The 144179-nt window shown below is 43.7% G+C and overlaps 1 protein-coding gene across 1 annotated transcript; it reads left to right on the forward strand.

Moving 5' to 3' along the window:
* The first annotated feature begins 28478 nt into the window (after window positions 1–28478).
* RSPO3 (R-spondin 3) lies at window positions 28479–113297 on the forward strand. Its single transcript, XM_074946935.1, has 5 exons — window positions 28479–29418; window positions 68348–68539; window positions 73988–74134; window positions 76522–76719; window positions 112105–113297. The coding sequence occupies exons 1-5, from the start codon at window positions 29322–29324 to the stop codon at window positions 112296–112298; spliced, it is 828 nt and encodes a 275-aa protein (XP_074803036.1). The 5' UTR covers window positions 28479–29321; the 3' UTR covers window positions 112299–113297.
* Window positions 113298–144179: the final 30882 nt, after the last annotated feature.

The raw sequence follows: 144179 nt of genomic DNA on the forward strand, positions 1-144179 counted from the left end.
GAACCTGTAGAGGGTCCACAGCCGACGGCAGCTCACACAGTACCGCAAAATCTCCGTCCTCCCTCACAAACATGCGCCCACGCATTTTACACTTACTCAGGTACTCAGTGGATGCCCTTAAGGTAGGCTCTATCGAGCCTTCATCGAACGCCTCCGGCACCCCAGTCACCAGGACACAGTTCCTAGGGTTAATATTCATCCCCCTGCACCAATCCTCTAGCAAATGTAGAGCCATTATACAAACTGTAATTTCTTTCCCAAATATAACAGATCAATACAACAACAACCAGATGCTGGGTTTTCCCAATTTAATGACTCACCTAAGATGTGCTTGCGAGGGGTACTGACCCAGTCTTATCCCGGACGAGCCCCCAAAAATGTAACCCTTCTGCCAGGCCAAGTTGATAGCAGCAAGGGCCGGGTTCAGTACACAGGGGTTCCCTCTCATCAAAGCAAATACAAAACTGGCTCGAGCCCCCACCCAGTGACCTGGGAAAATCTTACACACCCCCTGGGCGCCTCGAAGAGGCAATACTTCCCCTCTCGCAAGCACGGAGTCTCGGTGTAGTAGAGAATCTTTAATTACATGAGGTAAACGACATCAGCATTAAATTGGGAAAACACCACAACTAGTGTTCATTAACCAAACCATGAGCAAAGACCCACCCCAGAAAATTGGGCCACATCCTTTCCCTCGGGTTCTTGAGTCCCAGAACCCCAAATGTCTCTTGAGTCCAGCAATCCTCAAATCACCCAAACTCCAAAAAGTCCAGCCCCAGAGTTCAAAAGTTCATCTGCAGAGTGTTACTCCCCAGTCTGGCTAAAATGTGCCTGTGTGTGGGGGAAAGAGGTAAGGGGTACCTTACGTGTCCTGAAGCTGACTGCCCCACAGGGCTCTGCTCTGCTACGCTGTCTCACGAACGGCTCTGCTCCACCACGACCGGCTCCACTCTGCACAGCTCGCCGTCTCACGAACAGCTCTGCTCAGCTTGCCGTCTCGCGACCGGCTCCGCTCCACCACGACCGGCTCCGCTCCACCACGACCGGCTCCGCTCTGCACAGCTCGCCGTCTCACGAACAGCTCTGCTCAGCTCGCTGTCTCACGAACGGCTCCGCTCCACCACGACCGGCTCCGCTCGGCACAGCTCGCTGTCTCACGAACAGCTCGGCTCAGCTCGCCGTCTCACGAACGGCTCCGCTCCACCACGACCGGCTCCGCTCGGCACAGCTCGCCATCTCACGAACAGCTCTGCTCAGCTCGCCATCTCGCGAACACACCGCTGTCTCACGAACGGCTCCACTCTGCACAGCTCGCCGTCCCACGAACAGCTCTGCTCAGCTAGCCGTCTCGCGAACGGCTCCGCTCTGCACAGCTCGCCGTCTCACGAACAGCACCACTGCACTCTAGATCTTCCGGCTCCCCACTACTTGACACAGTGCTCAGTGATTTCAGCTCTTAGTGATTTCAGCTCTCAGTGATTTCAGCTCATAGTAGTGGGGGCCTTAGTGCTGGTGCACCATAAGGCCAAAGTGAATGCAGCACAGTACCTGTAGCAAGACTCTTAATAGACCCAAAATTAGCTCTGACATTCCACAGTGGAGAGAGACAGAGGTGCAATTGGTGCTTCAGGCCCTCACAGAGGGGCCCACACCACCAGGTACTAATACCTGTCTCAAGTCTCTCTCCCTTCACAGAGTTTTGGAACCCATGTCCCTTGCCTAGCGAGTGCTACTCAGTTGATGGTGAGTCCCTCCATCATAACAAAAGGCCAAGTACAGTTCCAAGCACAGTTCCCATAATCAGGGTAATAACAATTTACTCTTCCCGCCCCAATAACAGAGACACTGGGGATCCCACAACAGCCAAAGTGACCATTTGGGCAGTTATGGCCTCATTCTAGGCGGGGTGGGTGTGCCTATGCAAATTGAGATCAGCCCCTGAAGTTCTTTTCCACTACTTGCCACACCTCACCACCAGATGTCAGGGTGGAGCCCATCCTGACTCTGCTTACACATGTTACAGCTGCCTTGCCTTGACAGACCCCCATGGGGGAAAGGGAACAGGGCAAATGCTGTCTGCCTCCCTTGGGGGTGAATCTTCTGTTGAAATCAGCCCCTCACTGATTAAGGGGCTGCAATCTGCAGCACCTGCAGTGGGGAATTCAAGCCCTCTGCATTCTCAACAAAACATGTCATAAGCATTATTCTAATGAGACTAAACATATATACAATGTTTTAATGTAATGGTGCCTGCCATAGTCTGAGTAATATAGCTGCCATTACCAAAAATAAAAAAGGAAAAAGAAATTAATAAGAAAGCTGGAACAAGGCAATGTTAGCAACTTTTATATATAAAATAGTCTAGAAATATCAAATATCAGGTTTTCAGTGTAGAAAAAGAAGAGTGCTGTACCTGCCATATTAAATTACTCTCGGTCATGTTTTTATTCCTCCTCTCCCCCTGGGATTTTAAAAATCTTGAAGAAATATGTGTGCACTCTTCAAATATTTCCTGAAGTCAGTGGATTCCATATGTTCTTAGGAAACAAATTGTTCTTTCTGACGGTCATTCTTGATGACATTTAGTTTTTTTAACCAGTACACTTAGGCACTGTGCCGTTTGCTTTTTCTTGGACTCAATGATAGAGACGTTTCCTCCTCTAAAATATATTGGACAGCAGCACATTGTACATTTTAAGGGCAGGACAAAAGAAATACAGTATTTTTCTTAAACTACTTATTACTTGCACTAGTGATTACATACATGATTTCTAAATTTAAGAGTCAATCATTCTCAAGGTAAAAATGATACTTCTAAAAATCATTGCCTGACCTATGGTGGTATTTCTGCATTAGAATACTAAAACAGAAAACAATTTCAAAATCTAGTTTATGCTGTTAGTGGCTGTCCCCCTCCCCCACCCTCAAAAAAGCCCTCCTGCAGCCAGCTAAAAGAGCACTTCTTTAGCTGTCAGTAGCAGAGGACTGTGTTTGTGGCACTGAAGGACAAAAGTTGTAGTCCTAGCTCCCCAACACTGTGTGATTTATGCAGTGATTATGTCTGTTATAAATATATACATATGCCCAATCCTGTACTGAGAACCGTGAAGGCACACCCTTTTCCCCATATAGCACCCCATTTAAGTCAAGTCTCATGTAGGACCATTGCAGGGTTGCCAACTTTCTAATTGCACAAAACCGAACACCTTTGCCCTGCCCCGCCCCTTCCTTGAGGCCCCGCCACAGCCCCACCCTTCTCTGAGGCCCCGCCCCCACTCACTTCATTTCCCCTCCCTCCATTGCTTGCTCTCCCTCATCCTCACTCACTTTCACTGGGCTGGGGATGAAGGGTTTGGGGTGCAGGAGGGGGCTCCGGGCTGGGGCCAAGGGGTTTGGAGTGCGGTAGCGGGCTCAGGGCTGGGGCAAGGGGTTGGGATGCAGGAGTGGGGTGCGGGCTCCGGCTGGGAGTGCGGGCTCTGGGGTGGGGCCAGGGATGAGGGGTTTGGGTGCAGGAGGGGGGTGCGCACTCCGGGGAGTGCGGGCTCTAGGGTGGGGCCAGGGATGAGGGGTTTGGGTGCAGGAAGGGGGTGCGCACTCCGGGGAGTGCGGGCTCTGGGGTGGGGCCAGGGATGAGGGGTTTGGGTGCAGGAGGGGGCTCAGGACTGGGGTAAGGGGTTGGGGTGCGGGCTCTGGGAGTGGGCTCAGGACTGGGGCAGGGGGTTGGGGTGTGGGCTCTGGAAGGGAGTTAGGGTGCGGGAGGGGGCTCAGGGCTGGGTGTGCGCGGTACAGGCTCTGGGAGGGAGTTAGGGTGTGGGAGGGGATTCTAACTGGGGCTGGGGGTTGAGGTGCACGAGGGGGTTTAGGTGCAGGCTCCAGCCAGGTGGTGCTTACCTCAAGTGGCTCCCAGTTGGTGTTGCAGCGGGCCTATGGCAAGCTCCCTGCCTGCCCTCGGCCCCACCTAGAGCCCGCACCCCCAGCTGGAGCCCTCACCCCTCTCCCACACCCCAACCCCCTGCCCCAGCCCGGTGAGTTGAGGGAGTGTGGGTGAGGGAGAGCAAGCGACGGAGAGAGGGGGGATGGTGTGAGCAGGGGCAGGGCGTGGGGAAGGGGCGAGGCCTCGGGGAAGGAGCAGAGCAGGGGGCAAGGCAAGGGTGTTCAACTTTCTGCACACAGAAAGTTTGCAGCTCTAGCATTCTGGGATATCTTTTTCCAAACCAGGAAGTGTGAGAAGAGTTTTAGAAGGAAATTTGAATTTTTTTAAAAAGCAGCCTAAACTTATTTCAGTTCCAAGTTTCTCCCACAGTGTAGTTAGCAGGGTTTTCAAGATATATTTTGGTGCTTAATGTCATTTTCAACTTAACTTTGTAGTTCATCTTTACAGCTGTTGCCTTTGAAACAGCATAGAAAAGCCACCTGATTTTAAGCTTGATCTACTAAATAGCTCATTATCATCACTGCCTGCATCTACAGAAGATAGATTAATTTTTTAAATGAGTAGCACCTGTTCATATTGGCGAACTGGATGAAAATCTTCAAAACAATGGAGTTTGCTGAACAAATACTCCATATAACATTTGTAAGGAAAGCAGCTATTCAAAGGAACCTGTTAGGAATGAGACCAGAGCTGTAAAAACGAAAACCTGTTTTGCAACCTTGTCCATTTTGTTCAATATTCTAAAAGTCCCCCTGGTGAAAAGCATGCCTTGCCATGTATGAACCACAAGGGGGCTCGATTCACAAGGGCAACTGTATATAAATACTTAAATATTCTTTGGGCTGGCAAGTGAACGGTAATGACTATGTAACTTAGTGGTTAGAGCACCCATCAGGAAGAGCTGGGTTCAAAGCCCTACTCCCCATCATGCGGAGGAGGGATTGGGCCCTGGTCTCCCACATCCTAGGTAAATACTGTCCCAGCTGTGCTATTGGGTAAAAGGGGGATGGGATAGCCACCCTGTTTTATGTGAAGGGTTAGGCATTCTCTGAGTATGTCACCTGGCTCATGCCTTGCAGGTGAGATCGTGGTGGGGGAATGCCCAATTTGTGAACCCCACTGGGATTAGGAATGAATGAGGGGCACAGCTGCTCAGTGGTGTCATGACTCTGAGATAGCTGAGCATGTGCCCAGCCACTGAAATGGGGACACTATTGGTGGAAACTTTGGTGCCTATGGACTTTGGGCACCTCCAGGGCTAGGTAGCAGTTGAGTGGGAGTTTTGTAAATACCAGTGGTGCCTAATTGTTGGACTTTGTCCCTTAAGTAGCAGTCAGGCACCTACGTCACCTTTGTGAATCTAGCCAAATCTGGATTTGAAAATGTAGATTTGTTTTACTTATATCGTCATTTCTGAAGCTCTTGTTATTGTTATTTATCTGTATTGCAGTAGCCCATAGAGGTCCCCTCCCCACTGCCCTGGGCCCAACTAGCCACTGCCCTGGGAACTGTGCAAACACATAGCTAGAGCCAGTCCCTGCCACAAAGTGACCATAATCTAAATAGGCAAATCCAATGCAGGGTAGGAGGGGAAATGGAGGCACAGAGTGGGGAGGTGACTTACCCTAGTCACAGCAGGTCTGTGGCTGACCCAGATGTGGAACTGAGGTCTCCTGACTGCCAGTCCAGAGTTCTAACCTCTAGTCTAGACCACACTGCTCTCCATAAAAGCCCTGTTTGATAACTACCATCTTGTTGAAGAGCAATAATGTTGGCAGGAGGGGGGACAAATGCTAGTGAATGAAAACCAGTCTTCTATGTTTACACTGAATTTTCAATGTATAACAGGAATAAAGATAGGCCCAAATCACAAAGTTCACAGCTAGATTCATAGCTCTGGGTTCAAGCTCTCTCACAGTTCTGAGGTATTTTCATTTGAGATTTTTGTGCTGGCTGCTATCTAAACAAAGATTGGTATTAAGGAAAGTGACATAGAACAAGTTTTATTGCAATAAGTAAATGTATAAAAACTAGAATGATACTGAGGGCCTGTTTGCAGCATATGATTACAACCGAGTGATTGGGGCAGAGCAGAAGTGCCTGACCCCTGTAGAAACACAAGGAAGCACTGTGCCTAGAGTAGGCACAATATCTCCTAGCTCTTTGGACAACAAAGAGAGAGCTTTGGTGGGAGACTTATACGCACAACCAAGGACAGTATTTAGCTCCAAGTGTCTAAATAAAGTGTGTTTTGTCAAGAGATTATATTCAGAAAAAATGTGCACAGAGAGTTTCTACAAGTTGCTTAAAGTAATTGTCACATTGTCTACACAAATCATCGCCAGTTACTCCAGCTAATCTTTGCAAACTATTTAAGCTTTCGATTCAAACACATCACACATGTTTATGTTCAGATCAGCAGCATTATTCAGAATTTTCAACAGGATATGAAAAATGTCAATAAATCTGGAAGTTTGTGGTCTGACAATTCCTTCTACTCGAAGTGAAGACATGTCAGCTGAACACACTATAATAACACAAAGAGCTGTTAAGATGCCTTCAAAAACAATAAGAAATAACACTATCTTATAAAAGTTAAACTGGGCTATTACTCAAAGGTATAACTGGGCTAGGATCAAACTGGACTAACCCCAGGGCTGTCTCTCCTTATACAAAGCAGAGGTGTTTATTTTTAAACTACATTGTAGAACAAAATGACTTTGGCCCAAATTCTACAGTTGTTACTCAAGCAAAATGCCCATTGACATCAATGGGAGTTTTGCTCAAGTACAACAATCACAGAATTTGGTATCTTAATATTTTTATTGCCTTTTCTTTATCTTATTTCACATTTTTCATTCCATGCCCTTATGTATTTTTTTTTCCAAAAGAGGACCTTTCATACCAGGAGGCTCTCTCATAGTTACAGATGTTTCCAAGCCAAAACCAAGGATCTGAAGCTCCTTCAAATCTGATCAAGTTTGAATCTGGATCCAGATTCAAATCCATGCTGTTTTTTTCTACATCCTTGTTCTATTTGTTTTATTATCCTTGAAATTTTCCTTCTAAGTCTTTTAAAACTTCCTTTCCATTTTTCTAAAAACACCCAACCCTGTATTGAAAAATGTGATGCACAGCAAATGTTTCCCTTAACTCACTCTCAAATATAAAGGCTTTGGAATAGTCATCTTAAATATAAATTTCACACATAATGGTGTTCAAATGAAATAACTCGATTTCACCAGTTTCATTAATTACAATTTTTCTTCTTGTAAAATATCATCTTTTTATTTTAAAAACATCTGCAATAAATACAAGGTACCAGATTCTGCTCTGATTTACACTGCTGTAAATCCAGAGTAACTCAACTGATATGAATGAAGTTACACTGGTATAAATCCGCATTAAGTCAGATCAGACTCTGACCAGGCTCTCTGGATAGAGGTGCATAAGAATGTAATTTTTGTCATGAGGATGATGGGTTCTCCTTTTGTTTGCTTTATATTTTTTTGCTGAGCAGGGTTGAATTTGGTGCTTTATTCTGACAATGAAGGACTGATAATATTAAGGCCATTTCCAAACAGCTGTGTCAGTGCTCCTCATTTCTAGCTCCCAACACCCCACCCTGAACTTCTCCTGAACAGATTCTGCCAATCATCATAAATCGTGCAAAATTTGTGATGGATTTGTGATGCGGAAAAAAGTCCACTAGGGACTAATTTGACACCATCAAACTCAATTTCCCTTTATTACCCTAAGGCAACATTTAAACTAGTTTCCAGGGGTTAGAGGTCAGTACATTAACCCACGATGCTCACCTCAGCAGGATTCTACTTATACAGTCTTGAGCACTTTTAAAGTGTGCTTCACTACACAGTTCCTCTTGCTTTCTAAATCCCTTTTTTGAGTTTTATTGTAGGGTTACTGTTCTAGTCTTCTTTTTTTAATCTCCCCCCTCTTGTTATATTAGTACCTAACATTCTTAGGGCCCAATTCTGCAACCCCTCTCTCATACAAGGCGGCCCACTGAGTTTGGCTCATTTACTTCAATAGCACTGTTGTTGATGTAAATGGTACTCAACATGAGTCAGTGTGGCAGAATCAGGCCCACAGTAATTTAGAGCCTCCTCCCATTAAAGTCAACTGTAAAACTCTCAACAGCTTCAACTGGAGTAGCTCTGGTAAGATAACTCAGGTTGGACACACACTCATTCCTCTTTTGAGTTTCTTGGCAATAGGCTAGTTTAGTTCATTGTCTTTGTGTTTCTGTTTTGTTCATAAGGATTGACTATTTTTCAGCAACTGTACACATGATGTAGAGTTTGCTGCAATATAAGAATTGAAAGAGGAGATAACTAGAATATAAATCACCTAGTAATGACAGGTGAAGTGTTACTTGTATGACATTTTGTAGTGGAAGTCTAAGTATTTCCAGTGACTAGTAAGACCATGGCTCAATGCCATTCGGGGAGGTGATTTACTGTGTTGCCAGAATGGGGGCTTATCTCAGCGGGAGACAATTCTGAGAGTAGACACGAGCATAAATAGGTTGATGCATGTTGACTTATGTCAACCTAACTTTGGAGCGTAAATCAATCCTCAGAATTGGGAGTTAAGAGCTCATATGTTTTAAACACAAGTCTTCTACCAACTTGCTCTGTGGCTTTGGACAAGTCATTTAACTTCTTTTGCTGTGTTTATATTAGCATTGTTCCAAAGAAAATTTTCACTGGTGCAGCTCCACTGGTGCTAGTAATAATGGTAGCACTAATGTAGATTTACTAGGAGTATTTTAACCACTGTGTCATCTAACTGTGGCTCGGAGCAGATCATGATAGTTAAAGTCAATATTGGTGGCTGGTGGTGGCCCATCTACACTAACTCTACCACCAGTAGAGCTGCAGCAGTGGTAGTGGGAAATTTTTAAGAAAAATGCCAGTTTGGACAAAGCCTCTGCCTCAGCTTCCCCTTCTATAAACTAAGGCCTTCTCTACACTACAGAGTTTTGTTGACAAAACAATGAATGTGTACACACTGCGATGCAACTTTTGGTGTTAAAAATTCCCTGTTTTGGTGACAAAGCCACCCCGAGGAGACACATAAGGCTCTTTGTACAAAATTTTTGTCAACAAAGTGCCAGTGTAGACACCCCCAGCCCCACCCCTTCCGTGCCCCCCATCAGAGCCCAGAGCTCCCCCCATCACAGCTGCCAGTCCCTGCCCCAGGCTAGAGCCCCCAGCCCCGGAGCACTGGGAGGGTAGGTGGCGCGGCCCGAGCCGGGGCCACCCCACAGGAAGACTGGAGCCATGTGGAGCAGGAAGCAGGAGGGGGAATCTGGGGGCAGAGCGTGGGCAGGGCCATGCCTCTCCCAGCCTGTGATACCCACCACCCATGGACACCACGCTTGCTTTTATCACTTTAATTGGCCTCTAAGAGGTGTCCCACAATGTCCATCCTGACCACTCTGGTCACGACTTTGAACTCCACTGCTCTGCAGCCAGGTAAACAACCATCCGCTCCTCCCCCTTAGAAGCCCCGGAAAACTTTGAAATTCCATTTCCTGTTGGCTCGGCATGGAGAGGTCTCATCGCATCTTCCCAGGTGACCTTGGCGACTTACAGCAGCAAACGCTCTCCTGCTTGGACCACAGCAGAGCTGCTGGAGCTGCTTGGCATCTGGGGAGAGAAGGCTGTGCAGTCCCAGCTGTGCTTGAACCAAAGGAATTTTGATACCTACAGGCAGATTTCTTGAGGTTTGTTTGTGCGAAAAGAGCTGTGATCGGGACACGCTGCCGTGCAGAGCGAAGATAAAGGAGCTCCGGTGCTGCACCAAAGACCTGGTTCTATGAGGAGCTGGACGCTATCCTTGGTGGTGACCACACCTCCACCGCCAAGAGCCCCGTGGATACTTCGGTGGGCCTGGAGGTGGCGGAAAGAGGACCTAACCCAGAGGATGAAGTCATTGATGAAGAGGTGGAGTTAGACGACGATGTGGAGCTCCCGACGAGGTTGCCTGTTAGGGCAGGCAGCCAGGAACGGTTCACCACTCCAGAGGTGTCTACCCAGTCTCAACAGTTGCTCTCCAGTGAGCAAGAAGCAGGAGAGGAGACGCCTGGTAAGTGGCTGTGGTTTGTATTGTGCGGAGGTGGGTTCAGGGTATAGAAATGTAGAAGGCTGGCTGTGTTTCTGTGCTGGACATTCCCCTGTAGAGCTAATCAGTACGGCGGAACAGGGTGTTGATGCATGCTGAGATTTTACGGGAATCCTCCAGAGAGATCTCCAAGAAAGTTTCCTGGAGGTACTCAGCAATCCTCTTCCTTGGCAGAGCTGCTTTGTTCCTTCTCCCATTGTAGGAAACTTTCCCGCGCCATTCGGCAATCACTTGTGCAGGGACCAAAGCGGCACACAGGTGAGCCGCATAGGGACCAGGGCAGAAGCCACAAGCATGTAGCAGATGTGCCCTTGCTTCCCTGCTTACGCTCAGAAGTGAGATATCTGCTACAATGATCCCCGCCTGAGGAAGAGTGTGGGAGAATTTTAGAATATTTTCCCCAGTTGGCTGCAACGCAACCCTTGTGAGTGCTTTTTTCCCCATGTGGAGTGCCCCGCCAACACTCACCATGCTTTGGGTGTTCGCCGAGATGTGTGCTTGCCAAGGGTCAGTGAGAAAGTGATTGTTAAGTTACCAGAGGTGTATTTTATTGAAATGTTTCAGTGCTGTTCGTGAATTTAACAACCATGCTTCTGTGCCTTGTTCCTTGTGCTTCGGCAGATGTGGCCTTCAGGAACACCCCCGCACACACCAGCCGAGTGTCTCCATCAGATAAGAAAGCGCCCAAGATGGAGCAAAGAAGACATGTTCCGGGAGCTACTGCACTCCTCCAATGCAGAGAAAAGGGAACGCAAGGAGTGGAGGGAAGCCGAAAGACAGGACAGAAAAAAAAATCAGGAGTTTGTTAAAGATGCTACTGAGTGGATGGTTAAAGTAACGGAGGAGCAAACGCAGCTGCTGAAGTCTTTAATAACGCAGCAGACGGAGCAGATCCATGCCTGCCCTCCCCTGCAGCACATTCAGAACTCTTTTCCATGCCCCCCCAAACTCCACCCGTCCTTTCCGCTTTCTGGGACTTCTCGGTTTCCCCTTCACTCCACCCCCTCAGACAACTTTCATCATGATAGCTGGACCTACACACCGCTCTGAAAGCCTGCCCTTCCCTGGTACCTCCTTTCCCACAAAGCGTCTTTTTGTGTGTATGTGTGTGTGTGTGTGTGGTGTCTTGTGCAATAAAAGCAAAGTTTTTGAACAGTAACTCATCTTTATTTGTTTCCTACAAATTGAGACAGCAGGCACCACCAATACATACACAGGCCATTTAGTCATTTGCTTACTGGAATATAAGGCCCCAAATTTCACCATTGCTTTCTAGGAAAAGTACATGTAAAGTAACACTGCAGCACCAGTCACAGAGATATACATTACTGGTCCTCATTTTCAAAGTGTTGCCTCAAAGCTTCCCTGACACGAATTGCTCCCTCTGAGCCCCTCTGATAGCCCTGGTATCTGGCTGCTCAAAGTCAGCGGCCAAGCGGTTGCCTCAACACTCCACCCCTGAGCAAACCTTTCACCCTTAGCTTCACAAAGATTACGCAACGTACAACACGCAGCTATGACCATGGGAATATTATCCTTATTAAGGTCTAACCTGCCATAAAGGCATTGCCAGCGCGGCTTTAATTTGCCAGATGCACATTCCACTGCCATCCGGCACCTATTCTGCCTGTTGTTGAACTGCTCCTTACTGCTGTCCAGGTTTCCCATCAGGGCTGTCCTGAGGCGTACGTAGAATACGCAGCTGCGTAGGGCATCATGGTGCCTAGGCAGCTGCATGCTGCCTACGCGGCAGCACCAGCTCCAGTGGCCAGCCCTATCCCCCAGCCAACCACCGGGGCAGGGCTGTCCCAGTGGGGTGTGGGGCCCGGGACAACTCCCTCTGCCCCACCTCTTAGTGTTCCCTCCTGCTCCGGCCCCCGGCCCGCCCCCATTCCACCTCTTCCCACAGCGATGGACGCAGCCCGGAGAATTAGCAGGGGGCCTGCGCCGGCAGCAGGGATCAGGCCCCACCCCGCACTCACCCGCAGCAGTGGGAAACGAAGCAATCCGGCCCCAGCCTGCTACACTTGACCAGCTCCCAGTCACGTCATTCCGCTTCCCGCTGCAGGTGAGTGCTGAGGGTGGTCCTTCCCCCGCCCGGAAGTGACATGGCTGGGGCCGGGGCGGGGGAAGTGGAGCGGGCTGGGGGGCTCCTTTCCCCAACCCCCCCTACCCAAGCAACATGCCAGTCCCAAGCCCCCCACCAATCCCCTGGGCCCCACATGGGGGCCCCCAAAGCGGCCCCCCACAGCTCCTGCCTCTGTAGCCCCTTAGCAAGCAGCCCAGACCCTCTGTGGCGGGAGGTAGGGGGATGTGGAAAGCAGGTGTTCGGGCTGAGTAGGGCACCATAATTGGTTGGGACAGCCCTGTTTCCCATGCAAGGTTTCATGAGCCATGGCTGTAAGGGGTACACCGAGTCTCCCAGGATCACTATGGGGATTTCAACATCCCCCACCATAATCTTCTGGTCTGGTCTGCTTATAGCTTTCTATACAGGCCGGTGTTCCTGAAGGTGCATGCGTCATGCACTTTCCCAGTCCACCCCATGTTGATGTCAGTGAAATGCCCACGGTGATCCACAAGCACCCCTTCCTATTGATGTACTCCATCGCAAGGTGGTCTGGTGCCAAAATTGGAACATGTGTGCCATCTATTGCCCCTCCACAATTAGGGAAACCCATTTTTGCAAAGCCGTGCACTATTTCATGCACATTTCCCAGAGCCAAGGTCCTTCATAGCAGGATGCGATTAATTGCCCTGGACACTTGTATTAACGTAGCCCCAACGGTTGACTTCCCAACTCCAAATTGATTTGTGACCAACCGGTAGCAGTCTGGAGTCGCCAGCTTCCACACAATGATCGCCAAGCTCTTCTCCACTGATAGGGTAGCTCCCATTCTAGTGTCCTCATGCCACAGTGCTGGGGTGAGCTCAGCGCACAGGCTTTCTGCATCCAAAAGTTCTGTAGCCACTGTTTGTCATCCCAGACCTGCATGATGATACAATCCCACCATTCAGTGCTTGTTTCCGGAGCCCTTAAGCGATGGTCCACCATCTGCAGCTGTTCCATGAATGCCAGAAGCAATCTAAAGTTGCTTCTATCCATAGTACACAGCATGTCAGGTGACTGGGAGTCTTCTTCAGTTAGGAACTTGTGATTAACTGCACTGCCATCCGCAATGTCTTCATGACAGTTATCAGAGCATAGGAGAGCAGTGTAGGATCCATCCCTTCACACAGAGATGGCGGGGTGAACAACAAAAAAGGGCCATTGAAAAATGCCATGAAAGAAATTCAGACGCCCATGGAATGCTGGGACAGAAAACAATGCATCATGGGACATTGAGCCATGTCCCAAGATGCACCGCGATCTGCTCTGCCTTCCCACAAGACCTAGCAGCAGAAGGTGTCCAGCTGGATTGTGGGATAGGTACCCACAGTGCATTGCCCACACTGTTGATGATAGTGCCCCAACTGTGGATGCGCTCTGCGGCCAGAGGGGCTGAGTGTGAACATGCCTTACCGATTTTTATTATAGCGTTTTTTGCATGTCGACATAACTTTTGTCAACAAAGCTCTGTAATGTAGACAAGGCCTAAGTAGAGATAATGTTTGCGTGGGGTTCTGTGAGAAGTAATTAGTTAATGTTTGTAAAAGTTGTTCAAAGATGAAACTTGCTAAGTGTTATGACCTGAGTTCTCAGAGGGTAGTTACATTTAGGGGAGCAGCCAACCATCTAAATAAAATAAAGTGCCTTGTCACAGTGTTCTAAAGATGCCGTTTCTTGGCTGTAGAAGAGGGCACATGCAGTCTATAATTTACACATGATAACATGCACAGACTTCAAAGCACTAGTTTGTTCTTGGACTTTCAGAAACCTAATTTATCATTTTTAATAAAAAAGGTCTTTAAAAAAACACTTGCTGATCACATTTGCTGTTGGATTTAGGGAAATGCTTCATATTAGCCCAAACCTGCTCTCCACCACTCTCAATGCTGATTATTTTGCAAGACACACATATGGTCTTTCCAGCAGTCATAAGGCCTGTCTTGTTCCTCAGTGAAACTCAGTATCGTGACTAGAAGGAGTTAAGAAGCCAAGTTCACTCAAGACTGTGACTAGTCTTCTAAATCTCTAGGTATAAGAGGTGGGGGGACAAGAGCTGATCCTCTCCCATTCCCACCACCCTTATCCAAAGGCTAGACCAAATCTGATTACAATGGCCAGCATAAATAGACTCTGTTTCGAGAATCACATTAGGATTAATTTCTCCAAAAGTGCAAACAGTTTGGTGACCTCCTTACCCAATATACACCACTAGTAATAAAAATGTCCAGCCCATAATCACTGGGATATAAATGTCTCATTTAATTATTTTAATAGCTTTTATATTCCTTATACTTTAGTGCAGCATTTCTCAAACTGGGGTCCTACTCCAGGGGGTGTATGGGCCCCACTGATCAACTCCTCAGCCTCCCTCCCTCAACTCCTCCCCCTCCCTCCCAGCGCCTCCTGCATGCTGGGGAACAGCTGTTCATCAGCGTGCAGGAAGCGCTGAGAGGGAGGGGCAGGAGCGGGGATGGGGCGCACTTAGGGGAGGGGGCGGAAAAAGGAGGGGAAGAGGAGGGGCGGGGGTGGGAAGAGGTGGGGTGGGGCCTCGGGGGAAGGGGTGGAGTGTGGGTGGGGTTTGGGGTTGAGCATGGGAATTGGGGGTCTGTGAAATTTTTTAAATCAAAATGGGGGTCCTCAGGTTGCTAAAGTTTGAGAACCACTGCTTTAGTGCATCTACTTTAGATTCACTAGTCTCTTCTCAATGGCACTTGTATAATAGTCTTAATAAGACAATTTTTGAGGATTTGGGTTTTTTATATAACATTTCATACTCATCATATTTTGCTTTACAAAAGAAATAGGTAGATGCTAGTGCAGTGATTGTGGTGCAAACATGAGGCCTGATCATGTGCCCTGAAATCCACGCAAGGAGTGCTTCCTCCCCGTAGAGATATCTGTCACCTACATAGAACGAGGGCTCAGACACTTATGTGTCCTCCCCCTCGCCCACCTTAGGCCCCACAGAGTGTGTTGTACAGGTCTGAGGAGCCGTGCATCTAGCAATGGGGCAGGCTGAAAATGAGGCTGTGAGGGACATTCATTATTCCCCTGCTGCTCTGAAGAGATCAGAGAAAAAAATGTAACACGGACTAGGGCTGTATTATTGTTCTCTGGCTCTCCCTCTGTGGCGAAGATCCTTCCTGGGAGGAATCCACAGGTATCCACCAGCTGCAGAAGCCCTGTGCTTGGAGCTCTGTTAGAACCATGGAGATCAGGGAATCTATGGCATTTCTGTGGGTTGATCATATCACCTGTTCCACAGGGTGGCAAGCCTTATTCCCTCAATGACTGGGGAGAAATCTCCATAAGGGGAACTATGAGCATTGCCTGCCTTTAGTTCCCTCCTAATGAGCTTTTCTGCTGGATGAGAAATTGGCCCCATAGTTATTGTTAGAGATGGTTATTTCCTACTGTTGTTGAAGTGCAAAGAGATCTTTAACTTCCACCTGCACAGCTACTAAATAGAAGCAGAAAAGATTCTAGTCTAGCGCCAGGTGGTGTGGGTGTGCAAAGTGAGGAGAGCACAAGGAGCCATGGCTCTGCCCTCTCTGAGACACATTCCCTCCTAAAGCTCCATCTAAGATGGTGCAGCTCTTTACCAACTCCAGCATGGGCGAGGGTCTTAAAAACACCATCAGGTGATCAATGTCTCATCCAGAAGCAGGAACATCTAATGGTGCCGAACCACTCTAGTATGATTGGCATTAGTTACCACGCCATGTTCTAATACAGGACTTGAATCCATAGCTTCTGTTCAAGAGGCAAGTGTGTTTACTGACATGATAATAAAAGGAGTACTTGTGGCACCTTAGAGACTAACCAATTTATTTGAGCATAAGCTTTCGTGAGCTACAGCTCACTTCATCCAAACCTGACATGATAATGTTGCCACTTTCTATCCAATGGTAAATTAGTATTAAAAATGATTTGGCATGTAATAGCTTGAGTAAATCTTAACATGGCCCTACATGATTAAGTGATGCCAGAGATTAATTTAGGCTTTGTCTACACTTCCACTTTTGTAAATAAAACCTTTTGTCTGTCGGGGTGTGAACTCTCCCTCCCCGACCGACATAAATTTCACTGACAAAAGTGCTCATGTGGACATCGCTATGTCGGCAAGAGAGGCTCTCCTGCTAACGTAGCTAGCGCCGCTCATTGGAGTTGATTTCATTATTCCAGCAGAAGAGCTCTCTCCTGCGGGCAAAGAGCAGCTATACAGGAGACTTTACAGTGGCACAGCTGTAGTGGTACAGTCTGTAGTGTAAGACATAGCCTCAGTGTCATCAGGGGACAATACAATGACTGTTTTACCTCAGGATTAGATGTACATAAATCAGGGGGAAATATTGTTTTTACTTTTATTATTTTTAGGCTCTGTAAAACTTAATCAAAGTCTCCTCAAAAGCACCTGAAAAGTCTAGCTCAATGCTTCTCGGATACTAGAGGCATACAAAGCACTCACGGAAATGGTCTGACTCAGAAACAAGCTCTTTCTCTGTCAGTTTAGTTTATAAAACTTTAACTTTACTTTCGTTTCTTTTTTAGTTGCCAGGGTTCTGTTTAGTTAAAAGCTAAAACTGATGCTTGCTGGTTTCAAAGAATATCACGTTAAATAATGCTTTCTAAGTGCCATTAGCACATATCTGATCTGAAAATGTACAAATATATACAAACAAAAGCTCTATATTAATAGGCATGCCTAAAATAGATAAACAGGAAGCAACTAGAATGTTTCCAAAGAAGAAACAATGGTTGAAATGTATTAAAGATAAATAAGCTTTCTTAGATTTGACTCCCTCTAGAGTATTTTTAAGGAAAAGACTTGATAACAGAGATTTCTTTTCTATTACAGGTTTCAGAGTAGCAGCCGTGTTAGTCTGTATTCGCAAAAAGAAAAGGAGGACTTGTGGCACCTTAGAGACTAACCAATTTCTCTGAGCATAAGCTTTCGTGAGCTACAGCTCATTTCATCGATGAATGCATCTGATGAAGTGAGCTGTAGCTCACGAAAGCTTATGCTCAGAGAAATTGGTTAGTCTCTAAGGTGCCACAAGTACTCCTTTTCTTTTTTCTATTACAGAAACCCTCGCACATTAGTCCACAAAAATGCAGTTCTTTCTAAATGCAGTCTTTTTATGACGAATAGATTCTCTTACACAGAACGTTCCTCTCAGCGCCATTCAAATTCAGCCTCCTGCAGGACTCAGCGCAAACAACAACACTGGAGCAAACAATGAAAAATAAAAAAATGTTCATTTTGAATAAAAATGTGGAACAGCAGGAATGGTATATGTACCCATATTTACCAGCCAGGTAGGCCTAAGCTTGCTTGTCTTAATCATGTATCTGGTCCTACTGAAGTCAATGGGCTGCATCCATGAGAAAGGGGAGTAGCATTTGGCCGATAATGACTACATTAGAATATAAAGGACCTATTCTTATCATTCCTTTATGTGCAAAACCCTTACTGACTTAAATGAGAGTGCCTTGTAGAATTGGCTCCTAAGTGGTTTCCATTCATGGTGCCTGACTTGTCAATTGTCAGGCAATGGTGCCCAACTTGTTAAACCACCAAAAAGGCCACTAGCTCTTCATTTAAATACTAACATGTTCCAGGTAGCCTCTCACATTTCAACGACCATATCATCTAAACATATTTAGAACATTTTTACATGACATTGTGATAAAAATGCCCATCAGCCAGTGGCATGTTGTCTTTTTAATGCTCCTACTGTTGGTACCACGGGTGGAGCTGCCATGGATATGAGCAATGGTAGCACATGTATCTGAAAAAGGCTAGTGTAGAAAAAGCCATTGATGCTGAGAAGTGGTGTTTAGCAAGTTGAGTTTTCTGTAGAATTCCTCTTTTTGTTTTTCTGGGTAGCAAAAAAAGACTAGGGTAAACAAGGTGTAGGGTCTTTCAAGGCAGATTATATCTTAATTTATAATGTAAAAACAAGCAGAATACCACGCCACACTCTTGTCAAACTTCATACAGAAGCTAAAGAGGGAACAGTCTATTCACACCCCTACCCCTTTGCAGGTCACTTTGAAATGCAGTTGGGAAGGTCCCCTGAGAAAAAAATGCAAACATGCTATAGCTGTCTGGGTGCTGAAATAAGAAATAGGATTTGAATGATGGAACATAACCACAATTGGTGCATGAGTCACTGATTACTTCCCATCATAGGGTGGATCCTCAGCTACTACTTCCTTGAGATTGGTTAATACCCAGTCTTTGAGCACTAAGGCTCCTTTTAAGGAAACACTGCATTTTCTAGACTGCCAGACAAATGATTACTTACAGGGATGTGTAGATAGATTAATTCCTGCTGCAACTGCATTGATTTCACTGTAGTCACTCCAGGAGTAAATTTGGACCAGTATGCCTCAGTAGCCAAAATGTCAACATGACATATTGCATACCCCCCTACATTACAAAAAAATTCCTTAACCAAGTATTTAAGTGCTCCTTTGTTCCCTTTTCATGTTATAGTTTCTTATGAAATATTTCAGCGGGTGATTTTGGAGGGTTTGCCGTGTTTCATGAAATCTATGTATGAATGTTTTGTTGAATAGAAGGTAAGCTCTATGAGAGAAGCCCTTTATAAACTGTAATTAATTTCATATAATACTTGAAATAAACTGATTTTGTTAAAAAAAAAACACATCTTGGTGTATGCTGACACAGAACTGTTACGCTTGTTAAAATGTAAAACCAATTCAATAGAAATATAAACCAAGCATTTAAACCTAATCAATACATAAAAAAATAAATAATTGCTTACTTGTTTCATAATAGCATTAAAATACTATTATCTGAGCAATCAAGTGCCTCTCAGATATGCCTTAAGTGTTTAATTCATCTAGCCCAGTGGTTCTCAAACTTTTTTTTTCAGTGGACCACTTAATGATCTTTCCAAATGTTTGTACCGTTAGCTAACTATTGTAAAGCGTTTTGGATAAAAGCACTATATAAAAAAATTAATAATAAACTTTTTTTGTTCTACAAATAAAAGCACACAACTCACATTTTAATATCAGTAGTCTGACCTTTCTAATGCAATGGATGTGCCCTCTCTCCCCTGCCACCAAACTGGGGCTGGGAAGGAGCAGGGTCTCTCCCCCGCCACAGGAGCCACAGAGCTGAGGCTGGGAAGGAGGGCCGTCTCCCCCCCAGCAGCCTCAGCCCTGGTGCTAAGGAAAGTCTCCTCTTCTCTGGCCACCGCAGCCCTGCACATCCCAAATTCCCTCCACCCCCTCTTCTCACTCCACTGCGTGCTCCCACCTACCCTCTATTCCCCCCAAGGCCACCTCACCTCATCTTCTCCAGGGTCCAGGCACCTAATTAGTGGAGCCATGCCTGTGCAGCTCCACTAATTAGGTGGGTGGCCCTTCATTCTTGTGTGCAGCTGCTGAGGTGCACACCTTAGAGAGAACTATCTGTGGACCACCTGAATGGAGCTCGTGGACCACTTGTGGTCCACGGACCACAGTTTGAGAACCTCTGATCTAGCCTATCTCTACCTGATGGGTAGCAGCCCTTCAGATTGATCACTGTTATTTAATTTAAATAAATAAAATTGAAACCTGTTATTTAATTATTAACCTGACTGGTTAGCATCCCACAGTACCACTGCAGAAATGCATGCAGATGATAATAGTGTGTGAGATTATTTATCTTTTTAATCATGAATAAAACAAATGTTTCACACTTAAACAGCTCTGACGTCAGTTGGAGATTTAGAGCAGATTATATCTTTTGCAGGTTTATTGAGAAAACACAACTCTTGTTTCCCACAAATTGCAAAATGTGACAACTAATCTGAATGCTATTGCAGTGGATGGGTCCCTGTGATGTCTGCTAATGCACCCTTCCTATCCCACAGACTGGAGTTACTTTCCTTTTTGTTTATTTAAATGACACTGTTGTTTGAAAGGATGGGGGCTTCTTATCCTCTTGAGTCATGCATTCTTTGTCTGCGATCCTCTGTTTAGGCACTTTTAGCACCTCATTAATTACTAACTACAACAAAGTCATGCTGTTTTGCAACTCTAGTGCCCTTGTTAAGAAATCACAGTCCTGTGTTAAAATGTGAAAGGAGACTGTTAACTGCCATATACCCTGTGTGACTCCATATTCCAAAGTGGACCTCTAGTTCCTGTGAACGTGCATACATCTACACTATATAGTAATTTAGTATATTTTACTTGGGTTAAATAGCTTGCCAAGAGCATGAGGAGAAAGCAAGATTTAATATCTTGATTCCAGACATTATGAATAATGTTGTATCATAAGGATACAATTTCTCGATGACTATCCTACAGTTCCATTATAAAACACACTCTAGTTGCCTTGTCATGAATCTGTGACCATTGAAACCCTCCCATTTAGTTAATTATTTACAGATTAAATAGCTGGAGACTTAATTTCAGTTTTAAAAGGCAGTTTGGGGGAATATTATGACCTAAGAAACTGAGAGGCCCTTCACCTCTATGTCTTAGTAGTATTTTGTATCTATGTTGTTTTGCTCCGTGAGTATGTTAGATTGGTAGTAACTAACGTTGTAACTGTCTGATGTCTGTGTTGTGGCATTTGTGAAATTAGTTTACTGATGTCAATCCAGCCCCAGTCAGTAGGTATCCAACTCACAAAATGCTTCATCACCATTGGCAGGCTGAGAGAAAAGGCCAAGGACTGAATGAATGTGGAATATGAGTAACTCCTCTCCACCTTCGAGGTGTTCTCTCCAAGTCATAAATAAGAAGCATGGGTGGGAGTAGTGTCATAAAACTTCAATAGGACATGCTGCGCTCTCGTCTACACTTAAAATTTAGATCGACCTAGCTGTGTCCCTGAGGGATGTGAAAAATATACACTCCTGAGCACTGTTGTTAAGCCAGCCTAGCCCGTGTTGTAGATGCGGCCAAGTCAATGGAAGAATTCTTCTATTAACCTAGCTACTGCTGCTTGGGAAAGTGGATTAACTACATCAATGGAAAAACCACTTGTGTTGATGTAAGAGGCATCTACACCACAGCGGCATAGTAGCTACAGCACTGCAGCTGTGCCACGGTAGCACCCATAGTGTACACATGCACTGAAATTTATAACATGTTTAAGGCCCTGATTCAGAAAAGCATCCTGCTCCACGACAGCACAAAGCACATACTTAAATCCCATTGACCTCAATGTGCTTAAGTGCTATCCAGGATAAGGATGGACTTAAGCAAGGGGTGCTTTCTTCAATAAAACCTAAGGACTTTGCTGGATCAGGACTAAACATCTGACCTACTCTTCAGATCTGTTATTCCAGAATCTTTCAGGACCTTCAATTTACACCGTTAAAATAAAGAAAAGGGCCACTTTAGTAAAATAAGTGTTAATTGTTTCCACAATATGCTATGCATCCGATGAAGTGAGCTGTAGCTCACGAAAGCTCATGCTCAAATAAACTGGTTAGTCTCTAAGGTGCCACAAGTACTCCTTTTCTTTTTTCTTTTTACGAATACAGACTAACACGGCTGTTACTCTGAAACCTGTCAATTGATTATCAAAGGTATTCACTGAGGTATGCCATATCCATTGCATAATTGCATAATTACTAATGACTCAAAGGATAGTGATCAATGGCTTGATGTCTAGTTGGCATCTGGTATCAAGCGGAATGCCCCAGAGGTCGGTCCTGAGGCCGGTTTTGTTCAACATCTTTATTAATGATCTGGATGATGGGATAGATTGCACCCTCAGCAAGTTTGCAGATGACACTAAGGTGGGGGGGGGTAGATATCCTGGAGGGTAGGGATAAGGTCCAGAGTGACCTAGACAAGTTGGAGGATTGGGCCAAAACAAATCTGATGAGGTTCAACAAGGACAAGTGCAGAGTCCTGCACTGAGGAAGGAAGAATGCCATGCACCGCTACCGGCTGGGGACTGACTGGCTAAGCAGCAGTTCTGCAGAAAAGGACATGGGGATTACAGTGGATGAGAAGCTGGATATGAGTCAGCACTGTGCCCTTGTTGCCAAGGAGGCCAACGGCATATTGGGCTGTATTAGTAGGAGCATTGCCAGCAGATCGAGGGAAGTAATTATTCCCCTCTAGTCAGCACTGGTGAGGCCACACCTGGAGTCTTGTGTCCAGTTTTGGGCCCCCCCACTACAGAAGGGATGTGGACAAATTGGAGAGAGTCCAGCAGAGGGCAACAAAAATGATCAGGGGACTGCGGCACACACTTATGAGGAGAGGCTGAGGGAACTGGGTTATTTAGTCTGCAGAAGAGATGCATGAGGGGCGATTTGATAGCAGCCTTCAACTACCTGAAGGGGGTTTCCAAAGAGGATGGAGCTAGGCTGTTCTCAGTGGTGGCAGATGACAGAACAAGAAGCAATGGTCTCAAGTTGCAGTGGGGGAGGTCTAGGTTGGATATTTGGAAACACTATTTCACTAGGAGGGTGGTGAAGCACTGGAATGGGTTACCTAGGGAGGTGGTGGACTCTCCATCCTTAGAGGTTTTTAAGACCCAGCTTGACAAAGCCCTGGCTGGGATGATTTAGTTGGTGTTGGTCCTGCTTTGAGCAGGGGGTTGGACTAGATGACCTCCTGAGTTCCCTTCCAACCCTGATATTCTATGATTCAATGACTTAACTAAATTTAACAAAGCATCACCCCTCATGACATTTTAATAGTCATCTTCATTTAGCAATCAACACTATTTTACAAAATCCTAATTAAGGGCCAGATTGTGGCAGAGACCTTCCAGTGTCCCTTTAAGTAGTGACCAGCCAGTGTGTCTACGGAAAGGAGCCACTCTTACATTCTGCTGTTGGCAGTAGGTGAAAAGGATAGAAAAGAATGGGGTGATGGTAGGATTATGGCATCAACACCCATGCATCAGCGAGCACAGCTTGCCAAGCAGAGGGTGGGAATGTGTGCTACACTTGTTTAAAGAGTGGTGGAGTTGCCTTCGCAGTATGTGCTTACAAGAAACCCAGCAGGAATTCTGGCTGACTCAGCCAGAATTCCTGCTGAGGGCTCCCACTGCAGCACAGCTGCGCTAGCATGGGACATTGCTGAAAAGCCACAGTCTTGCCCTCTGTGTGCAGTTGAGTGAATTTAGGGACACTTAATTCCAAGTGTGACCCATACAGTTAGATGAGCCAAAAAACAGAGATGCCAACTTTCTGCTAAATGCTAAAGCATTTTGTCTACAGGGCACTCAAATACTATGAGTGCTATAGAAAAGCAAATAAATAAGCAAACAGAGTCAGAGCCTGTGGTCCCCATGAAAACCTTTGCTCTATGTTACCCATATCCTGCAGTCTTACTCCTTCAAAACTCCCACTGTCTTGGGGGCTTTCCAACATGGGAAAGTTATACCGGTATATACCAAGGTGTGAATTTAATGCAGCCGAAGTATACTGGTGTGTCTCCCTGCACGGTCCCACTATTCTGGTATAAGAAAGCCTTTTATTTGGTCTACCTTATATAGCTTTGCAAGGGATTTAAGAAAAGCCGCACCCTCACAAAAAAACTGACTCTTGTTCTGGAATAAGTGTCCACGTAGGGAATTATAGTTGTATCATTACATCATTTATTTATTATTTATTATTTGTGTTACTGTAGCAACTGGGGGCCCCAGTCATGGACCAGGACCCCGTTGTGCTAGGCGCTGTACAAACACAGAACAAAAAAAAAGTCCCTGCCCCAAAAGAGTTTGAATCTAAGCATAAGACAAGACAGATGAGATACAGACAGATGGGGGAATGCAAGGAAACAATGATTTAGCAATGGTTTAATCAGGATAATTATACAGATATAACTAGTAAACCTTTTCCATGCAGACAAGCCCTCAGTTTTATTTAGGTATTGATTATGAGGGCTCACCTGCTTGAACTTTCTTAACTGGGCTGCTTACTAAGCATTCCTACTACAGAATCTGCCCACATTTCCCCACAAATACTCTTTTATTCTTACATACCATAAAACAGAAAGTCAGCTCATTTCCAATAGCATCTAGACGGCCTGACCCCAAACCCACTGAAACTGATGGAAAGACTTGCACTAACTTTAGTGGGCTTTGGATTGGGCCCAAAGTGAGGGACACTGATCTAATTTGCTAATTTAGGGCCCAGGGCTCCAGATTTTACACAGGCAAAACTGCCTTTGGCTTCAATGGGCTTTTATTACAGTGACAGAATTGCAGACGTTAGAGATGGGAAAAACCAATTAGGTCATCTAGTCTGTCTCCTGCCAATGTAGGATTGTTCCCTATTGTACATTTTTACTAATACCCTGTCATTACATCTGTTAAAATGTCTAAAGTATAAGTTGCTTCTCAAAGACTGCAGGACTGGAGTTTTAGGAACCAGTTTATTTTAAAAAAGAAGTGCAGCAAACAAACTATTGTAGCCCAAACTTACTGCAAGTAAATAATTTCTCATCACTCATTTCTTCCAGTTTATTTAAACTATGAGATCATAATTCCCTATTTGTGATATTAACAGCTATTGAGAATTCTTGCAATGTTACAGAAGATTAAATTCCTAAATTGAACATGACTCAGGAACAAATGGGTTATTTTAGGAAGCACACACACAAAATCCTAGTTATTCCCTTTTGTGTGCTTCCCAGGAGCATGTTCTGTCTGCTCTGTGTCTGTCTTGTTTAGCTTGTAAAAACTCTGGGACAAGGACTGTTGTTAGTCTGGGTCTTGTGTCACCAAGCATATTGTCAGTGCTTAATAAATAGTCATAGTAGATGTGCTGGATTGTGACTGGGAACTTACACAAGGTTGAGCATTAGTCACTAAAGTAAATGGGGTACTTCTGGGAGTAAGTTCTCACCAATGTGAGTGTGGGTTGCACAGTCTTAGCACAGTGAGCACACCTGAAAAAGAAAATTATAGTTCATACAGTAGGTTTTATTCCCCTTGAGACTAAGCATCAAAATAACCCTAACTCCTTCATTTCTTGTGCTCTCTTCTTCTAAAAGAAAAGGCAAGTTGATGATCCTTTTGCTCACTTTTAGGCAAACTGTCTATTTCCCAGTGTGGCGAGGAATGACAGAGGGTCCGAACTGAGCAACCCTTGTTCAAGTGGGTAGTTTTTGACCAAAATATTTTTAAAACGTAAAATATCAACTAGTAATGGATTTTAAAAAGAATATCATAATTTTAAATTCTTATTTGGGATGTAATCTGAAATTCTTGATACTGGTTCCTTTTTATTCCAAGATAATTTGAAAATCTAAGCATGGCAATATTGCATAAAATGGAGCAGTTAACTGTTTTTAAGTCTAAAATTTATATTCGTTTTATATCAATAGAAAATTCTTAAATAAATGTACAGTAATATTTGCAATTTGGAAACCAGGATGATATTCCTCTTTTGATTACAAGATTTATTTTCATTAAAAAAAAACTGCAATGCACAACTGATGTTGGAATCCACTGCTGCTGGTTTTAATGATGGACCAATAACACAGCAAGCTTAGAAATCTTTCACTTTCCCGAAGCAACAGGGGGCCCCAGTCATTTTTTTCTTTAATAAAGTAAAATGTACACATATACCCTCCCCTCCCCAGGAACTGTGTCCGTTGGTTTCAGTTGCAAAGAAATATGACGTCTAACTCTCCTTGCTGTGTATTCTTCTGGCTCTTCATTTCACAGGGCCCTGGCAATAGCAGACTTCCCCGGCTCTGACTCCTGTAGGCACCCTGTGCGGCTGTATAGTGCAGTGCACGCGGGCCGTGCATGTTGGATTTGTGTTATAACGGATGTCAGCGTGAACTTTGCCATTGATAGCTCATCATGATGAGGAACATTAAGGTAAAATCTCGTGCCAGACTTTCCCTCTGGCACAAACTCCTTCCACACGCGACAGCCTGACACGAGCAATATAAATCTTCTCATTTTAGCACATAACTGCAGCGACTGGTAAAAATAGCCTGTCAGAGGAGCTGGTTGGGAGCGGTAACCTGGCTCTACACACTGCCCGCTAGTTCAGCTTCCCTGTCTCGTGGACTCTGGGCGGTCTTTGCAAATCCCAAGTTCTTGTCAAGTTAAGATCCAGCTTTTCTCGCTGGTCTGTGACTCTGAGCCCCTCTTTCCAGGGCAAATCGTCAAATCTTGCTCCCTGCGGCTCTTATTTTACCTCTGATCGCTCGTTCTCCCCCAAAGTAACCACTGAACCTCCCTCTCTTTGGCCCTACGACTGCCCATGGGGATATGGTGCCTTGCTCTGCGTGTGTTTGCACCGACAGAGTGCGGTCTGCTGGGTACGATTCTGGGATGCTTTGGCGTGACACGTACAGTATCTGGGAAGTAAAGGGGGAGGGTAAATATTGTGTGTAATGCTTCTTCCATCGTATAACAGGGGCAGATGAGGAGGGAACCGGCTTGAGGCAGACGAGCTCTGGTGAAAGAAGTTGCTCCGATTGTCAGAGGAGAGCGGGAACGTACTCCCTGTTTATTTAATGTTTTCCTTATGTTTCCTCGAGGATGGTTTATTTTTTGACATGCTTTCTCTGCCCGGTGGCACTAACGCTTCTGGAGCTGAGCTGTTCCTCTTGCTGCAGGTTGGCTCGGACGCGTATCCCCCCAGTTCTTCCCAGGCGTGTTCACCTATAACCCACTTGTCTGGCTTCTCCTGACATTTACACGCACACGAAAGCTTGTATCACAAACAAACAAACCAACCACAACCAAACAAAAAGCGAAGGCCCCTTTCTTCATGTGAGGGTATGTATGTATCCCTGAGGCTGTCCACTGAATGGCTTTTTATTTTATTTTATTTTATTTTATGTCTCCCTGGCAATCTCATCCTATCCGGCTCAAGTATCCTGGATTAGAAAGACTTTCCCTGGAGGCCTTTTCAAAGGGAGCCTCCCACAGACCTTGAAATCCCCCACATTTTATGGTACAGATATTTAACAACTCTGTGAGCGGGGCAAAGGCAGACGGAGAAAAACAGTTAAAAATGGGACTTTTATGAAGATCCCTGATTTAATCAAGTTGTTGCAACTGGCTCTCCTTTTCAGAGACCTACAAATAGATAATATGCAAAGCGAGCAAGGGAGCTGTAGGTTGCAGCCTTTCCCACAGCCCAGATCTCACAGCAAAAAAAAAAAAAAAAAAAAAAAAAAAATTCTCTGCAGTAGAAAGTAGATATTATTCTGCTAAATAATAAAGGGGGGGTTTAAAAGATATGTATAATCTTGATTATGTTTGGACTTTTAGCCATCTAGTAAAGGTCCCAACACATCTGACTGAAAGACAAACGGGATACAAACATGTATGTTTGGTGGGAAATGGTAATGTGTATGCAAGAAATAAACAGAGAGTAGCATGTTCTCCCATTGAAAACGCTTGCACCAGACCATACAAATTCCATGTGGTCTGTTTCCCCCCAAGCTAGTAGTCATTCCAAGCGCGTTCCCACTGGGGTCAGGCGTTGAGTGCCATGTTATACCAATCAGCTAAATGGGCACATGGGATTTTTAACTTTGAAGGTTTGTGGAAAGGGACGCCTCTGCGTCTCCTAATGATGATTGTTTATTGGACTAAACCTCGACATCAATAATAAGAAAGGCTTTTAAAGGGGCGAGAGCTCAAAAACCTGTTCCCCAAAAAACAAAACAACAACAAAACCAAACCCCAAACAGTTACCTTTCCTAATCCTAAAAGACCTCTGTTTTTGAGGCGGAGAAAACTGTGTGAATCAAGCCCCTTCTTTAAAGGGCCGGGGGGGGGGGAGGAGGGGGGGGAGTCTAATCCAATGTAAACTCAGCCGGATGGGAAGAGGCAGAAAATAACACTTAAATCTTGAAGGACATTTCTCTGCTACTGAAACCCTGCCAATGGGGTGCTCTGCTTTGTCACTATGCCGGTATCCTCCTGGAACTGACAAAGCAAGACGCTCAGTACTTCCAGAGAGAGAAAAGTGGCATCTCTAGTGCCCCCTTCCCCCGCCCCAATTATCTTCGTTCTGGGGCATCTTCTGAGGCAGGCTGTGGTGCGGGCTGGTCGCTCTGGGGAAGGAGGCAAGACACAATGGCATTTCCAACGAGAGGGTGCTGGGCGCACACACACACCCGCGCGCATCTCTCCCTCCCTCTCTAATCTCAGGCAGAGCAGCCAGGCGGCGATTGGAGGCTCCGCTCTAGGACTGCCCCACGGCCTATTGGAGTCCGCTTTGCACACTCCATGTGGGCTTGAAAAATCCCACCGCGGAAGGGGGGGGCGAGAGAGGGAGGCAGAGAGATTGCAGTCAGCCAGCCCACCAGTGCTGCCAGGAAGGAGGCTGCAAGCAGGGCGAGTTCCCCTCACGGTGCAGCAGAGGGAGGAATTGCTGAGGCGAGCTGCAGCTGCTGCCTTTTGAACCCAGAGCCGCTGAAACGACCCAGGTTGTCTAGATCCTTCAACCCCACTGTGCTCTGAGCAGTCCCGGAGCGCTCCTCATCCTCGCATCCCAGCCTGCTGCTGCTTCAATTCTCTGTTGCGCTCGCCCTCGCCTTCCCCTGGAAGATGCTTCTGGTGCAGACTCCTCTGTGAGAACCATAGGGGAATCCTTGACTCCATCCTGCGAGCTGCGTGGCTTATTCACTCCCGCTCCCCGACAGTTGTGGGGTGCTCTGGGTCAGTTCTGCACAGAACCCCAGCAGCCTGTGCCACTCTCCCCGGGAGAACTTCAGCAGACTCAACCAGCACCTCCTGCATGAGGCGTGGGGGTTCAGTGGCACCCAGGAGAAACGGGGGGTCCCCACCCCACCTGCCCATGGAGGCTGTAGCCGAGGTACTGAATGTGAGCTAAGCAATCCCTCGCTGTAGCAGAGTTTGAGTCCCCCCTCCCCTTATCCCACTTCAACGCCGCACCCCCTAGAACCCTGCAACATGCTGCCTGCCTTTGCAACAGCATGGACCCTCGCCGCTGCTTCAGGGCTCCTTCTCCTCTGTGACATCCCTCTGAAATTTGCAGAAGACAATTGTTCGGACAATTTGAAAGTGCAATAGAGGAGGAAGGACCTGGATCTCAGTGGGAGACATCAGTGCAGGTATCTCTACTGCGGTGTTATTCCCCACCCCCCAAAAAAGAAGAGAAGGCGAACTATCCCGGGGTTACTATGCAATTGCGACTGATATCTTGGTTTTTTATCATTTTGAACTTTATGGAATACATTGGAACCCAGCACGCCTCCAGGGTACGGCGACAGGGAAGAAGTAAGTGCGCAGAGATTTATACCTGCTAACTTCTAGTCCCTTCCTCGGCTATTCACCTGTTCCGTAGCCTCCTGTCTCCCCAGATCCTGCTGCCCTGGCAAAAGATATAGCCAAGAGTAGGAATTAAACTAACCCTCAGGTATTTCAACACTCAGATTTACTGAGAATGTAGTCTTTGCCTGTAGTTCATAATCATCATTATTATTAATTACTATTAATTATTATTATTATTTATTCAGGCTGGTCTGGGAGGCGATGTAACGCTTTGGACTGTATTCTTTCTAAAGGGAAAAAAATCCCCGTATATCCCCCCTTATTACAAGTGGATCAGATTAGCTCAGAATTAAATTGCAGATAACTTTCTGGAGCGATCGCATTACCCCACCCTCTGTCATTATTCAGGGATGAGGAAAAGGATATTTTTCTTTCCCGATATGGACTAACCATGTTGCTTTCTCAGGCATCTTTAACATCAACGGTGAGTCACTGGTGCTGGGCTGCTGAGATGCAGTTTGCTCACCGGCGACTTTGATAGCATTACTTGTCCTTAGTCATCAAGATTTTTCACCTGAGTTCTTGCGAGTCCTGCCGAGAAAGACCCTAGGGTTTTTTGCACCACGATTTTTTCCTAGAGTACTGAGGAGACCCCCTGGTTCTAGAGTTAAGCTCGCTACTGTGAAAACCTCATGGAATGAAGAAAGTTAATTTGTGCCTTCTTATCCCAACCCATAACAAATCAAACAGGAGCCACATGGCCTTGGGGTGGGGTGGGGTGGGGGAGATCTACAGAGAAGAAACGCAGCTGAAGAGCTTAGGTGCGTACTCCGCTGAGAGAGGATGGGTTTGCAATGCTGGGCTCAAACACAGACGGACTTTGGGCGCCGCATTGTTTTCCCGTCCAGGTTAAACTGTTCTCTTCATTTGGTTTGGCCAGTAAGGAGCCTTCGGGGTCAGAATCCAGACTCAAGGCAGAAAAAAACAACCAACCAAAAAACCCCTGAGAAGACAGCTTGCAACGAGGGGCCTGCCCAAATCTTGGGCAGTGGTGGGGAGGAAGCCCTTAGTTTTATAGTTTTCTGGGATAGTCTTCTCCGCCAGACTTCTCCCAGTCTAGTCCGTAGGGGCGTTAGGATCTGATCCAGAATCCATGGGAGCCTTTCCACTGACTTCTGTGGGCTTTGGATCAAGTGTCGGATTCCCCTCCGAATAAACTCCCGTGAGATGGAGAAGAGGGTGTGACTGACAAGTCTGGAAAAGTCTGGATGCTCGCGGTGGAGTAAGCCCCATTCTTCTCGCTCATTTCTGCCCAGGCCCCCTGATCTAGAGCGAACCCGGCTTCCTTTGGCACTTTCTAGCCACGCTGCTTGAAAGGGGCTGTTTATTTCTGTCTCTCCCGACAGCTCCTGATATGAGGGGGAAGTGTCCGAACACAACGGCCGCCTGTATTTCATCAACCAGTACACGGGGTTATTTCCTAGCTTTTGCTCCGCTTTCCCCTCTCCACCTGGGCAGAACTGTTCCTTGAAAGCTTCCATTGTATCACTGGCCTCTTGAATGCAAGCTTTGATTCACCTAAAGTGCCCTTGAAAACGTAGCTCTAGAGTGACAGCCCCGGGGGCTGAAGTCTGCCCAGTCCCCGAGTCCGCCCAGGCAGGGAGCAGGGCGGGCAAAGTAAAACACACCGGGGCGCCCGATTTATTACCCTTGGCGAGGGAACGGCTCGTGTTCTGATAGCTCCCCAGCCACTCCCGGAGCGCCTAGCGGGCATGGTCCCAAAAGGAGAGGCTGCCCTCCACAAATCAACCGGCTTCAAGCCCGAAGCAGCCTCCCTCTGCCCCGCCGGACAAGAAGGTGGAAGGAGCGATCAGTTAGGCTGGGGGGAAGAACACCCAGCTCAAACTACCCCGACGGGCTCACACCCTGGGATCTCACCCTGGCAAACTCCCACGGAAATAAGGAGTAACTCGGGGAAGCCCTCAGCGTTTGGCCTATCATAAGCGCCTAATACGCTTGGTCCTTAGCACCGTCTCCTAGGCTCCGTGCATTTGAGCCTCCTGTGGGCCACCCGCTCTGTGCCAGCAGCTGTCAAGTGGGTGGGAGGCTGTGTGCAGGGGGAGCCTCTCAGACTGTCTCTGAGTCTTTAAACTCTCCCGGGGGGGCGGCCTGGCCTGGCGGGGGTGGGGTCTACTGATGAGCACCGGGGACCACAGTCTGTTCTCTTTGCACGCACTCGCTTTATGATGAGTGGGGGTGCTTAGGGGGCGGTCCCACAGAACGGAGGATCCAGGCTCATGGTTTCTGTCTCCTTTGCGGGGGTGGGTGGGGGGGAGAAGGTTGAAGGTGGGGGCAGTAGCCACCGGGCCAGTCCCGAGTGTCTTTGCCTTTCTCCCTCTCTCTGCACCTTGCCTGCGTTTTCAGGCGCTTGTGCTGAGCTGCAATGCCGGGGGAGGTGCGACCCCTTGTGTCCTCTGCAGAGACAGACCCTCTGCAGGTGCAGATTTGAGCACGGGGCGTGAGGCCAGATCTCGGCTATCGCCCCGCAGGCTGCTGGCTCAAGAGCTACCGAACAGGGAGGCGGTAGTGTCCACAGAGCGGCCCCAGTCTGATCAGCTCAAGGGCCCGGTCCTGCTCCCATGAAGTGTTGCTACTGATTGCAATGGGGGCAGGATGGGTCCCTAAGCGCTTGTATCTGGAAAGAATAAAGGCGAGTAAAGCGACCAGGTGACGCAGAACAGCTGTTTACACCACATGGTGGAGATTCATTTCTTATCCTTTGGACAAACTAATCAGGGAAAGCAAATTAGGCAAGGGATTTACATCAAAGGCGGCCGAGCTCATTGGGTCTTTGTGTTTCAGAAAGGGCCCGATATTCACCAAGAGCCAGAGCCATAATTTTCAAATTCGAGTGCCTAAAATCGGCTACTAAATCTCTGTTTAGGCACCTAAATAGGAGTGGGCTTCTTTATAAAGCACCTGTAGCTCCAATGGGATTTGTGGGAGCTCAACACTGCTGAAAATCAGGCCATTTTTATTAGGCGTTTATGATAGATTTAGCTGCCTAACTAGGTAGCCAGGTTTGAAAATGCTGTTTCAGATGTTTAACTGAAGAATGGATTAATTTTTGTAATTTTTCATAGGTCTAAAATGCCATAGTTAAACTAGAGACATGCTAGAGAGCTCTGTAACATAGCATAACAAGATCAACTTAGTGGAAGCTGAAGCTAGAAAAATTCATACCAGAAAAAAGGCATACATTTTTGATAGTGAAGGTAATTACCCATTGAAAGAGCTTACCTAAGGGATTGTCATTCCCTTGAAGTCTCTAAATCAAGATTGGGCATCTCTCTGAAAAATCTGGTTTAGTTCCACTACCAGGTATTGGGTATAAGGGAGGAGCTACTGGGTGAATGTATACTGTGTGTATTATGCAGGAGGTCAGACAGGATGATCACAATAGTCACTAGCCTTAAGACCTATGGTTTGACACTAGTGAATCTTTGAACTTGAAAATGATTAAGTGTGGATAAGGAAAACAACTGAAAAACCAATCTGTTTAGTCCACATAAGATTTGCTCTTGACTTGTCATCTGCTTTACACTTCAGGGAAGCCTGATCTTTAAACCTGTTATTAGGAAAGCACTTTCAAAATTCAGTTTATTTATTTATTTATTTTTTAACAAAGGACAGAATACTTACAAACTAGCAATCAATCAATCAATCAGTATGCCTGTATTTTCTCCTTTTATTAAATATCCAAACCACTTTATTAATTACATTTTCGATTTGCCCTTTTTAAAAAACAGATGATTCAAAATACATTGGGCCAGCTCCTTGGCTGGTATAAATTGGTAGAGCGCCATTGGTGACAACTGAGCTATGCTGCTTTATAAACAGCAAGAAGATCTGGCCCTGAAACTCTAACTTATTTTATGTAGTAATACAACGTTCTGTAAAGTGTTTTTACCAGCACAAAAGCTTGATCCTGCATTCCTTGCACAAGTAAAACTCCCACTGAAGTTAATGGACATTGAGAGTGTTCAGTCTATTTTATGATCAAGTTAAATGCCCTGTCCTGCAGGACTTAGAAAGACAAAACTCCCACTGGAGTCAACAACGGAGTGTGGACAAGGGTCCGGGTCCTAATTCAGACATAAGTGACACAATGGGATAACAGTTCAAACACAAGGACACAGTTAGCAAAGGGATCAGTTGTTTTTATTCTGATAAGAACACTAACGGTTAACAAATTAAGTTGTTTATTCAGGCTCTGCGTGAGAGATTAACTTGATCAGAGCGTAGACTGACGTAGATAATAGAGTAATATTATAAACATGGCAGTAGATACAGAATTGCACAAAAAGGAATAGGATTAGGCAAAGTGAGTTATAAATTCAATGATTGTTCCACAGACCCTACATATGGGACCAGGGATATTTGTTCTGTGTATAAGAGGCAGCTAATGATATTGTTGTGATGCACAACTGACATGCAGGTGTGGATTAGTGGGACATCCCTCCTGCTTCCTTTGTTTCTTCCCTGGTGTGATTGCATGTTCACAACAGCTAGTGATCATGTACAATTGTAGATCTCCCTTCAGCGGACCATAGTAACCATTGTTAATTGAGGCCTGTCAGGGTTCCCTCCCCACTCTGAACGCTGGGGTACAGATGTGGGGACCCACATGAAAGACACCATAAGCTTATTTCTACTAGTTTAGGTTAAAACTTCCCCAAGGCACAGATCCCTTCTTGTCCTTGGACAGTATTCGCTGCCACCACCAAGTGAGTTAGACAAAGATTCAAGGAAAAGAACCACTTGGAGTTCCTGTTCCCCAAAATATTCCCCCCAAGCCTCTTCACTCCCTTTCCTGGGGATGCTTGAGAATAATATCCTCACCAATTGGTACAGGTGAGCACAGACCAAATCCCTGGGTTTTTAGGACACTAAAACCAATCAGATTCTTAAAAAAAACCCAGTACTTTATTATAAAGAAAAAAAAGTAAAAGAATCACCTCTGTAAAATCAGGATGGAAGGTAATTTTACAGGGTAATCAGATTCAAAACACAGAGGATTCCCCTCTAGGCAAAACTTTAAAGTTACAGAAAACAGGGATAAACCTCCCTTTAAGCATAGGGAAAATTCACAAGCTAAAACAAAAGATAATCTAACACATTTCCTTACTATTACTCACTATTCCTGTAAATTTAGATGTATCATTCAGTAGGAGATGGATTACTTGCTTGGTCTCTCTCTTTGTCTCCCGAGAGAACACACATAGAGCGCAAAAACAAAGCCCTCCCCCTCGGGCCCCGATTTGAAAGTATCTTCTTTCCCCATTGGTCCTTCTGGTCAGGTGCCAACTAGGTTAATTGAACTGATTAACCCCGTACAGGCAAGGGGATTCTGTACCTCTGGCCAAGAGGGATTTTATATTACTGCATACATAAAGGTTGTTGCCCTTCCTTTTATATTTATGACAAGGCCTCAGTCCTGCAAACACTTATGCAAATGCTTAACTTTAAGTACATGAGTAGCCCCACTGAAATTAATGGTGAAAAGCACATGCAGTAAGAGCTGGTAGGAGCAGAGCGTGGCTGGATTTCTACACCAATAACAAAATGGTGACACATAAAGGAATTGCTGTTTAAAACACTCCAGCATTTTGTTGTGTAGCTGCATTTTTAACTCCCTCGCTGGAGGACACCATTCATGTGGAAGTAAAATGTACATTTTTTTATGTTTTTGACAAGAAAAGACACGGCTTCTACAAAGCACGGTGTAATTTTTTTAAAATGTGCACTTACACATTGGAAGATTAATTTATTTGACTAGATATTTCCACCCACCAAATACTGAAATACATATTTTTTAAAAAAAAAAAGCCAGAACGTATTGAAGTTGATATGGAAATTTGACATGGCCTTCACAGCTGTAATATGCCACAGGTTCACTATGCCATAGGTGCTGTCATCCTAGATGCTTTATGCTTATTAAAGAAAGAAAATAAAGATTGTTACACCAACATTTCTAAACAGCCATCTGACGAGCAAACAGCCATCAGGCAAGCTGAATCTGTCCTTGGGAGGATTAAATGATCCATTGTGCATTTTCTTTCAAAGTATACTTTGTGTGCTCGCCCGATGATGTTTTCTCTCTGAGGATTGTACCGTTGTATTGGCAGAGTAAATGATTTGCTGATGACAAGTCTATCTTTTTTTTTCTGGTGAAAGTATATTCCACATTTTGGGGGGTCAGATCCTATTCCTCTTGAGGCAGACAACAAAATTCCCATTGTGTTCATTAGAAGCAAAAGCCAACCCTCTGTGAAAGACCCATAGCAATGTTTCATCATACTCTCATGAATCACCGCCATCTTCAGCAACAGCAGCATTTAAAACAATAGAATATATTGCTGAAGTCAATGGAAGTATTTCTCCTCCGACATTCTAAGCATGATTTCTTTGGCTTGGTTAATTTCCTGTTATATATATATATATACACATAAAAATACGTTTTTAATATAGTTACATATCATGAAATTATATGCATTATAATACTGCTGCTTTTTAAATCCCCAAATCTATCCTGAGAATAGAGGATCAGTATGAAGCACTCATAGTGTCAACATAATTGTGTGTAGTTTGAAATTTAAGCTACTGAGGCAATCACTTGCTATAGTTAAAATTACAATTGAACTGAAAAAATAGTTGTATACTTACAAGTTCTTGATGCCCCGAAACAAGATTGTGTAACAAGATTTTTAAAAAGCCTCCATCTTTCATCTGAAATGTATTAAATATTCTTTTTACAATGGTTTTAGAGTTTAAACCTGCTTCCATTGAAGGCAATGGAAAAACTTGAATTGACTTCAGTGGAGCAGGACTGAGACCTTAGTCTTCAGGACCTCAAGAAAGGATTTTGGGTTTAGGAGAAATCCTGTATTTGAGTACTTGCAGAGTTTCCCAACCCCTGTGTGGGAGTTACCCATGTAGGAGGACACAAGGCTCTGTCCTTTTTGTATCTAGGCTTGTAGTACATCTGGTAAGCTGAACTTTCTCACATATATAAAAAAGAATAACGATTTTACCACTTTAGCCCATTGTACCAACTCGTCCACTGAAATTTCCACTGATGCCAATTGATTTAGCTCAGTGATGAATGTGTCCCTTTAAGAATTGATATTAGTGTGACAAATCCTGAAGTCCTCAGTCAGTTTTTACTGACTGACTTCTTACTCTGGCAAAATTCTCACAGAAGGCAATGGAAGTTTTGCCTAATGAAATGAAAGTAAGGACTTCAGGATCTGGCTTATTCATTATCCATTGCTTAGCCTGTTTGGATCCTTTTCTTTGTGAATAATACAAGCATTCTTCTCATGTCACCATAACTATCACCCAGCTATTCACTGAGATTATTGGGGTGTCCAAATTTTAGTTTTTATCATGTAAGGACCAAAGGCCACTGGGAAATCTCATCTGCTAATATCCAGGGATCTCATAAGAACTTTTTCCCCTGGCCAATATTTTAAGTAAATTGCCTTATCTTGGCCTTGAAATAAATTATAACATGCAATAGTCTGGTTAAAGATATCAAATAACTGATAAAAGAAAAATTTCTCTCATTTGTAATTTTGGAATCAGAGCGAGACAGCATCATTTTGCCATCTTTGTACCCAAATTATTCATAACAAAATGCTCTTATCAGATAACAGGAGGCAGCTGAAACCATACACAGTTATATTAAAGTCTGTCTGCTTGCTGTTACCACAAGGAATGCCTCAGAAAAAATTATTCTGAAGAAATTCCACCATGCAAAAACAGTCCAGTTTTCCAAGAAATGCTAAAGTAATGCTTTGTAGATAATTTAAAAAGTTGGACTTTTGGCAATGGGAAAACTTTTCATACTGGGCATTGGAAATAATTAATTATTAGACACTTTTTGTCAAAATAGAACATTCCAACAGGATTTATTTAAGATTGCCTTAACAACAACATTTTTGTAGCCAATAGTAATCAGAGTCATACATAGTGCTGTTGTTAAAAAATAATAATAATAATAGAGAGAGAGAGAGAGACAGAGACAGAGAGAGAGAGAAACTTAATTGTATCGTACGACAAACTGGTTAATATATATATATTTTATCTGGTGCATTTCATTACTACTTTTTGTGATTAAAAATAACACACATCGAACTAAGGAGCATCATCATTTAAGCCCTTCCAGTCATGCAGAACAATATCACTACCAAGGAGACTGAGACTGCAGCACCAATGAAGTTAATCAGAATTTTCCTATTGACTTGGGTTGACTGAACCCATCCTGGTCTCCATAGTAGCGTTGTTACTTGGTATGTTACAGACTCACTGAACAAAATAATGGTTGGTGACAACAGAAAAAAAATATATTTACATTTAGAAAATTAAAATAAAACCCTGAAAGATGTGTCTAAACTAAATAGTGTTAACATATAGCTATAAACTTCACCCTCCTCCCACCCAGCCTCACCCTATTGTTTGTCCCCCTCACCCATTGTCATGATTTATATTTAGACTTGAAAGATCTCTTAGACAGGGGCCCTGACTCTTGACATATTCTATGCATGCACAGAAGATTCTTGGGCACTGTAAAATAAAATAGCTTATAGGTTTGGTCTAGAATAGTGATGGGTGAATCCCTTTGGTCTACCACTTGGGCTGGAAATCTCATGAATACAGACATATGTGATTTCCATGGCTTCCCAGCATATGCCAGGTTAGAAACACCTAGAGAATAGATCTCTCTAGGGAGTGGGCACTAGTGACTAAAGAAAGCTGTAGTAATCTTCCACTGAGGCAGCTGCTGAGGACAGGAAAAAGCTGGATGAGGATGTGACAAACACAAGGTAGGAACCTTGGGAATAGCACAAATCCTTTGTCAAGACATAAGATATGTCTACACTGCAATTAAAAACCTGCAGCTGGCCCATGCCAGCTGACTCTAGCTCGCATGGCTCAGGCTAAGGGGCTGTTTAATTCTGGTGTAGTTATTTGGGCTTGTGCTGGAGTCTGGCCTCTGGCATCCTGCGAGGTAGGAGTATCCCAGAGCTTGGGCTGCAGCCTGAGCCGGAACATCTACACTAAAAGAAAAGGAGTACTTGTGGCACCTTAGAGACTAACCAATTTATTTGAGCATGAGCTTTCGTGAGCTACAGCTCACTTCATCGGATGCATACAAAGGTGCCACAAATACTCCTTTTCTTTTTGCAAATGCAGACTAACACGGCTCTTACTCTGAAACATCTACACTGCAATTAAATAGCCCTTTAGTTAGCAGACACAGGCCAGCCACAGTTGCAGTGCAGACATACCCTAAAACTCTTTCTTTCATTTGCCCCTCTGTCACCCACACAAGGCCCTGCAAGCTTCATTATCATAATTCATGAGTGGTGCAGCTCTCCTGGCGGTAGCAATGATGAAGCTGCAATATAGGTAGGACTGAAACATTTTTACGACAGTGTAATCTCAGACAACCCTGCAAGATCAGGCCCTGTTTTAAGTGTATAGCTGTAACTGGATGAAAATGCAAACCAGAGATGTAGGAGTAACCAGCTGGTATAGCAATACCTGTAGTATGCCCCTTGACGCTCACATAAAATATCAACACAAAACAAAGCTGGTAAAACATGACACATTAATATGTTTATAAAGTTTATGTGTGTTATTGGCACACCCAGTAATCCCAACCAGATTGATGATAGGTTACTCTAATAACAACATTTTTGATTCATACCAGTTCAAACAGAGGGAGGAAAATCAGCCAGTGTCTGCACAGCGTGCCTCCCACACACACTTGACTGCATTATTGCATTGCTTGTTCACTGAGGTTACAAAGATCAGTACTGGCAAGTTGTTCCTAAACTTTTTCTAGGCTATTGAAGAAAGGAGGTTTACTTATTTTTTTTTTTCATATTACATTGCTGAATAGGATATTATTCTACATCCTCAATATAGAACTAAAGGAGGCCACAGGATATTTATTTAACATGAGAGTTGGAGGGAAATATTTGTATATGCATTTGCTAAACAGCAGCATTACTAGATCGGCGTGACTATTGCAATAAATATTAATATCAGAGTAGCATCGAGAGGCCACAACTGAGACCATCCCTCTTTGTGCTAAATGCAGTACACCCACATAATAAGAGACAGTCCCCACCCTGAAGAACTTAAAATCTAAACAAACAAGACTGACAAAGGACGGGAAGGGAAACAAAGACTGTTTCTGCAAACATTTGTTTGCAATTTGAAATGAATTGGCTTTGTCTTTAGTCGTGCCGGCTTTGTGTTCATGTTCCATGAATGCTCTCGCAAGCTAGCTTTGCTAGTGTTAATACTTGTGAAAAGTGAATTTTAAGCTCAGCTGCTCCAGTATAGTCAGAAGTGAATATAAAATTCTATGTTGTAAAATTTGTAGTTCATGCTTTGTTACGGCCAAGTGTGTGTGAGACCTGAGGCCCTGGTTAGATATGTGACTTAAGTGTGACATCGAGGGAACTAAAACAATACCACATGGTGTAAGTAATTAACCAATATGATGCTGTTTTTAAATATTCGCAGCAAACCATTCATGAAGGATTTGCTGGCCACAAATGATTTGCTAAAGAAAGTGACAAACAGTTTTGACTAAAGAATAAATATAAGCAAATTGCTAACTATTCCTCAACTGTTCATGAACAGAAAATGTCACAGGATAAATTGTCCACTCTGAATCATTCACCCAACTGTAATCATACATTCAACGCACTATGTAATGCTGCTCTCTCTGTAGGAATCACACACTTCTTTCAATTACACTATTCACTTAGGGAAAAGACTAAGGGTCCAACACTGCTAAGTGACCTCATTTCCCAGTGAAATTAATGGGATTTGAGAGTATTTGACCCCTTCATTTCAGTTTATCATACAGAAGTGTCCCTTTAAATTTTTTTTCTTAAGTATTGAATATCTCAGAACAACATACATTGTCCCATAACAGAATGGATGAGCTGGGATCTCAGCCAATAGTGCAACAGAGACCCAAATTATATTTGAGTATATCACAGTTGTGTGATCTCTTCAAGGGCCAGATTGTGGTAGGAAGGGTAGAAAGGGTTGGAAGGAGGTCTCAAGGATTCTCCCTTCCTGTATCTCCTCCCTAGGCAAGGACTGGTTACACAGATGACCACAAAAGTATCTAGAGTTCAAGGCCTGCACAAGTGGGTACAGTGTGGCAGGTAAAAATAGTCCTGTTCCCATTTGTGTCAGCAGTGTTGGCCAGCCACAGAGAGAGCTGTATACCATACTCTGTCAAGATGTGGTGCAGAGACCACACATCTCTTCCTGAAGCACAGTTCTTACCCTGGCTCCCACTGGAGCAGGGCCACTCACTCCAGCCTCAAGATAAGCCACAACAGAGCCCAAATTAAGTAGATTAATCTGAGATTTTGAGGGCAGATTGTCTGGAGCCCTGCCTCATTCAGCATGCACTGGCTTTCACTGTTGAAAATGTTGAGCCCATCATAAGATGTTTGCCACAGTGCTGATGATGTGGTCAGATTGACAGGGAGTCAGGTAACGTTACCTGCCTTTGGATGGTCTAAGGAGTGGGGAAATGTGGTTATCAGTGATGCTAAGGAGGTAGAGGCTGCATTTCCCCCAATGATACCCATGCAGCATGTTCACTGACGTTAATAGTAATTATGGTGTATTCCTGAGGGAGAATAGGACTTTTAAAATGCGTATTCCAACATTCTAATTGCAAATCAGAAAAAGAACCCCATTTTTCACTAAATAATCTTCATTAACATAGCAAGACCATTCTGGACATGTGCCTGATTAAAATGTGGTCTTTCATTAGAGTTCACTGTTGACCATTGACTTTCATAGGGACTGGATCAGGGTGAATTACTTCACAAAGCTGAAGAGCCTGATGCTGCTCTCAGATACACTTGAATCCAGAATCAAGTAGCTCCATTGAAATCCATGGAGCTATACCAGTAAAAAAACCTGCGTGAGATCAGTGTCCCGCCCTAGCGTTCAGACATTACCAGTGACATGCACCCTCATAAATTAAAAAGCATGATCATTGCTGGGGGATTTTTGTTCACACTCAGTGGCGGGAAGAGCAGCAATGTATGCAGTCTGTATTTCCTTTGAGAAAGGTGCTAGTAAAGGGAGGGAGAGTATCCACCCACAACAGTCATTTGTAAATAAGACTTCTGCAAATTGTCATTAAATAGGGTGGGAGCAACACTTGTGTTGCTTTCCTCCTGCTAGAATTTCTCACCTTGCCCACACAGCACAGTGTTGATGACTACAGCAGACTCTCTGATGTCTCACGTTTTCTCACTTTGCCACCTTCCCAGTCCTAATTAGCATCTAGGCTTTCCCCTGCCCCCAGTAATTTACATGTGTTGAATTTGGTGACTGTTTCAGAGAGTGCTGATGTTCCCAGAGCAAGAAAAATCTTTTGACCTCCTGTCCTGGGATCTCCCAGCAGCCAAGTGTGTAAGGTTGCCCATGTGCATGTTTAAGGGATGAGGCTGACTAAAGGACAAGGTACATGTACCAAACAGGAGAAGTGGGGAGGGAGGGAGGAAGAGAGGATGAGAGCAGCAACCACACTGATACTTAGGCTAAATAATAATATGCTCAGCTTGAGAGTTTCTATTTCTTTAAACATTTTAAATTATTTTAAAAATTCCCTATCAAACCACCATGCTTTCTTAAATACCTAGTACCGCCCTCCTCCTAGAACAGGTGATCCTGAGTTCACTGATGATTCTTTTCTGTTAACTAATATCCATGAGTGTCCTTCCCTCTGAGGTACTGCCCCATCATGGACCGCCATATCACTGAGCCCAGCAGGGACCACTGAGCCGGAGACCACTGTCTCTATTGCTCTCCAGGAGCAGGGTAGAAAGTCCGTTGGTTAATTATGGAGCACATGCACTGTAACTCAGAGCTGTGAAAATTGTCTCGAGGCGTGCCCACTCCATAACCACTCCAAATTCCCGCACCGTCCCCAGCCAGTACCACAGAACACCTCAGTGCCCAGACTGCTGACTTAAGTGTAGCTAGCCATCTTTTTTCCACACTTTGTGCACATCTCTATTCTCTATCATAACTGCAACTGAATAGCGTCCATTAAAGGAAAAAGCCACCTCCCTTTCTTGGCCTGCTATGGAGCATTAAAATATAACATGTTCCGTGCATGTGAATTTACTGGAGAAATGTGTTAGTTTGAAGCCACTGAAATGAAATTCCTCTCGTTCTCAGCAGGAAGCAAGTACTGTATTCAGTATATTCTGTCAGTGTTTCTCCACTTTCTTCTAGGTAGCCTGTACTGATGAGGGGGTAGTTGAGACTCCAACCCATTCAGTCCTTGGCCTCTTGCTGAGGCAGCCAGCAGGGTTGCCAGTTCTCAGAGCAGTTTTTATAGGGTGGACACATCTAAACAAATATCAGATGACAGAACTCTGAAGTCAAAACCAACCAGGGCTAGATTTCAACTGGCGATTTATTGGTAAAAGTCATCAGCTCCTATTACCTATTCACTGAGCCATCTGGTCCTTTGGCTTCAAACAATTATAGGGACTATTTTTGTTCCTATTGGCATTTTGTTGCTGGCTACAGTGGGAGCTGGGGAAGGCCTTCAACTTTCCAACTTTCTGTCCATGTGCATCCAGGTTTCCATGAGTGTCTGTGGTTCTCCTTTTAAAGTAAGCTAGACATTAACAAATTGTCTTTGGATATAAAAAACTGTAATTCTGATTCTTCTCTCACTTACACCAGTCTTTATGGCTTCAGTGGAGTTACTCCCGATTTACACTGGCCAGAGTGAGAGCAGAACCAGCTCCAATATTCCTTATGCCTGGGTCATTGCTGCAGAACCCTGAGAGCATTCATGCCATCCCAGCATACATATAGATATAATAGAGTTGTCTGGATGCTTTTAAGTTATTCACCATTGAAACAGACTTCAAAGTTTCAAATTCTAAAATTGAAATAACAAAGAAGAAGAAGAAGAGGAAGAAGAAGAAGAAGAAGACGGGAGCCAGCTGCCAGGTGAACCACCGTTTTCACCAGTTCATGGGAATCTCCTATACATATTTTACTACCTTTAGTGCACTTTCTTTGCTTCTTCCGTAAATATATTCCCCATGATATAAATGAATAGCCTGCAAGCACAGTAAAGTTAATATAGAAGAATAAATCTCAACTGTCGAATGTCAGGTCAGAAATATAAACCCTATCTAATATGCCAGGTCAGAAAGGAAGAATACTTTCAGCTGAAACTAGCAAATACTTTCCAGCACAGAGCACTCACTTTTTTTCCCTCTAAGAAATGTGCTGCTACTAATAAGACGAGTTCAACAGTCTCCTTTTAGAACCTCCGAAAGGAAAATAAACATGCAGAACAGAGTTAATTTATAAAATGCTCCAACGTTTATCTTGGCAGCGCCGTTTCGGGCAGTGAGATTTCTCTCTCTCACACATGCACACGCATGCATACAGCCCCCACGCCCCCCCGTTGGCACGCACGTCTTATAACAAGGGCAAATCCTACAAATAATAGATATTAGAGCAGGGCTCTACTCTGCTTTGAGTTAACAGGACAAATCCCCAGATCCTTATTCAAGCAAAATTCCCAGTTTGAAATTAATGAAAATTTTACCCAAGCAAGGCCCTGACCCTGCAAACACTTTTGCAAGGGACTGATCCAAAATCCACTGATGTCTTTGTTTTGACTTTAGTGGGCTTAGTGTGTATCTTTACCCATGTGAGTAGTCCCAAGGACTCTCTGAGACTGTTCCTGGGAATAAAGTGAATCATGTGCATAACTGTGTGCAGGATCGAGGCCTAAGACCCAAGGGCCCAATCCTGCAAAGTAGCAAGCACCTCGGGAGAGTTCAGTGAAGTCAATGGTAAATTCAGGGCACTCAGCACCTTGCAGGCCTGGGCCCTAAGTAAACATCCACAATTGTTTGGCGTTCTCCCATCTCTTGCAGCAGCTGCCTTCCTTACATACAGTTTATTTACTTCAGGGTCTGCAAAACAAACAATCACTTCCCTTAAGATTAGCAGTGAGAGCGAAGTTTTTACAAGGGTAAAATACAAAAGTGGTTCTCAACCACTGTACGTGAATGACTCTTATTCTAGAAGTACCTTTTTGTTATGCAATCCCACCGTGTTACAGAAGGCAGACCCTGAAATATTAAGATCAACATAAGAGTGTAGCAACAAAGCCGTATTTTTTCCCTTCCTTTTTTTTCCCCTCTGGGAAAATGCCAGTGATTTCCAGCACTCATTCTGACAACTGTTCTGCTGTAAATATTTAGAAGAATCCTTTCCATTAGAGATTAAACAAAGTGTAAGTAACTGTTCCTAAGTGATAGCTCTTATTAATGTTTGTAGCCGTAGGCACTATACAAACTTATATGTGGTGTACCTCAACACTCCACATAGAAAAAGACAAGATAGAAGGCAGGAGCCAGAATGAAGTGTAATTTGAGCTTCACTGTGTTATCGTTATAAATAATCAGTGCAGAGACAGCATTCTGTAATGTGTGTACACAATGTTTGGAGATCTTCCTAGATAGTAACTGGCAGATCATGCTAAGGAAGTACACCAACCAGTACATTTTAAAATGATATATATCAAGCTGAAAATATATTCTTGTACAAAGGTCTCACAGTCCCGAGTTGGATTTTTTCTTTATATGGTCAGCATCTGTGAAAAATAAAGGGCAAAAAAAGTCTTTGCATGAACAAAAATACCATATCTTAATGTCACACATTAAAATATAAAATAATTACTCTGTCAGCAAGGTCTGTGCCTTAGGATCACTAATCTGGTGGAACTCACTACTTGTATCATATTCCATGCTTTCCTGTTTGAACAGTGTTTGAAGTGTTTATGGTGTGCTCTGATATTATAGATGGTGAAGTGGTTAATGGCATAAGTGGCCTCAGGACGCAATGAGGCTCTGTAGTGGTAACATTTACAGGGTCTTCACCACACTGGAGCCAATTTGGAGGTGAGAGGAGAGACTGATTTGTGAGTGATGTGGCATTTGTGAAGATCCATAGGCCCATTACACTGGGGAATTTAGTAGCTGAAAATATACCCAGGACGCTGTGAAGAGGATGAACATCATGCATATTATATTTCTATATCATTGCAGAATTTAGTTATCTTAAATAGTGAAAGGTTTTGATCCTGATTCTGTGGTCTTTACTCAGTTTCTTACCTCAGCTTGAAATCAATGAGAGTTTGCCTGAGTAAAGACTAAGTAAAACACTGAATAAAGAAGGACGGTAGGATTGGGCCCCAGGTTTACAGTATTGTACTCCTCACTCGGGGGTTTTAGTTTTCATTGGGAACCTCCCCTTTCTCAGTTCCTTGCACTGTGTGACACTGTCCTTCACTATTGGGTCATAATTTTCTTGGTAGTGCTCCATTCAGAGGAGATGTGTATAGTAAAGCTTGCAGAAGGTGGCAGTGCTATGTACAGTGTCTCACGTTTCCAAGGTTGGAAGGCCTGTAGCTGACCTAGGCTATCTGCCTTTCAAGGTCAGGTACTCAGAAATCATCTATGTAAGTTATTTCTAGTGCTCCTATCATCATAGTATGGAGGTGTCAAGAGGCAGGCTGCTCTCTCTTTTCATGGGACTCCTCCCTCTCTTATGGAAATGTTCTGAACCATCCTCAGCAGGTCAAAACTTAAAGGTGGGCTTTCAAAAGAAGTCCCTTGCCCTCCTCTCTGACAGAAGAAGGTTGTCAGGAGGGTGTCAGGCAGTGGGGGTGAAGAGGAATACAACGGTTACTTCAGGTTTGTCTATGCTGGGCACTGAGTAAATGGGGCTAATGGGGCAAAAACCCCCGCCAGTGAAGGACCTGCAGCAAGTTGCTTAAGCATGTGCTTGACTTTAAGCATGTGAGTAATCTCTTTGACTTCATTGGAACCATTCACATGTTTAAAGTTAGGCATATGCTGTAAGTATTTTGCTGAATCAGGGCTGATGTCACAACTATGTAGTGTGGCTGAGGTATTGCAGGGTGCAATACCACCTGCTGACACTGAGGAAATGCCTGGTGGGATTGGAGCTACCTCTGGTGGGCCTTCTGGTTCCCAGACTTTAGGTGGCAGAGGGAAGAAGTTTAGAGTGGCAAGGGTTTCTGTAGGGCCAGCTCCACATAGGGAGAGCAGAGGGTTGTCTGAGATGTTTCCTGCTGCCCCTGCTCCTGTATTATCATACCCAGCAACAAGTAAGGGAAATTTCTGAGCCTGGTGGGGGTGTTGGAATGAGGGGAAGAGTTTTGAGGGGAAGGGTTTTGAGCTTGGAGATAGGTTTTCTAAGCCAGGTGGCCTGTATGTGGGTGGGTGGTGTATTTGGGATCTGTGATTATCAGGCAGGAAGGATACGGAGCCCAGGGAGTGGTTCTGAGTGTGAAGAAGTTACATGGGAAGAGGATGGGTTCTCAATCTGGGGAATAGATACATTGGCGGGGATTGGGTTGAAAAGTGCAAAGGGGAATTGGGGTCACGTATAGCTAGTCATAAAATGTCAACATTAAAAATGTTGGTGCAATTTTTAACCAAAATTTTGAATTGCTGTCAATGGAAATAGTTTCCTGTCTGAACTAGTGATCCAATGGAAATAAGGTGTATGTTTTTAACAGTAAGAGTAATTATCCGTTGGAACAACTTATGAGGGGTCATGGTGGATTCTCCCTCAGTGACTATTTAAAATCAAGATTGGATGTTTTTCTAAAAGATCTGCTCTAGGAATTATCTGTGGACGTTCTATGGTCTGTGTTTTCTAGGAGGTCAGATTGCATGACCAGAATGGTCCCTTCTGGCCTTGGAATCTATCAAACTAAGGTGATCTTTCAGCAGCAAGTTAGGCAAAGACTATGTCATTCTGGAGAGATGTATTTTTTTTAATATATTATTTTTTGTAGCATAGTCAAATTAATGTATTATTTAAGGTTGAATTTGGTAACACAAACATCCTTAGTGTTACTGGTAGTTTTATAATTTATAATAATAACTTATAATAATAATTGGTACATACATAGAATTTCATCTTTTCAAAATATCCTATCCAAATATCAATTAATTATTTCTCTAATTACCCTCATGGCAGATTGGTAAGAAGATATTATTGCCGTTTGACAGATGGGGAAACTGAGGCAGGGAGGTTAATGTCTAAGACCAACGTTTACAAATGAGAGTGGCCTAATTTTCAGAGATGCTGAGTACTTACAACCCTTGCTGAAGTCAAGAAGAGCTGCAGTGCTCAGCGCCTCTGAGAATCAATGGCTTATTGATGTAACTAAGGGCATTTTACAGCTCTGCACCTTTCTCGCTCAGGGGTGTGAAAAAACACCCCCCTGAGCACTGCAAGTTTCAGCGCTGTAAAGTGCCAGTGTAGACAGTGCACCGGCACTCGTGCTGCGGCAGGGCTTTAACATTACCAGTGAAGACGTGCCCTTAGGAACAAATTCACTACTGCTGTAATTTGGTGCAACTCCATTGACTTCAGTGGAATTGTTCCAGTTTACACTATTGACTAATTTGGCCCTAAATATGGATCTAGGGGCCTAAAGTTGGAAGTATGGGCCTAAGCAACTTGCTTAAGGTCCCAAAGTAAGGAAGAGGCAGAGAGCGGTTTTGAATTCTAGAGCACCTAGTTCCTGGATGCTTGCCACTCAAGTCTGGCCCATCTGCCCCTCTGTAAATGGAAACAGAGGGACAGATGAGCCACACTTGAGTGGCACTGCACCCACAATTGATTTGGGGGCCCTCTCAAATGAGGGGGCCTGGGGCAAACTGCCTCTCCCTCCTACCCCCCGGGCAGCCCTCAATGCGAGAAATGTTCTGCTGCAACAGAGACGGGGGCTTGGGGGTCAAAGCAGGATAGTCCCATGAAATACGGGACTGTTGGGAGGTCTGCACTCATTCCTTTAGATCTTAAACCTTCTAATCATGAGGACCACATCTTAGCAGAGATCATCTAGTGGACCAGTACCCCACCCAGTCATGATTCTGCAGTGAAAACTAAAGGGATTTTTTTCAGTGATTTTCTCTACCTCTGCCTTTTATCTTGTGCTTTTATTTACACCTACATAAGGTGCATGCAAAGTGGGTGTAAAACACTCCCAGTTCAGAATGGTAGCATTTTGCACAGGTGTCAATGACTACACAAGGTATAGGGTAGCAAAGAATCCAGACCTGCATTTCCATTACACTAGCAATCGCCTGAAAGAGATGCAAAAACTCTATGGAAAGAAAGTCCAGAAAATTGAAGTTAGATCTACTGAAGGGATATGCTGATTTCTTGTTTGGACAAGTCAACTGTGCATCAAACTCACTAAACCTTTTCCTTATGCAGACACTACTTAAAAGAAAAAGATTTCTAGTGCCAAGGTGAAAAGGAACAACAGACATGTGAAAAAGAGATATATGTGAAAGATGGATGCTATGGCTTTTAGGCTCTTAACTTGAAAAAGTTGTTCCTTCTGCCTTTTGAAAGGACAGGAGGACTTTCACCGTTTCCATTCCACCTATACAAAGCAGCTTTACATTCCCTTAAATAAGGCACTCATTAATTAATGCAGCAAACTTACATGGTGTGAAAAAGGAGCAAACTGCATAGCAGATGTGTGATACTGAACAACTGTATGGACAGATGGTCTGTATCTGGAAAAAGTATGTAGTTTTCATTTTTCTTTTGTTGTGCCAATAATTTCATGCAACAGGAAGGAAAGTCTGTTGAATTGCTTCAGAGCAGTTGGTTAGACCAACAAGAGAAAAATTATGTGAAATCAAAAGGGTGGTTTCTAACCTGATTTTTGAGACCCCCCCACCCTTGTTCTACACAGATGTATTTGCTTTTATCCAAAATTATTTCTTTCTCTTTTCTATTGGTCCTCAGAGTCAGACTGATGAGCATCATAAAGCTCACTGTTAGCGACGAGACCATAATACTGCTGATGCTCTCCCATGAAAAGTGCTAATGCCATCCATTGACTCATCAGTGTATAGTAGCTCCAGCCAAATGAATTATGTTGGGGAACAACATCTGACTATGTCTAAAGGGACCGTAAGGATTATGTTACTGAAAACAGAAATAACACCATTGCTTTCAATGTCTCTAAATTATTCTGCATAGTGTCAAAGAGCTCATAGTTGTTCTATATATTGCATAGATTTTAAGGCCCTAAGAGATCACTGTGATCATCTAGTCTGAACTCCTGCATAACACAGGCCATAGGACCTCACCCAACGATTCTTGCATCTAGCTCAATAATTTATGGTTGAACTAGAGCATACTTTTAGAAAGTCATCCAGTCTTGAGTTAGAGACTCCAAGTGGTTGAGAAGTTACTACTTCCCTTGGCAATCTGTTTCAATGATTAATAACCTTCACTATTCAAAATTTACATCTTATATACATTTTGAACTTTGCTGACTTCAACTTCTGAACATTAGATTTTGTTATGTGTGTTTTTGCTCGATTGAATGGCCTTCTAGTAAGCTATGTTTTCTCCTTGAGTAGGTACTTATAGACCTTGAGTTTTACACGGCCTAGAGTATAATAGGTTTAATGGCAAAGGAAAGGATGTGTGCAAGGGTTCATTTCATACTGGAATTGATTTTGGAGAAAACACAGAATATTAACCTGGGTCCACATTTTAATGTGCTCCACTTTTTTGATACACATGGGGTATGAAGATCCTAATCTCATGCTAGCTTTACGCAGGCGTAACTCCATTGACTTTAATGGAGTTGTTTCTGATATAGTATAACTTAGAAAAGAATCAGGCCTATGTTGTTTACATGTAGAAGAAACGAATTCCAACATTTTCAAAGTATTGTGAGGGCTATCAGCCAAACAGTTACATCTGATATAAATGGAATGTGCATGGCTAAGACTTGCTCCCTGCTTTGGCAGCGTAGAAAAAAGGAGCCTATTCTAACTTTCCAGCACACTTCTACCATCCTAATGGCTATGCCACCTGCTGCTAGATTCTCACACGTTAAGCAGGACCATACTGTGTCGGTACTCAGATGGAAGATCTTCAGTGAATGCCAATGTGCTGAAAACTGTGATGTTGGTGATTCAATAGGTGGCATTTACCCTTCTGAGATCGGTCTTTAATTAGAAACACTGCTGTACAGGTTTCAGAGTAGCAGCCGTGTTAGTCTGTATTTGCAAAAAGAAGAGGACTTGTGGCACCTTAGAGACTAACAAATATATTGAAATTTGTTAGTCTCTAGGGTGCCACAAGTACTGCTGTAACAGTTCACTGTCGACATTCACTAAAGCAATGAGAGGGGTTCTCCCATAGCTATAGTTAATCCCCTTCCTGAGAGGCGGTAGCTACGTCAATGGAAGAATTCTTCTATCAACTTAGCTGCATCTACACAGGGGAGTTGGTCGACCTGACTACGGCACTCAGGGCACAAAATTTTTCACAGCCCCCCCCACTCCAAGCAAAGTAAGTGGGTCAACTTCACTTTTTAGTGTACACCTGGCCTTAGTACTGATGTAATGTCTCTGTATGGGGCATTGTCCTGCTGGAGGTCTGTCTTTCAGCTGAGCTGTAAAAGCAAGTGATCACTGCGTGATCAAAGCCTGATCACTTGTGGATGTTAACAATCCCATGGCTTTTTAAATAAGAGTAGGAGTTTTGGCCATAGTGGTCTGTGCAAAGTTCAATTCAATCTGGTTGCACTAGTTCTCCCTAAAATTCCACCTGCAGTTTCAGCTGCATTCAGAGTTTACTTCCTTTCACAACCTAGTATACTGTTAAAGAGCTCATGCATTCACCCAAGAAGTAAGAAATACTTCACCTACCTCTTGGGTGAATGCAATAGGTCTTTAACAGTACACAAACTTGGGAGAGGAAGCACTTTACAATGATTAATTATGCATCCCAATTCTAAACTTAATTGATAATTGTAAAGTGCTTTGAAAACCTCAGTTAAAAGGTCCTAGAGATTTGCACCTTTTATCTGGATTATTAATTATTATTAGTAGTATTATTGGGTTATATTGTACTGTATGTTTTTAAGCAGACTTCAGGTCACAATATGGATTTTGATTATTATACTCTTTTTCGTCAACTGAGAATGAAAAATATCTTCACATATGTTTTCCTGATTATTCAGCCTCAAATCTGTTTGACTTTCATTTAATCTGTGTTGTTAATTTTCTGCCACCTTGTTGTCAGCATGGGGAAAAAGCAAGATGATTGCCTCTGAAAATATTAATAAACAGTAAAATACCAGTTGTATGGTAGAAGAGATGGTTCAGGGATGGTTCTAGGTCATCAGTTTGATTCTAGCTAAAATTGTGATTAATCCAATTCTTTACCCCTCTGAAGGTTGTTCAGTAACTCTTTAGTGAAATTAATTAGTTGTTTCAAGTAGGAAAAAAATTTGGTGGTGTTTTTATGATATAAATAATCGTCTGTTCAGCAAAGAGGCCTAGGCATCAGTATTGCCAAACCAAAGCATTTCAAAAATTAAGAGTCAAGCCCTGCCCCTCTGCAACCATTAAGACTAGAAACCTATTTTTATAAAAAAAGAAAGCAAACTGAGATTCTCACATGGGAATCACATAGGTGGCTCTTACCACTGCTGGATTCCAGCTTTTGTCCTGAACAGGGGGCAGGGCCTCAGGGGGAAGAAGAGGAGCAGGGACAGGGCCATGGAGGGGGCAGAGCTCCTGCATGTGTCCCCTTTTAGCATTTTGAAAAGATGGTCATTCTGCACAAAGCCCTTTTAAAAAATACATTGTAATTGGTCTTTGAACTAGTTAAAGGGCTTGGAGATTGTTTTTACATTTATATGCAGGAAAATTCAATGTAAGGATTTTGTTTGTTTGTTTGTCTTACAGTTTAAGAAAATGTGTTGCTTTTAAGGACGGGGCCCTTATTCAGGAAAGCACTTAGGCATGTAATTAATTTTGAGCAAATATTTAAGTCTCATGGAAGTCAAGGGACTAGAACACATGCATGAAGTTAACCATATACTGAAGTACTTTTCTGTAAATAGGGATGTATTTAAGCATGTATGAATTGGGGCCAGGGTGACTCCTGTAAATATAAAAGGGATAGCAGACATAAGGAAGTTTTTAATGTTTAACCCAGTAACTACAGCATAAATTAATATTGGGCTGGCTAATGTTGATACTCAACATAGGGAATGAGAGGGGCCTTTTGATGATAAATTCCTCCTCTATCCCTGAAATTTTGGACCCTTTTTGTTATTTTTCTTTTTCCCTGCTGCTCTTGGCTCACCAACCACAGTTCTAGTTTGCTGGGGACAATTCCCAAGGAGTACATTCCTTGTTGGAGTAATTTATCCATCCTTTTTGCTTAATTTACAGGAAATGCAGCACCCCTTGCAGAGGGCAGAACGGATCCCTTTGTCTGTATGCCCAGTCATAACAGCCTGTTTTCCAGTAGTCTAATCCAGTGGTTCTTAGTCTTTCCAGACTCAGGAGCCTGAAGCCCGAGTCACATCACCTGGGACTGAAGCACGAAACTTAGCTTTGTGGGGTCCCCTATGGCATAGGGTCCCAGGCAGTTGCCCTGCTTACCACCCCCTCACGCTGGTCCCACATTTGCAACCCCCCGAAATCCATCCCGTGACCCCCTCTGGGGGTCAGAACCCCAAAGTTCAGAAATACTGATCTAGAGGAGTTGACGTACCCCCTGGAAGACCTCTGCATACCCCCAAGGTACACACATCCCTGGTTGAGAATCACTGTTCTAAACTTTCCACTCATAAGCAGAATTTAGAAATGAATAAGAGCTAATTTTTCAATTGGCCTCAACCCGGTCTTCAGTTCTGTGCATGAAAATTTTGTATGCACAACTGCTGTATACATGTCTGCATGTTCCTGCAGGGGAGATGGGTGCATAAAGTACCCAATTTACATGTGAAAATCTTTGTATCAGTGAGACTGATCACATGAAACGAGTTGCATGTGAAAAATAGTGTCTGCCAAATTAGAGGCCACTTTTTGAAAATGTGGGTAAAAATTTTCAAATGAGACAGCCTAAAATGAAGCACTCAAATCCATATTGAACCTGTTATTAGTGTATTACGCATCACAACATTCGTATTAGACAGGTGTTATTCTTATTTTGAAGATGAAAAAACTGAAGCACTGAGAAGAAAAGGCCAAAATTTTCAAACTTGGGTGCCTAACGTTAGGCACCTAATCTCATAATTAGACTCCTTAAATGGCCTGAATTTCAGAGATCCTGAGCAACTGAAACTCCCACAAGATTCAGCCCTTACTTGTTTAAGAGTTTAAATAAGGGATTAGTTGCCTAATTTTAGGCACCTAAGTTTGAAAATTTTGACACTAATTCCTTCCCTGCCAAGTGCAAGAATCTTCCTTACAGTGAATGCTTTATCCATTGGAGTTTGGTTATAAAACACATATGGAACGCTCATCTGCCCAGGAGGGTAAGACGCATGAGCCCATCAGGCACTTTCACCAAGGCTGCTCCAGGAGCAACCAAAAGGGAATGCCCACATCGCCGGGCACAGTTCAACTTCCCCTCTGTTTCTTTCCTCTTTCTTGTTCTTGGAGCTGACTGTGTCATCTAAACACAGCTTGGCTGTGGCAGCCCAGTGTTAAGAGTGGAGATGTTGCGGTCATTTCAAATACAAACTCTGGCTCATGGCAGCCCAATGCACTGCCGCAAGCCACTGGCCACCAGTCAAGCTGCCAAACATTCATCGTGTTGGACACTTTAAAAATAGCTGCTGTGATTTAATGTTTTTCTAATAATATCTGGGGGGTGGTCAGTTTTCACGAAAGCCCTATTTAATTGTTAATTACATTATATTGAACGTGATTCTAATACTCTGTGTGGCCTACTTCTATCATTCATTCTGCATTCTCTGAAATTAATTATTTTGCAGCACGACAAATGTGCCAATTTTTCTCATACCATTGCTATTAGAAAAAATGCTCCTCCACAGCATCCTGTTAAGATACTTTAGAAGTGCCAAGAATATTTTGGAAGTTGGCTGAGTATTCTATCAACTGAAAAAAATTGTTATCTCACGCTATGAAATATCTAATGGACCATTCCATCTGATGCATTTTGGGCAGGGAGAGACGTTTCTGAAATGTGCACTTCCCTAAATGAGCACTGTTAGACTATAACTCTTGGTTCTTAGTGACACTGGTGTAATTCTGGATACATTATTTGACAAATATTGTTATTGTTGGTCAAATAATGTATTAAATGAATAGCTTTTAGCCAGCTGGCTGAATTTGGCAAGAAAATTATTTGTCACATATTATTTGGTGTATAACAGGAATATTAATTAAATAGCGTATCTGACAAATAAAATCCAGCCACCTCTAGGAAACCGTGAGCCTAATGCATAGAACAATGATCATGGTAGTTAAGTGTTTGTGGTCTGATGAACTTAAACTGATTCTTAAAGACACAATAGCTTTTTTTCCTATTTTTCCTCCTCATGGTGTTATTATAAAGCAAAGTTAGGGTTATTTGGGTGCCGTAACTGTGCATTTCTTACCTTAAAATATTTTGATGTCTTCAAGTGTAATCTTAACTCTGAATTTCCTGGGTTTGTAATGCTTGGTTGTGGTATGATTACAATATCCTTGTAATTTTTTTTAAACCTCTGAGTTACCAATAAATACTCACAATCTTAACTCCATTTTAATTATTTTTTTCTTTGACTTCCCTTGTTTTTTAAAAAGAATCGCTGAAAATGTCATACATGAACTCTAAACGAGGAACCCAAGGAGAATTCTAGCTTGTGATACTTCTAATGATTTGAAGATATGTATTATCAATTTAAATCATGTAAAAATTTTTAATTAAAGCTGATCAGAGAAATTTTGATGGAACCATATTTCGTCAAAATATACATTGGAATTGGGTCAATTTTTCCAGAATTTCATTTTGGAAGAAAAACCGAAAGAAAAAATTCTGACAATGTCAAAATGAAATGTTTTGATTTTTTATTTTGAAAAGACTTTTTGTTTCATTTTTCTTTTGCATCATATATTATTACACAATTTTTCAAAAAGGTAGATAATCAAAACCAGAATATTTCAATTGACCTGAAACAAACTTTTTTTTAAAAAAAGTCCTTCATAGAGAATTTGGAAAAAGTGAGCTGTAGCTCACGAAAGCTTATGCTCAAATAAATTGGTTAGTCTCTAAGGTGCCACAAGTACTCCTTTTCTTTTTGGAAAGTTTTGGTTTGTTATAATTCAGAATGAAGCCAGATTTCAAAATCTCTAAATCCTTTGTGAACTGAAATGTTCATCCTCTGCACAGCTCTACTTTTCCCTCTTAAGGGCAGCCTTACCAATATACCAGAGTAGTGCAAAGCCTTGGAAGCACACTAACCAATTAAATTGTATGTGCAGTTGCTTCATATTGCCAGAGTTGCACAAAAAAGCTGAAGTATACTGGAGAATCTGGTCCTTATTTTGTAGCTGATGTTGGTTCAGAGAGCTGTGCTGAAAGGGGGTGAGAGGAACGCCGTCCGAGTGTGTGCGTTAAGATTCTTCCCAGCACTCATCCTTCAGTTCCCCTGGCAGTGGTGCCACTGAGGCATCAAAAGTCAAGGAGTCTTTCAAGTACCGATGCCCAAGCTGGCATGCTGCCACAAAACCTTTGAAGAATAGTTGGGCTCAGTAGTCTACTAATGAGAACTTTTGATACTTGTGCCCAGTCCCCCTCATATCACGGACTCACTCCAACCAACAGAATTGTTGCATGCAAATTAGTTTTAAAGGAAGAGTGGTGGTTTAATTAGCAACCTCTGGTGTTATAATGGCCCCACTTAAGAGTTGTCTGAGCTGTTTACTTGACTCTGTTGTTTCAATAATCAGAATAATTAGATACAATAGTCATTACTCATTTAGTTTAATTGCAACTTAATTTCTTCAAATATAGCCTGTGAATAATATTTCAGTTAATGTTAACTACATGGAAAAATTGATGTCATCATCATTCTATCATTAAGATCATTCAGGACAAAGAAAAGGACACAGCTGCTGAATTTCTTAAGAGCCCATTTTAATTCATTTTCATTAATAAACAAAATAAACAGAATTGCTTATAAATTCTCAGATTGATGATTCTGGGCTCAAAGAGTAAATGCTGTAAGTCTGGGGAGGACATGACATGCTGTATTTTTCATACAAAACAAAGAATTTGAATCCTTGCTTTCAGTGCAAAACGGAACTCAGCTTTAGCTATAGAATTGCAACTAGCGCCCCCTGAATTCAGCTCTGTTGAAAATAAATGTATTCCAAGTAGTGTGTTTTAGCGTGATTGTAAACTATCTGGCATGGTTTTGTGCAGTGATAGATGTGTTACAATCATTTTAGGGGAAATAAATGGTACTTCACATACTAAATTTCTCTCATGTAGAGAGGTATATGTGTGAGTGGGAGAGAGAGAGGGAAGGGCACGTACCTCAAAGGCAAGAGATAGTGCATAAAGAGCGATGGAACTAGTCCCAAAGTGAATGCCAAACATATTTGCTTCATGAAGAGATCAAGACATTTGGAGAAACAGAACTGAGTACATTTAAGATGAGTAAAAAAATTATTTAAATCATATTTATCATATAACTAAAACCTAGCAAAATTGATTAGCTAATGGAGTTGGTATTCAAAGTCAAACAATTATATTGGAAACTACTGGCTACTTTAAAATGGCGGATTTAAAAAAAGGGGTGAAATTCTGGCCCCATTGAAGTTAATGGGAGTCTTGCAGTCAGCTGCCATGAGCATTGGGTCAAGCTCATAATGAACAACAATCAAGCGCAAGACCAGAAGGTAGGTACATTACATAGAGCTTCAGTGGGCTGTGTGTGTGTGGTTTTAAAAATAACTAATCCCACACCGCTGGATGGGAGACAAATGCTGTGATTGGCTTCGTGGAAAAATGTATGTTGAGGAGTGATCTGAATGAGGAAAGGGTGGGTTCCTGCCAGAACAGGAAGCAAGAAAATTTTGCTTATACAGTACTGTAAGGGGCAACATAGAAGTCCCAGAGAAGAGAATATGAGATTCATAGATTCTATGGCCAGAAGGGAACCATGACGATAATCTAGTCTGACCTCCTGTATAATACTGGCCATAGGATTCCCCTAAATTAATTCCTGTCTGAACTAGAGAATATTTCTTTTGGAAGAACATCCAGTCTTTGATACAAAGAGAGTAAGTATTTCAGATGAGGAGGCAGAGCAAATGACAGAGTATGAAGAGATGAAATCAGAGTTGTATGCTGGAATAGATTTGCTCAGACCCTTGAAGGTGAGGGCCTGGAGCTCAATCTAAATGTGGAATGTGAGGAGCCAATATGAGATACTGTATGTGTAGTGACGGGTAGAGATGTGATCATGTAAAAAGTGAAGCAGCCATTAAACTGCTTATGTTCAACAATACAGTAGAACCCCTCTTTTACGAATTGGGGATTGAAGTGTTCATATTATCATAAAGTTTATAAAATTGAACATCTCCAATTTACAGTTGATAAAGTGCATGAACTGCAATTTGGTGCGGCGCTGCTTTCTTGTCTTACAAACTACTGCACAGCAATGTGAAGTGCAATGAAAACATTAGACTGTGAAGGGATTTCAACTTGTTCTTCATCAGCATCACTTTTGTTATGTGATTTTTTTCCCCCAGCCCCGAAACACTTGATTTTTATAACTGGTTGTTTGTAAGATTGGTGTTTGTAAAATCAAGGTTGTACTGTAGTTGAAATGAGGAATCTTGGTCACTAGAACTTATTCACTGGAAGATGGAATGTTGACTCAGCATTTAGAATGTTCCCCCTGTGCTTCAGAAAAGTTTGATGAGATGTTAATTGCCCCTAAGACAGAAAGTAACTCAGTTTAACCGTACATCTAACAATACACTATCCCTTAGAATTACACAATCATCACTGCATAGAACAGGAGTGGCCAAACTGTGGCTCGTGAGCTACATGCGGCTCTTTTACTGTTACCTCCATGCACCCACCCTTTCTTCATCTACCAAAATGTGGGGGAGGCGGAGGGAGCTTGGGACCTCTGCTTTAGAATCATAGAATATTAGGGCTGGAAGAGACCTCAGGAGGTCATCTAGTCCAATCCCCTGCTCAAAGAAGGACCAACACCAACTAAATCATCCCAGCCAGGGTTTTGTCAAGCCAGGCCTTAAAAACCTCTAAGGATGGAGGTTCCACCACCTCCATAAGTAACCTATTCCAGTGCTGTACCACCCTCCTAGTGAAATAGTGTTTCCAAATAACCAACCTAGACCTCCCCCATTGCAACTTGAGACCACTGCTTCTTGTTCTGTCATCTGCCACCACTGAGAACAGCTTAGCTCCATCCACTTTGGAATCCCCCTTCAGGTAGTTGAAGGCTGCTATCAAATCCCCCCTCACGCATCTCTTCTGCAGACTAAATAATCCCAGTTCCCTCAGCCTCTCCTCATAAGTCATGCGCCCCAGCCCCCTGATCATTTTTGTTGCCCTCTGCTGGACTCCCTCCAATTTGTCCACATCACTTCTGTAGTGGGGGGGCCCAAAACTGGACACAATACTCCAGGTGTGGCCTCACTAGTGCCGAATAGAGGGGAATAATCACTTCCCTCAATCTGCTGGCAATGCTCCTACTAATACAGCCCAATATGCCGTTGGCCTTCTTGGCAACAAGGGCACAGTGCTGACTCATATCCAGCTTCTCGTCCACTGTAATCCCCACGTCCTTTTCTGAAGAATAACCCTTGCAGCAGGGTGGTGGGGTAGGGGTTTCTGCCCAGTGGTAATGGGGGGCTTGGGGCTTCAGCCCTGTGGGGAGGGGGGACTCAGGGCTTGGGGCTTCAGGAGAAGCATGGCTGAAGCTCCATGGGCCATTGGGCGCCTCCCGCAGGGCTGACCCTGAGCCCCGGCAGATGTGCTCCAGCTCTTGAACTTCTGACGATTGTCATATGTGGCTCGGAGGGCTAGTAAATTTGGCCACCCCTCACCCATGGCATAGAAGTTCAAAGGTTGACGTATTCATGGGATAGATTCTGATTTACTATATACTGTGGTAAATCCAGGATAACCCTATTGAAGAAACAATAGATTTATTTTGATTTACATTGGTGAGAGTGAGATATGAATTTAACCCATAACCGTAATCTTCTTCAAAGATGAGAGTGCCACTAACTGAGCCATACTCCTGATAGTTATTATACAATATATTATACAATTATATAATGTATGGAAAGTATACAGATGTTTTTACCTATATCCTATAAGGATGTTACTCCTGTAAGGATATTATTGCACAAGAAAACACTATTCCATTCACTTTAAACATTTGATCCAGGTTACCGATCAGAATTTACACACAGGATTGGGAAGAGGTGATTGATAGAAAACACATCTGTTGAGTAAAGCCAAAACAGTGGGCTGGCTGACTACATGACTCATTAATTTTTTTAACATTGCAAACGAGGCAGTAGAAAATCATAATTTTAATATGGGGCTATGGGTTCTTGCTGTTTATATCCTTCTCACTATTCCCCAGCATGTCAAGTAAAAGCTGTTATTTCCTGCTGTTCTTTCTGTGGTTTGTGAAACAAACGGAGAGAGAAAAGCTCTGGTCTCAAAAGACCATGTGGTAAACTTTCAAATGCTACTACAGTTGTGTAATGTTGACAGGCTGAGCCGAGTGATCCTTGTACAGCTTGCAAGTAAATGAGCATCTCTGCAATACTCAACAATAAAAGTCTCTAGTGGGGTAAAGTCACAGCCAAGGAAACAGAGCTCTGGGGCCAGGCTCTGCTTTCATTTCTACCTGTGCAAGCCCACTGACTTAAAGGTACTTTCCCAGAATTGCAGTCTTTAATACCAGGCATAATGTTATTGGCACATAGAGAATCCAAAAGTGTATTTATGATTCAGAGGTTCTAAGGCCAGAAGGAACTATTGTGATCAGCTCCTGTATAACACAGGCCATAGGATTTCCCTGTATGAATTCCTGTTTGAAATAGCACATATCTTTCAGAAAAACATTCAGTCTCGAGTATATATACAGTATGTTTAGGCATAGTTGAGGTAAATAACCTTTTCTTTTGTCCGGGAGAGAAGGAGGGTTGATGGGGGAACACATCTCCAAATGGCATTCTGTGGTCCATTTTGAGTTTTATATGTGCACCTTTGAACTGTGTAAGGGTGTGTAGCAGAGTGGTCACCTGCTCCTGCCTTGAAGGGCTTAAAACAGCCCAGGAGAGGGCTGTGGCTGGGAGCAAGCAGTTCCCAGGCTGATTGGGGGAAGCAGGCTCAGCTGTGGCCACACCCCAGGACTTAGCTGGCCCTTACAAGAGCTGGCCCTTACAAGGCTGGCAGTGGGGCAGGAACAGACAGTCTCCTCTAGCTGTGGAGGGAGATGGGCCTGGCTGCTGGGGAGCTTGAGAAGGTACCTGGAGTTGAGCAGGGCTGGGGGAAGGCCAGAGGAGCTGGGGAGCTCTGGCTGCAGGCCTAGTGTAAGTGGGGAACTTTCCTGGCTTCTGCACTACCCCGGTGAAGTGGGCTAGCGAAAGGATCTGAATCCTCGCTCCCACTTCCTTTACCCAGTGGCCTCCCTGACCTTGAGGACTCCCCTTCCACTCTCCTGTCTGGCAGAGTCCTTGTAACCCCAACAAGGCTGGGCCCAGGATTCCTGGGGGCTCAACCCCCAACTCTGCTGTGGTCAGCGAGGACAGGGGCTAGGATGTCCCCACTCTGGGGTACTCTCTCTGCACTAGGCAGTTCTCTGACCCACTGACCATTACATACAAGTTAAAGCAAATACAAGTTATTTAATCAACAATTAATTTTAAAAAGAATAAGGAAAAATGGGAAAGGTTAAAGGAAACACATCAACCCACTCTGTGGCAGGGAACATCACAAACCGTGTCTCTGGAATATCCGGGCAGTTCACAGTCTGTTCCTTGTAAGTCCCAGGCCGCCTTCTCAGGCCCTGGCGGTGCTGCAGGGATGCTGTGGGTTGGATACTTGCTCTGGTGGTGGCCACACGCTCTCAGGCGCTAAGTGGTAGGACCCTTCTTCCCAGTGTCGCCCCTGCCCCGTCAGGGTTACGATCCAAGCCTAGCCTGCAGAGCCCCTTGGCTGAGGCGTCTCCCTGTGCTGGGCCCGCTGCCCAGGGTCCCCCTCGCTCTCCCCAGCTGCTCACTGCACCCAGCTCCAGACTGCTCCAGCCCCAGCTCCACCACTCGGTCTCAGCACTGCTGCTGCTCTGCCTCCAGCTGCCTGGGCTGCTTCTTTGGCCCCTCTGCCTCTGGTTGCTGCAGCTCTGCTCCCAGGACAGGGTCTGCTCTGCAGGCTGCTTCTGTGACTCTGCTCCCAGCACTGACCTGCTTCCTGGGCTGCTTTTCTGGCCCCTCTGGCTCTAGTTGCTGCAGCTCTGCTCCCAGGGCAAGTCTGCTCTCTCTGGGCTGTGCCTCTGGCTTTGGGGCTGCAGCTCTGCTCCCAGGACAGGGTCTGCTCTCTCTGGGCTGCTTTTCTGGTCCTTCTGGATCTGGCCCAGCTCTGCTCCCCAGCTTAGCTTGGGCCCCTGCTTTCTCCTTAGCTCAGCCCCACTCTGTCTGACCCAGGCAAACCCAGCTCACACAGAGGACGGGACCTCCCTGGCCTCCTGACTCCCTGATTAGCCTGCTCGCCCTGTCATTCAGGCTGACCTGGAGCATTGGCCTCTCCCCATTGTTTCTGGACCATCAGTCTCAGGGTCCTGGTTTCCCATAGACCCTTCCCCTTTCAGTACTGGGAGCTAGCCAACCAAAACACCCCCACTGAATGTTAGTAAGGGGGCAACAGTCCCCTTACATAAGGCCAAAAAGGGATCTTCATCTTGCAGGATTAGGCCATTAAAGGGACACCCTCAGAATACGAAGGCGGTCATTTTGGTGCCTATTAAGACTTACATTTTCCCCTGATCTGATGAAGGGCTCTGTGTAAGCTTGGAAGCTTGTCTCTCACCAACAAAAGTTGGTCCAATAAAAGAGATTATCTTATCCACCATGTTTCTCTAGTATCCTAGGACCAACATGGCTACAAATACATTGCATAAATTTTTCCCTTCCTCTTTTTTACCTTGCTTAGCATGAACACTTTCCCTACTAGTAGATGAGAGATATGAACTGACTGGATTTTGGCTGGTGGTGACATTGGTCATGTAATTGCTGGGTCTTCCTTATTATAATAGCTTATACATTCCACACTGCCTTTTATATTATAGACCATCTTGTCTAGAAATAAGGGGAGGTAATAGACCAGCTGCAATCTGTTACGCTCAGGAAAGATTTATGGGCCCTCTTCTCTTGAGGGATAGGGGTCAGATAGGGATTTGGAAACAAATACAGCTACCTATGACAGTGAGATCTGTGGGTGATTTGAAGGACTCTTCTAATATTACTGCTTTATGTAGGGAAGATGGTTTTTGACTTGGGTTGTCAGAACAATCTTTTACTTAATCTAGTAATGTAGCTTTACCTTGTCAATCTGCTTCAGCCCTTGCACTGCCTGAATTTCCCATATCCCTGAATTTTGATGGAGATATGCAGTGTGTATGGGAAAACAACAACTTCAACAACTTTCATTCCATCTCCATGCAGAGAATTTTTCAGTTTATTTACAAAACTCCCTGGAATGAGAGCTGTTTGTGGTTCCTGTGGCTGATTCGAGGATTATTTCTCCTCTACTGAAGATGCTAGTCAATAGAATTAAACTCTCTTCACCCCCCTGTTGAGGTTTTACAGTCTGTTGATCCTGTTTCTAACCAAATTGAGGGGGAATGTTTCTGGCAGCCAGCATATCTAATGATCAGGCTCATTGTGCCAGATGCATTTAATAATGCTGAGGCATTCCCCAGTGAATTCTTGGCCATGTGTGATGAAGGCCTGCTTGTTGGTTGATACCGCTATAAAATGGTCATGGATACTTTTCGAGGCTGTGGTGCAATCCCATACTTACGTTTCTGTTGCTCTTTGGACCAGCTGACACTTGATGTGCAAAAGCAGTTGGTTTCTTTGCCTTCAGATGCAGAGTGCCTCTTGGGAGGAAATGTTCTGTCAAGCCAGACAGGTATCTGAGGAGATTTTCCCCCATCCTTTTGGGATCTCTTTGTGAAACTATTTTAGTAGTCTTGAGACTGTACACCCTATGCTTTGCACCATTGAAGGCAGCAATGGTCTGAAGTAAGACTAAAGTCAAGCAAGTCCTTTGACTCTGAGGAACAGACCCCTCCTATCCCATCCTCTTTAGGAGGAAATCTTCAATTGCTTGTGGATTGTGGAGAGGAAGGAGAGAGTTTATCTTGAACAAGGGGATCTCCAGACAGAACTATTTTATTTTTGTGACTACATCTCCTTTCCAAGTAAGAGTTACTAGGGTTTCCACAGATGTGGTCAAGTTTGAGGTTTGGTTTATATGGAGCTCATTAGCTTCTCTAGAGAAGAGCTACATGGAGGATTCCATCTTACAGAATCTTCTAGCTTTATGACTTGATGCGGGATCTGGTCCATTATGGATCACTTGTGACTGATAAAATTTAACATTTGCCTCACATGAGAGATTGGTCCAGGAAGCCATGAGTAACCATGTCTCCTTAGTGGGGATTGGGACTCACTTCTACAGCATGTCCATTTTAGGAGCTGGTCTCTACGTTTACATCTTGGAGTTGAAGATGATAGGCTCAGTAAATGGAAGGGCAGAGAGACTAACTGATTTGTCCCAGGCTACAGTCCAAATCAACTCAGAGAACAGGAAAAGAATACAGAAATTCTAACTTCTGGCCTTTTGTTCCAATCACTAGGCCATACTCCCACCCAAATTCTATCTATCTAATCAGGGGGTGGGGGTGGAGGTTGCTAGATTCCATATATCTATAAAATCAAATGGCAAATCAAATTATGGGCAAGATGTAAAAATTTATTTGCAAATGTTATCTGTCTAGTTTAAAAATCTTTTTTGTTTTTCAAGTTTTAGTTGCTGCACATTGAAATGTCCACTTATCATTTAAAATTAGGATTAAATTTCTTGTCCTTAACTCTCTATTATTTCAACTCACTGTTTCCAGAGTACAGCTTTGGAAAATACTATGAAAAAGGGAAATCCTAGTGATTTTATTTGCTAATGATACTCAGAATTATCATCTGAACAAACATCTTGCACTAAAAAAGCCCTCAAAGGCAAAAAGGCTCTAAACTAAGAAGAGAAGCTGAATAGTTCACAAGCAGTTAAAAAACAGAGGGTCAGATTCTGCCTCAGTACACAAGTGGGTGGGCTTGAGGCAGAATTTGAATCTCTGCCTCTTCACCTACGGTGGATATTTCATCCCATGTTCCTTCCTTGAGGGTGCACGATTTTAGTAAATGGTCAAACCAACCTATGTTCAGACTGAAGGGGAGATGAGAGCATGCTTCTGCCTCTAGTGGATGCACCTCTCTCTGCCCTGCATTACTTTTATTCTGGCTCAGAAAGATAACTCTGAGGAGTATGGGTTTTCTTTCTTTCCCCCTCGCCCCTTTTCTGTTTTGCCTTTGGAATGAATTAGATTGCACCAGATGCCATGTGGTTTCACAAAAGAACATTTCTTGGACTGGTCTACAAGGCTAAAACCCAAATCTCTTAGCTCTGCAGCTAGTCCCTAACCAACTAGGCCACAGCACCTCTCAGCCAAGACATTGGACCTCTCTGTGCCTTAGTCACCATAGCTGAACATTGTGGCTTCTAAGAATGCTTTGCACTCACCTAGCACTTTTTCACCTGTAGATCTCAAAGCACTTTCCAAGGCGGGTATGCATTATTTGCTCATTTTTACAGCTGATTTAACTACAGACAGAGATTTGAAACAATGTTTGTGTCAACGGCATTGTGATCAGGTTGTCCCACATTAGGATTCTGTTTCCCAGCTTTCCTGTGGCAAGTCACTCTGCTGTGTTGCAGTTACCCTGTCTGGACAAGAGGAGCAAAGCTACCAGTAAGAGTGATGGTGTGAGGTCTCCCTAAGCATTCAACTGCGGCTTTACCACAGAGGCAGAGTAAGGGGCAGCACTTAGTTTCACAGTCCCAGGAGCAGACCAGGAACTAGACTGTGACTAAGGGGTCTAGTCCTAGTTGTCCTGTTGCTCCAGGGGAAAAGTAATCTGCCAGTTTTATACCTAGTGTTATTTCCCCGCTCCCATGCCAGCTCAGCTATATTGGTCAGTGCTTTGGAGGAAAAGGGGTGCATCAGAGCCTAAGCTCTGCCAACTTCCTGTCTACTCACTCGCCACCCCAGTGTGCTGGAGGGGACGTACCAGTCTAGCAGGGGCTGCGCTCTCCTTCGCACATAGACCACTGACCAGGGTAGCACACGCAGGGGGGTAAGGTGAATGGAGAGGAGACCAAGGCATGTCTACATTGCCCGCTGGATCGACGGGCAGTGATCGATCCAGCGGGGGTCAATTTATCACATCTAGTCTAGACACAATAAATCAACCGCTGAATGCTCTCCCGTCAACACTGGTACTCCACCAGGGCGAGAGGCGCAGGCGGAGTCGACGGGAGAGCGTCAGCATCGACTTACCCCGGAGTCTTCACTGCGGTAAGTAGATCTAAGTACGTCAACTTCAGCTACGTTATTCACATAGCTGAAGTTGAGTAACTTAGATCGATACCCCTCTTACTCCCCTCCCCCAGTGTAGACCAGGCCCAAGTTTTACCACATTCTAGAGTATCCTTTTAGTTTTGTTTTTTTTAACTTTTTATTAAGGCAAAGTTACAATAAAATGTTAACATCCAACATAACTTATTACTCATTTAGGATCAGTTAATGTTCAAAGAACCCAGATAAAGATTCTGGCTTGTGGGCTGGTGAGCCCTCCTCCTCTGAGTACGCTAAACAGGGTGACCAAATTTCTAAATACCGAGCCTCTTTTTGGCACTTCTCTTGTGTACATACTTGGCGTGAAAGCTTTTCCATCACAAAGACAGTCCATATTTTACCCTACCACAGCTCCACAGGAAGAGGAGTCACATTTTTCCAATAACGTGCATTACAAAGTCTAGCTCCTAACAATAACAAATAAAGAAATTTGTCATTCTGTTTAAAAGGTAGATCTTTTACTGGAGCATTAAGTCAGCCGATCAGGGGATCTCATTTTTTTTCATAAGATGAGGCTTTAATAATTTTGTCCCAAAACTGTCTAAGTCCTGGACAGAATCACCACACGTGCAAGTGTGTTCCCCTTTCCTCACAACCCTTCCAACAGAGCACCTCCCTAGTAGCAAAAATATGACGGGTCTTAACTGGAGTCAGATGTCATCTCTACAGTAATTTATACAAATTTTCTATATGAGCAACACAAATAGAATATGTATATCTCCTTTCCATTATAGACACCCACTCATGCAGATCAATTTCTTTGTTTAAATCCCTCTCCCAGCTTCTCTTGTGTGTTCTTTTCAACATCTTATCCAATCAACATTGTATATATTGAGAAATTAAATAGTTTGTTCCTGGGTCAACTCCTTATATAAGGCTAAAGGTCTACATCAGTGGTTTCCAAACTTGGTTCATGGCTCGTTCAGGGTAAGCCCCTGGCGGGCTGTGAGACACTTTTGTTTACCTGAGCGTCCACAGGTATGGCCGCTCACAGCTCCCACTGGCCGCGGTTTGTCGTTCCCAGCCAACGCGAGCTGTGGGAAGTGGCAGCCAGCACATCCCTGCAGCCTGCACCACTTCCCACAGCTCCGGGAATGGCAAATCGCAGTCACTGAGAGCTGCAGGCGGCCATGCCTGTGGACAGTCAATGGAAACAAATTGTCTCGCGGCCCGCCAGTGGATTACCCTGATGGGCCACGTGCTGAATGTTGTCGACCCTTGTTCTAAACTGTTGAAGGATGCACAGTGCCGTGTCCTCCCCCCACCCCCACCCCACTGTTACCCTGTATCACACTGAGAAATATTTCACTGACATCTCTAGTACTGAAAAGGTATGTTACAATACCTTCCTATTATCTACTTTAAAAACAACTGGTGCATGTAAGTACCGCACGAACCAACTATTTTTAAGCAGAGTAAACCAGTGTATGTCTCTATAGTAAGAGGCAATACAGTTTTTTCTCTCTGAAGAAATAGAAGGATACAATTGAAAGTGGAGTATAACTCCTATCTCTGTTCCATGCTGGGATGCGGGTAGTCTAAATGTCACAGTTAAGTCCGAACATCAGGTTGTAATTGCTAGCGATTAAACATGCCAGAGTGAACATTCCAGGGAAAAAATGAAAGTGAGCAGGATGGTTCTTTGTATCTTCTTATCAAGGCAATTTTGCATCAGATCTAAAACCGCCACATTCCCGCACAGCAGAATTCTATTCAAAAAGATTCTTAAACAATAAAGGAAATTACAGACTAGGGTAGGGTATTTTTTATCATCTAACTATGAAATAAAAAGCACAGGTAAATTAATGCACAATCTATTTATTTTTGCTCTGTTGTCCTACATACAAGGCCTACACAAGCACTGTCAGTAAAGCCATTGCTACTGAGGGAAAATCCTGATTATTCCCCAAGGTGCTACTGTACCACAATCAATTTCAGATGTAATTTACTGTTAGTTATTCTTGCAAGGTAGGAACATATCATCTGAGTTTCCCATTTTAATGTGTATGAAGGCAACTAAGAATATAATTGAAACAAAACGTCAGGTTGTAAGAGACGGAAGCAAAAATGAACCAGCCCTTGAAGGCTTTCACATAAGATTTTAACACAGCACTCAGAGTACAGAGGCATCATCATGCCACTGGCTTGTCTAATCTCTTTTCTCCTTTTTAAAATAACTTGTCTTTTCAGTGCATCCCAATGTGAGCCAGGGTTGTCAAGGAGGGTGTGCCACATGTTCCGACTACAATGGATGCTTGTCATGCAAACCCAGACTCTTTTTTGTTCTGGAGAGGATTGGCATGAAACAGATCGGAGTATGTCTTTCTTCATGTCCAAGTGGATACTTTGGAACGCGGTATCCAGAAATAAATAAGTGTACAAGTAAGTGCTGGGGAAAGCAATGCTGTACCTGTATATTTTCTATTTCTGATATGAGACTAAACCTCATATTGTGTATCCCTATGAATCAAGGAAGTTAAATATTAGATTCTTTAGTTTGTTCAGCCTTTTTATTCTGGTACAATTAATATTCACCTGAGTGGAAGTTTAGACTGAAATTCACATTACCTTGGCAAAGCTTAAGTAAAACATTTGTGTATGGATGACCTATCCAGGCACTGGGGATGGACTCCTCTCCTGCATCCTCATTCAGAGGATACCAGTATAGTCCACCAGTGCCACAGCTACAGCTCAATGGCTGTAGCAGCAGACATGGGCCAGAGCAACTGCAGAGTGGAACCTGTGACCACAAGGTCCATGCTGTTTATAAACTCATTGGCAATGCTCTTTTCAGTCCCCCAGCCTGCCCTCTGTTCCCCTGTGAGATAGAGATGGATACTGAGGAATACTGCTCCACAGTGAGGTTTCCAGAGCTCCTTTGTATGACCTCTCTGTAACTATACACTATGCACAGCATAACCACAATGGTGTGTTTGTGATTTGAGCGTGTTACTATATTCTGGTCAACTGCCCATCTGTGGGGAGATGCTGAACTGTCATTTACTTTCAGTGGGGTTAGATGCCTAACTTACATCTCTTCCTTCCTCCTACCCATCAATACTTTTTGAATTTTGACAAAATTTGACATTTTGAAATTTGAAACAAAAACCCGGAGAAAAACCCTTTTTTGACCAACTAAACGACTACATGCCACAAGGGGCCACAACAGTGGTTCCCTTAATCCACCCAGCAATATTGTTAATCTGTCCAACTATACTCTTAGCCCAGCAGAAGAATCTGTCCTATCTTGGGGCCTCTCCTTCTGCCCCTCCACCCGCACAAACATGATACAGTTCTGTGGTGACCTAGAATCCTATTTTCGACATCTCCGACTCAAGGAATATTTCCAACACACCTCTGAACAACATACTAACCCACAGAGAGCTTCCTACCAAGTCTACAAAAGGAAGGATTCTGGGTGGACTCCTCCTGAAGGTCGAAACAACAGACTGGACTTCTACATAGAGTGCTTCCGCCGACGTGCATGGGCTGAAATTGTGGAAAAGCAGCATCACTTGCCCCATAACCTCAGCCGTGCAGAACACAATGCCATCCACAGCCTCAGAAACAACTCTGACATCATAATCAAAAAGGCTGACAAAGGAGGTGCTGTCGTCGTCATGAATAAGTCAGAATATGAACAAGAGGCTGCTTGGCAGCTCTCCAACACCACTTTCTACAAGCCATTACCCTCTGATCCCACTGAGGGTTACCAAAAGAAACTACACCATTTGCTCAAGAAACTCCCTGAAAAAGCACAAGAACAAATCCGCACAGACACACCCCTGGAACCCCGACCGGGGTATTCTATCTGCTACCCAAGATCCATAAACCTGGAAATCCTGGGCGCCCCATCATCTCAGGCATTGGCACCCTGACAGCAGGATTGTCTGGCTATGGAGACTCCCTCCTCAGGCCCTATGCTACCAGCACTCCTAGCTATCTTCGAGACACCACTGACTTCCTGAGGAAACTACAATCCATCGGTGATCTTCCTGAAAACACCATCCTAGCCACTATGGATGTAGAAGCCCTCTACACCAACATTCCACACAAAGATGGACTACAAGCCGTCAGGAACAGTATCCCCGATAATGTCACGGCAAACCTGGTGGCTGAACTTTGTGACTTTGTCCTCATCCATAACTATTTCACATTTGGGGACAATGTATACCTTCAAATCAGCGGCACTGCTATGGGTACCCGCATGGCCCCACAGTATGCCAACATTTTTATGGCTGACTTAGAACAACGCTTCCTCAGCTCTTGTCCCCTAATGCCCCTACTCTACTTGCGCTACACTGATGACATCTTCATCATCTGGAACCATGGAAAAGAAGCCCTTGAGGAATTCCACCATGATTTCAGCAATTTCCATCCCACCATCAACCTCAGCCTGGACCAGTCCACACAAGAGATCCACTTCCTGGACACCATCGCTTATTAGCACCCTAGTCACATAAACACCACCCTATACCGGAAACCTACTGACCGCTTTGCCTACCTACATGCCTCCAGCTTTCATCCAGACCACACCACATGATCCATTGTCTACAGCCACGCTCTACGATACAACCGCATCTGCTCCAACCCCTCAGACAGAGACAAAACCTACAAGATCTCTATCAAGCGTTCTTACAACTACAGTACCCACCTGCTGAAGTGAAGAACCAGATTGACAGAGCCAGAAGAGTACCCAGAAGTTACCTACTACAGGACAGGCCCAACAAAGAAAATAACAGAATGCCACTAGCCATCACCTTCAGCCCCCAACTAAAACCTCTCCAATGCATCATCAAGGATCTACAACCTTTCCTGAAGGACGACCCATCACTCTCACAGATCTTGGGAGACAGGCCAGTCCTTGCTTACAGACAGCCCCCCAACCTGAAGCAAATACTCACCAGCAACCACACAACAGAACCACTCACCCAGGAACCTATCCTTGCAACAAAGCCCGTAGCCAACTGTGTCCACATATCTATTCAGGGGACACCATCATAGGGCCTAATCACATCAGCCACACTATCAGAGGCTCGTTCACTTGCACATCTACCAATGTGATATATGCCATCATGTGCCAGCAATGCCCCTCTGCCATGTACATTCTGCCATGGACAGTCTCTACGTAAAAGAATAAATGGACACAAATCAGACGTCAAGAATTATAACATTCAAAAACCAGTCAAAGAACACTTCAATCTCTCTGGTCACTCGATTACAGACCTAAAAGTGGAAATTCTTCAACAAAAAACTTCAAAAACAGACTCCAACGAGAGACTGCTGAATTGGAATTAATTTGCAAACTGGATACAATTAACTTAGGCTTGAATAAAGACTGGGAGTGGATGGGTCATTACACAAAGTAAAACTATTTCCCCATATTTATTCCTCCCCCTCGCTGTTCCTCAGACGTTCTTGTCAACTGCTGGAAATGGCCCACCTTGATTATCACTACAAAAGGTTTCCTCCCCTCCCCTTCCCCCCCGCCCCGCTCTCCTGCTGGTAATAGCTCACCTTACCTGATCACTCTCCTTACAGTGTGTATGGTAACACCCATTGTTTCATGTTCTCTGTGTATATAAATCTCCCCACTGTATTTTCCACTGAATGCATCTGATGAAGTGAGCTGTAGCTCACGAAAGCTTATGCTCAAATAAATTTGTTAGTCTCTAAGGTGCCACAAGTCCTCCTTTTCTTTATTTACTAGCCACCTAGGTGACTAAATAAAACAACAGGAATTATAGCTAAGTAATTCTCCTTACTTCTTGACGAATGGATGCTGGAGCATAATCCTATATTCATATAACCTCCGAGCCACTAAATAACTTCAAATGATTGTGCACTTTTCTCTAACAGTATCTCTAGAGTAAATAGAACAGGAGTACTTGTGGCACCTCAGAGACTAACAAATTTATTAGAGCGTAAGCTTTCGTGGGCTACAGCTCACTTCATCAGCTGCATAGAATGGAACATACAGATAGATACATACATCCAGGACACACCACACGATCCATTGTCTACGGCCAAGCTCTAAGATACAACCGCATTTGCTCCAATCCCTCAGACAGAGATGAACACCTACAAGATCTCTATCAAACATTCTTAAAACTACAATACCCACCTGCTGAAGTGAAAAAACAGATTGGCAGAGCCAGAAGAGTACCCAGAAGTCACCCAGTACAGGACAGGCCCAACAAAGAAAATAACAGAACGCACTTGCTGTTACCTTCAGTCGCCAACTAAAACCTCTCCAGCGCATCATCAAAGATTTACAACCTATCCTGAAGGACGACCCATCACTCTCACAGATCTTGGGAGACAGGCCAGTCCTTGCTTACAGACAGCCCCCCAACCTGAAGCAAATACTCACCAGCAGCCACACACCAAAAACACTAACCCAGGAACCTATCCTTGCAACAAAGCCCGATGCCAACCCTGACCACATATCTATTCAAGTGACACCATCATAGGACCTAATCACATTAGCCACACCATCAGGGGCTCGTTCACCTGCACATCGACCAATGGGATATATGCCATCATGTGCCAGCAATGCCCCTCTGCCATGTACATTGGCCAAACCGGACAGTCTCTACGCAAAAGAATAAATGGACACAAATCTGACATCAGGAATCATAACATTCAAAATCCAGTAGGAGAACACTTCAACCTCTCTGGCCACTCAGTAAAAGATTTAAGGGTGGCAATTTTGCAACAGAAAAGCTTCAAAAACAGACTCCAACGAGAAACTGCATATTAATTCAAGCTCAGCAAACAAGATACCATTAACTTGGGTTTGAATAGAGACTGGGAGTGGCTGGGTCATTACACATACTGAATCTATTTCCCTGTGTTAAGTATCCTCACACCTTCTTGTCAACTGTCTAAATGGGCCATCTTGATTATCACTACAAAAGGGTTTGTCTTTTTTATTCCTGCTGATAATAGCTCATCTTAATTAATCTCTTACAGTTTGTATGGCAACTTCCACCTTCTCTCTCTCTCTCTCTTTCTGTGTGTGTGTAATATATATACAAAATCTTCTTACTATATGTTCCATTCTATGCATCCGATGAAGTGAGCTGTAGCCCACGAAAGCTTATGCTCTATTAAATTTGTTAGTCTCTAAGGTGCCACAAGTACTCCTGTTCTTTTTGCAGATACAGACTAACACAGCTGCTACTCTAAATCTAGAGTAAATGTAACCATGTCCTTTGTATATCACTTGCACAATAGCGTGTGCGTGTGTATATATACATATACAAGTTTTATCATATTGTTAAAAATCCATGTCTGGTAGCTAGCTTCTATCCTGTATGAATGATATAAACATAGTAATTATGGAAAATGCTGTGGGACTGCAACAAAAAGTAATGGAGCAGAAATCAATCAATATGAAAAGATAAAGAATTCTGAAATATGTTTTTAACTCTTCCTGAATGAATGGAGATATACTTGATGGACCTGATTCTCCACTGCCTTGCATTTTAGCTAGTCGTTTACCCCTGTGCGATGGAAGTGCAATGTGGATGTCATGTTACAGTTCTGATCTGATGGCATTGTGCACCAACTTTGCACAGTTCTCAATGACTACCCAAAGTGCAACACAGTTTTGAATGCAGCATTGTTGGCCGAATTCTCATTCTCGTTTCCCACAGTGTAATGGGGACTTCACATGGATATGAATAAAATGTATTCTCACTGGAAGACCCTTGTACATTGCCAGAGTGGCATAAACTTCGGCATACGTGCAAATCAGGGACTTTGTGTCTAACTGGGGTGAGTGAAAGTGACACAGGTTATAACTCTTCCTGTTTTGTATTACAGAATGTAAAGCTGACTGTGATACCTGCTTCACCAAAAATTTCTGCACAAAGTGTAAAAGTGGGTTTTATTTACACAACGGAAAGTGCCTTGAAAACTGCCCTGAGGGGCTGGAACCCAACAATCACACGATGGAGTGCACCAGCATTGGTAAGTAGAGTCTCTAGCCTAAGGCCCAACCCTGCAAGCCCTGCAAGTGTGGAACTCCTATTGACCACACAGGGAGTCCGCGCAAGGGGAGAACTTGCAGGAATAGGTTCAGAGTTAGGAACAGGAAACCCAACACTGCATCTGAATTATTTTTAAGAAAGGTTCAGTCACAAGAAGTGTTCTCCAGTGCCATATCTTCAAGACGTTTCCTGAATCTGCCCCTGGCCCCTTCAGAACAATCCATTGCCCTCTGATGAGCAACTTCCAATTATTAGGGGGTCTCTTGTGCCAGTTAAGCATAGGCCAATGTTTGGGACGATATGGAACACCTCAGGAATTCTACCTCAGGGATTCCTCCCTAAACTATCCAGCACGCAGGTGAATATCGGTTGTACTATACCCCTTCAGGAAATGCAGCATGCTTCCTCTTGCACACCGGGCCAGCTCCACTAACTGGCGCTTGGGGTTGGAGGGCAGGTGTCTTGCAGTATTGCCAACTTCAAATGTTAAAAAATCACGAGTCAGCCCCCTTTCACACACACACCCCCGATCATGAGATTTTTATACAGATATTGGGGTTTTTTTTATTTGTCTTCTGGTTTCTGAGGCTTTAAGGTGCCTTCAGGTCACATTTTTAAAGCTTTTGTCCAAAGCCATGAGGAGTAGAAACTCACTTAAAAACTAATGGAAGCTGAGATTCTGATGTAATCATGTGACTCCAGGAGCTGGGGCTTTAATTAAAACTTCAAATATTGTTGCAAATCAAGATAAAATCATGGGAATAGGCAACACTGATCCTGTCACTCGGAAAGTGCACAGAGGGGAACAGTCCTTATGCTTCTTGTACTGCCTCATGTTGTGCAGCCACAGAGCGCTGTGCTACCGCCTGGCACTGGTGGAAGTCTGCTCACCCCCATGAATGTGGATGTCAATCTCATGGAACCAGTGGAAGTTGTGTGCATATTTTGAGAGGGAAGCAAAGCTTGAGCAGGTTTGAAAGGAAGAAAAACAATGTACAATAGTTTTGCAGCTCTCTTCCCAAATATATATTTACCTCAGGTGGGGGTGACGGTTTTGATAGTGGGATTTCCAAGCAAGGACTTTCATCCCATCCAAGAAACCTGAAGAATCATTTCTGCTTCTTTAGTGTGTGTTTCAAGCTGCCTAGGACCTAGCTGCTTTAACAATGAGTCAGTCTTTACTAGGAAAAGTCATTAAAAGCTGCAGAGAAAAAACAGACCTTTGCTGTGCATGTGAAGACCTATTATATTAACAGGAGAGCCTCACATGTAATATGAAACGCAAAATGAGCCACATAACAATTAAGTGGAGATTGCTTGAGATCAGCTGTCTTCCAGGGTTTGTAAAATTTGGAAATAAATTGCAGAGATGGAAAAAACCTATTAGGCCGTTAAATCCATCCTCCTCCTATTGTTGCAGGGTGTATTCCTCTAGATAGAGGATGTCTGTGGTATTAAATGTATACTACACTTAATCTGCAGAAGAAAAATTAGGAGATGGGCTGAACTAGGACAATTATTCAAAAGCACACTCCTAAACATTGAGAATTATCTACATAAGCATTACCAAAGCGCACAAAATGCGCTAGGTGATGTACAAGTCTAGGAAGGCACACTCTTTGCTAAAGAATAAGGGAGCTGGATCCAAATCTCCCTGGTTTGGGCTTTGCAGAAGCAAAACCCTACCAAAAAGTTCTCCAAACCCAACATCTCCCCCAGTTTTGCCCATCTTTACCTGGTGTGTGTTACAAATAGCATCCCTTTCATGGCTCTTGACAAAGTTGTTCAATACCAAGACAGTGAACAGCATGGGCCTGATTCTCCTCTCACCCAGGTGTGAATCAAGTTTGATTCCACTGAAGTCTGTGGAATTATGCTTCTGTAAAAAGCAGTGTGTGATCAGAATCAGGCCCAATGTCTCATTTTTGCCAAAACCAATTTTTTTAATTTTTTTTTTAGGGGGGGGGGCTATAATTCTGGAATGTAACTGGCAAAAGCAATGCAGCTAGTGTGAAATAATTCTACTTGTACATAATTGATTAGCATTATTTTACAGTTGAGTACATCCTGGACAGGCCAAATTCTCCTCTTAGTTATACCTCTGTAGTTCCAGAGTAACTCCATTTAGGTAAACAGAGTTACTCCCAATTTGGACAGGTGAAATTGAGAGCACTATTTGGCCCATTTCTGATCTCAGACTGGCCTTAGAAAGAAGATTTATTTAGTCAAGGCCAGCCTGCTTTTCAGTTTAAAGATGAATTCATTTTTCTTACATTTTGGTTGGTGCATAATAAAACGAATATCTTGTATGCATTGTGTGCTCCTAAAGCTTCCAGTCCGGCTCAGCATGTCGTATGTTTGTTACAGTGCATTGTGAAGCTAGTGAGTGGAGTCCATGGAGCTCCTGCACAAAGAAAGGAAAAACATGTGGCTTCAAGAGAGGAAATGAAACAAGAGTCAGAGAAATTGTACAGCATCCTTCAGCACAGGGCAATCCGTGCCCAGCTACAAGTGAAAACAGAAAATGTATTGTACAAAGAAAGAGATGTCAGAAGGAAGGAAAAGGTACCATGTTCACATGAGATTGACATTGGGTTTGTTTAATAATTCACCTCTGAACTCCTGGGCCTGCATTTCTTAAGCCACCAAAACGCCCACTGGCATTAGTGTGCATTTGGCCTGAGTGAGCAGATGTGGAATCATGTCCTTGCACAGAGTAAAAACTGCACCGACCCCTTACAAAATCTGCCTGATCAAACTCTAGAAGTATCTCCTCTCAGTGGGTTCTGCAGGCAGAACAGCCATTGGCGTTTAGTGCAAGACCTGGGTGTGTAGTTAGAGGAAACCATACAGCTAAATAAGCTGAGGCCAAAAATGTTAGCCCCATACTCTAAGCTGGGAATTTGGTGGGGAAGTGCACTGCACCAACCCATATACCTGGCACAGCATTCTTCCCACAGCTACTCTGGCTGTCACACGGGAGGGGATGGAACCCACCGGCTCCTCCCAGTTCCTGCTTCTTCCTGCCCACTCCTCAACCACATGCGAAGAAAAGGTCACAGCCCCACAGAGGCTGTTCCCCCCTTCTGCACTGTTACTCATGGTATGGGTAGAGCACTGGGAGTAAGAAAGGGCCTTACACCCCTCACTCTCTGCCTGGACACACAAGATGGGCCATGCTTTGGGTCCAAATTAGTATTTAACTAGTAGATGAAAGCCTGTGCTGTCCTGCAGGTATAAATTGTAGTCATGTGTGTAAAAAAAGCCCCAAATGGCTGCAAAATGAAAAATTGGACATTAACAGGCTGCAAAGCCCATGGAAGATTGAACCTGGTGATCTTCTGAACAAGAAGAGCCCTCACCAGGCTTGTAGCTGTTTCCATCGCTTCACACTAACTCAACAGACATAAGCTTCAGAGTGATATTTGGGGTGATTGTGTGCGCTGGTTATGTGGTTGATTTGTGTCTGGGGAGCCTGTGTGTGTGTGTGTGTGTGTGTGTGTGTGTGCGCGTGCGCACACGCTGGGAGATTTGCAGTGAGTTGCGCAGGTGCCAGTTGGTCACATGGGTACTCCACCAACTGGGCAGTTTCCCGCATATAACCAATGAACTTGTTGCATGCAAATTAGCTGTAGAGTAAGGGTAGTGATTGGCTGAATTACCTCTGCTATCACAACGCTGTAGGACTCTTGGTATGACATACACATGCTTACTGTAGCTGTACACCTCACGGGTGTAATTCGTAAAATCAAAATGGCTGAGAGCTTTAAAACTGGATGGTAACAGACTCTGAAATCCAGTGACGAATCAACCTGGTGATATTCTGAACAAAGAGCTCTCAGCCATTCTTTTAGCTGCTTTCATCACTTCACATTAACTCTGCAGACATTCTAGGCTTCAGAGATTCCCAGAATCCTGTGTAGGTTATCAGTTACCAATGGTTTGCTGCAAGTTACGCATAGAAATGGACAAACCTTTTGCTACTATTAATATTCTTAGGGCTGGATTGTTTCATAAGGCCACGGGCAACAATAAAGGATGGGGTGTTCCTGCCCCACGCAGGAGCATCACAGAGAAGGAATGATGACTCAGGGAGCTACAATTCCCTTCCTGCATCCTCCTTGCTGTGGGAGGTAGTGATCAGGGCTGGCCTATGGGAGCAGCAGATTGTACTTTCCTCCACCCCGTACTAGCTTAGCTTTGCTGGGCAGCGTACTGAAGGTGGTGGAGCCAAGGCTCCCCATCCACACCCTACCCATCTTCTCTGGTGATAGCGAACAGAAAGAGCAGAGCATCCATTTATTCCTATATACCAGCAATTCGCAAACAGGTCCGCGCGGGCACTCCAGGAGATCCACGAGTCAACTGCATGCCACAGAACAGCTGTGGAGTGGGGGTGGGTCCTGGGGCTGAGCACCTCTTGGAGCTAGCATCTGCACTGCTGCGAGAGGAGCAGGATCGGCCCGCCTGAAACAGCAGGGCTGCATGCAGAATTCACACTGTGTTTTCGGACGTGCTGGCCGGCTCCTCCCGTGCTTTCCTCTGTTTCACGGCTCCAGGCGGTCCACGAGTCATGGCCGGCGCTGCCGGCCCTGCTGATCACTCAGCCCCAGGACCTGCCCCCACATCACAGCTGTTCCGCAGTGTGAAGTTGATTAGTGGGGCCAGTAGTCCCGGCCATGACTCTTGGACTGCCTGGAACCGTGAAAATCATCAGCAGAGGAAAGCACAGGAGAAGCCAGAGCAAAGCAGCCCCTGCCAACCGGCAGGCGCATCTGAAAGCCCGGTGTGAATTCTACATGCAGCCCCGCTGGCTCGGGTGGGACGATCCTGCTTCTCTTGCAACAGTGCAGACGCTAACTCCAAGAGAGGTGCTCAGCCCTTGGACCCGCCCCCACTCCACAGCTGTTCTGCAGCATGCAGTTGACTTGGATTCAGATACAAATAGGTTCTTACTTCCTCTGAATGCTGCTACGCAGTTGCACAGCTCGAGAGACAATCTAGCCAACCCTCAGTAACTAAGGGTCAGTAACCAGTTTTTTTGATTTTGGAGGGGAGGGGGTTTGCGAGGAGGGGCAGGGATATTGTTTTGTTTTTTGCTGCCAAAACCTGAGCAAACAACACAGGACTGAACATTAATGCTGGGATTGTAAATAACATTTTTCTTGGGTGATGATGATGATGTTGTGCATGCATATGGTATTTTGGCAGCATCTTCATATTGGTCAAGACATTTCACTTTGAAAAATGTCTGCTGTTCATGTGTAGTTAGTACTTTAAACAAAACTCCTCACGTATTTTACTGTCAATTCTTACTTTGTGCTTTATGGGACTTGTGCCAAACCATATTTGCAAAATATTGTATGCCACAAAAAGTCCTTTAAGGTAATAAATCTATTTTTGCAAAGTGCATAAGGTTGTTTCTTTTGAACAAGTAATGGACCTGTTTTACACCCAGTATGGTATAGTATACACCCAGTATAGTATGCCCTGTTTTATGCTCAACACTTTGAAATCAGTGTGTGGTTGGATGACGTATAAATTACAACAACATCTTTCCCAGTGGGATTTGTGTGTGTGTCTATGTCTGAAGGCAAAATGGAGCCCTCTGCTCTTTTGAAAGTTTTTAAATCCACAGCTACAGCATACCCCTGTAACAGTAGCCATGATTCTCTGTCCTGTCCGCTTTCGTACACCTCCATAAAGGAGATGGATTTTTTAAAAAGAAAATCTTTAATAAAACCACGGAAATTCACAGAAAAAGCCAACTAGGTTAAAATAACATTAAGGACGGGATTATGGTGACACAAGCCAGGAAACTGAGATTTAAGGCTAAAAGTCTATACTTACTTTTCTACTGGAAAAAGGGAAATGAAGCTTTTCACCTTAATCTCCAGGCCACGTCTGCCTCCTCACTCTGACCTCCCCCTCTTCCACAAAAAGAAAGTTTTGTTCCTTCTTGAGTGACACCTCAAATATACGAGAGCTCCACAGGCTAAATTCATTCAGCAAGCTACACAGTAGGAAGCAGGGGGAAAGAAAGTTCTAGAAAAGCAAACGGAAAAAAAGCAAAACTGGGTTCACTGTTAAGAAAAAAATGAAAACCACACTTAAGTAACACAGAAAGCTATTTTGCAATGCATCTGTTGTTACATCTATTATGTTAAAGGCCACTGACAGATCTAGTAGTATCAGCACTGATGTTAGTCATTCCTCCATGGTCATAAGCAGATCATTAGCTAGTTCAGCAAGTGCTGTTTCCGTGCTGAATCTAAGTCTGTATCCTGACTGTTAGGGATTTAGAGCATTGGCAAAGGACAAGTGATGATGAGTTTGTTTGCCACAATTGTCTCTGTGACTTGGCTCAGGAAGGTGAGATTAGAGACAGGGTGTTAGTCAGCTAAATTGCTGGTATCTTTCATAGGCATTTGCCTTTGGTGAGTAGGCAGATTCAGATAAAGTGCATGGAAAGATTCTTTTCTTGCATTTGGCTATTGTGTTCTTTGGTCTGTCAAGATGGGTTGAATTCTGCTTCTGTTTTCTTCTCATTGAAGTAGAATGAGAGGTCTTCATTGGAGAAGGTGCTAGGTTCTGAGGCGGGATGTAAGCAAACTGGGATAGTTAGGTGAATCAAACTGTAAATAGTTATCCCAGTCTCGATTTATAGGCTACCGCTGCCCACATTAGCCAAGATGAACCACTGGTCTCATCCAACATAGCAATTTCTATGGTCTCGTGTCCCAAGTAGGACACTCTAACACTTCCATCCTCACCCAAAACTTCTGAGGGCTTGTTTTGGTATTTTTTTACCCATTCCAAGCTATGATGCCCAAATTCATCCAGTCTGCAATATACTTGATCCTTTGCCCAGCAACTGATCCTGCTTCCCAACTGATCCCTTTCCTTTCTCTCCCTCATCTGTGTTTTCTGTCTTATAATCCATTCTCCAAGACACAAGCACCCTCCAGTTTAATGAGATGCTTCTTTTCCCTGCCAATGTTGAGATCCATCTTTGATTTTGACTTTTCAATGAAAATCCCACTGCATGAGAGTCAATTGGTGCACTAGTTTGCTATGATCACTGCCACGAGACAGATGATGATACCAAGTACTGCTGTGATTTCCAGAGGTGCAAAATGCATTATGGGACACAATGGAAAAAGCACCATGGGTAGAATTGAGCAAATACTGCATATTATCCAGAAAGATTTCCTTACATTTTTTTCATAAATGAACTTTTGGCCATACTCGTGACCTTTTTTGTGGTTCTGCAAAGGTACATGAGATTGGCTTTTACTGGCAGGAAACCAAACGTCAAAGTTGCATGCACAAATATTTGTGGAAAATGAATTTTAAATTTTCATTCATGAGTTTTTCTGCCAGAACTGCTCATCCAAATGTGGAAAAACTATACCATGTGACTTATCTGACCAGTCACAACTAAACAATACACTTGGCCTCACTACTATGGAATGCTATCAAAGAACATTTCATCATCAATCTGCCAAGATTAAAATATTAAAAGTCACAAATAATTATGCATAAAGAATATATCATGGGAAACAGTGTTTATTATCCAAAAAATATGCAGGCTAAATGTATCAAATACAGGTATTTGTTGTGGAACATTAATGTATTAATTATTATTATTTATTTGTATTACTGTAGTGGCTAGGAGCCCCAGTCATGGACCAGGAATCCGTTGTGCTCGCTTCTGTAAAAACACAGGAGGAAAAAAAGGACAGTCCTTGCTCCAACATGCTTACAATTAAATATAAACTAATAGACAACAGCAGTTGGGATCAATTATTTTTAACTGGAGTTTAGTGATCGTCAACTCAGGGCAGCCTGGAAGCATGGTACGACTGTGCTGAGAATTGCTTTTGAACAGGCAGAAGAGAGAGCGCTCCCTGGAAGCAGGTTGGCCCAGGGGGTTTGATAGTTAGTACTTTGCTAAGGAAAACCAACTGGGTGCTTTGTTATTCTTCAATGCGCCCTAGAAGTGGAGAGGAAGCAATCTCTTTGGGCAGGGAGTGATCTCTAGGTGAAGAATGCAAGAGACAAAGGAATAAGGGGGGAAAGAGAAGGATTTGGACAGGAGCAATTTTAATGAAGAAGGGATTATATTGAAATAAGTTGATGGAGCTAGATAGATGAAAAATGTTCCTATTCTCCATTTCATATATCTGAAGCTAAAGGTTCAAGTTGGGTTTGAATAGCCAGGAAGGCCAAGATTCAGGACAGTTCTGTTGTTTCATTAAACTAGTTCATTCATCCCTAATTAGTGTGTGTGTGTGTGTGTGTGTCCAAATTATTTCCAGACCGGATCTGATAAATATGCAGTTGGCTCTCATAGATATAGTTGGAGTCCTATCAGGCTTTCATTAGATTTCCAACAACACTACTCAGCTAAAATTCCCAAAGCCATTCATCAAGGTTAGAGTAGCTGTTACTTTAGCTGAAGACAATGTAACATAATACCAACAGGCTTAAAATATTAAGTGATAAATTCCCCTTCCTTACACTCACTCACACGCCACAGAGTCACACACATCAGTGGAACACAAAGGGCTGCTAAGTAAAGTAAGCTGCTCATTTAGTATTTCTCTCGAAGAAAAAGTTGTGTAGCTGATCTCTGATCACTTTCTTTTGTTTATAAGCCTGGCTTTCATTAGCATTCAATTAAACTGTTCCAAACAGAACTGACAGAAAAATCACATGAAGTTTGTAACAAAAGATAAACAAAACAGGAAATAAAAAATAATTATATTGTGTATTGAAAATATAGCTCTCTTGGAGTTAATAGCAAATTCTCTGACATCATTGGGGCCAGGAATTCACTCTTATTGTTTAGTAACCAAAGGGAGCACTGTTGAGGGGCTTGATGCAAAATCCATTGAGGTCAACAGGAGTCCCCCACAGTCATTTGATCCCATCAGTGTCAGTTTGCACGTACAAATGCAATGTTGGGCCTGCATAATGATTGAGCATGCATTGTGAGGGCCTCACTTGTGGAACAGGATGTTGAAATTTTGGACCTTAATGTCAACAGAATATCCCAAGATTCCACTGATTGCACATAATCTTCTTTCTTCTTAATGCAAAATAAAGAAACATGCAAATATGTTTTAAGGGGAGGTTTGCTGTTTGAGAAGTTAAATCTATAAAATGGGTATATTGGAATTTCTGCCTGGGTGTTTCTGTAGGGTTAGCAAGAGCACCTGGCTAGTAATGAACCCTACTGCTAGTATCTAGGACAGTGTTGCCTAAAGTGTGAGGCTGGCCTCCCTGGCAATACTGTAGCCTCTTTCAGGAGAGGCACAGGCAGCCCAATGAAAATTGACAGGAGAGGGAATGAAATAGTAGATTATGTTCTCCTTAAGTCTTGACAAAACAGTATTATCATAGAATATCAGGGTTGGAAGGGACCTCAGGAGATCATCTAGTCCAACCCCCTGCTCAAAGCAGGACCAATCCCCAACTAAATCATCCCAGCCAGGGCTTTGTCAAGCCTGACCTTAAAAACTTCTAAGGAAGGAGATTCCACCACCTCCCTAGGTAACGCATTCCAGTGTTTCACCACCCTCCTAATAAAAAAGTTTTTCCTAATATCCAACCTAAATCTCCCCCACTGCAACTTGAGACCATTACTCCTTGTTCTGTCATCTGCCACCACTGAGAACAGTCTAGTTCCATCCTCTTTGGAACTCCCTTTCAGGTAGTTGAAAGCAACTATCAAATCCCCCCTCATTCTTCTCTTCCGCAGACTAAACAATCCCAGTTCCCTCAGCCTCTCTTCATAAGTCATGTGTTCCAGTCCCCTAATCATTTTTGTTGCCCTCCGCTGGACTCTTTCCAATTTTTCCACATCCTTCTTGTAGTGTGGGGCCCAAAACTGGACACAGTGCTCCAGATGAGGCCTCACCAATGTCGAATAGAGGGGAACGATCATGTCCCTCGATCTGCTGGCAATGCCCCTACTTATACATCCCAAAATGCCATTGGCAACAACGGCACACTGTTGACTCATGTCCAGCTTCTCGTCCACTGTAACCCCAGGTCCTTTTCCGCAGAACTGCTGCCTAGGCATTCGGTCCCTAGTCCGTAGCGGTGCATGGGATTCTTCTTTCCTAAGTGCAGGACTTGGCACTTGTCGTTGTTGAACCTCATCAGATTTCTTTTGGCCCAATCCTCTAATTTGTCTAGCGCCCTCTGTATCCTATCCCTACCCTCCAACGTATCTACCTCTCCTCCCAGTTTAGTGTCATCTGCAAACTTGCTGAGGGTGCAATCCACACCATCCTCCAGATCATTTATGAAGATATTGAACAAAACCGGCCCGAGGACCAACCCTTGGAGCACTCCACTTGATACCGGCTGCCAACTAGACATGGAGCCATTGATCACTACCCGTTGAGCCCAACGATCTAGCCAACTTTCTATCCACCTTATAGTCCATTCATCCAGCCCATACTTCTTTAACTTGCTGGCAAGAATACTGTGAGAGACCGTGTCAAAAGCTTTGCTAAAGTCAAGGAACAACACGTCCACCGCTTTTCCCTCATCCACAGAGCCAGTTATCTCGTCATAGAAGGCAATTAGATTAGTCAGGCATGACTATTATGTATTAGTGCTATTGTATTTGTTATTGTAATGGACATCCTGCAGTGGAGGAACACCTGCTTAGTCCAAAGTGGAAGCAACCCATGAGTAGGGCTCCATGTCTGTCACGGAAGTTGTGGAAGTCTCACAGATTCTGTGATTTTCTGTGATCTCTGTGACTTCTGCAGGGGCCCGTGTGGCTGACTCCAGGACCTCCCAAGCATCTGGCTTTAGGGCCAGCTGCTCAGGTGGCCCCCGGAACAGCCACACTAACCACTGCTCTGGCGGCCCTGGCAGTGGTCCCCGGGCAGCCGCTTGGAGCAGCCATGGTCCGCTTTCCCCAACAGCTAGTGCTGTTGGCCCCAGGCACCCCCCCCAGCAGCAGCCCCCTATGTCCCTCCAGCGACCCCGCTCCCCCATGATTTAATCACAGGCATTTTTAGTATAAGTCATGGACAGCTCATGGGCCATGAATTTTTGTTTATTGCCCATGACTTTTACTAAAAATACCCCTGACTAAAACGTAGTCTTACCCATGAGGAATGGGAAAGTAAATAGGTTGGCTATCCCTGTCTATTCCACACATTAAAAATGACAGGCTTGATCCAAAGTCTATTAAAGTCAATGGGAGGCTTTTCATTGATGTCAGTGGATTCTGGGTCAGGCCCATAATTCTCAAATGTACTATGTTTTAATAACTGCTCCTAATCTAAAAAAAGAACAGTCCAGGAACTCTGGCCATTTTTGGTACTGACTGCTCAGCAAGGTTACTTTTTTACTTACAAAGTTTTACCCAGAGGTACATGGGAAGGTGTGATAGTCCAATCCCAGATAATGTTAAACCCTTCCACTGTCCCCCAGACATATATAGGCTAGTGACATTTAAAACAAGGACCAAAATGCTCAAAGCTGAGACATCACAGTAATACATTTCTCTAATGCAACAGTAAAGGAGTGCATTCTGTGTGAAAGAAACCAGTATGGCTATGGTTAATGACCTTGCTGCATGATTAGTCACCAGGCTTCTGAAGCTTCAAAATTAACATGAAGCTAATTACTGCATCCTTGTGTTTACGTTGTGTATATGCCACTGGGTCATAGCTTTGGCCTCTTGTGTGTCCAAGCTACTATAATTGAGGAATCTGTCTTGTGAAGAGTTTGATTGTTTATTTTCTGTTTGTTTCTGCCAAGAGAGCCCTTTGTTTCCTTTCCTGGCTGGGGTATTGACTCTTTAACTTTAACACATTTCTATCCTTCATTAGTAGCATTGCTGAGACTAAGGGTCCAGTTCTGTGTCCCTTTTACAGCTGCTCAGGGATTGCAAAACCAGTTTAAATGGCCTCCTGCCGTTTCCTCAAGCAGAGAGCTAGTGTAGACTGCATTAGGTCATCCCCACTCACAGCCCCAGGCGCATACAAAGTTAGGCAGGGAAGGATTGGCCTGAGTACTGTGTGTTCTGGCTATTCAAGACTACAGAGCAGCCTACAGATGGCTGAGTGAAGCTGGTGTAAGTTAGAGCAGTGGCTGCACTGGCCCCTGGAACAGCCCAGAATCTCAGAGGGGCAAAGCTAGCACAAAACCACCTGTGACCTGCCAAAACCTGAAAGGTGTAGTATGGAATCTGACCCTTAAAGCCGGGGTTGAATACTGAAAAGGAGTTAGGCGCCTAAATCCTAATTTAGGGGTTTAAGTCCTGTTTTGGTTCCACTTAGATGCACGAAACTCTTGCCTAACCCTGGTAGGTGCCCAAACGCTCTAAATTTTCAGGGTAAAGGTTCCCTCCATGCCTGAATTTCTGCCTCTGGGTGTGCACACTGCTGCTTCACTCTAAGGGTGTTTGCACTGCCATAAAACACCCATGGCTGGCCAAAGACCTTCCCCATTCATGAGGTCCCAGAGCTTGGGCTTCAGCCAAAATCTGAAGGTGACCACCTTTTCAAAAGGCAAAAGCAGGACACATGCAGGAGCCCCACCCTTGCCCCTCCTCTTTTCCTGAGGCCCCACCCCCTGCTCCATCTCTTCCCCCTGAGGACCCATCCTCTAGCCAGGCCAGAAGCCAGAGCTGGGCTGTGGTCAGAGCTGACCAGGGAGCCTGGGCTGCTGTGGGAAGCCCCGGAACCTTCACCTGCCCTGGATGGGGGCCAGGGTGCTCAAGAGCAGCCCCTGACCCATGTTCCCGCCCCTTGTGGTGCACCACCCAGGGCAGGTGGAGTGTCCAGGGCTCCCCACAGTGGTCGAGGCTCCCTGGGAGCTCCTACTACTGCCCGGCTGCAGCTTGTGGCCTGGCCACAGGGGGAAGAGGAAGAGCAGGGCGTGGGGCCTCGGGGGAGAAGGAGGAGCAGGGGCTGGGGACTTGGAGGAAGACCAAGGGCAGGGACTGGGCCTCAGGGAAAGAGAAGGGTCAGGGCCGCATGGCAAAGGGGGGGGCTAAGGCCCACCTCAACCAACCCCTTCCACCGGGAAGAGGCTGGCACCACCCTTGAGTGTGCAGACAGGTGCAGCGTGGTGCCGCAGGGAATCAGGGACAAATGCTGTCCCGGACTCATTCAGCCTAGACCAGGACTTGAACTCTGCATTTCGGGACTGTCCCACTCATTTCGGGATCGGGGGGTCACCCTAGCCTGAACGTCTATATGCAATTTTATAGCCCTGCAGCCTGGTCCCCGCAAGCCAAAATCAGCTGACATGAGCCATCTAGGGGTCTTTTATTGCAGTGTAGACATACCCAAAGCATCTGGACACCTATGTCCCACCTAAGGCCCAGAGCAATTCAGGAAGACGGGCACTCGGACATTTAAGACACATACATGGCCCAACCCAGCAGCTGTCTATAGGATCAGGTTCCATTCAGAACTCAGCTGGAGGAGGAGGAGCAACAGTATGCCTTATAAATTTTAGCTCACTGGTTACAGGAGTTGCCTGGGAAGTAGGAAATCCAGGTTCAATTCCTCCGTTAGGCAGAGAGGGAGAAAGGATTTGAACCCAGGTCTCCCGGCACTGACCTATGGGATTTTCTGATATGGGGCTGCCTCAGTCTGTCCTGTTGAAGCTGTTCCACTGTGGCTTAAATACCTAAATAATCATTGGGACAGAGAAAGAGAGCAAGAAAAAGAGAGAATGACTTGGTAGCCTGGTGGGAAGGGCCCCACCAAGGAGTTGGAGACCCTGGGTCCAGGCCCTCTGCTCTAATTGTTTTGTTTTATTATTTAGCCACAGTAGAATAGCTTTAGCAAGAGAGATTAAGGAAGCCCTGTAGCAGAATATCCCATAGCTCAGTAGTTAGGATTTGAACAGGAGTCTCTTACCTTGCAGGTGCATGCTCTTTCTCCCCCTCTGTCTGAGTGGTAACTGAGCCTGGGTGCCCAACATCCTATGCAACTGCTCTAAAAGTTATAAGGTGCCTACCACCATGAACCTGTGAATTGCTATGCAGAGATAGGCTGCAGTCTGAGGTTAGTTGTCCATCTCCAAGAGAGGGGAGGGTCTTAGCATACAGCCTGCTTGTTGGTATCTCCCATTGGCTAGCCTAGGCAGTTTCTTGCCTAACATGCTGGTGTCTGAGAATCACAGTCTAAGGCACCTATCTCCCCACATACATTGTATATGGGTCCTAGGTGCCAAACTCAAGCTTTATGGATTGCAGTGCCTTTTCCTCATTCAGCCCCAGGTTTTTAAAGGAATTTAGGCACCCAAAGATGCAGATAGATGCGTAGTAGGATTTTCAGAATTGCAACTAGGTGCTATCTGCATCTTTATGTGCCTAAAAATCTGACCCTAAGAGCCCAATAAAGAGTAAAACTATTTCTCATAACAACTAGACCTTTATGCTATCTCTTCTTTACTTATGTGAGCGTTAATTCCGCATTATGCCTAATAACTCCAAGAGGAAAGGGGAGACAGGCCAGGGGTGGGCAATTATGTTACACTCAAAGGCCCACACTATCAAAGACCCTTTGCACGGGCAGCTGAGCTATTCTGTATGCACAAGATGACATGTGCTATGCACCTAGGCAAGCTGAAAATGTCTGTGGCCAAAGGGTGACTATACAACACTGGGATTTTCAAAAGGGCCTTAGACTATCAGACTGCTTGGCTGGCTGCTGCCTCTGTGCCTCTTGGAGACACTCACATCTTCCTCTTCCAACTCCTCTCCTTTGCCTTCTTCCTTTCTTCCTTGTTCTGGCAGGACAGAGAGCAGTTGCCGGGGTCACTCGGCTGCCCTTAGCTCTTCTGGAACATGCTCTAAATTGTGCTGGACTCACTGCAAGTAAACAACCTTGATATTTGGTTAACGAGGACATAAACCATTTTTAAACTTAAAAACATGAAGTGTGTGGTCGGCTGCTCCTGTGAAGGGAACAATTCAGAGAAAGCTATTAGTGTTTGCATGTTGAAATGCTGACTGCGCTCTAGCCACCCTCCCCACATCGCTAAGTCAAATAAATGAACTAATTAAACTGTTTTTCTTACCATTAATGAACCTTTATTGTGCCCCCTTATGTTCCCGGAGGACTTTATCCTAGATGCCTCATATCTGCAAGAGAAAACAGAAGGTGAAAAATACAATAACCTGCTGTACCACAAGCCCCTACCCCTCTGCCTTCACCTTGTCTGCCAGCCCATAATCATCAGCACTTCTGAACTCCTCCTCCCTGCCACAAAAATAGAAAGGGGCAACTTTCAATTTACTCGCTCTCCACTCTCTAGCAGAGTGCTGCAGACCGGTCAATCTTGCCTGGGTAGTACTGCCGTATAGTGGTGATGAAGGGGACTGGAACTGGCTAAGCTGGCAGGAAGGGTTAACTAGCACGAACCTGGACCCTTCCCCATTTTGATCTTTGGGTCTTGGAAAGAAGCATGAGAGAGAGAAAAGAAATTCACTAGTACATCTAACAAATGGGGTCAAAGAATGCAAAACATTTGGAAAATGTTGGCCACAGAGTAAAAGAGACAGTGGATGTTTTCAAGTTTAATGGTGACGCATACAACACTGTTTAATCAGAGTTAAATCCTGGTCCATGGAATACTTCCATGTATAGCAATGCTGTTATGGCAGTGTAAATCACGGAAAGCTATAGTACTCACTCACTGTTGTATAATTTGCCATATTTGTGATCGGCCTGATCCAAAGCTGACAAAAGTCAGTGGGATTTGAATGAGGCTCTACGGGGTTATTTTCAAAATTCCTTTATTATAAAATGAAAACAAAGAAAGACTTTCCAGCTGCTGTTCCTACTCATCCTGCTGAATCATTGTCTATTCATTCCCACCCAGGCAGTTCCTCCTACTCAGCTCTCTGCATCTCTGGTCTTGTATCTTCTCAATGAACCACGCCAGCTCCATCACCAGAACTTCCACCTGCTTTGCACAGGCCAGCACCCCACCTCTGGCTTCCAAGAACCTTCCCCACAGATTTTAAAAAGAAAATACCTTCAGCTATAGTTTTTTATTACACAGCTCTAAGAGGAGCTTTAGCATGCTCCCCATTAGGTGTTAACATCAAAAAATATTACTATAGATTCATAGGTCTTATGGCCAGAAGGAAACATTATGGTTGTTTAGTCTGTCTTGCTTCATAACATAGGCTATCGATGTCATGCAGTGATTCCTGAAGCTTGCCAAACAACTTGTGGCTGAGTCTGAGCATACCTTTTAGAAAGACATCCAGTCTTGATTTAAAGATTCCAAACAATGAAGAATCCACTACATACCTTGGTATTTAACCTACTGAAAGTCACAGCTGAGTAGTAGTTTAAATTTGGCTTGTGTGCGTGTGTGTGTGAGAGAGAGAGAGAGAGAAGTTTAGCACAGCTCATCTGACAATCAGGAATTTTGTATTAAACCCTTACAGTTCCTTAGAATTTAATAGAGAGTGAAAAACCTTTCTACAGATTTGTTAAGCCAACCTATGGAATTATATACAACAGTAGGGGCATACTAGATGCTATAGATTGATTATAATATATGTCAATATCAGTATAGATAAATAGATAAATATATGTATGTTTATACATACACACTTCCAATGAAATACTATAAGAAATTATAATAATTTCTACAGCGCCCTATTACATTTCCATAGAACTCCATTGTTTTCATCCCTATTAAATTCTATAGGACTTCTCCGGAAGGGCATGCTTGAGCCACAAATACTAAATGTAGAGCCTGATCCACTGCCCATTTGGGCCAGACCACCTTGAATCAGGGACATATAATCAGCTCCTTGTATCCCACCCCCTCATTTCAGTTTGTCCATGTAAATGGAGAAGCAAGTTATCATGTCTGGCTCAGTTTTCTATAGCTCTTTGGAAGCCTAGGATCGCTATGGTAGGATGCACGCAGGACTTCGCTGTGTGCCAGTATTTCACAAAGAGTTTCAGTGCGGTTGGTGAGATAAATTGGTGTAGCTCCATTGTCAGTTTACAGTAGTTGAGGATCTAGTCCACTGTGTTTGCATATTGATATATGTCACGGCCATGGAGAATGTAATTACTTTTTGAATTAATTGCAACAAATAATGTTTATTTCTCAGTATTTTTTTTTTTTAGTTCGTTAACATAACTTTTTGCACTAGCGGGAACTTAGTAAAAAACAACCCTAAGAAATAATTATTGATTAAAAATTCAGTGACTGCAGAAATCATGATTCATAACATATTCCAAAAAATCAGTGTTAATAATCATACCATTAGTTCCTTGCAATAGAGAATGACAGCAAAATAATGAGCCAGTTGTCTACAAGTGAAGCATACAGTACATGATTTTAATTCCCCCTCTCTGTGGATTTTAATTATTAACTATAGAAGGTTTTTTGGCCCACTGTTTTTTTGCGTAAAGAGTGAAATCAGCCATGAGTGACATTTCATCCGATATCTATGGCAAACAGTAGCCCCAATAGGAAGATTTACAGCTACATTCATGTCTCTACTTTGTTCTTAAGCTTGTATTTACTTTTACCCATTTGCTTTCTGAAATTCTCACACCCCCCCATTTGTCATCTAAAGAACTCTGTTTAAAAGGAAAAGAGGCTTCAGACATGAAACACAGCTACATTCCTGAAACATGAGCTACACAACCTTTAATTCATGCAACCTTTCATTTACAGTTATGTTCAAGGGATGGCACAGTGTCATTATGGACAATGCCTCTCCTTGTTATTAGCCTACATAAAGGTCTAAAATGTTTAAACATTTGAAGGAATACCCTCCCAGGCTTCATTTTCTTTCCCTTTCCCTTCCCCCATTTCCCATCACCCTTTCGGGTTGCTCTTGTTCTAAGTGCATAATCTAAATGCTGTGCACTGCAAACTGCACTTATTGTTGGCTTCAAGCTTAGAAGGATCCTTCTGAACACTTTTTATACAAACTCTAATGAGGTCAGATTTGGAAAAATCTCAGCTGCTGGACTTGGATCCCATGCGCTAGTGACCATTTATAATTAATATTAATGAATGGCAGATGTTTATTGCTTAAGTAGAAATGTGGATTGCTAAACCAGAAGGATTTAGTTTAAACCCAAAGGAACTGACTTTATTTCTTCAACAGTTTGGTGGGTGCGTGGGTGCATGGGGAATATGCCAGTGCTGGTGATCCAGCCACTGCTACCATCAAGTGTGAGCAAGCAATGACCCTCAGGAAAAGAGCACCATGAGCTCCCTACTCCACTTAATAATGATACTTGTCTTCTTGTGGGGCTTGATACAACATTAATTGAAATCAGTCAGAGTCTTCTCATTGACTTCAATGGGCTTTGAATCACACCCTGTCGTCTGTAGATCTCAAAGCACTTTACAAAGGTAGGGAAGTATCATTGTCTCTGTGTTAGAGATAGGGAACCAAGGCAGGGAGGTGGCGTGGATACTGTATTTTAACATGGTTCACACGTGGCCAAGGCCATACTCCCTAATGCAATATATATTTTTGTTACTTTCTAATGGTCTTAAACCAAACTAAAACCATCAAACATAAGACTTAGCAAAACCTGAAATTGGCTCAGATGGTAGACCCCAACCCTGCAAGGTGCACCGTGTCAATGGAGTCTCCCTGTGCCTATATGGCTTTCCATTGACTTAAATGGGCCTTCATATGAGTACAGGGGCCCACCTGCACGAATCACTTTGCAGGATTAGGGCTCCAGGGTGCCTAAATTTTCTCCCTGAAAATCACTCTCATCCCATTAGGTTCAACTGAACCCTTCACCCTTTCAGGATAGATACACTGAGTATCTGTCAGTTTACTGGGGGGGGAGGGAAGGGGTTGTCTTTAGAAAGACACCTAGGAAATGAAAGTCCTAGGTAAAATTTCAAAAGTGCATAAAGAAAAGGAGTACTAGTGGCACCTTAGAGACTAACCAAGTGTCTTAGGAGCCTAAGTCCCATTTTCCAAAGTTAGCTAGGTACTTCAGGCCAGATTTTTGAAGGTATTTAGGTGCCTAACTCCCATTGATTGTGGCTTCCAACTGACTTAGGAGCTTTTGAAAATGTTACCCTCTGTCTGCTCTGCCCGTACATTAAAGACTTCAGTAGCACTTGCTGAAGAGTATGGAATTCTTGGCCAAAATGTCCCATTCCTCACACTATCATGAAGTGTGCTGAGCATTAGATGGTTGGCGTATTCCTGCTCCAGGGTATCTGCATGTCGGAAGGGCTGTATGCAGACAGCCTGCAAAACACTTCGGGGTGAAATACCTGTGGAAAATATTATCATTCATTATTATTAGCCACTGGTGACTAAAAGAGTTAGACTGGTGAATAAGGGAATAATGTAGGCACAGTGCCTTCCCCTAGGAAAAGCAGCTTTGTGACAGGGCATTATTCGTGGCACTCTGGTCACTAAGGTTGCTGCAGCACTGGGAAGAGTGAAGGCTTAATTGAAGCCAATCAATCAGTTTCTGTTGGGGGATTACTGACACTTGAGTGCAGCACACTGGGTAGCGGACAGAGGCATCCTGCGAGATGCAGGGGCTCATCTGGGAGCATTAACCCTCTCAGCTGAGAGAAGGACACTTGAGGGATGACCTGAGCGAAGGCAGGGGATCTACGCACAATGGACAATATGTTGCGCTGGCTAGTGGAGCAACAAAAAGAGATGCAGAAAACCTAGCAGGTAGAGAGGCAAGCACTTCTGGGTTGACAGGCGGAGCAGCAGCAAACATTACAGGAGTTCACCAAGCAATAGGCCCAGGTATAGCAACAGCTCGGGGACTGGAAATCAAATGGTAGACCTAGGACTATGTAAAATGGCCCCAGAAGATGACCCTGATGCCTTTTTACTAACTTTTGAGTTGGTGGATATTACCACCAGATGGGACAAAGGTGCATGGGAACTTCGGCTAGTCCCTTATCTGGCCAGCGAGGCTCAGGGGTCCTATGTGGCCTTGAGTGAGCACCATGTCAAAGATTATGATAAATTGAAGGCTGCTATTTTACATAGGGTGGGCCTGTCACCAGAGAAATATCACCAAAAATTCAGGGTGGCAAGAAGGAACTGCAGGACACATCCCTGGGTCTTTGCACAGAAATCGTCGGACTGGGACACTCTATGGTTACAGCCAGATAGCCAGGACACTGAAGCCCTAATGGACTCTGGAGTTTACAGAGAGCCTCCCTGAGACTACATGGCTCTGGGTCTGGAGACATCTGTCAGAACCATTAGAGGCAGCAATAAAATTAACAGAGGAATATGTGGAGGCAGATTTTCCATAGAAAGAGCTCCGTACCTCTACGCTCAAGGACAGGGTGGAAATAAGGTTGAAGAACCTCATGCAATGAAGCCTGGGAAGGGGATTCATAGGATGAACAAGGGCATAGGCACCGACTTCCCCTCTTTTCCATGGGTGCTCGACCTCCTCTTCTGCCCCTGCCCACCCCGCTCCACCCCTTCCATGAGGCCCCGCCTCTGGCCCACCTCTTCCCACCCCTTCCCTGCCCCCGGCCCACCTCTTCCCACCCCTTCCCTGCCCCCATTCCAACCCCTTCCCCAAAGTTTCTGCCCCAGCCCCGCCTCTTCCCCGCCTCCTCCCCTAGCGCACCACGTTCCCGGTCCCCGTGTCCCGGAGCATGCAAACAGCTGTTTGGCGGCAGCAGTCAGGAAACGCTGGGAGGTAGGCACAGGAGCGGGGACACAGCGCGCTCTGGGGGAAAAAGGGGAAAGGTGGGGATGGGAGCTTGGCTGCCAGTTGGTGCAGAACACCCACTAATTTTTCCCTGTGGGTGCTCCACCCCCAGAGCACCCGTGGAGTCGACACCTCTGAACAAGGGTACCGCAACTGCCCATGCAGTAGCTTACTACCAGTGTGGGGACAAAGGGCACATAAAGAGATACTGCCCTGCATGGCCTGAGGGTTTGCAGAGTTCTGTGGGTGGACAGGTATAAAAGAGGGGACCTGGGATTAGGACAATTCCTGTCAAAAGTCAGCTGAAGAACAGCAAGGGACATTGTGGATTCAGTGGAACTGTGTTTCCTTGTATGGAGCCTCCTGGTTAAGCTTCAGCGGCAACAGGAGGGAGCAATGATAATGATTTATTGTATACAGGGGAAAAAGGCATTTATGCCCCCTGGCTGTCATCCTCTTGGAAGTAGGAGGAACATTTAAATAGCAGAGTGTAGGCATAGTAAAGTTGCTGCCTTCCTCAGTAATTCTAGGAACTGACTGGACCCCCTCCTTATGGGAAAAGGAGAGCTGATGGGGGAAGGACCCCAACCAATGGGTCTACATAAAAAACTCATGAGTGTAGACCCTCCAGGTAGTCCTCCACGTCCAGTGTGTGATAACCTAAATATATGGTAACAAGCCCAGAAAGATGTGACACATTGGAGGACTTGTGGGGAGGAGAAAAATGCAAGGAGGAGGCGGTGAGGCAGGGAATGCTAGATCAGGAACACCTAGAGGCAAAGGGAGGCAGCAGCTTGGTCGACTACCAGGAAGAACAAGCCTTGGACAAGGCATAGGATCAAAAACAAGCCAGAATGAGAGAGGGGTCCTGACAAAGAAGCCTTGGTGAGTGAACCTACCCCAACAGTCCTGAACCAGGGCCAAGATAAGTCAGGGAAAGAGAGAAATCCCTAAACAGTGGCTCTAGAGGGACAATTCACAAGGGTAGAGATAAGCCGGAGGAAAGACCTGTGGAATATGATTGGTGTGATGACCAATGGGCCGAGATGGAGATGTGGAGAAACCTCCACCTTCTAGGTGTACCTTTTTTGGGTGGAATCCGGGAGTCCCTCACCAAAGGTCCATGGAATGCCAGCCCCAAAAGGCACAAGAACCCCCAGTAGAATCCCAACTCTGTAACGAGGGCAGGGTACTGACAGCAAAGAAGACCTTTTTCAGAGGCAAGAAAAAACCACAGGTGCAATAAGGGGAGGAGGAGGTGTGCGACAGGGCACTATTAGTAGCACTCTGAGTTCCTGAGCAGTAGCTGAGATTCCTGTAGCATTGGGAAGAATGCAGGCTTTTTTGATGCCAATTAATCAATTGCTGTTGAGGATTACTGACCCTCGGGTGATGATTGCTGAGCTATTGGGGCAATTAGCTCAGTACTGGGAGGATATAAGTGGGAGGAAGAGGAAGCAGGGGAGAAGCTCAGAGGGTGAGCTTGGGCTGAGGAGTGATGGCTGGGGGGACACCTCCTTTTGCTGTAAGCTTTGTAAGGAAAGACTAAATGCACAAGTGGCGAAAGGGTAACAACAGGGTGTGTATTTGTGACTTTGAGGCCACACGAACTGATCAGGCAGTGCAGTACACTGCGTAGCAACAAAGATACCAGGTAACAGGCTAATACACTCAGATGTGGGGGAATTGTCAGTGGTTTCTCTTTTTTACTAGGCCTAAGGCCCATTTAATAGTGGGATGGGAAACAAAGTCTATAGATTACATATATATTATATTGATTACTTAAGAATCCCAGGGTTGACAGGTTCTTGTCCAAAGATCAGGCCCACTATTATTCAAATTATTATATAGTTGGGAACCCCGATGTGCACAGTAGCAACACTCACACTATAGGAACTCTTCTATATTTACAAATATAGTTTATTAATACATTTAGCACAGTCACAAATACCTCAACTCAGTTAGGTAGATAGAGATACTACAGAATGTACGTCTGCACATCCATATACCTACACCATTCCTTGCAGAACAACATCATCTTCCTCATCACCATCACCTTCCCCCTCATCACCAGTGGCCATCATTCTGGCACCTCCCAAGGACTACATCTCCTTCTCCTACTTCCCCTAGGCTGGAATGCAGCTTTTATATGTGATACATTGACATCACTATGTTCGATGCATATTCAGTAGGGGTATTTTTCCTTTTCCCTATTTGTATATCTTCACCTTATTAATGTTGCAGTGTCCTTCTCCTATAGGTTAGTATATCAATGATTTCAACTTATCATATATGTCAATTCGTTGCCATGCCCTCTTGTGGTTAGATATCTGCAGATGTAGCTGTTTTGTACGTCAATTTATTGTTATGACATTTTTATGGCTGGACTCTTGGACACTCTTGTGGTTGGTTGTTCTTGTGGTCAGAAATTCCCCTTAAATGCTCTGTTTTTAGCTTCCCGGTACTTGGGGTTTCCCATTGGGCCATTTATCTGTTCAAAGTTCATAGGCCTCTACCTTACGCTAACTTGCTGAAACTAATGTCTTACAGGATACAGGCCTGTAGGTTCCTTGCATTACCGCTGAATATAATGTAAAACAGTGAATATAATAAAGCCAAGATAGCCCTAGGGGCTACACATAGCAGTTTCAAACCTGGATTGAAAATGCTTTTGTTTATAGATGGACAGTGAGCAACCTTTGCTTAAAATTGAGTTAGCTTGGCTTGGTTTTAAACTGGTTCAGGTAACAGTTTTTGTATTGGTGTACATGAGCTGCAAGAAGAATTCAACTCCTGTATTCAGCAGTACTAAAACATGGGTGACCCAATGAAATTAATAGGTAGCAGGCTTAATACAATAAAAGGGAACGCATACAACGCACAACTAATTTGTGGAACTGATTGCTATGGGATGTTGTGGTGACCAAAAATATTACTGGGTTCACAAAAGGACTGGATAAATTCATGGAGGATAGATCCATCTTGGCTAATAGTCAGGGATGCAATCTCATGCTCAGGGCAACCCTATACCCCTGACTACCAGAAGTCAGAAGTGGAAGATGGGTGGATCACTCCAACTACCCTGTTCTGTACACTCTCCCTGAAGCTCCGGTATGAGCCATTTAATGGGCAAGCTGTACCAGGGTCTGATCCAGTATGGCCATTCTTATGTTGCTGTGAACATTCTCCCATTTCTTGCCCTGTATACTCCTTTGTTGTGCTTCTAAGGATAAGGACATAAAATAATAACAATACTTCATTTGTATTGCACTAATACCCTGAAGCCTCACTCAGAATCACGGTGCCCTACTGGTAGGTAGTGGACAAACCCTTAGGTCTGACCTATACTAGACTTTGGAGGGAATCTCCTACCTTTGCACTACCATCCACCATTCTACCATCTACTGGTGGCAGTGCTAGTGATGATAGGCCACCAGACGTGTTTCAGCTCAGCCTGCTCAGAACAGGTCTAAGGGACATGGTGTTAAATGTCCAGGACAATATTAAATAAACTGGACTGGATTTTTATGTTGTTATTTGGATTAATGAAAGTATTCATTCTTTACATTCCACTATGGTCTGTTCATAAAAGCTTGCTGTTAATTTCAGTGTACAAAAGCTGTTATTACAAACAGCTTTAGACCCACTGCTTGGAATAAACTTGAAAAATCCTGGATAAACCTACATTTAGGAAATTCACTTAGTATCTTCGGTTCATTTTAGGTTGCAGACTTCCATCCGAGTGCAAAAAATCCAGATCCAAAGTTTCATGAATAATATCCGTCAGGATAGCATGGCATACTGTTCCATTAGAAGGGGGTGGATAAAATGACTCTAACACTTAGGCTTGTAAGTCTTTTAGGTGTTTTTGAAAATTTTACCCCATAAGTCTATGAAGAATTTTGACCCTAGAACTTCTACTAATGTTGAATGCAGGAAGTAACATTTGGGAGAAGAAAAGAGGAGTAAATGTGTAAAAGAGGATAGTTTGAAAGGAGAGGTAGTAGCAGAAAGGGGAAGTAGAGTAGAATGCGGCAAGAAGACGAGGCCAGAGCTAAAAAGGAGAGGAAGAGAAAAGAGAAAACTAGCGATCTAGAGACTTCAGAAAAGAAAGACAAAAGCTACTTATTACATAAGAAATATCACCTTTTTGAGGGCATAGACAAAATCCCCTGGCTTCAGAAAAGTCAATCCAGGTTTCAGGGAAGGCAGAAAATCTGCCCAAAGAAAAGAAAAAAAATATGGTGTATGACCCTTACTGTTAAAATGTTAGTCTCTCTATTTTATAGAGCTGGTTAGAAATTTCCCCAGGGTGCAGTTTTCCACTGGAAAATGCTGATTAATCAAAATGGAAACATTCCACAGGAATGTGTTGATTTTGATTAAATTCCAGCAGAATCCAGGCAAATTTCTAAACCTTCTTGCCAGGTAAGTTTCCATCAGAAGCCTACCTGGTTTCCTGCCAGCTCTCCTGGTTCCTCGGCAGCCGGCCTGGTGAGCGGACGGGGAGCCAAGAGTCTGGAACCCCAGTCACAGCTCCTCATCAGCTAGGACTCCCAAAGTCCCAGCCTGCCAGGTGGACTGTCAAGGATCCAGCAATTCCAGGCTCCTGGCTGCTCAGCAGTCTGGGAGCTCTGGCTCCCAGGTTCCCTGTGCTGCTCGGCTCACTGCTTGGTGGGTTGCTGGGGCTCCAGACAGCTCAGAGAGCCTCATAAATATTTTTGAAAATGTAGAAATGCTGCTTTGACTTTTTAAATGAAATCTCAGAATTCCTGTTCCAGGGGAAATTTCAACTTTCATTCCATTTTGGAATGCTTTTGTTTTATTTCAGAATCTCCCTCAGAACAGAAATGCCTGTTTCCAGCCAAGTCTAATATTTTACTCATTTTGGTGGAGGAGGGAGGGAGAGAAACTGTCCCACTTCAACCCATTTCTGAAAAGAGCCATCGGGAAAATTCCTCATGTGCTTACACCAGTGACTTCATTGGGTTTGCACAAGTGTAACAGAGGGCAGCATTTGGCTCCTTGTGGGTTTAAATAGTCTACTATTTAACAAAACCCAGGTGAGTCCTGAACTGATATTTTAATGAAGGTGTCCATCAGAGGACGGTTCTCCCAGAATCTATTAGGCATTGAAGACTGGGTGACTAGTGATAAATCAGTCAGATTGTATTGGTATACTGGAAGTCAGCCAGCCACCTATCAGCATGTGCTACATTTGATGTGAGAGAGGAAACAAATTAGCTTAGAAGACCAAACGACTGACCCACAATGAGACAGCCAAAGACTTATCCTGATCAATCTGCTCTGTGGCATTCTAACGTGAGCAACAGAGGTTCCCCTTTGGATAAGGAAAATGGCACAAAGGGCTTGTGAACACTTGAAATGCTGCTGTGGCAGAAGTTGTGCCGTTGTAGCACTTCAGTGTAGACGCTACCTCTGCCGACACGAGGCGTTCTCCCATCAGTGTAGGTAATCCACCTCCCCAGGAGGCGGTACCTAGTTGACAGAAGAATTCTTCTGTTGACCTAGTACTGTCTACACCAGGGTTAGGTCGGCTTAACTATATTGCTTGGGGTGTGGATTTTTCACACTCCAAGCAATGTAGTTATGCTGAGGCTATTTCCCTGTGTAGATGAGCCCAAAGTCTCCAAGTGTCATAAAGCCAGTGTAGCCAGCTCCACACTATGCATTCCCAGTCCCTTTGGTGTAAGGGGCATGTTGGGAACAGAAAGAGGGGTGGCTGGAGTGTTTTTCATTCTGGAGTGTCCTTCCGCCCCACTTTGTAGCAGCCTCAAAGGGCCATTACAAACAGGTACAATGTAGAACAGACTTTAAGCTGCTCTGAGTTTGCACTAGGAGCAGAAAGCTGGTGGAAAGCCACCTTCACCCTCCCTCCCGCTCCTGCCTTTGCACCAACTCTGGCACACCTGAGGATCTGAGTTACAAATTCTATCAAAGTTTAACCATCGCAAGCGTATATACCATCAATTCCTAAATTAAGCCCCCCACTCATGCAACAGGATCTGATGACTTCTCTGGGACTGGAACAAGCTTAAGGGTCTGCATTAGCGATCTGCCTTCAAGATCAGGTCCTCCACCAACTAACGGTACTTGACACATACCCATGCCAGGCCCATAGTCAATTAGGGAAATAGCATACAGTTGATGCTACAGCACTCCATGTTTACAGATTCATTGGAAATTTTTGGCTGTATGGGTATTCCAAGAATTTACATACTGGTTTATTGCAATTATTTTAAGTCAAAAGTTTTTTTTAAAGAGCTGCCACTGTTCATCCCTCACTTAGTTATTTGATTACAAATTTGATAAATCTAAATGAACAAAAGTTTCTTTGGTTGTTTCTCCTTTTTAGTATTGTACTAGAAAGAGTTCAAATATCTGCCGAGGCAGTAGCATCTGTCTCTTATCACGTATAACTTTTCCTGATTATTTCTAGAAAGGCAGACTAAACATGCAGTTCTGACATAATGCAGCATCACATTTTCATTTCTGGTTTGCTCAAATGCCTGCACCCGCTGAACTAAGTCTCTGGAAAGGGCAATATCCCTGACCTCAAGCAAGGCTAATGGGAGGCTTGGATTATTCTTGCCTGAAACAATAGAATAAGCTATTACAGATTCCTGCTAATACTTTGAAACCACAGTAGGGTGTGGGCTTTTGTGTCAATAACACATATCTCCATTTTTAAAAAAAAAGTCGTGTTTTCATATAATTCCATTAGGCTTAAAAACGGCTATGCAGTGGATCCACCCTAAATGAATTTATGTCTAATTTATGCCACCTTTTATGTAAATATAAAATTGCTATTGTCGTCATACCATTAAGTCATGAGCCAGAAAAGGGGGGCTAACACATTCACTTGTCTCAGCATACACATGCAAAATAATATAGGCCCCCGAATGCTCTAGTGTGCAGATCAACATATGGCAATAAAATGTAGCTAGAGGAAAACACAAATAGACATAGAAATCTGCCACCACTAATTGAGTACTTGACAAGAAGGTACTATTTATTATTTTTAAAATTCTGACAGTGTGTGTGTGCGACTTCACAAGACAGAAATATCCAGACAGTCTACTCCAAAGAGCGTATGATTTTAGGATTAGATTGTGACTTTGTAGTGAGCCCTGTCCATAAAGAGGGTGTATAGCTGCGCCAGCCCACAAGCAGCACAGGGAAGGAATTATGCCTGAGAAAAACACAATTGCCTCCCTGCATCCCGGTCACTCGAGCACTATAGTAACTTGCTGCTTGCTTATGCACCAACGCAGCAAATTGACACCCCAGCCAGTGGCTCAGCTAAGCCAAGGTTCCCTCCCACTCTCCTCCCCTTCCTACCCACCTGCTTGGGGTAGTGAGTAGTTGGTGTGCAGTGTCTGATGATTCCTGCCTGCTCAGTCCCAATGTCCTTATTCCCTCCAACATTCCTGCATGGCCATGAAGTCGAAGGGATGATTTAGCCCAAAAGCTAGACAAAGAAGACAAGGGGCAAAATATTCAAAGGCACATAAGTGACTTAGGAGCCTAAGTCCCACTTTCACAATTGCTTAAGTAACTTAGGAGCCTAAGTCTCATTGAAAGTCAGCATGACTTAGGCTCCTAAGTCAATTAGGCACTTTAAAATTTTTGCCCAAGAGCCACTTCGGCAATAAGTGCGGCTTTAAGAGCGATTTAAATAAGCGTGAGAAACACACAACATGCTGAACCATTTACTATGTGGGTAATTCGTAAACTGTGACATTCATGTGTTCTCTGCCCATCAACATTTCTAGTGGTTAGGTTGACCCTGTCACACCTTTGGTAATGTCACACTATAGGGACATAATATTGATAGGTTTGAATTGCTTGAAACATGCTGGGGGTAGGGTGGCCAGATGTCCCAATATTATAGGGACTGTCTCGATATTAGGGGCTTTGTTTTATATACGCAGTTATGCCCTCCCCGCCCCGAAAAAAAGTATGCCAATTTTTCACACTGGCTATCTGGTCACCCTAGCTGGGGGCAAGCAGGCAAACACAACTAACTGTGTTATTAGGCATTGCTATGACAAAGGCCTGTTTTATTAGTCTGAGGCCTAGTGTGATATGCTCATGCTAAGGATTTATTTTAAGTGAACCAAGCAAGGCCCAAGAGCTTATCCCTAGTATATGAAGTGTGCCTTCTCATTCTGTGTAACAAGCAAGTGACTGCACAGGTACATCACAAGCTTGCAAAAGGTTATCTTGAAATAGGGGGAAAGTTGGGGGCAGGAGCTTTTGCAATATTGCAACTAGTTAGTTAGAACTTGTTGTCATACAGGATGTATTAAGAAGGTGATGGATGCAAACGCTTAGATTAGTGATTGGAAGCATGATTATGGATATCTGGAATGTCACTTATGGATAATGGGCAGGTACAAACCTGACAAAAATGGTCACGGAACATGGGCTCATATGGTTATGTATCTGAATAATTACATAAAGGAGGGGGTATAAAACATCTGATTTAGTTTCCCTAAATTGGGGGTACATTGGGCTCCTGAAATGATGTCAACTGATTCGTGGCCTTTAGAGGTGCTCCACTGACTGTTGTTTCTATCTTTGCTTTCTCATTAATCTTCTATGAGTATATTATGCTAACTATCTCAAGAGCAATTGCTTTGTTTATTACTTTTTTTGTTGGATTATATTAATAAGTAGACTTATTTGGTTTTTATGTAAAGGCCTTATTGAGAGCATACAGCTCTGTCACAAATCACATCAATCCAACAATGAACAAGTGTAGCCAATCTGGGAAGAACCTGCAATAATCAATAGTTATGAATGTGGTGAATTAACAGTCCCATTATTTGACAAGGAATAACCCATAACTTGGAATAAAATGATCACTGAAGAGAAAGTTGAGCTGTTTAAACTTTGAAGGCGCTGAATAGATGAGTCATTTGTTAATGGTTTGTGAATGAAAGGATGATCTCTTTTGGATTGCATAGGATCATTGGGACAGGAGTCCTTAATATTGTTTTTTTGGCAGACATTTGTGAATTTCAATGGGCGTATAATTTATAGTTTCACTGTTACAGAAAATGGGTCATGCTTCTTGGAAATGAGAAGGGACCTAGGAATTTACATAATATTTCATTAATGGACTGTAGGTGACTGGAAACTGACCCAGGAACAAGCAATAATTGGCAGCAAAGATTTTTGAGAGGTTGGCTCTTCCAGTCTCAACTTTCTCCCCTGGGAATTCCTGATTGAATTCACAGCACACATTCTTTCGCCTATCCTTATGATGTTTTCCCATGATTAATTTTTTAACTCCTTCTATGAAGGTAGAAGGATTCTACATAAGTTAAGACAGAGTTACAAGTTTAACAACTGTGCTCATGGACAAGCATAAAAGAATGGTTTGTGCTATCGGATGATTAATTGGCAAATGTTACACAAAATTAAATCCTGCACTCATACTATCCGGTAACTTTGGAGATATCAAGCAACAGCACCTTGAAACAGTTCTACCTCTGATTGAACCAATTATCTAGATATGTGTGTAACTTTACGCCCACGAGCAGTCCCACTGAAGTAAATGAGGTTATTTATTCGCTTGCTTAAAGTTACCCATGTGCTTCAGTTATCTATTGAACAGTGCTTTGCTGTATTTTGCATGAATTCCGCCTCTGTGACATAGAATACCCCTTGAGGAGGTCTTCAGGGGCAACCACAGTCAAGGAGCTCCTAGCAGCAGTTCTTGCAGGAACTCTACAGACCAAGTCCTACAGGGAGCTGGGGAGGAGGAAATGGGGCAGCAGTGCAGAAGTAATGTCTGTGCTCAGATGTCCTTACCTGTGATGAATCCCCCCCAGGTTTAAACAGGTTGCAGGGAATCTGCAGGCTTAGAGGATAGTATCCAAGCCTCTTCATTGAGAGAGAGAACTTTATCCCTAACATAGAAGAATTCCATGAAAACTCAGTTGAAATTCGTAGGTCCAGGTCCTCCAGCTGGGGGTGCAGCCTCTGGAGTTTCAATACCCTTACAGAGAAATAACCCTGATAGTGGACACCTAGATCTGTGACGCAACCACCACAGCAAGGCAGTTCAAAGGATGAAATTCTATCCCTAATGCTTCCTGTTGTGTTTAGGTATTTCAGCCCATACTTTAGGAATACGTAAACAGGCAAGTGCTCTGAGTCTCCTGTCGTAATTACAGGTGAGTACAACAGGACAGGAATAGAGGATAGTCAAGTTTCCATCTTTGGAACCTGAATTGCTTAGTTTGCTTGTGTCAGGCTTAATGTTTTTGGTGTGGGGCATTTTGTTAAATGGTATTTAAAATACCAGTCCCACTCACTTCCCCCTCAGGAAATGAAAATATTTACCACCTGAAAGCACAACAGTGGATGGAATAATGTAAACACTTCTCTGGAACAATCTATTATGGGCTACATATTTAAAGATGTTTTCAGATGTGGATTATATAAATATATGTTTAGGGATTTCTTAAAACATGGATCACAAATTAGATTTACAAAAACACAGTGCCTTCAAACAGTAAGATCTGTTGTGTAAGCAGATACATAGTGTACGCTCAATTTCACCATCAGAATTCAATCTGAAGTACTTCTCAAATTGGTAGCTTATTTGTAGACTGACTTACTTCACTATACAAAGTCATTTATTAGTAGTAATAATAGTCTACATGGGGAAATGGATCAGAGCCGCTATTCTGGAACAAACTCTTCTGGACTAAAACTCCTTTTATTCCAGAATAGCTACTCTGCAGAACTTTTGTAGATGTTGATGAACTGGCATTTTCAGATGGAAAAATGTTGTTTTTAGAAAATTTTCAACCAGCTCTAATTACAATGATTTATTCTCCTTGTTTTCATCACATGGATTTATTAACCAATAAGACATACCAAGCTATGTTGTGTTCAGGCCGACTTGCTACAGCAGAATGCTGCAACTAGCTGGGAAGTGGTGATATCAGTATGTCCCAGCACAATACACCACTGCTCAGATCCTCTTACTGGAGTTATAAAACTGTCCCAATATACATACAGTACTAAATAGAAAAGGAAATAGAATAGTGAATATAATGCTGGGGAAAGGTTCTGGATTGGAAGCATTTGAAACTAAAGTCCTCAGTTTAATCCAAGAGCAGGTATAGTTTAGGCAAAGAAGCTTCCTCTATACTCCCATGCCTACTTGTTTCAACCCTGGCCTGGAGGGACCCCCTTCTAGGAGGAACAGGGTTATTCTCCTTTTTACAATGTAAATTCCTCTTTTTACAACATAAAAACTCTTCCTTTGAGTAGCCAAAAGAATGACCGAGGAAAGCTCAAAAGTGCCTCCCAGTGGAATTTTACTTGTAGTTCACCAAAGAAAATGTAATTCAACTACTTGATTAATCAAAGCAGTTCTCTATGGAACAGCAAATTATTATTCTCTCTCTCTCACACACACACACACACACACACATACATTTGAGCCCTAGCAGTTTAGGGTGGATGCTCCTTTTATTTCACTCTATCTTCCTTCCACAATTTGTATATAAATGCAAACATGTCTATGTAATTTTGAAAGAGCTGTGAAAACTTTTTCAAAGGGAGAGTTTCTATTTAAGTTACACATGCAAAATGAGCTAGTAGACAGATACAGGCATGCCATTCATCAGGAAATTTCGGCTTACCGGAGCCGTCAATCTGTCAGATGTTACACCATCTCCTTGCAAGAACCAGTGTAACTTCTTAAAGAGATAATATTATTTAGTATACGTATAATACTACTTACCCCTGGATCTAAAGTGCTTTACAAAGGTGGTAAGCATTATTATCCCCATCTTAGAAAAAGGAAAAGAAAGGCACAAAAAAAAGGTTAAATGATTCATCTAGAGCCCCACAGTAAGTTTAGGTGAGAGCCAGGAAAAGAACTGAATTCTACTGATTACTAGTGTCATGTCCTATCCTCTAGGCCACTCTTTCTTAATGCATCATGGGAGTTTCTGTACAATGAAATAATCTGCATCCCAGAAATTGAACATTTTCTTATGGGTTTTATTATTCATTTTAATTTACATCATTATTCAACATTAACTTTTCTTTTTTCCTTGCCTTTTGTTTTTCTTTAGATGCAAATAGGTGCCATATTTAGAGCAATAATACAGAAAGCTGTGCATGCCATCTATAAAGACAGTCTATTTCATATAGCACCTTTCATTTCATAGAATCCCTTAAGCACTTTGCAGCTATACACACAAAGCTTTAATGCAATGCCACCACTTCTGGGCTGGAGAACAGTACATAGTACAGTACATAATATCTGGGGAGGAATTTTTTTTTCTCTGGCATAAAAGTCTTGTTTTCACCAAAAGTGTCACAGGATGTTCAGACAGAACAGAGAAGCTATTGTTCTTGTTCCTTGTCAGTGTGAGAATGCAGCAAAAGGCATCAACTTGTATTTTACTAAATAAGTCTCCAAATATCAATCCCAGCTGCTGCCCATGTGACTAAGTGGGGGGGGGGGTGTTTGGGGAGGGGGGAGGGAAAGGGTTAGGGAAGTGAAGAGAAGGGCAACAAGCAGCAAGAGGCATTCACAGTAGAATTCAACTCAAACTCCTCCCAGTTCCTAGTGGGAAACTAAGGGAGGAGTAACTTTCCCCTTCTCCCCCTAACCTTCAATTGCCACAAGAATCTATACCCCAGAGAGGATGGAAACAAAGTAACACCATTATATACATGTTTATAAAAAGAGTAGTTAAAGGAGCTAATGAACCAGCACTGCATGATGACCGATTAGTGCCTGCTTTACAAAAACTGCAAAGATTACTCTTTTTGGTTGAATTGTTTTTCCAGAGCAGCAGAATGCAACATTCTAGAGCAGAGGCTCCTTCACAAAAGGTGGCAATATGTGGCCATTGGTGGTAGGCTGCGTTAAAAGCTTCACGTGCAGAACTATGCAGAGGAAGCCATTTGCAATGCAAAACAAGTTTTAAGGGTCCTAGTCCAGAAATCTCTTGCTGTGCGGAAGATGGAAATTCCATTTCGTGAAGGATTTCCAAATTTGCCTCTGTTCTGAATCGGAGTGAAACCTGAAAACTTCAAAATCGCCACCAATGAAAATTCCACCCCAAAAAATTGGTTTCAGTTGATTTCAGTGTTTTTTGCTTTGACAAAATCATTTCGTTTTGATTTTGACTTTTGATTTTGTATTTTAAAATATATACTATAATGCAAAATAAACAAAAACATTCAAAAGAAAGTCATTTTAAAGCAAAAATCAAAACAGTTTATTCCAAATATGCCAAAAGAGACTGCTTTGATATTGGTGGAACTTTTTTTTCAAATTTTCTTCTGAAATGACATTCCAATGAAATTGACTCTGTTTCACAAAGTGTTATGATTTTGATGGAACTGTGAATTCTGATGTATTATGTTTCCATTGAAATTTCTCTGCCCAGGAACGATGGCTTAGTCCCTAAAGGACTGCTCTAGCCAGCTTAATTTAGATCAACTCTTATATTATGCTGGGAATCGCTGCAGCTCCTAGTCAGGCCAATGACTGGGGAGCAGGAAGTTATCTTAGATCCACCTTCTCCCTCACCTTGGGTCCTACACCAAGTGCAGGTTGGCTGGGCCCAGCAGTGTGCTAAGGGGCATCAGTGCAGTTTGTTCTCAGTCACTGCCAACACTGGCTTTGGTGTAACTCATCACGGTGGGACTGTAGCTTTTAAGCGATTCCCCTCTCCGGAGGGGTGAGCGGAGTGGCTGAGCTGCAGAAGGACCCTCCAGGTGTAGCTGACTGGCTCCGCCTGATTTTTGTCATAATGCTCCTGCAGAGTCCATGCTGAAGCAGCAGCTCCACCACCCTTCCAGTAGACTCCCCTCCACCTCCAGCCAGCTTTAGGCGCTGTCTCCATTAGAAACGCTAGAGCTGCTGTAGTAAATCCATCTCCTTGAGAGGAGATAGCTAGGTCAAGGGAAGAATTCTTCCATTAACCTAGCACTGTCTACACTAGGGCTTAGGGCAGTTTAACTACAGCTCACAGGCATGTGATCTTTTTTAACACTCCTGAGCAACACGGCTGGGTCAAGCTAACGTTCTAGTGTAGACCAGCCCATAGGGTAGCTAGTCAAGAACTCTCCACTGGGACTATGCCCAGCCCTTCCGCAGCAGCACAAGAGGGAAGACACTCCATGTGCCCCTTACTCCTCTTGTGCATCCTACAGGGCCAGCCAAACCCCTTCCCCCCTCGATTTTTGTTTAATTCAGTGTTCTGCAAGACCAATATGTTGCACAGTAAACTCATGCTGTTACTTTAGAGCACTTCTCAGACCAAATCCTCATTCTTTGGGTAACAGGAATATTACTGAGTTTCAAGTTCTTTCCAAAAATATCTCTGCCTGTCTTAAGTAATAATTACATCAGTAATAATCTTAAGTAATAATTACATCAGTTTGCTTTTTAAAAAAAAAAAAAAAAAAGTCCCAGGGCTAGATCAGTGAGTTGCCATGAGCAGCTAAAAAAATTCCAAATCAATCAGTGACCGAAGAGGAGGGGAGGGAGTGCCTTTCCAATGTGTCCAAAGCATTGCGGTTAGGAGGTCACAATATTGGACCATCACCCTTGGACCATTGTACAATATTGGACCATCACCAAGTGAACAATGTCAAATACTGAACGTCTGGTCGATTTCCATTAAAATAATATTTCATTTGGGGTCAATAGTTTTCACAGGGGTTTGGAACTGAATTCAAAATGGTCACTGATATATAGATATATAATATTAGAACTGGGCTTGATGCATGTTCACCTTCAAAAAGGAACTCAACATGGAAATGGTACGTAACCCAACACTTTCAGACTTCTCTCTCTGAGAACTGGGCGCACATTCCACAAGTCGTCATTTCATTTCTGCTGCCCTTCACACTGTGTGCTGATCTGCCATTCAGGGAGCACCTGCTGCTAACAGGGTTGTCTATTTGTTTTGTCTAGCCATCTATAATCATTGGAGTAATTTTGGATTAAAAGCAAAGCAATATTTCAAATTTCTGAAGTAACAGAAGAGAGACTCAGTTATTCATCCATATTTAACTTAGGAAGTGTAAATACCCTAACTTTCATCTGAATCTATTATCAGCTAGACCTGGTCACGAATGGACTGGTTGGGAAACAAGCCAGGAAACTCTGCATAGGGCTGTGTGACTTTCTGCGACCTCCATGACTTCTGTAGCAGCCCCGCAGCCAGCTGCACCAGCCACTGCTGGAGCAGCCCATGGCCAGCTGCACCAGCCGCTACTGGGGTGGCCCCAGGCAGCTGGCCCTGGGGACTGCCCGAGCAGTGGCCAGTGCAGCCCACCTCGGCAGTGGCTGGTGGGTGCTGGCCCCAGGCCTCCCCATAGCAGTGACACCCCAGAGGGCTTCTAGAGCAGCACCCCACTGGGAGCCCCCCGAGCAGTGGTGTCCCAGGGCCACCCAGATAAGATTTAGTCATTGTATTTATAGTAAAGGTCATGGACAGGTCACGGGCCATGATTTTTTGTTTATTGCCTGTGACCTCTCCATGACTTTTACTAAAAATACCCCTGACTAAAAGTCTATGCATCAAGCATGGGCTACAACAGACCCCCACCCCTTCATTCTCTAGCCTTACTCCTTGCCTCTCTCCCCAATCTCCAAGAAACCCTTCATGCTGTTCTGTCTCCTCCTCCTCCCTTAGTCTGACACCCCAACCTTGTTCTCTCATCTTTCCTTAGACTGAAACTATTCCCTTCCTCCATCCTGAACTGGCTTTCAATCCCCCACAAGTTACCAGAGACTCTCACCATTATTTTCATGTCTGGGCTGGACTTGGTTTCCTATATTGGTCACCCTCTCCATTGCAGACAACACAGAGATCTATTACCTAGGAACCAGGTTTGGTTGACTCTGTTTCAGATACATATGTCAGGAAACCCAGGGTATTTCTGATGATATACAATTATGAAACCTGGACTAAAGTATTTTTTTGCTGTAATAAGCAGTGATTGTTGTTTTCAGCATACAATATTTGCCATGGTGCCATAAAACAGTTAACTAGGTGTTTCTCAATACTGCACAAACAGTGAAATTATCCCTTGTGTAGGGAGCTAGCACAAGGCCCATATGCTACTTACACCTCAGTTAAAATACTGTTTTGAAGCATACCTGGGATTCTTCTGCATATGGGTAAATATCACTGATTGGGTTCAGTATATGGACCAATTCTCACATACAAAAAACCCAATCAGCTTTAAGTTTGTTTGTAAAGCCAAGTTTAACTGTCAGTATTTCATATGTGGAGCAGTTTCTAACGTAAACCTAAGAAATAGAAGAATAAATGCATTGCATGTATAATCCACAGAAATAGCGATCTTTAAATATTCTTTAAGGGAACAGACACTTTACTCAAGAGAGCCTTGATGGTAGCAAAAGCCTCAGAATTCTACCCTCAGAGATATTTAAGAAAATAAAGTGATTGAATTCATCAGGTTTGTATCAATGGGTGAAAGGTTCAGCACTTAAGACGTTAATATTTTTTCTTATTATGGTCACATACCAGTGCTGGAGTCAATATTATTCAAGGGAGTTCTCCCTGCAGGGAAGGAAATCCTCTGCAGGAGAGGGAGAATTTTAAGACTGTGGATCCCAGATATTCTCCTGTGCTGAGCAGAGCTCTGGGACAGAGATGGGGAGTAAGCAGGGAGCCAGTTACAGCTCCATGATTTACTAGCCACATTTGCTCAGATTCCTGGCTCAGGTATAAGTTATAGCATCCTAGGGAGTGCTTTAACTTGCGTCAGCTGGAGCATACACCAAATGAGAATTGAGGGAGTGCAGGTCACTCTGCCATGCTCACAATGACCTCTCTTGGTGGGGCAGTTGGCATAGAAACCAACTATGCCGGCTTTGTACCAGCTAAGAACTTCCCCCACACAAGAGGAATTTTCAACTGTCTGGTTATGGCCAGACTCCAGCCACTTTGCTCAACTCAGGGGGTAGAGAAACTCGCCCTAGGTCAGGACTTTACCTGATGACCTGATTCACAGATGGATACCTATGATTGCTCTCCAGACAACTGGGTTAATGTTTGGTTTTAACCCTCAGCATCATGAGCTTGTAATCAAAGGGCGATTTTTCAGGCTGTTGGCAAACAGACGAGATTCAAAGACTGGGACGGTCTGAGTATTGCTTATAATGTGCCATGTATTTTTGTTTCAGGGAAAAAAAATAGAGATGAGAAAGGGAAAAGGCCAAACAAAGAAGAAAGTAGGGAGACAAGGCAGGAAAACAAAGGCCGAGAATCCCGAAGACAAAACCGAGAACAGCGGGAAAACAAAAACAAAATGCAGCCGAAGAAAAGAAAAGCCCAAGATAAACAACAGAACCCAGTACCCATCAGCACTGTACACTAATGGCCTTACCTGATTGTTTTAGATTTATGATGCTGCTATCTCAACCAGATCCCCATGACAGATGCTCAAGCCATTCAAACCACAAATGGACAATGCTATCAGTTATTGTTAAACCTTAAACAACATTCCAAATAGTTCCTATATTCTCCAGGCAATCATAGTTTATTAAAAAGACTGATATGAGCCAAGAATTAAAAAAAAAATCTAAAAAAGGGATACTTTAAAACTGTTACATTATATGCTGCCATGCATCTGCAAAAGGCAATTAAGAAATTTTGTATATACTTATTAATAGGGTATAAAATATAGCAATATAATGAATGACATCTGGATGAAAACCTGCTTCCTCTGTAAAATATTTTTCAAGGTATTGTTTAAGCAAAGTATGAGACAAGAGAGATGTCTAAATCAAAGACAAAGTATCCCGTTGTATATTGTACATAAATATTCAGAGAGGGGCAGGAGGGAAACCATTTTTCAAGAGCCAGTAGGAATCTAAGGTTTTGCACCCTGTGGTGGATCTGAACTGAATTACCCTGGGGTTCCCCGGTACTTGTTCCAGACTGGTGAGAAATACCAGGGGGAATACCTGCAGGGTGTTGAAAGTTAAAGAAGGAAAAGAAGTGGAAGCAACTGCAGCTTCAGAGACTGAAGTTCCTAAAGGAGAAGTGGTGGCGCTTTGCTTGTATAGCACTCTTGGCTATGGGACAACACAATGTTTTCTGGTCTAAACAGTGGTACAGTGCATGCTGTTCTATGCTTTTTATAACTATGTGTAACTTAAATCTACATTTCAAATCTTCCAGTGACTGACAAATTGTATTTGTAGGAGACAATGCTGAGTTAATAAAGAACAGAAAATAGACCACGGAAATATGTGTCTTTCACAGTCGTGGGGGTTTTCTTCTTCTTTTTTACTGGAAGAATCTACTACTTTATAATCAGCTTTATGAACGTCATGGAGAGAAAGGGATACTACATCTTTAACAATGTATATCTAGTGAAAGAGAAGCCACTACAATAAATATATTTGTGGATTGAGTGGATAAAGTTTGGTCCATTTTTGTTTGCTTGAAAATCATGCTACAGATGCCCCACTTATTCCCTCTGGCACAGCCAAAGTGAAATTCACCACTTGTCAGAAGGCCAGAAAAGGCCCATGCACCACTTGTGTCCTGCTTACACCCTAGTTTGAAGGCTACAGTGATGCTTAAGTGGTGGGTAGGCTTTGTGCTGGCTCTCTGCTCAGGGATGGATTTTATCTTTATAGAATAACATAAAGATGGAAAATACCTAACAGGACATGAGTGAAATCCTTACCCCATCAAAGTCAATGACAGAACTCTCCTTGATTTCAGTGGAACTAAATTTTGCCCTGAGAGTCCAACCCAAAAGCACATTGAAGTTAATAGAAAGATTTCAGTGGCATTTGGATAAGGACCTTGGTAATGCAGGATTATTTCCTACATTTTACTTACCCTTTGGGGCAGAGACCACCCTTTCAATTCATGAAGAGTCCCCACCCCAAAGGGGCTGTGATTCCTGACTGGGGCCTGTAGGTGCTAATGCAATGCATATATTTAATAATAATATTCTCCCATGCTTTGTCCAGTTCTTCAAATGTCCCAGCTGCTAGCACTTCCGCCATTAATTTGGGAGATTATTACACAGATTATAGAGTTCTTTGTTAGGAAATGTTCTCTGATATTCAGCCTGAGTAAGGCACAATGCCTCAAGAGATCCCACTGGAGCAGTGACCTCCATAAACCCCTACCTTGAGCAGTGGCTAACGAGGCACAAGTTAACCTATTGGGTATTGTTGCCTCTGTATCAGATGTCAAGCCCCTACTTACCTTACTGTTCACTTACATTCCAAGGGCTATCTTGGTACTACTGCTGTCCCAGTGTCTCCCTTTCATCAAATATCTATTTCATATTATTCCCCAAGTATGCTAGCTTCCATTTTTCAGATCCAGGCTAATCCTGTCATTTCTGTTAGACATTTCTAACCACTGTGGGTGCCAAATTCTGCCCATTCCTCCGTAGCCAGTGCAGAATGGGAGTCAGGATTTGAAAAGCACATGTGGGATGTATGTGTCTCTGCCAGCCATTCTCTCCTAGAAAGGGAAGCACACAAAACACAGAGGCGAGCTCTGGGGTTTGGGAGGGAGGATTCCTTCCCCCACACCCAGTCACTGTGGAGATCCCCAGATAACAGCCTGACTAGTTAGGCAGCATAATTGTTCTGACATTTGACCATAGGGCCCTCTGTATTATTCTCGGTCTCCATTGGTATTTGGCTCGCTTCCTACTATAATGGTGACTGGAATAAACATGTGGTTTAGCCTTTCTTCCAAAATACTAATGACAATGTTAACTAAGGCTGAGCCACTTATCATTCCTTGTGACTCCATACCTAGCACCTCCCCCTGTCTTGACACATCCCCTTTACAGTATGTTTCATTCACAGCCCTTCAGATAATTTTCACCCAAGCTAATATTCTACTTTGTGGGTTTTTATACCATGCTCATCACCATTGTATCTGAACTCCTTCCAGGAGTGCATTAAACGTCATGACCAACATCTATCATGTGTGGTTTGTTCTCATTCTCTCTCTCATGAATTTTACAGTTGCTGTGTCTAATGCTTTGCTAAACATTTGCTGTGTCTAATGCATTTGCTAGACATATTACATTTGCTGCTTAGATGGAAAGAGACATTCCTCCTATTAGAATTTCCTCCTATTAGAAATTCTACTCAACGGAAGAATCAATGTTTTGTTTTGTTTAAAGAGAGAAATTACCAAGTAAGCCATGTTCTCTGGAGACTTATGAGCTGACAATTAAGCAATTAAGAAAAGAACGCCATTTTAAAAGAAAGAGTTAAAAAAAGTCAGGTGAGCCCCATAAGCCAAGACCATAGTTCAGGGGTCGGCAGCCTTCAGCATGCAGCCCATCAGAATAATCCGCTGGCGGGTCGCGAGACATTTTGTTTACATTGACGTCCGCAGGCATGGCCCCCCGCAGCTCCCAGTGGCCGTGGTTTGCCATTCCTGGCCAATGGGAGTTGCGGGAAGCGTCGGCCAGCAAGTTCCTGCGGCCCGCACCACTTCCCTCAGCTCCCATTGGCCGGGAACGGCGAACCACAGCTACTGAGAGCTGTTGGGGGCCATGCCTGCGGATGGTCAACGTAAACAAAATGTCTCGCGGCCTGCCAGCAGATTACCCTGATGGGCTGCATGCCAAAGGTTGCTGACCCCTGCCATAGTTCATTGTTAAGGGGTCACCTTAAATTAAGATATTGAATACTATGTGGCTTTAAAAAATGCTAGAGATTTTATTCAGTGAAGAAACACTTGTTCAAGGGATGAGAGAGTATTCTTTTCAATTTTCTTATGTGTGCTAAGGAACCCTAGGAGCAATTTCATACACTAGAAAATTTGGGTGTACTATGAACTTAGCACTGAACTTCAGTTACTTCAGTAGGAGGTTATAGTGCACAATGTCTTCATTGTATCCAAGATGTGATTAAAGATGTATCAGATATTTTTCAATATAGAAAGCTTTGTTTTCTGATTACAAGCATAAAACAAGTCATTGGTGCGGAATTATGGGAATCATGCTTTCAGGCCTATACAACCTACTTAGTGTGCCTGGTTACCAATTTTTACTGAAATGTTACTTAATAAAAATAACTTGACTAGCACCATGCAATGTATCTATAATTTAATACACAGAGTTGGAGTCATAATCGCTCAGCTAACTCATACCAATCGTGGGGTGTTCAATAACTGCCACATTTTGAAATACAGCTGAGAGTAACGTGGAATTTCAATATTCATTTGGAAAAGTACACATTCTCTGCATGTTAAATGGCAACAGACAGTGCAAAGTATTCAGATAAAGAGGTCTTTGAGAGAGCATTGCACTTTTCAAAAAAAAAAAAAACACAAAAAAACCCCACAGTCAAATGCTTCTCTCTTTATATAGCTTTTCATTTTTTTTAACATGCCATTATTTGGCATTGGCTTCTCGGAAGCCTTGTAGTAAAAATTCCTTTACTTACCAGTTTTTGCTTAAGAAATAATTATATAATTTACAATTTCACCTGAGGGCTGAACACAACATGCCCTTCCCTCCGTGGTTAGCCTGCTTTGCTGTTGGGCATGGAAAGAGGTCAAGGATATGACCTCACTTCCTCCACACCCACTTTGCAATGGCTAGTGTTGGTAGCATGCACAGTCTTTATGTTCTGGTGAGCACAAAAACTGTGATAGGTATTGGGACCTGGACAGGGGATAAGAAGGCTCACCATGATCACCTGTAATTCAGCTTCTCACAAACCTGACAGCACCTGTGAGAGTGAGATAGCAACACTGTGGTGTGGTGGATTCACAATCTTTAAATGAAGAGTGGATGTTGTTCTAAAAGATAGGCTCAACCAGGAATTATAGGCTTGATGCAGAAGCCACTTGATGGAAATATATGGCCTCAGTTAGGCAGATAATAGGATTAGATGATCATAACGATCTCCTCTTGTCTTCAAATCTATTCATCAACCATTTCATCCGCCTCTTGTTTCTGTGTAATAATGCAAAACAGCACTAGTTTAGGTCAGGAAGTGAAGAAGAAAATAATAAGCAATTTAAATGTTATGAAAAATCTAGGCAGGCAAAATTAATCTTTGGCATCCAACTTAGAATTTGCCATTGGCATCACATTTCGCTCCCCTTCTCAATGTTGCTAGCTCTCTCAATTTTATCATGAGTCTCACAATATTTGATGCTTTTCTTAAATCCCTAGCTCCCAGATTCATGCGTTTATATGAGAATCTCAGATTTAATATTTTAAAAGGGTTTTAGTCATAGTCATCGAAAGTTGATTCAGGTAAACCCTAAAGTCTCAAAATTCATGCTGCAAATAAAAAACTCTACAGTTTTTTTGACTGCATAATTTTTAAGCTAATATTTTGATTTTGGGAGGCCCTGGCTCATGATTTTTGAATGCTTGGGGCTGCCAAAATTGTCTCCTTGTATAAAAAATCCCATGGGATTTGAAATGGCAACTTGTAGTCAGGGCTTCGGTTTTATTTCTCATCTGAAAGACATCACCAGTAGTAGAGTACTTCCTGTTGCTTTGCTGGGGTTCATTACTGACTCTGCGGAAAGCTAGCCATTGGATCAACAACGCTGTTTTCTGCTGCACCTATGTTCCTCTTGGTGGTTATTCACCAAAGGATTGATCCATGACAACACTGTTTAGTTTGGGGGATATGATGTGCACCACAGCACTATGTCAAAACATCTAAAAACATATCTGTGTGCTGAAGTATATTCAATCAGACACAGCATCAATGGTTATCAGGTAACAGCTTCTATTGAGCCAGCAGAGGGAGCACAAAACATGCTTAAGCAGTTTTCCCAAAAGTTAGTTCATTTTATTTGCGTATTTCTCAATGATGGAATGAGAGATTTTAAACAGCAGAGATATTGAGAAGCCTGAGTATTTTCCATTTTGGGAAGGCAAGTCAAATTTTGAGCCTAAATCTGTTGACAATGCCCCTTTAAACAATAATAATTGAAAAATTAAGAAAACAATTGGATTTTTTTTTCACAAGATCAGTCAAAACTTTGGTTTCAAAGCTGTATTGTTTTCAAAACACTAGCTTAATTTGATCAGGGTACAGTGTGCTACCATGCTTTCATGAGTCACTCAGGGATGAGGGAACTGATAGATTTATACCTTTGAGCAATAGCTGACCTGCCATAGCATGGTTTCACCTTGGCAAGCTAAAATATCCAAACGTCTCTATAAGCACTAAGTCCCAGATGATACACCCTCTGCTAAAGCATGGGCCTCTTGAGATATGACCTTAGAATATGAATTGTAGAAGAGATCATACCATACACTAGTCATTTAATACATGTCTGGTTGGAAAGCATACTTTAGTGCAGTATTAAATAGAGTTGGTCAGGAATTTTCCAGTGAAGTCATTTTTTCTGTCCAAAAATGCTAATTTGTTGCAACCGAAACTATTCACAGGAAAGGGTCAAAAAGAAAAGGAGTACTTGTGGCACCTTAGAGACTAACCAATTTATCTGAGCATGATATGCATACACATTGTAAAAAGAGTGGTCACTTTGGATGGGCTATTACCAGCAGGAGAGTGAGTTTGTGTGGGGGGGGGGGGGGCGGAGGGTGAGAAAACCTGGATTTGTGCTGGAAATGGCCCAACTTGATGATCACTTTAGATAAGCTATTACCAGCAGGAGAGTGGGGTGGGAGGAGGTATTGTTTCATGGTCTCTGTGTATATAATGTCTTCTGCAGTTTCCACAGTATGCATCCGATGAAGTGAGCTGTAGCTCACGAAAGCTCATGCTCAAATAAATTGGTTAGTCTCTAAGGTGCCACAAGTACTCCTTTTCTTTTTGCGAATACAGACTAACACGGCTGTTACTCTGAAACCAGGAAAGGGTCAGTTTCAGTGACAATCCTGATTTTAAAAAAAAATCAATATGTCCCATTTTGACAGTTTCTAAATGAAAAGTGTCATTTTTCATTTGAAGCTACTTGTATTTCAAAATTTTAGTTAATTTATACTAAAAAGGGTAATTTTTAAAAAAAAGGCTGAAATTTAAATTAAACGTTTTGAAACGATCAAAATGAAATGTTTCAATTGACTGATCTGAATGGTTTTCCAGATTATTGGTTTGTGAAAAGTTTTTGACTTTTTTGTTCTGATTCAGGAAAGGAATTTTTTTTGAAACCTCAAAACATTCTCACATGATGGGAAACCCATTTCCCATCTAATATTTAAAGGAGAACTTCACTGTTAGAGGGTTCTCATTCAGTTGAGATGTTAAACCAAGTGCCCCATACATCTTATCAAGTGGTTACCCCAGTGGAAGTTATAGATCCCCTGGGTGTGTTTTGAAAAAGAGATGATAGGTAAAATTTTCAAAGACCGCCTACTTAATTTTGGAGCCTAAATCCCATTTTCAGAAGTGACATAAGCACTTAGGAGTCAAAGTCTCACTGAAAGTCAATGGAAGTTAAATCTCTAAGGCCATGTCTACACTACGAAAGTACTCCGATTTTACAGAAGTCAATTTTGGGGAACAGATTGTATAAAGTTGAGTGCATGTGTCCACACTAAGCACATTAATTCAGCGGTGTGCATCCACAGTACCGTGGCAAGCGTCGACATTCCGAGCGGTGCACTGTGGGTAGCTATCCCACAGTTCCTGCAGTCCCCGCTGCCCACTGGAATTCTGGGCTAAGCTCCCAATGCCTGATGGGCCCAAAAATTTGTCGCGGGTGGTCATGGGTAAATGTTGTCAGTCAACCCTCCCTCCCTCCATGAAAGCAACAGCAGAAAATCATTTCACGCCCTTTTCCCTGGATTGCCCGAGCAGACACCATAGCACAGCAAGCATGGCATCCGTTCAGCTCACCGCAGCAGTTATGACCATTGTAAACACCTCGCGCATTATCATGCAGTTTATGCAGAACCAGCACCTGAAAAACCAGGCGACGAGGCGACGGCAGCGCAGTGATGAGGACATGAACACACTTTTCTCTAAAACCGTGTTCCCCTGCAATTTGGAGATTATAGTGTTACTGGGGCAGGCTCATGCTGTGGATCGCCGATTCTGGGCCTGGGAAACAAGCACAGAGTGGTGGGACCACGTAGCGTTGCAGGTTTGGGATGATTCCCAGTGGCTGCGAAACTTTTGCATGCATAAGGCCACTTTCCTGGAACTCTGTGAGTTGCTTTCCCCCGCCCTGAAGCACAAAAATACCAAGATGAGAGCAGCCCTCACAGTTCACAAGTGAGTGGCAATAGCCCTGTGGAAGCTTGCAATGCCAGACAGCTACCGGTCAGTCAGTAATCAATTTGGAGTGGGCAAATCTACTGTGGGGGTTGCTGTGATGCAAGTAGCCAATGCAATCATTGAACTGCTGCTATCAAAGGTAGTGACTCTGGGAAATGTGCAGGTCATACTAGATGGCTTTGCTGCAATGGGATTCCCTAACTGTGGTGGGGCTATAGACCAAATGCATATCCTTATCTTGGGACCGGACCACCAGGGCAGCCAGTACATAAACCGCAAGAGGTACTTCTCAATGGTGCTGCAAGCACTGGTGGATCACAAGGGACGTTTCATCATCATCAACGTGGGATGGCTGGGAAAGGTTCATGACGCTCGTGTCTTCAGGAACTCTGGTCTGTTTAAACATCTGCAGGAAGGGATTTACTTCCCAGACCATAAAATAACTGCTGGGGATGTTGAAATGCCTATAGTTATCCTTGGGGACCCAGCCTACCCCTTAATGCCCTGGCTCATGAAGCCATATACAGGCACCCTGGACAGTAGTAAGGAGGTTTTCAACTATAGGCTGAGCAAGTGCAGAACGGTGGTACAGTGTGCATTTGGATGTTTAAAGGGTCGCTGGTGCAGTTTACTGACTTGCTCAGACCTCAGCAAAACCAATATTCCCATTGTTATTGCTGCTTGCTGTGTGCTCCACAATCTGAGAGTAAAGGGGAGACGTTTATGGCGGGGTGGGAGGTTGAGGCAAATCACCTGGCTGCTGAATACGCACAGCCAGACACCAGGGCAGTTAGAAGAGCACAGCAGGAAGCGCTGCACATCAGAGAAGCTTTGAAAACCAGTTTCATGACTGGCCAGGGTACTTCTCTTCGTTTCTCCTTGATGAAAACCCACCCCCTTGGTTGCCTCTAAATTCCCTGTAAGCCACCCACCCTCCCCCCTTCGATCACAGATTGCTTGCAAAGGAAATAAAGTCACTATCATTTAAAAAACATGTATTCTTTATTAATTGATTATAAAAATAGGGAAATAACTCACAAGGTAGCCTGGATGGGGTGTGGGAGGAGGGTAGGAGGGAAGGAAAAGGCCACTTCAAAACTTGTGGAATGCCAGCCTTCAGTTGCTTGGGCTGTCCCCTGGGGTGGAGTGGTTGGGTGCCCAGAGGCCCCCCCACCCGCGTTCTTGGGCATTTGGGTGAGGAGACCATGGAACTTGGGGAGGAGGGAGGGCAGTTAAATGGGGGCTGCAGTGGCAGTCTGTGATCCTGCTGCTGTTCATGAACCTCCACCAGACGCCGGAGCATGTCCGTTTGATCCCACAGTAGCCCCAGCGTTGCATCATGCCTCCTCTGATCTTCTTGCCGCCACCTCTCCTCACGTTCATCGTCCAGTTTCCTGTACTCTGCTATTGTGTTGCTCCACACGTTCTGCTGAGCTCTGTCAGTGCTGGACGACTGCATGAGCTGAGAGAACATTTCATTGCGCGTGCGTTTTTTTCACCGCCTTATTTGAGATAGCCTTTGGGACCGAGGAGGGAGGCTTGAAACATTTGCAGCTGCTGGAGGAAAAAAAGGGAGTGAAGTATTTAAAAAGATACATTTTACAGAACAATGGCTATACTCTTTCACGGTGAATAACACTATTCACATTACATAGCACATGTGATTTTGGTACAAGGTCGCATTTTGCATCTTATTTTGAGTGCCTGCGGCTTTGGTGTTAGAGATCACACACACAGTGCTGGGCTACAGAATTTGGCTTGCAGGCGGCCATGGTAAGCCATAGTCTTTCGGCTTCTGCAACCTTCATAAGAGCAGCGCCCTCCTCTCCCATACGAAGCAAAGCACTTTGAGTTGGCCATTTTGTGCTGCAGTTTTTCCTGTTAATGAGCAGCAGCAGAAACCAAACTAACTCCCCCACCCCCATCCAATTCTCTGGGATGATCTCTTTACCCCTCACCCCACTGTGTGGCTGGTATCAGGGAAGATCCCTGCTAGCCAAACGCGAACAGCTCAGCGCCAATGGCCCGACCCCGCCTCCTGCAGGGAGGATTTCTTTTCAGCCACAGGCAAACAACCCAGTAGGAACGGCCACCTCTGCATATCCCCTTAATTTAAATTAAATTCCCCTATTTCAACCAGGTTACCATGAACGATATCACTCTCCTGAGGATAACACAGAGAGATAAAGAACGGACGTTGCTTGAATGCCAGCAAACACCAGTACCATACGCTGCCAGGCTTTGTCATGCAATGATACCAGATTACTTGCTACTAGCATGGCGTGGTAAAGTGTCCTACCTTGGAGGACGGAATAAGGTTCCTCTCCCCAGAAACCTTCTGCAGAGGCTTTTAGAGTTCCTCCAGGAGAGCTTCATGGAGATGTCCCTGGAGGATTTCTGCTCCATCCCCAGACACGTTAACAGACTTTTCCAGTAGCTGCACTGGCCACGAATGCATCCCAAGTCCTCAGGGCTACTTAATTATTAAAAAACACTTGCTTTTATAACATGTATTATATTTAAAAAGGTACACTCACCAGAGGTCCTTTCTCCGGCTTCGTTGGGTTGGGAGGGTATTTCAGTCAGGGAGATAAAAAGATCCTGGCTGTCAGGGAGAACGGTGTGCAGTATGCTCTCCTCAAGCTCATCCTCCTCATCATCATCTTCCCCTTCCGCAAAATCCTCAGGCATGGCGGAGAGTACCCCATCATCGGAGTCCACGGACAGGGGTGGGGTAGTGGTGGCCCCCCTTAGAATTGCATGCAGCTCAGCGTCGAAGCAGCATGTCTGGGGCTCTGTCCCAGAGCATCCTTTTGATTCTTTGGTTTTCTGGTACGCTTGTCTGAGCTCCTTAAGTTTCACGCAGCACTGTGTTACATCCCGGCTGCAGCCTCTGTCCCTCATGGCCTCAGAGAATTTTTGAAATGTTTTGGCATTTTATCTTTTGGAACGTAGTTCTGATAGCACAGATTCCTCTCCCCATACAGCGATCAGATCCAGTACCTCCTGTTCGGTCCATGCTGGAGCTCTTTTTCAATTCTGGGACTGCATGGGCACCTGTGCTGATGAGCTCACCTGGCCAAACAGGAAATGAGATTCAAAAGTTCCCGGGGCTTTTCCTGTAAACCTGGCCAGTGCATCCGAGTTCAGAGTGCTGTCCAGAGCGGTCACAGTGGTGCACTGTGGGATAGCTCCTAGAGGCCAATACCTTTGAATTGCGTCCACACAAACCCTAATTCGAAACGGCGATATTGATTTCAGCGCTAATCCCCTTGTTGGGAAGGAGTACAGAAATCGGTTTTAAGAGCCCTGTATGTAAAAAAAATGGCTTCGTTGTGTGGACGGGTGCAGGGTTAATTCAATTTAATGCTGCTAAATCTGACATAAACTCGTAGTGTAGACCAGGCCTAAGTGTCTAAGTCACTTCTGAAAATGAGACTGAGGCCCCCAAGTCACTTTGACACAGTTAAAAATTTTACCCTAGAACAACATAGTAGTACTCTAGTAGTCAACATTTCGGCCCATTGATTAAACAGAATCTAATGTCTAAGGGTGAATGTGTTTTAACTGTGGTTGTACATACAATGCCTAACCATATCTGTCTACACAGCCACTGCACTACCAGTAATATGAGGAGATGATAGAATACAGTGAAGAACTGTCAGTAGCCCTGGATGCGTCCTGCAAGGAATGGGGTGAAGAATCACCACTATTCTGGTCTCCTTGCTCCTCAGTTGGAAAGGAGGGATGAATAAGTTCAGTAACCCTGGCTGGTACGTGGTGCAGTGGCATAGAATGATGCCCAGGGGAGAGATGCAGCCAGTAAAAGGGCAGCTTGAGCTGGGAAGGGAGGCATAGAATCTGCCCGAAGGGGGCAGTTGGAGAAAGCTGTGAGAGAAGAAGGAGGGAAGGAGAAGAGGCTGGATGTTGAGCTAATGGATGAACCAAAGCTGGGGTAAGAGGTGAGGGATTAAAATAAAAGAAGAACAGGAGAATGAAAGTAGGGGACTGGGAAGTGAGGAGGAGGAAAGAAGGAAAATAAGAAAGGTTTCAGGTCAGAAGCAGAAAAAAAACAGGCCTGGTTATGTGAGCAGGCACTATTAGAGAAGAGAAGTAGTAGTGAGAAATAAAATGTACAGATGTGCCGGAGAGAGAGTATCAAGGGGAAAAAATAAAAGGAAATATAATCAGTGAGAAAGGCAATTGATCAAAAAGCTGTGTTAGATGAAAACAGGTCCTGAAAACAGTAACAAGATACCCGCCCACAAAGGACCTAAAGTACATGGACTGAGAGAATGACTGTTTGAACATCTATTGAAGGAATACAATTCAAAGGTATCTAATAGACAAGTGAGGGCCCACTAGGTGAAGAAACCCCACTTGGGGATAAACTCGATGCAAAGACGTACAGCCACAGGAACATGGAAGCTAAGGAGCACCTCAAGCCAAAGAGAAGCAAAGAACAGGACACCAAGAATGGAGCAGGACTTACAGCCAAGGAAAGGAAATGTTGATTCTTCTCTGAAGTGACACAGTATATTGTTGAGTAATCTCTTTTGTTCTTGTTTATAACAATGCATTTGGTATTAACTGCACAGAGTGAGGAAGAGTAGCGTGTACAAGTTTGTAAAGGTTAATGTATTGGTAACCCATAGTTTATTATTATAAGTAATAAGCACTTGGTAACATATTATAATATTTATGCACCTGGTCCAATTGAGGTTTTTCCTTATAAAGTTTAAAAAATTTAAAATGATTCCTTTTGTCTTGGTTTGCCTCTGCCTCTCCTCACAGCCGGGTCAGTGCATAAGGACCTGATCAGGAGCAATGGAGGATCAGGAAGAAGTACATGCCACAGGTGGGATAGAAAATTTGGTGTGAGCAACACAGATAAGACAATTTTTTTGATGTGGAATTTTATTAATATTTAACATGGCTCATGGTATTTTTTTTCTGAAATTTTCTATTACAAAAAGAAAATCCTAATCATCATGCTTGACTCTAACCCCCAACACCCTGCTATAATTTTGGCCTTAGGGTTAAATCCAGGGCTGGTATCTGAGCAAGTAATTATAAATTATGGTTGTTATACATTTTTTTCCTGACACAATGTATTTGTATATTACAAAACTAGTGGGCTTTTATTGGTTGGTTGGTTTTGGCTTTTTCTTTAGTGGTCAGACATGTTAGTTTGTGACACTGAATTTCTCAGATACATATATTTCTCTCAGATTTTTTTTCTCTGGGGTTGTCTATTGAAGCAGTTCAAAAGATGCTAAAGTCTCATCACAGGACTTCCACCTAGCTTCTGAAAAATTTGTGGAACCCAAGTAACCCTAAAAATGCCTTATTTTCCAGTTTCATGACAGAATCACGTCATATAGAAAATGAAGGCTGTAAACTTTTGATATTTGTAAAGATTGGATTAATCAAATTTTGATCCATTTGTGGCAGGGTAGATAACTCTGTCAAGGGATGTCCAGTCACATACAGTCAGCTGGGAGCTTACACCCCAATTGCTACAGTCTCTCTGATGGTTAACCCACAAAACAGGAGAGCAGGGCCTAGCAGTCAGAATCCTTTGGGCTACCCTTGCTCCCAGAGCAGTGTGACCTAGCAGTCAGGGTAGATTGGGCTGCCACTCAGGATCTCAGGCTCTCAAGCAGAGTAGAGCAATAAATCAACAGTCTGTGGTGCTCCAGCCTTCAAACAGGGCAGAGAAGCAGCAAACAATCTGGGTTGCTCAGGCCCGCATATAGGGCGGAGCAGCAAACTCACAGTCTCAATAGTCTAGCGTTCTGACTTAGGTGAATGGTAAAAAACCGCAAGCCTCTAGGCCTAAGGTAGGGAGAAGCTGCCATGCTGGTGTGGAGTTGGCAGCAGGAGAAGGGGGACCCAGGCCCACCCACTCCACCAGGTCCTAGCCCAGGGCCTTAACAGTGGCAGGGGGGGTCCCACCACTGGGTCAGCAGGGATCCCACCGAAACGTGCTGATGAATCTCCTGGTCCTACAACCGGACTAGTATCTATTTCCCCTTCCCCTGGGCTACTTCCTACCCAGTCTCCCAGTACAGCAGTCCATGGGGTCTCTCGGGTCATCTGGTGACGAAGTCCACTGTGGCTTAGTTCCTTCCCAGGTCTCTGACGACCGGTGTCCATATGGGGTTCAGCGTGACTGGCCTCTGAACTGGGGCTCCCGCAGCTCTGTGGAGGGAGCTCACAATATACATCCACCCTCCTCAGCAGTCCGGCCCAACTGAGCTGGGCTGCTTCCCTTTATACCTTGTCTCCAGGCTGAGCATGCCCAGCAAGGATGGATGGGCATGGCTTCCTCCACCTGTAATGCACCGTTAACCCCTGTGGGGCCAGTTCGGGGTAGTTACACCCCATCACATCGTGTGACAATACAAATAATATACAAAAACCTTATATAATATGTCAAATATATCAAATTGGAGATAGATATTTAATTATCAAAAAAGCGAAAATTACTGAATATGCATACACACAACTACGATCAGCAATACACAACTATATTCTCAGGTCAAATCTTGAGCTTCTTACCAGGCAGACTCCTAATGGAATTAATGCCTTAGTGAGGACTGAGGAAAAACTCAAGATAGATCACTACCCCCATGGGGAAAAAATGCAGCTGATGAGGAGGAGGAAGAAGACTCCATGAAATTCCTCTCATGAGTTCCCATCAAACTATCCCATTATGGGATGGGGGTGCCCTGCCCATTCAATGGTATGGGCAGGCCCCAGAATCTGAAATCCCCTGAGATCACTGTGGATATGGGTGGATCTGACATAGATCAGGGCCATCCTTATGTAGGCCTAGTATTCCTTCACTTTCTCCCACTACCCTATCAGTACAGCTCCAGTGGAAAAGTATTGACAGGCTTTCCTACTTTCCACTATCTCAGGAATCCCCCTTAAAGGGGAATGGGATTCCTAGCATGGAGGGATTCTGTGGAAATGGTAATACAACCTACCGCTTATTACTTGAATTTAGCAGTATTGTTGACTTTTTCTGTTAGGGAGGTGACTTTTAATACTTGTGAAAGTGAGAAACTAGTATCAGTAGGGAAAGCTTTATGCAAGTTTCCCCATACAGCTCAATCCCAGCCTGAAGTACTTCTGTCCTGAGCCTTACGAAAGGCCCAAATCTTCCAGGTGATCACTTTCTGCCAAGTGCTGATTATTCTCAAATCTCATTGCAATCAGCAAGAAAAGAACTCAGCCCCTCATAGGATGAAACCCTGAAGCACAGAATGCCAATAATAGCAAATTCATGTGTGGGTAAAGGTCCAGTCAACAAACACATTTTCTCTCTAGTGTAAGCCAATTTTTGTAGGTGTAATGGGTTGTACCAGACCTTTGTGACCCCCTATTGGATGCCCTGCTACACCCTGCCTCAGGAAACAGTTGTCTGTGAAGAAAATGGAAACCATTTTGGAAACCTGCGAGATCTGGTCTTTTAGCAGCCAGAAGGGCTGCAGACCAGCAATAGTGAATCAAGGCCCAGTATGCTGAAATGGAAGCAGCTGCCTGGTTGCAGCAAGTCAGTTCCTAACTGGAGCCACAGGCGTGAGGAGGGGCCAAGCATATTATTGGCCCCAATCAGTGGCAGGGACTAAGAAAGCACCCTGCTCATTCAGTCCTAGAGAGAGAAGTTAATCCAGAAAGGATAAGAAACTATTTTGTTTATAATTGGCCCTGAAGGGCAAGAACATGTTTCTATTTTTTTAGTTTGTTTTCCCCCGGAAGGGGTTTGGACTGTATGACCCGGCTGGAGGGGCAAGTCGCAGAAGGCCAGATGACAGCCCTCAGGGACTGCCGCTAACTGAAGATAATGGCAGCACCATGAGTCAAGGGCCAGGGGTGCTCAAGAGGAGAGTACAACCCACCACAATAGGCTAGCACACAAAATTCGTGTTGTGCTTCATTGAGTTCCTGTACGCTCAATAATATCATTGGCAACTTGGCCCATCTTTTCTCAACAGGTACAGAGGAAAGGAAAGGAAAAACTTTTTCACTAGGAGGGTGGTGAAGCACTGGAATGGATTACCTAGGGAGGTGGTGGAATCTCCATCCTTCGAGGTTTTTAAGGCCCGGCTTGACAAAGCCCTGGCTGGGATGATTTAGTTGGGGTTGGTCCTGCTTTGAGCAGGGGGTTGGACTAGATGACCTCCTGAGGTCCCTTCCAACCCTGACATTCTATGATTCTATGATTGAACCTGAAGGGACAAAATAAAAGGCAAAGAGCAAATGGAAGTGAAAACAGTAGACATGCCCCCTAATAGTCGATGAAACAGAGCTCAGCCCACCCCAAAAGCATTTTTTTCTCACCTCAAGGCACAATCTATCTGCAAGATGGCTAATATATCTTGAAAACATTAAGCATCTTGTTCTGTCATTACATAAATAAGGGCTAGACCCTGCTCCTACTGAAGATGCAATGGCTCAGATTTTCAGCTGTGGCCAAGGGGTGCTCAGTGCAACTCCGGAGAAGAGTGCACAGTTGGCTTTAAACCATTTTTATGAGCCCCCAAAACCTGGGACCACTGTGCACTGGGCTGAAGGCTGCTTTAAAATACCCTAACTGCCAATAGCACCAACAAGGCAACTGAGGACCATTGTGATTGAGAGGAGTCCCAAGTATGTTCCCTCCACCCCAGCCATGCCTCTTACATGGGAAGAGGGTGATGCAAGAACTATTACAAAGGCTTCATATCACTCACTACACTGGGTGATATTCCCCTGGCCAGTGGAGCTGTGCAAAGCAACCTTAACACAGGGGAAAGTGTGGACTATTGATTTAGTGGGTACGGGATTGGGCCCTGAGGTACAGCGCTAAATCATGGCAGTAGAAGGACTGACACTTTGTTTTGTGAACCCATAATAATGTTTTAATTAGATTTTTAATTTTGTAAATACAGATGATTGTTCTCCAGTGCATAGGCAAGACAGATAATGATTTCTTTGTTGCAAGTCTGCCAGGACACAATGCTTTTTGTTTTATAATAGCGACTAGAATAATTTATTTGCACACAGGGAGGTAGTTTCACTGGCTAGCCTTTAGCCCTTACATTTTCTATTGTTTGGAAATAGCATCATATAGATATTGCAGTAAGCCTGCTATTACTGGATAAATCAGTTTAATCAGGCGTGAACATGGCTCATGCATAGCTACAATTACCTATTAAGTTATGGGCACCGGCAGTTCACAATACTGCCCTTTCTTTGTGTTTTGAGAAACCGAATTCCTTAATTTAAATATATTCAGCCATCAACAAGACTTCCATTGTTAGAGAATATTATGGTAATTATTCTATTACTGTGTTATTCCACCTTACTGCACTAAGAGGGACAGTGGCAAGATGGGCATTTTAGTGTCCCTTGTGTACATTGGAGAATCTATTAATTCCCCTCATCTCCAAGGAATTTTCATGTGTAGTTCTCATTAACTCTAGTGGACATCTCAGACGTGTAAATGCACAGGACCTGATCCTCCACTAGGTACAAACTTCATAAGCTGCACCAAATGGTCTTAGCAGCCCTGTACAGTGCATAGCAGTAACAGACCCTATTATCAGTAGCATCGCTGTTGCTTACAAATACTGTGAAAGAGTATTGCCCCTTCTCACCGTTTACCCCCAACAGTTTTCTGATGTGTAAGCATCATTCCCACTAGAAAATTACATTAAAATATTATCAGATCACCTCCATCATCCTACTCCACTGGCTCCATATTTATTTCAGGGTCCCATTCGATATTGCTTTCTTGTTTTTCAGACTGGTCATGATTTCACCCCAGTTTAGCTCAATGACCCTCTTTCTCTCTGCTGCTCCTGCTGCCAGGACTGGCCTTAATCAAAAGAAAGACCATTCAGGACTTCAGGCTCCCACAGTAGACTGAGTAACTCTTCATCCAATCTCTTCCCTCCAGGAGCAGGACTGAAGTGGGTAGCCATATGCTTTTGGGAAGCCAGGGTGAGCTATTGATCTGATTTAACCCCCTTTTGTCAAGTATGAGTGGAAGATTATTTTAGCTCACTGAGCTCTCTCCTCCCCCTCTATGCAGCACACATGTACATGGATACCAACAAGGTTGTGGAATTACAGAGAGGTAGCATCTGTTAAGAATGATTCAAATGATTTGTTTCGAGGCCACAAAGTGACAATTACAAGTTCTGACAGATGCCACGCAGGAAGGAGAAGGAATGTTCATTCCTCCCCTGCAACTAGACCTGTAACAATCTGAAACTCTGCCTCCACTCAGTGAAAACAACTTCCAACTCTATTAATATTGTACACTTCTATAGCATCTCCCACACAAAGGGTTTTACACACACTAATGTATTAGTCCCCACAATATCTTGGTGAAGTAGGTAGGTATCCCCATTTATTTGGTGAGGCAACTGGCACAAAGAGGACAGAAGACTTGTTCAAGTTCACAGCAGGAACAGAACCCAGATTTCATGATGCCTAATCTTGTGCCGTACTCCCAAAACCATCCTTCCTCCCCGAGTCACTCTAACTAGGATAATGGAAGCTTTGCCCAGTTCTTATGTGTAACCTGGTTAATGAGGATGCTTGACAAAATTTGGCAGTTGTTTGCCGGTTTAGTCAAGTATGTCTGGTAAAGAAATTTGCCTGCTGAATCTGCTGTCACCTCCATTTCTTCCTTTTGGTGATGCTGACTTGTGCACAATTCATTACGGAGGACAGCAGCTAACATGGAGCCCTCAGCAGCTCCATGCTGGGAGGCAGGGCTCTGGCATACAGGCAGCTGTCTTGAGGCTCTCAGACCGCTTGCTGCTCATTTACCGAGGAGTAGATTCATCTTCAGGAGCTGACACTGAGGATGAGTACATGTGTCCTCAGTACGCTGAGAATGAAACAATCATAAAATGAATGTGCTTTAAAAATAAAGCCTATTATTTAAATATTAGACTTTAACGGTCTGCTGTAAACATTGATTTAGTTTTCCAATAAACTCCAGCGTCGTGGCCACTTGATCCTATTAGACGGTGTTCAAGTTTCATTTATCCATTCTGGATAGTGCAATCAATGGAAGCCCTTTAACCAGGTTTATAAATTGTCCTGTCATTTTTTACTGCTTGGCACCAGTTCAGTTCTTCAATTAGAACTTTAATGTCAATACCTTGTCTTGGTTGATTAGCTATAGAAATACGCTTTTCCAGCATGTTATCCCAAAGCCTGCACAAGTTTTCTTATACTGCCATATTTAACAGTTATTTTTCTTTCCTGTTTATTCTAATAAGAAAATATTATGGCCTAAGCCCATGTGTTCTGCAATTCTGCTCTAGAATGCAAGCTTTAATTAAAAAACCCCACAAGAAATCATGTAAACCACTTCAGTGGTGTCTGGCTAAGTCTGTGGACACTCTGAAACAGTAGCTGTAAGAAGTGGCAGTCCCTCTTGTTCATATCAATGTAGCATTAACCCTGAAGCTTAATGATGACAGCTTAGATGTCAAAATTACTACTTTATTTCACTGCTGAACCTTTCAGTAGAAATATCCAGCTGATGTGCTTCCCACACAATCCCAAACTGCTTCCCACGTCTTCCCAACACCCCAGCCGGCCCTAACCCAGCTGGCAAAACTTCCACCTTCTCACTTCATAATTTCTGCAGTTCAGTCAGGAGCTTTCAACACAAAATTCTTCACCATCCTGAAAACTGAAGATACAGTGGTGATGTAAAATAAACTGAATTCGCTATCAAATTAAATAAAACAAAGAATTACTGCATTGATACTATTAGTATTTTCACACTTAATTGAATAGAAACCTCCATTTTTTTAATTTGCTTGGAACTGCTGTAGAATTTCTGTTTGGTTGGCCTGGAGGCCTAGATCCTTAAAGGCATTTAGGTGTCTATCTCCTATTTAAATCCTAACTCCTTTTGAGGCTCTGAGCCTACATGCCATAGAAACTTTGCCACAGAATGTAGGTCAAATCAGCCACGGAGTATGCAGGCCCTCAATAACTATGTATCTTATCCCCACCAAGGATGGCTAAATTCTATACAAAAACGGATGATTTCCACACCATGAAAGCATCGGCAAAGCCTTAAGCCCATCTCTCACTACAGCTCCGTGTTAACAGAACCATCCTTCTTATAAAATCTAACACTTAATCCTCAAAATCTTTAGTTCTGCAAGCTTTGTAGTGTGAATCTGAAATGATAAATTAATTCAGTCACATATATCAGGATCCCCTTTCCTATTCTTACTGCTCACTCTCCAAGACCATTCACACCCATTCAATTCTCCTTCACCATCCACTATTGTGGACTTTAATCTCATCTTGGATAAAGCCATAGGGAAATATTCAATTAAGGGGGGATATGATTGATAAATTCATGACTGGTATGGAGAAAGCAAATAAGGAAGTGTTATTTACTCCTTCTTATAACACAAGAACTAGGTGTCACTAAATGAAATGAATAGGCAGCAGGTTTAAGACAAACAAAAGGAAGTATTTCTTCACACAGCACACAGTCAACCTGTGGAACTCTTTGCCAGAGGATGTTGTGAAGGCCAAGACTATAACAGGGTTCAAGAAAGAACTAGATAAATTAATGGAGGATAGGTCATCCATCAACGGCTTATTAGCCAGGATGGTCATGGTCAACTATTTTGAACATTGACATAAAATTGAATAGACATACGGAGTGACATCTTCAAATCCCATTTCACAATGGAAACTGCATCCAAATCTATTAATTGAATTTAAAAAGTAAAAATCCCACCACAATTGTCCTGAAAAGAAAAGAATAGAAATAGAAGGAATTGTGAGAAATGAGAATGAATTAATTGAAATCAAGAAGACTACTCATGGAGTAATGTACTCCTCAGCATGAGTAAGGGTACCAGAATAAGGCCTGAAGTATTGTATTATTCATGCAGAATGAGGCCCCTAATCTATTTCTAATACTCTCCCACCAGTGCACTAGCTAGGCACCATCAACAGGCAAGAAATGAAAAACACATTACTTAATTTCTTTTTTTTATTCGTTTTCATATTCCATTTAATCTGAAATCTTTTCTATTAAAATTCATGTGAGTATTCAACAAAATTATAAAATATGTATTGTGTTTAAATTAGCCCTTTTAAAAAAAATATACAGAGTGCCAAATCACGAGTCTTGCCATATTATTAAAAGGGATTTAAAAAACAAAGATTCTTCAAGTTACCTAATCCACAAAACAAGCACTTTAGCCGAGTTCACTCTTACTTTAATTCCATAAGGACCAATAATGATTAACTGATGCACAGACTCAGGCTGAGGATCAGGTGCAATGATTCCCCAGAGTAACAACCCACAAACTGGGCAAATCAATTTCAGTTTTAGCTTCAATCAACCGGTTTTAGAAAAAAAAGTTAAGTCACGTACATATAGATTTATATGCAAATTGTAGATAACAAATGATAAGCAACTGTGGCTGAGGAATAAATATATACCTTATAGGGGCCTCTGGTGACATTTTAAACCTCAAGAGGATTGGGATGTCACCATAATAATGCTACTTTGCACTTTTCATCTTCAGAGTACTTTAACTAATTAATCATCACAAGGCTACTGTGAAATAGTAAGTATTATTATCTCTCTTGTAGATGGGGAAGTTGAGGCAGCCAGATTAATTAGTGACTTGGCAAAGTCAAAGTCAGAGCAGAGATTAGAACTCAAGAGTTCCTGGCCCTGAAACCCATCTCTCTCTAGAATCACAAGGTATCTTTTGTCCTTTTGTGTGCCGTTCTTCAGCCTAATTCCTTTCCCTGACACTCCTATTTCTTTTACTTGAGCGCTTATTTACATTCTTTCCTGTTTCTTCATTGCACCCACTCAGAAATTTAAAAACCAACATTTTTAAACTGGAAAAATAAATTCCTGAAGCTCCCAAACAACTACAGACCTCCAGAGTAATTCACCAGGAGAGGGCTCAGATTTCCCTTGGCCTCTCATTGCAAAACCTTTGCTGAAAATCACCCAGACTCCTGATTACCAGTTCACTTTTGCCCATTGAGAAGTGGTATGTATTCTACCATGTCTCTTGTAATTCCAGCTAGAGTATGTGTGTGTGCCAACATGGGAGCTGATTTTCAAAGAAATGGAACAATGTATGGTGGGTCTGAGAAGGCTGGATGAAGCTCTACAACAAAAAATGTCTGCCTCCAAAATGCCAATACCAACAAATGTGGCTTTTGTTTCATGGTGAGCTGGTTAATCAGAAGTTTGGACTATAATTTACATAAAGGGTCCTCACAAGGTGAAGAATGACCTCAACTCCCTTTGACTTCAGTAGGCAATGACTGAGGGTGCTTAGAACTTTTCAAGAGGTACTCGCCTCATGTCAGAATTGGGCCCAAAGAGGGCAACCCTTATAGAAATTAAAATGGATGCTGAACTGCAGGCCAGGCCAGGTGCTAAAATACTGCCCTAATTGATTCTAAATGCAGCAGAGAACCTGCCTCTTAATGGCTAATAGTCCATTGCTTGGAGAATTGCTTTACCCCACCAGCATTGCTCTTTGTCAGGCTTCACTCATCCTTTCCTTCCCCAAGCTGCTGCAAATGTAGCCTAGACTTATCTTGTTAACTAGGCAAATGCAAGAGGGAAATCAGTGGGAGAGTTATTTGGTGCTGCAGCTGCCAAGAAAGGGAACGGTAGATAAAAAGAAGAGTTCTCTATTAAGCAGGTGTATTCCATAAAGGATACAATGGTGCAACATATGATGTCACAGGTTCAGGCTCTCCTCCACACACAACCTGATCCATGTCCAGTTCTCCCAAACATGCTCACTAATTCAAATTAATGTCTCCCATGCACCCTCACTCTTATGCATCCAGTTCTCCACATCTACTCACTGATGTGCATACATACATGATGATGTATATTCCTTTCTCCCCATATATGCATGCTACTGCTTAAAGTATCTGTTCTTGTCTACATTGACGTACACACCCTTCATTTCTCTCTCACAGGTATTGAGACACAGTGGTGATGGGCGCAATGCAAAAAGACATTAGCTAGATGGAAGCTTATTCATTCTCCCTCACATGTATTTTTTGATGCCTGTCCCTCCATAGATTTGCTCCTTCGCAGATTCACTGATGCATGCCCAGTTCTCCCACACACTTGCTTACACATATCCAGTTCTTCTATGTACACACTTGCTTATACTTATCCATGACTTCTCCATAGACTCACTGCTGAATATCCAGTTCTCATAGCCTTGCTGAGGCATACCCAGTTTTCTACAGAGTCACTTGTACATATACATTGCTGCTAGTTTTAAAATAGTGAGTCTACAAACTAGACGTGAAAACCAATGCATGACCAGCTCCCAGCAGAGCACAGGTATCCAACCTGTGGATAGGGAGCCCCTTGTGGGTCTCAGTTGTGGGGCAACTGTGTTAGGAAGAAAATGTTTATTTGATTATTAATTCAAACTGCGCTCCTTGAGCTATGCCCTGTGGTTTTTACACTGAAGTGTTTGAACGAGTGCCAAGTTTTCTATTTGTTTGTTTGTTTTTACTCACTGCTGTAAGACCTTGGAAATATGAAACTGAATTTTCTTTTCTTTATTGCTTTCATCAACATCCATTGTGTGTACTCACTGGTATGATGCAGGGTTACTCAGAGAGGCTAGTGATAGCAATGAATAATTTGTTTTGGGGGAAAAAAACCATGTAAGGTGTACATGAGGGCCTGATTGTTCCCCTGACACGCAAAAAGAGGACCCTCCAAGTGTGGATCTCTCTATCCACATGGGAAAAAGAAACTGGATCAGTCACCTCATGGCACTGTCCTTTCTTTCCCCACGGTGGGAAAGGACAGCTCTCTCCAGCCTACTGGAACTATCCAGAATGGACTGGAATTGATGTACTAAGAAACATATTCATTTCCTTTCAGCAACCATGCAGGGAAGCTGCAGAACAGTTAATATGGCCAGAGGCTGTGTTACTCTTTCCATGGAGCTGCCCCTCTGTCAGAGGGTTTCTGGGACAGTAGCTTAGTGAAGATTCCCTAGCTGTACAGCTGCAATAGAACCAGTGGGAATGCAGCTCTCACCAAGATTCGTCCAGATCTCTATGGATCCATGAATTCTGGACCCCTCGTGTGTTCCCATTCTGGGGGAGGAAGCAGGAAATCTCATCCCTGCCCCCCATTGAACAATCTGGGGGAAAACTGCACAAGAGGAATCTCACTGAATTTTCCTGGCCCTTTCCTATGAGGTTTTGTTTTTCCCATGAGAGGGGGTGATAAGGTCCAGAAACTTTGGTAGGTATAATTTGGGCTTACCAAACTTTACGAGAGATATATATTTGAATGTTTGCTCTGTCATCCACTAAAACTTAGTTTATTTCCTTCACTCAGCTTTCGTTCTGTATTTTCTGTATGACCTAATTAGTATTTCCTGTCCTAACCTTGGTGTCTGATTCTGCTCTCTTTGAAACCAATGGGAGTTTTGCCTTTGGCTTCATGGGAACTGGATAGATTGAGCCTTTGGGCCACAATCCTGCGACTCTGAAGCATGTGCTTCACTTTATGCAGGCGAGCTGTCCCGTTGGCACCAACGGAACTACTCACCTGTGTAAAGTTAACCATGAGCTTAAGTACTTGCGGGATCAGGGCCATGGTATGTAACTATAATCATTAACTTTCAAATTTTAAAAAAAGTGTATAGTTACTTTGCAAGTTGTGCTGCACATCACAATATCGGCCGATGAATGCTATTTCCCCTCACTGAATTTGTTAATTAAAGAGTAAGATATAACATACGGCGCAGCACTGCTGATTAATGCATGCCTCGGGTGCATAGCAAAATCCTATAATCTCAGAGTCAGTGCCACCGTGAAGTTCATTATTCTGCACTATAGAGGAGCACCATCTGGAGTGACTCATTATGATTAGAAAATGGACATCAAAGCAGATAATGGTATATATTTTTAATTTTCAAAATTGTTCTTCTGTTAAGTATCTTGCACAATATAGTCCTTAAGGAATGCATTCATAAAAATTACAATTATAATATTTTAAATTGAGTTATGGAAGATTCTTTCAGGTTTTGTGAGGCCAACCCTGTCTTCCCTCCATACCCTGTGGGGAAAACACCAGAGAAGAAGTTAAAATGTATTTTTTCCTCACTGACTTAAATTATTTTGCCTCACTGGTTTATGTATTTTATGATACACACGAGATTAAAATCTACTACTGCATGGCAGTGCTAATTATTGCATAGTTGTTAAATGCACTAAACCAATGGTCTGATGCAGCATTCCATGCACTCTGCAAAGTCTTCTGAACATAAAAACATCTGACCAATGGTCCATCTAGCCCAGTATCCTGTCTTCTGACAGTGGCCAATGCCAGGTGCTTCAGAGGGAATGAACAGAACAGGAAATCATAGAGTGATCCATCCCCTGTTGTCTACTCCCAGCTTCTGGCAACCAGGGGCTAGGGACTCCCAGAGCATGGGGTTGCATCCCTTATAATCTTGGCTAATAGCCATTGATGAATCTAGCCTTCATGAACTCATCTAATTCTTTTTTGAACCCTGTTATAGTTTTGGCCTTCACAACATCCCCTGGCAACAAGTTCCACAGGTTGACCGTGCATTGTGTGAAGTATTTCCTTTTGTTTGTTTTAAACCTGCTGCCTATTAATTTCCTTGGGTGACCCCTGGTTCTTGTGTTATGTGAAGGGGTAAATAACACTTCCTTATTCACTTTCTCCACACCAGTCATGATTTTATAGACCTCTATCATATCCCTCCTTAGTCATCTCTTTTCCAAGCTGGAAAAGTTCCAGCCTTTTTAATCTCTTCTCATACGGAAGCTGTTCCACATCACTAATAATTTTTGTTGCCCTTTTCTGTACATTTTCCAATTCTAATGTATATTTTTTTGAGATGGGGTGACCACATCTACACACAGTATTCAAGGTGTGGGCGTACAATGGATGTATGTAGTGGTATTATGATATTTCCTGTCATATTATCTATCCCTTTTCTAATGGTTCCTAACATTTTGTTAGCTTTTTTGACTGTCACTGCACATTGAGTAGATGGTTTCAGCTGTCATGGATGTACCAGTGGGGAATTTGAGTGCACAAAGAACGAGGGACTAGACTCCAAGCTGGAGCATTTTTCTCTGGCCCAGCTCTCTTCTAAAACCCATGTGTTTGTTCCTCTTTCAAGGGACTCTGTCAGGTTACAAGCTATATATATTTTTAAGAAACAAATTTCCTCCACGTGTTACTAATTTTAAAACTGAAAGAATTTAAAAAAAAACTCTGACATGTATTTATTTATTTTGCTCTTCACTGGGCTGTTCAATGGTTAAATCCCAAAGGGGGAGTACAGGCCTCTTACTCCCACGCAGGGGAGTGCCAATGTAGAGGTGATACAAAGTAGCTCTTCAGCCACTGTACAGTCTAGACCCAGGGAACCCAGCTCCCTGACCCCTGCAGCAGACTTCCGTGGGTCAGGCCCCTCTGTCTCAGGGACCACCTTTGAGTTGCAATAATCTGTGCAGAGCAGGCAGTGAAGGAGACACAGAAAGGTCTAGGGACTGAAGGAATTTACTCTGAACCTCCCTCAAACTGATGCTTGTGGACGGAGGGGAGGATTGATTTTCAATTTATCTTTTCCTTGCCATATGAGGACACTCTAATACAGTGTGTGTCCAAGTGTGCTCTCAATTACATGAGTATTAAAGGTCTGATTCTATTTTCAGAATCCAGTGTAAATGTGAAAAAACTCCAGAGAAGTAAATAGAGCCCCAGTTTTACAAAACCAATGCAAGAGTAGACTTGATTCCCATATGTCTAATGAGGGGAATAATCTAGTGGTTGAGGCAAGAAACCGTGAGTTAGGAGACATGGGATTTATTCCTCACTCTGCCAGTGACCATGTGACATTAAGCAAATCACTCAATCTCTCTGTTCCTTAGTCCCCCCTTTCCTGTAAAATGGGGGTGCTGCCTTTGTAAGGGGTGTTGAGATCATCGGAAGAAAGGCACTATTTTAGTGCGAAGTATTATTATTTTATGACAAGAGATATTGGGCTAAATCCAGTGGTGTAAAGAAACTGCACAGCATGCAACATCGGGAGTGGATGTGCAAAAGTTGCTTATAGCTCATTATTACAATTGCCCGATTCTGGTGCAGTTCTTCACAGGTCTGATCTGCCTGCACAGAGTTAAAGGAGGTTGAAGGCAGAGGGCTGCTCTAACTTACCCAAATACAATAGCCAGAGGGGGCCAAAAATGCAGCCTTGGATGATGTGCAAATAGAGGCATCCCAGCAACGTCTCCTGTCCTCTGTCCTCGCCTTATTTTTCCCTATTGTGTTTGTAGGGGATTGGGCCAGAGTGGCCTATTAGTCTCTACAATGGCATTATACCACTGGAGCACCACCCTTGTACTGAAGGCATCATCCCTACGACTGTACACACACATAACCAAAAGATAGTCTTTGTCTCAATGAGTTTAGAATCTACGTACAAGGCAAGAGACAAATGGATACAGCAAACAGATGGGGGAACACAAGGTAACAGTGAGCTAATTATGATTGGTATACTAAACAGCACTCACAAGGTACAGAGTATGGACTTGCATCTTCAATCCTTATTCATCTGAGTGGTCCTAGTGAAGCCAATGGAGCTGCTCACCTGAGTAAAGGCTGTAGGAATGAATAATCTGTGAGAACATGTGAACCATCCACAGATGTTTTAATCTTTAATTAAAACCTTTAAACTGAAACAACCTCATTATCATGCCTACATGCAGCAGTATCATTAAAAAAAAGAGCTGTTTGAATGTTCAGCAAATGGAGCAGTGTGAAAATGTCCATAAATGCTTTATAAAATAACAACAAAACCATTTGACTCGTAAAACAAGAAGCTCAGAGGCTTCTCAGCTGGTTTGTTCTTTACCAAAGCACTTTTATGTCGGAAGGTTTTAATTTCACCAGAGCACTGTGTGGTGTTAACAAGAGCTCAGGAGAACAAGATTTTCTGGCACTCCCGGGTAGCCTTTTAAGAATTACTGTTTTTTTAGAAACAAGATTGTTTTCCTTTTTTCTCAGTTGCTAGTCTGGTTTTAATTTCAGGATGGAAACAGATTTTTTTTTTTAAGTTTATTTGGTTCATTTCTTCTTTCTTTTTGTATGTTCCTCTCACTCTTTCTGCTTTTCATCTTCTCATTTTCCTTCCTAAAGTCATTGCATGGAGCTGCTACTGCAGTGATAGTGCAATTGCAGTGCTCAGAAATAACGTATCCTGGTAGTGTAAATACAACAATGTGCATGAAGAGTAATATGGCTTTCACACAGAACTGGTTAGAACACTAGGGCTATATTTCCACTATTGTCTCGTTAAGATCCAGAACTCTGTGGAAAGGTCACCAGCACACAGCTCTGGTGAGGGTGGTCTGATAGAAACCGTTTGAGCTCCTTGCAAACACCTCAGCAGTTAACTGTGTAGCTGGATTCTTACAGAAGTTTCAATACCTTGTTCCAGTCTTAAATGGGCTGGAAGACTAAAATGCTGATCTGTATTTTCCTGGAAAATGCTAAAATGATGACGTAGATACACCCTGTGAGTTCTAGGAGCAAAACCTGGCTCCACAGAAGTTAAATGGGAGTTTTGCCATTAACTACAGTGGGGCTAGGGTGTCAACCTGAGGGTATGTCTACACTACGAAATTAGGTCAATTTTATAGAAGTTGATTTTTAGAAATCGATTTTACACAGTTGATTGTGTGGGTCCCCACTAAGCGCATTAAGTTGGTGGAGTACATCCTCACTACCGTGGCTAGTATCGACTCAAGGAGCGGTGCACTGTGGGAAGCTATCCCACAGTTCCTGCAGTCTCCGCTGCCCATTGGGTTAAGCTCCCAATGCCTGATGGGGCAAAAACATTGTCGCAGGTGGTTTTGGGTACATGTCGTCAGTCTCCACTCCCTCCGTGAAAGCAACTGCAGACAATCATTTCGCGCCTTTTTTCCTGGGTTACCTGTGCAGACGCCATAGCACGGCAAGCATGGAGCCTGCTCAGCTCACCGCTGCTGTTGCGAGCATTGTAAACACCTCGCACATTATACTGCAGTATGCGCAGAACCTGGCTAAGAGACGGCAGCACGAGGACAATTGTGATGAGGACATGGACACACACATTCCTGAAAGCATGGGCTGTGGCAATTGGGACATCATGGCAGAAGTGGGGCTGGTTGATACAGTGGAACACCAATTCTGGGCCCAGCAAACAAGCACAGACTGCTGGGATCGCATAGTCTTGCAGGTAAGGGATGATTCCCAGTGGCTGCGAAACTTTCGCATGCATAAGGCCACTTTCCTAGAACTCTGTGAGTTGCTTTCCCCCCGCCCTGAAGCGCAGGAATACCAAGATGAGAGCTGCCCTGACAGTTGAGAAATGAGTGGCGATAGCCCTGTGGAAGCTTGCAATGCCTGACTGCTACCGGTCAGTTGGGAATCAATTTGGAGTGGGCAAATCTACTGTGGGGACTGCTGTGATGCAAGTAGCCAATGCAATCACTGACGTTCTGCTATCAAGGGTAGTGACTCTGGGAAATGGGCAGGTCATAGTGGATGGCTTTGCTGCAGTGGATTTCCCTAACAGTGGTGGGGTGATAAACGGAACATATATCCCTATCTTGGCACCGGACCACCTTGCCAACCAGTACATAAACCACAAGGGGTACTTTTCAATGGTGCTGCAAGCCCTGTGGATCACAAGGGACGTTTCACCGACATCAATGTGGGATGGCCGGGAAAGGTGCATGACGCTCGCATCTTTATGAACTCCAAGCTGTTTGAGCAGCTGCAAGAAGGGACTTACTTACCAGACCAGAAAATTATTGTTGGGGATGTTGAAATGCCAATAATTATCCTTGGAGACCTAGCCTTCCCCTTGCTCCCATGGCTCATGAAGCCATACACAGGCAGCCTAGACAGGAGTAAGGAGCAGTTCAACTATAGGCTGAGCAAGTGCAGAATGGTGGTAGAATGTGCCTTTGCACATTTAAAAGCTTGCTGGCGCTGTTTGCTGACTAGGTTAGACCTCAGCGCAACCAATATTCCCACTGTTATTACTGCTTGCAGTGTGCTCCATAATATCTGTGAGAGTAAGCGGGAGACATTTATGGCGGGGTGGGAGGTTGAGGCAAATCGCCCGGCTGCCAATTTTGAACAGCCAGACACCAGGACGATTAGAAGAGCAAAGGTAGGTGCGCTACGCATCAGAGAGGCTTTGAAAACCAGTTTCATGACTGGCAGGGCTATGGTTTGACAGACATGTGTGTTTCTCCTTGATGCAAACCCGCCCCCTTTGTTGATTTTAATTCCCTGTAAGCCAACCACCCTCCCCCCTTCGATCACAACTGGCAAAGGAAATAAAGTCACTATGGTTTTGAAACTATGCGTTCTTTCTTTATTAATTAAAAAAAAAAGGGAGATAACTGATAAGGTAGCCCAGGTCGGGGAGGAGGGAAGGACAAGGGCACATTTCTTATTGTAGCCACACTACAAATCAAAACTGTTTGAATGCCAGCCTTCTGTTGCTTGGGCCATCCTCTGGAGTGGAGTGGCTGGGTGCCCGGAACCTCCCCCCCGCGCGTTCTTGGGCGTCTGGGGGAGGAGGGCAGGTGGTTGTACAGTGGATGCAGCGGCGATGTGTGCTCTTGTTGGCTTTCCTGCAGCTCCACCAGATGCCTGAGCATGTCCGTTTGATTCCCCCATTAACCTCAGCATTGCATCCTGCCTCTTCTCATCGCACTTACTTAATGCTTTCCTGGACTCTGCCACTGAATGCCTCCATGAATTCAACTGTGCCCTATCAGTGCAGGAGGACTGCATGAGCTCGGAAAACATGTCATTGCGAGTGCATTTTTTTCGCCTTCTAATCTGTGATAACCTCAGAGACGGAGATGATAGGGGGAGCATAGAAACATTTGCACCTGCAGGGGGATAAAAAGGGAGAGTAAAATTTAAGATGATACATTTCTGAGAACAAAAGGGAGACTCTTTCATAGTGAATCAAGCAATTCACAGCAGACAGCACATGTGCTTTAGGTACAAGGTCGCATTTTGCCTTTTATATTGAGTGCCTGCCGGTATGGTGACACATCACACACAGCTGGGCAACAGAATTCAGTTTCCAGGCAGCCATGGTAAACCAAAGGGTACGTGGGTTTGGCTTCTAACGCCTTCATAACATGTGGGGATGTTTTCAAACTGTAGCATCCTCCTTTGCAGCACACCTCTCCCTACACCTCTCCGCGTTGCTATTTGGGATGATCCCTTCACCGCTCCCCATGCCACGTGGCTATGGGATGATCCCTTTTAGCCAAGTGCAAATAGCCCAGCATGAACGGGGTCCTTTTACTGTTCCCTTACAAAAATCCCCCTATTTCAACCAGGTGACCATGAATGATATCACTCTCCTGAGGCTATCACAGAAAGATAAAGACCGAATGTTGCTTGAATGCGACCAAAACCCAGGACCATTTGCTGCCATGCTTTGTACTGCAATAATTCCAGACTACTTGCTACTGGCTTGGCGTGGTAAAGTGTCCTACCGTGGAGGATGAAATAAGGCAGCCCTCCCCACAACCCTTCTGCAAAGGCTTTCAGAGTACCTCCACAAGAGCTTCATGGAGATGTTCCTGGAGGATTCCCGCTCCATCCCCAGACACATTAACAGACTTTTCCAGTAGCTGTACTGGCTGCGAATGCATCCCAAGTCTTCAGGGAAAAATCAAACATTAAACACAATCGCTTTTAAACCCTGTACTGTAGTTACAAATGTGCACTCACCAAAGGTGCCTTCTCCGCCTTCAGGGTCTGGGATCCTGCCTTGGGAGGGTTTTGGCTCCAGGGTGATGAAAAGGTCCTGGCTGCCGGGGAGAACGGATTCACCGCTTGCCTGCTTCGCATTCTCCTCCTCCTCCTCTTCCTCATACACAAAATCCTCCTCCATGTTGCGTGA

Source organism: Natator depressus, chromosome 3 (assembly GCF_965152275.1).
Source record: "Natator depressus isolate rNatDep1 chromosome 3, rNatDep2.hap1, whole genome shotgun sequence".
Classification (NCBI taxonomy): domain Eukaryota; kingdom Metazoa; phylum Chordata; order Testudines; family Cheloniidae; genus Natator; species Natator depressus.

Coding starts and splice junctions, on each gene's coding strand:
- RSPO3 (XM_074946935.1), top strand. CDS start 29,322: ATGCAATTGCGACTGATATCTTGGTTTTTTATCATTTTGAACTTTATG. Junction 74,135..76,521: donor GATGGAGTGCACCAGCATTG/GTAAGTAGAGTC, acceptor TGTTTGTTACAG/TGCATTGTGAAGCTAGTGAG. Junction 76,720..112,104: donor ATGTCAGAAGGAAGGAAAAG/GTACCATGTTCA, acceptor TTTTTGTTTCAG/GGAAAAAAAATAGAGATGAG.